The following is a 144179-nucleotide window of genomic DNA, read 5'->3' on the forward strand; positions in this document are numbered from 1 at the left end:
GATGATTTAAAGGAATACATGGGCTACAATTAGCTCTTGTGAGTCATTGTCTTATAATCCTGCATATAATTCTAAATTTCTGCAATGTATTCATAATAACTGGCATTGAGGGAAAACAACAATAAATGTTGTACTGAGAAAACAACAAAGTTAATATGCTGTGCTTTTGTGACATCCTGATTCTTAATGCAACCAGTTCATTTTATGACTAACAGCAAAAAAAGAGAAAACATGAAATTAGCAACTGAACAGAGCCACAGAGCCATCATCCTAATCCCAGTCACTTATGAAGCACCAGGGCCTACGCTAAGGTCATTCTTTCCAGGGTGTGGTAGTGTTCCCAGTCTATCCATTCCTTTCTCCCGCTGATCTTCCTTTTTTCTTACTATCTGCTTGGTCTATAATTCTCCTCTTCTCCCTCCTGCCCAGGTGCCATTGCCTGTTATGAACTTGTCTCTTCTTTATCACACAAGCTTAACCTAGTTGCTTCTCTGCACATACAGGCTTGTCCTTTAAGCTAAGAAAGTGACAAACTGGAACCAGTTACAAAGTATCTGGTAATTTTAAATGACGTATGAAAACAAAATAAGAATGGATTGACTTTCCACTTGCCTCCTCCAGATGGCTTCCTCGTCTCTTTGCTCATTGCTTTTGCTCATTTGTGCTCATTGCCTGACTTTTTTCTTTAGGAGGCATTGGGAATTGAACCCGAGACCTCCCATGGTGGAGGTGGGCACTCAACTGCTTCAGCCACATCTGCTCCCTGCTCATTTGTTTTGTTCATCGTCTGCTCATTTTTCACACATTGTCTGCTCTTTGTTTTGCTAAATGTCTACTCCTTGTCTGCTTGTTGTTTGTCTTCTTTAGGAGGCACTGGGAACCAAACCTGGAACCTCCTAAGTGGGAAGTGGGTATTCAACTGCCTGAACCACATCCACTCTCCTGGATTGAGTTTTATATCCTTTGATTCAACTAGGGTGTAAATTAGATAAAACTTGTTTTTAATAGAAAACTAGAGGAAAGTGTGATAAAAGTCAAGGAAACATGGGCTTGTAACTTGCAGATTGTCAATGTCTCTTTTTAATCGTTTTGCCCACCACCTGTTTCTCAGAGATGCTTTCAAAATCAAATTTTACCTTTTAGAACCTCATATGTTGGAGGTTTATACTTTATAGAATTTTAACTGCCTAGACTTACATATGCAAATATTTACATCAGGATTTTTATAGTTATAATATCATAGAATTTCAAGTCTCAAAACTAGCTTACAATTAATCACATAAATTCCAAGCTCCTTATTTTATGAATAAAAGGAATGAATCTTACAGAAGTTAAGAAGTTAACCCCAAATCAAAAGCCTATTTAAAAATAGAGCAAAAAATTTAATCCAGGTTTCCAGAGTTTCATTTTAATGTTACTCCAGTCGAAATCTGGAACAATCTCTTGCATAATGGAAAATCTCTTGAATAATAATCATGAAAGATGGAAGGAACCAATTTCCTTGAATACAAACAGAAGCCCACTCTTCTAACTCAATGGTTTACATGATTTTCAGACTAAGGGTATTTTCCATTTATGTGACAGGCATAGAAAATGTAGCCCAGAATGAGTGCTGAATGTTTTAAAAATAAAATGTGACTGGAGAAGAAGAAAAATTAGAACAGTAAAAGAGTAAGTCTCATAAACACGGAGTCTGGAAATCTTAAAGAATGTCTCAAATTTGTAGAAAAACTAAGACGAATTCTAAGTTTCTAGGTATTGCCGATCTCTTGGAGTGACTAAGAACTAAGACCTGTGCTGTTGAAACTCATGTTGTTGACATTGCTATGGTGCAGTTGCACTGTATCATTTTACTCGAATCCTGGCCACTAGTGGCGCTGTCTACATTCCTCAGCCCCAGACAGTTCCAGTGCTAAAGAAAGCCACACTGGACTAAACAGGAGACTAGTATCCAAAGCAGGCCAAGGAACAAACAAAAAGAAACTGCCTCACCATCTCATGGGTCATTGCAACCAAACTTTGTGCAAAATGGACGTTCCTAAGTCACTTGTACAGCCCGTGGCACGTGGATGCTCAATAAACAGTTGTTGAGCAGGTGAATAAACAAACAATTTAACAAATTATCTCTTGCCAGAACACTCTTAGTTAAGTTACATCTTCAGATACCAACCAAATTGAACATTTGTGTTAAAAAATCAGACTCCATACCACTTGTAAAGGAAAAAGATCCAGGCCACAACTTCCTTACCCAGTGTAGCAGTTTGATATTCATGAATTCCAAAAAAAAAAAGATATTGATTATGTTTATGAACTGGCCTGTTCCTCTGGGGCTGATACCCTTTGATTGTATTAAATTCAGCTGAGATGTCTTTGATTAAATTGTCTTAAGATTAGGGCTTTGATTCGACTATGTCAGTAGGGTGTAACTCAGGGTTGAGTCCCTGCCCCCTTGGTGGGCTATATAAATGATAAGTCACTCAAGAAGACACACAGAAGAAGATATACAGATGAAGAGAAGGAGAGCTCCATAGACACACCAAAGGAGAGAATTTTGATCCTGATGAGCATTTTGCCTGATAGTTTGCAGCTCTGAGAAATCCCAGACAGAAATAAGCCCTATGCCAACCTGTAGCTGAGTGAGAGAGGAAGGCTGAACCCTCACAGAGTTTGGTAGCCATCTTGCTTCAACATGTGGCAACAGACTTTGGTGATAAAGTCCCTCTTATGGTACCTTGAGCTGGACTCTTTAGGGCCTTGTAACTATAAGCTTTCACCCCAAATACATACCCTTTATAAAAGTCACCAGATTTCTGGTATTTTGCATCAGCACCACTTTGGCTGATTAATATACACACTATATGCCATATAACCTGTGTTGTGGGTTGGAGACACACCATCTCAGGGAATGTTCTGTGGAAGCAGCTCACAGGCTTGGACTGAAGTGTGCACCTGCTTTTCATTTGGTTCTTCAGGGTGCAAGACTGTGTCAGGGTATCAGAGCAGCAGCAATGGGAATGCCACTGTGGCACTTTGGGACTGAATGTAACCACTGCCAGATGCGGTTTTGTCAGCACTGAAGAGAGGGAAGTTTCTGCTTGTTGGAAACTGGAGGTAGGGAGCAGCTCTACCCACATCAGTGGAAGAAGAAATCAAGGGTTGAGAGCTCTAGCAGGTAAAGTTCTTGAGGAAGTCTTCTTTGAACTTATCTGAGACTAAAAATTTTATGGAAAAAGTTCGCTCTGTTGTAGATAAATTCAAAGACTTGCATGAGTATGTTTGCCTGCATACATGTACATGTTTGTTAGCATTATTATTTCAACCCATATTCCTTGTTTATTGCCATCTAGATTAGCAGGGCCTGAAGAAATACCTGTAAAACCCAAATTAATGAAAAACATCTAATAATTCATTTATACTCTATAAAGAATTGAAACTTCAATAATCAGTTTCTAATCTCTTATTTTTTTTAATGTAATGTTCTTTGTGATCTATTAACTTTAATTTTTAAAAAGTGTTAAAAAATAATGTTTCATATATGTAGTGTATATTTTCTATGAGTAAAATTTCTCTGGGTGGGATACAGTGACTTTTATTCTTCCTAATATATTTTGGTCCATTTCCAAGGAATTCCCAAAACTTTTAAGCCCCTGCTACTTTTAACAGAGTCTTAGCACAAATCTCAGATTTTATTTTCAAACCAAAAATTTTAAAAGACATGATTTTTAAAAACTCATCTTGAATGATTTAAAAAAACATGGAAGGAAATTTTCCCCTGCCCTATAAAGGCTTATTAATAGACTATTGTTAAGGAAGGAGATTGCACTATATTCTTCAAACATTTTCAAAATATGATCCCTATTTATATCAAGGACTGAAAAACGTTACTTCTTAGGAATGTAGTCTTTATTCGTTCTCAGTATCCCACTTTTTTTAACAATACAAGAACTCCCCATTACTTTGGCACTAAAGAAAGATTCGAATCTGTGGAGATTCATAGTCAAAGCAATAGTCAAAATATTTTTAACAATAGAAAAGGAAAGCTTAATATTTCATTATGTTGCAAAGCAAAAAATATATAAGAGAACTATAATCAAAGTACTATACAGCTATAAAGAACAGATGGAGGGAAGCAGACTTGGCCCAGTGGATAGGGTGTCCGTCTACCACATGGGAGGTCCGTGGTTCAAACCCTGGGCCTCCTTGACCCGTGTGGAGCTGGCCCACGCGCAGTGCTGATGCGCGCAAGGAGTGCCGGGCCATACAGGGGTGTCCCCCACGTAGGGGAGCCCCACGCGCAAGGAGTGCGCCCCATAAGGAGAGCCACCCAGAGTGAAAGAAAGTGCAGCCTGCCCAAGAATGGTGCAGCACACACAGAGTGCTGACGCAGCAAGATGACGCAACAACAACAACAAAAATGAAACACAGATTCCCGTACCACTGACAACAACAGAACTGGGCAAAAAGAAGAACACACAGCAAATGGGCACAGAGAACAGACAACTGGGGTAGGGGGATGGTGGGGGGAGGGGATGTAGGAGAGAAATAAATTTTAAAAAAAAGAACAGATGGAATACTTTATTTTAACTGGTAGAGTGAAGACAGTTATACAGTGAAGTGGTATTCAAATTTGTTGCATTTAACAAGAAAAAAGAGGTTGCATACTAGGCTGCAGGAGAGTATAGGGAAAGGTCTGTAGGCATCAGCACTTATCCTCTGTTTCAGAATAAATTGAAAACCAGAGTGGTTGGAATGTGAAGTATAAGGAAGAAGAGGGATTATAAATGGTGCCTCCAGCACCATTTCTCAGGTTTTCATCCAGTTCTGGTCAATATCACAGTAAAGTTGGCCCCTGCAGACCACTTTTTCCAGGCTCCAACTCAAATGGTTTATGACCAGGTTTGACCAATGAGCGATACTAGCAAGAGATCGGAAGGCGGGGATAACTGCGATGTTATGTTAGGTCTGCTCCTCTCAGTCTCGTGGGCATGATCTTTGGCAGCAACTGTCTTAGTCTGAACCAAGCTGCTCTGACAAATAGCACACAGTGGGGTGGCTTAAACAACAAGAATATATTATCTAATGTTTTGAAGGCTAGAAGTCCCAAAACAGGGTCTTGACAAGTCATGCTTTCCCCAGAATCTATAGAGTTTTAATACTGTCTTGCTGCAAACCTAGGGTTCCTTGGCTTGCATCTCTGCCTCCTTCATAAAGCAATCTGCCTCATTCTCTGACTTCTGGTGTCTGCCTTCTATATTATACTAACTGTGTCTTTTTCATGCCTCCAGCTTCCATGGGGCAGCCTTTCCCTCTGTGGTCACAGTTCTCACCAGGAAAATCCACTATGGTTCATCAAATGTGTTCAGATTCTCGGTTTTGGTGACACCTGCTCGGTCACACAGTTCTTCCAGTCCTAAAAGTGGTTGCAGGTAACATAATGAATTGCTTCTCAGCTTTCGCATCACTTGTATAGCCACATTTCTACATTAAATTATTTTTGCTTAAAATACCTGGAGTTGCTTCTGTTTCCTGCCTCTGTCTGGTGAATACAGGTGGTCGTTAGGCTGGTTAATAAAAGGGATAATGGCTTCAATTCCACCTCTCTTTGACTTTTCCTACTTTAATCCTTTACATTTAAAACGAGTTGCTTTGGTTGTTTTCAATTGACTTTTAATGAGTCAGGTTCACGTTCTATCAGTTCTTATATGCTTTCTAATCATTTCATTTAATTTCCCAAGACATTAGAAAACCTCTATTATGTGCCAGAAATTGTGCTAACTGAACCCCTGCCCGTGGCCATGTAATTAAATAATTAACACATAATGTGATAATGCTTGAATCAATATCTACAGAGTCAACAGAATGCAATGGCAGAGAACTTGATTCTAATTGGTGGGTGGTGGAGGGGTATAGGGGATGGAAAATCATAGAAGGAAGGTCAGGGAAAGATAAATAATGATAATAAGCATTTATTTAGTGATTACTGATTTTCAGAAACATTTCAAAAAGTGTTTTTTATATATACTAAATCATGTGATCCTTAAATAACTCTCTGAAATGGGTACTTTAATTAGCCCCACTTACCAACAAACAAATTCACAGCCACAAAGCAGAGTCAAATTTAAATCATATTGTATGTACTCTGACCCAAACTCTTAATGACTTCTCTTTAATAACTGTGTCTTCACACACATGGATACACACATACACATGCATTTCACATTTACCGCACAATTATTTTCATCTGGACTTTGAAGGTTTATAAGCTGAGAAGTAGAGGCAAGTTTTTCTGAGTTGAAAGAATTATATGAACAAAGCATAAAAGTAAGAGTGTGCATAAATATGTTCAAGAAGAGGAATTAACTCAGTAGAGCTCTTGTTTTTTGTTTGTGTTCAAATATGTCCAAATTAAGAGATCCTAGTATGGCATCCTAAGTTGTCTTTGGACTTAATACTATGCAGCTGAATCCATTGTAAGCTTTTGTGGACAAAGTGTTAGCAAGAAAATAGTCTTATTTTCATGTTTTATAGCAATATGATATAGTAACCAATTTGCAAATTCTTGATCGTACAAAAAAATCCTAAATAAACTATAAATTAATATTGAGGAAATGTGACATTTGAAGCATAATGTTTCCTCTGTTTCCCAATGCTTGTACAAATTAAGCTGATTTATAAGTGGGTTCAAAACTCCATTCCTCAGAAACAATTACAGGTGGGGATCACATTTACAAAAGACAAAAGCGTGAAATTTAGGTATTAGTTGGCCACCATAAGATTTAAGTACTGTACAAATTTCCACTCTCTGTGTTGATAAATAAGTTAAAATCTGATTCATTAATACTAGTTTAGAAAGCAATTGTGCATGAATCGTAAGTATGATGTAATGCTTGACATAAAATATAACACAGTATTTCCAAATACTATCATATTCAATAAAAGAATCAAATTACCTTCCATTTACATATTGCATTTCTTCTTATAGTAACAGATTTTTTAAAATTTCTGTTGTGATAGTTTCTTTTTTTTTTTTTCTCAGAATAGTTTCTTTTTTTATTCTAGAGGTTGCAGGTTTACAGAACAATCATAGAAAATACAGGGTTCCCAATCCCACCTCCAAGTGATAGTTTCTTATCACAGTCTTATACTTGTTTTTATTTTAGCTTCAATTTTCGATCTTCAGTAATACCTCTAATTTGTAGAGCATTAGCCACTAGGGGGCAGACGTGACTAAGCCATTTAATAAGTTTTTATTGCTACATGAAATATAAATTTATATTAGAGTTATAGTATGTTCTTGAAACGAAAGTTGTATTTCCTTTAACACTACAGGCTTGGACAAGCAAAATCAAATTATAATGCACCTTTCAGTCTTTCTCATTTTCTTATGTAGCCACCAAGTGCAAGTGTTAATCTTTTTCTATCACAATAAAATTAAAATTATGATGGAAAGACAATTTGTTTGACATTTCCCTCAGTACCTGCGTTTGTGTTTCCATTTGTGAATGCTATGATATGCCAGTGTTTTTAATATGTAGTTTAATCCTTATAGCACACCTATGAAGTAAGTACTATTATTTTTATTAGACAAGTTGTGGGTTTACAGAATAATCAGGAATAGGATACAGGATTGCCATATTAGTAATGCATTGCATTAGTTTGGAACATTCTTTAAAATTGATATAGCACATTTTTATAATTCTACTATTAGCTATAGTCTGTGGATTAACTTTGGATTCACTGTGTAGTGTACTTCCATGAATTTTTTTTTAAATGTTTATTGTTACTGTATATTCAATCTAACATTTCCCCCTTTAAATCACATGCAAATATATATTTCAACACTGTTAATTGCATCCACAATACCATCACCACCATCCCTTACCAAAACATTTCCATCATTAAAGAGAAACCCTGTACATTTGAAGCCTTAACTCCCATTCCCTATCCCCACCCAACCTATATGCTGGTAACCTATATTTTAGACTCTGACTCTATGAGTTTGCTTATTCTAATTGTTTCAAATCAGTGGGATCACACAGTATTTTCCTTTTGTGTCTGGCTTATTTATTAAACTTGATGACTTCAAGGTCATCCATGTCATTACATGTATCAGGACTTCATTCCTTTTCATGGCTGCATTTGTGAATAATGCTGCTATGAACATCGGTGTGAAAATTTCTGCTCCAGCCCCTGCTTTCAATATTCTTGGGCATATATCTAGCAGTGAGATTGCCAGGTCATATGGTAGTTCTATACTTAGCTTTCTGAGGAACCACCAAACTGCCTTCCACAGTGGCTATACCATTTTACATTGCCACCAGCAAAGGATGAGTGTTCCTATTTCTTCGCATCCTTTCCAACATTTATTTTCCACTTTTTAAATAGTAGCCATTCTAATGTGTGTGAAATGGTAACTCATTGTAGCTTTAATTTGCATTTCCCTGATAGCTAATAATGTTGAACATCTTTTCATGTGCTTTCTGGCCATTTGTATATCTTCTTTGGAGAGATGTCTGTTCAAGTCATTTTGCCCATTTTTAAAAATTGTGTTGTTTGTCTTTTTGTTGAGTTGAAATATTTCTTTTTATATTCTGGATATTAAACCTTTATTGGATAAGTTCACAGAGATGAAATTAGATCAGCACTCATATAAGACAGGGGTTGAATAGAGGGAATGAAAGAACTCCTAAGGAGTAAGGCCTTTTTGTTTCTGGAGTTATGAAAATGCTCTAATATTGATTACAGTGATAAATACACAACTCTGTGATTATAACAAAAGCCATAGAGAGTACACTTTAGATGGAGTGTATGGTTTGTGAATGTTTCAATAAAATTGCTTTAAAAATAAATTTTAAAAAATAAGTGAAAAATGCAAACAAACAAAAAATACCTCTATTGGATGTGTGGTTTCCAAATATTTTCTCCCATTGTGTAGGTTGTCACTCTGTTTTCAATGTAAAGTTCTTTGAAGCACAAAAGTTTTTAATTATGATGAGGTCTCATTTATGTGTTTTTTCTTTTGCTGCTTATGATTATTATTATGGGGAAATTAAAACAAAGCTGTTAAGATGTCACATATATGTGGCTGACTATACACTCAGGCCTACTTTTGTCTAATTCCAACTTATGTGGATGTTATAGCTTCTCAGTTTTCCTGTTGTAATTATGAAATGTGTAATATATCTCAAAAGGGACATAAATATATATGTGTGTGGTAAATTACTTTCAATATGTGAAATTTATGATACATCAATTATACCTAAATAAATATGTAAAGAAATTTAATTATTTAATTTGGGTTTTGTTGATTACTAACATATATAGAGTATTTTTCATCTGTTAATGGACATTTGAATGTCCTTTTTTCTGGAGTAGCTACTTAAGTTTTCTGTCCATTTTTCTTTTATAATTTATTTTTTTCTAGAATTGTAGGAGTACTTTATACATCCTTTTATTAGTCCTCTGCCAGTTATACATGTTGCCAATATGTCCTCCTACTTTTTGTTTTATCTATTCATTCTCTTAAAGAAATCTTTAATATAAAAATTGCTTATTTCAATGCAGTTGAAATGTTTATCTTTTTCATGATTAGACTTTATGTCTTAGGAAATGTTTTCTTAACTCCCAAGCTCATAAAGATAGCCTTCTATTTTATCTTCTTTTAACCTTTTAGCATTTAGATAAATGCTAAACTGACTTTTGTATAATAGTGTCAGAAAGAGTTCACTTTATTTTTCCCATTTGAATCATCATTGATCCAGCACCATTATGAATAATCTATTGTTTTCCCACTCATCTGTAATACTATCCCCCTCACACTGAAAATGTCCTTATATGTTTGAGTCAGTTTCTGGACTCTGTTCTGTTCCATTGATTTATTGGTATACTCCAAGTTCAAGTTACATTTTCTTAATTACTATGTCTCTTTACAATTGTTTTCATACATTGTTCTTTGAAAATGTCTTGGCTATTTTGGGCCCTGTGTGTAAAGTTTAGAATACCTATGTCAGCTGCTTCAAACTATATTGAAATTATATTTCAAATTTTGAAATTGTCTATTCCTATTATGAAATATTTATTGTTGTACAAATTTGAGCACACCACAAATCATATGATTTATTTCCACACAGCTATAAATCAGAAAAACCTTAATTCAAAAGTTATTTGACCCTGTTTTAGATTCCCAAGCTGCTTAAAGTAGATACCAGGAAATGGATTTGGCTAAAACAAAGGGAATTTATTAGCTTAAAGTCTGAAGGTTGTAAAAATGTTCACATCAAGGCATCATCAAGGCAATGCTTTCTTTTGGAAGACCAGCTGCCAGCAAGTCTGGGTTCCTCTGCCACATACCAAGGCACATGGCAGTATCTGCTGGTTTGTCCCTTCTCTTCTGAGTTTCATTGATTTCAGCTTTGTGTTTCCATGGTGCTCTCTCTCTCTTTCCCTCCCTCCCTCCCTCTTCATTCAATATATAAAGGACTCCAGCAAGAGGAATAAGACCAATTCTGAATGAGGTGCATCACACCTTAACTGAAGTAGCTTTATTAAAATATCCTACTTACAAGGGTCCAAACCCACAACAATGGATTAGCTTTAAGAACATGGTCTTCTGGGGGGTACATACAATTCCAAACCAAAATATTAGGCCTCTCCATTTATGTTAGGATGATTAAAGAATGTCAAACTGTAAAACATAAAGCAGTGCTCCATTTATTCCTGGTGTTTTTTAAGAGTGTTTGCTTAATTGGTCTTATACTTTGATAAGTCCACAACAAGGTTTTGAGTTGCTGCATGTAAGCATGGAACAGGATGGCACTATCGAGCAAAACATAATATCCTGTCTGAGAGAATTTGCTTATTGACTGCTGTTTTTCTAGTCATTCCACACTTGGGACATGAATATTTATTAGAAATGAGGTTGAATCTGTAGATAACCTCTGCTCAAGGAACCATCAGCCCTGGAAGCTCTTTATCTTTTATATATAACCAGTCACACAACTCCTTAGTCTCTGAGGTAGCTGCAGTTCATTCATACTGGTTACTCATTATCCAACCACGTGTGCTTGGGCAATTTCCGAGCCCGTAAACAGTTTGTCACCTATCATGGATCCTGTATTGTGCCCAAAGAAAACTGACCAATGGCCAATTTCTCAGGTAATCCTAAAACTACAGGAAAGGCAACAGTACCAGTTCTTAATTTTTCTCTTCCTGAATTTTGTGAACATATATTCGTTCCATATTCCTAAGCTACTTCATCGTAATTTTTACCAAAGCAACGTCCGTCATGTTTGATACACGAAAGTAGAAATGTTAAAACACTTGAGACCACCAAAGTCTGTAGCGTTAAATATGGAGTCAAAATTCCATCAGCAAAATACATTCACCATGAACATACATCTCACAAGTGTTTTGATATTCTTTAACCAGGTGGGCTATTTTATTTCTTCTTTACCCACTATTACTTGCATATTTTATGGGTATTAAAAGAGACATTTAAGTATACATATAACTTTTCAAAATGAAATTTACCTCTTCCTCTAGCCAATCAGTTTCTGGAGAAAATGCATTCAATGTGGGGAGAGGTCATTTCACCTGAGAGGGTCGTTGTTGATGTAGATTTTGTTTTCATTTAGATCTATAAATGGCCATCATGTCCTTTACTACACTATGTATCTATGGTAGAACGTTTAGCACACCATACATCAATAGTCTTACTATGTCATTTCATTACCATTCCCAGCAAAACATATTTTCCCATGTGCCATATATTTTCCTGTAACCAGGATAGTCTCCAGAGACCACTGTCAGTAAATTTTGGATACCATCTGGTTTGGGTAAAAAACATATGCCAGCAATCAAATAATAAGATTTTACTGATAGAAGTTACTAAGAAGCATCTGCCTTCCATAAGGAGGAAATGGTATTAATCCTTAATCTGTCCAATCTCAGACAAACTTACAGTGGGAAATGTGATCATGTTTTAAAGTTACAGCACTCTGGTTATGAGGAATAGCAGCAAAGACTGCATTCCCAAAGATGGCTTGCCATAAGTAGGTTGGCCATAGTGTTTCCACATATGGACTGTCCAGCCTAAGCATCTGGTGCATCCAATTTCCCTAACCCCCTCCCCTCCTCCCTCCCTATAAATTTCAGATAGCTCATCATCTTTCCAGGTGCCCTACCTAGCACAGACAAGTTTCTTGAGAAAGAACTCTCTGTAGCTTTCCTATCTGGGTTAAAAATCCCTTCTCAAAATGATGGCAAGTATAGAAAACCCATCTATACTTGACTCAATACAGCAAGGCTTCCAAATCCCTCTTGGGGTGTTGGGACCATTTTCAGTTAGGCCACTAAAGTATAGTTGGCATGGAGTACCTGAACTGTGAATGCCATTCAGATATATAAGTGGACACCCAAAATGATGGTGCCCCAGGAGATTGTCAAAGGAACATACATAACTCATAGTTGCAGTTTAATTTAATATGTATAAGGCTTCCAATAATATCCTTTTCAAAGCTTCAGAGGCAAATCCATGAGTGATATTTGGCCACAATATTAGGTAATTGCTCACTCTCTTGGATAGGATTGTGATTTCCTGAATGCTCTGTTTGCCTAATTTTCCATCTATGCTCACATCTGGTTTAGTCAAAAGAGCAAAGGAGACTGACCTACTGGAAATGCAGTAGTGGCACGTTTGCTTTAATAGCAATAGCTGGCTGAGAATCAGAATATATCTAGTCCAGTTCAAAGGTAGAATTTCTTTCAAATCTATAGTAGAACCAATATGATAAAGGTAACCAGTAAAATGTGACTAAAATGAAAATTCCAACCAGCTAATATTGAGGTGACTAACTCTACCGAGCCCATGCTTCGGGAGGGAGGGGACTTGTTTGTCCCTCCATGGATCAGGCAAAGAGATCCCAGCTCTCAAGCCAATCATCTCTCTTTTTTTTTCCCATCATCTTAAATGATGGGGTAAATTCATCACCCTCTTCAAATATTTCTTCTCCAATCCTGTTCACCTTCATTGCATTTAAATTAATCAAAGTGACAGGGATCTGACAGTGTTCTTTAGTAAATTCATCTAATTTGGAGTAGATTTCTATCTTCCAATCCAGTTATAAGGAGCTACCAGGTCTTTGTGGCAACCTGCTAATCTCTTCTTTAATTCTGTTCCTTATCAACTAACTAAACAAATCCCTCTGTTTAGACATTTTATATTCCCATTTAATTTTTTCCATGCTGATTTTATAATATCTGCCATCTCTTTGACACTCCTCTCTTCAAAGAGTGGAGTCCAATTATATTCCCTTTAAATACGAACCAGATTTAGTTACTTGCTTCTAATGATTAGAATGTGGTAGAAATGTCTCTATATTAATTCCACATCTTTACAGTATTGTATTTTCCCATCCACTGATATGAAATGTGCCCATTTATTTGTGCATTTTTAAAATGCCCCTCAGTATATTCAAAATACATCTCAAAAGTTTTCATTTCTCTCCTTTTCCTATTCCATCTCCACTCTTTATCCATCACTTTAATCCAAGCTTGTATCATTACAAAATCTACAAAATCTACGAAATCCCTGCCTCTCCCCTTAAGCTGTAACAAAATGAGAAAATATTTATGAGACTAGAAAAATTCAATTGAGCTCATTTTAAATATCTTTAAATGTTACATAATTTTGAAAATACAGAAATTGTATAAGTTCTTCAAGTTTGGAGGCCTTAAAAATAAATATCAGGGAAGCGGACTTGGCCCAGTGGTTAGGGTGTCCATCTACCACATGGGAGGTCTGTGGTTCAAACCCCGGGCCTCCTTGACCCGTTTGGAGCTGGCCCATGTGCAGAGCTGATGCTCGCGAGGAGTGCCCTGCCACGCAGGGGTGTCCCCCGCAGGGGAGCCCCACGCGCAACGAGTGCGCCCCATAAGGAGAGCCGCCCAGCGCAAAAGAAAGTGCAGCCTGCCCAGGAATGGTGCCACACACAGAGAGCTGACACAAGATGACGCAACAAAAAGAAACACAGACTCCGGTTCCGCTGACAACAACAGACGCGGACAAAGAAGACGACTCAGCAAATAGACACAGAGAACAGACAACTGGGGTGGGGGAGTGGGGGAGGGGAGAGAAATAAATAAATAAATCTTTAAAAATAAATAATAAATAAATAAATATCAAAGGGGAGCAGGTGTAGCTCAGTGGTTGAGAACCTGCTTCCCATGTACAAGGTCCTGAGATCAATCCCCAGTACTTCCTAAAAGAAAAACAAGTGTTTAAATGAATATCAGTGTTTCATCAATTGTTAGTATTAAAATATAACTCACTGATTTTAAACAAATCGAGTAAGCAAATTCATAGAGTCAGAATCTAGAATATAGGGTATCAGGGGACAGGGTGAGGATAGCTAATGGGTAGTTAAGGTTTAAAAAGTACAGGGTTCCTATATGGAATGATGGTAATGTTTTGGTGATGGATGGTGGTGATGGTAGCACAACATTGGAATGTAATTAGCAGTACTGAAATATATATATATATATATCTGAATGTGATTAAAAGGGTAAATGTTACATTGTATATATAGTAACAAAATAAATTTGTAAAAATCCATGTGATTGCACTACACAAGCAGTGAATCCGAAGTTAGACCATGGACTATAGTAGTTAATAGGACAATTATAAAAATGTGCTATCATTGATTGTAACTAATTTTCCCCACCAATGCAAATTGTTAATAACAGGATGGTATATGAGAATCCTGTATTTTGTGCATGATTTTTCTGTAAATCCATAACTTCTCTAATAAAGAAAAAAATACATGTATATACCTGAAGGTCCAAAGAATGAAAAATCCAATTAAGTGATTAACCTGTGGTAAATTGAATGAAGTAATTGGTGGTGATATATATAGCAAGTATGGCCACACATCCTTGTTTGCATGACACAGTCCCGGTTTATACCTCTTTTCCCGGCAATTCATGGTCCCCTTTTTATTCTTAAAAGTCACCCAATATGAACCATAAATGAAATGTTTACTGAATGTATAACTTGAAACTTAGAATCATGGTCTATTTAGCCACTTTTTTTACGTTAGGTGGTAATAAACATAGCAATTATATGTAGGTTAAGTCCATCTTACATTACCAAAAGGAATTCAATAAATGTCCTAGCCAAAAAATACAAAAAAAAATATTTCGTGTAATGCAATTGAAGTAGCCTGAGATGATAATTGTCTTCTTAGTAAAGTAGTTAGTGAGAGTTCATCTACCAATTCTAAGAAAACTTATAACTAAGAATAGAAAGTTTTAAGAGAATAAACTCCATATTCTTAATATTTTTGTATCAAGAAGGAAATTGTGCACGTTATTACTTTATGTATGTGGCAGATATGCATAAGCATACATTTAGGGTCCCAATTCTTGACCACTTTGTACAAATCACACTTATGACATTATTGTAGGGTGGATTGAACTTTTCAGCCCTTTGATTATGATTATGAGTCAGCCATGTGCTTGCTTTGGTCAACGGCAAGTGGACATTGATAATGGGCCAATACTAGGCCTAGGTATTAAAGGACTTTGCACATTTCCCATGACTTCTTGCAATTCTGCCACATAATCAGACCTTCCTGTAGGAGGCTGCTACCTCTTTGTCTGGGGCCTCAACATGCACACATCCGAAATGGAACAACCTTTGCCAAATCACCGCAATAGATGCAACCTGAGGCAGAGCCCCTCAGCAGAGAATCTCAGCCCAGCCCATTCTAGGGCAGCCAAACCGCAGCCAACTCACAGACACAGATAGTAAGGAATGATTATTGTTTTAAGCCACTGAATTCTGGAGTGGTTTCTTAGCAATACGTAGCCAAACATAATGTGCTAATAAGTCAAATTCCTTATATCGCTAATTTAAAGTATTTAATTAATTAATTTGAACTTGTGGATTTAAGTTGAATTCTTGTTAAAATTGCATACATTTGGATATTTAGGATAACTTTAAGTCAAGATATTAGATCTGTAAGAATCAGTTAGTACTCAGGAAGTTGTAGTAAAACAATTGAACTACTAAAATAGGAAATTAAATATATTAAGTTTCAAGATGGAGTTTAAAATATTTAAAGTGGTTTAAATCATTAAATTTATAAATGGAATCAATTGTGTCCAAAGCCCCTCTAAAAAAGATTGGCAATATCTATTACAGTTAATCTGGTGCATACTCTAGAACTCAGAAGGTCTGTTCTTAGGTATATATCCAACAAACATGCTTCCATATGCTCTTCAAAGGTATGTATTAGACTGTTTATAGCAGAGCTATTTGTAATAGCCCCAAACTATTAACTACACAAATGCCTATCAATGGCAGAATATTCCCACAGTAGAATAATATGCACCTATGAGACTAAGTGACCTTTATATTCATGCAATAATATAAATTACATATCACTGGATGAAAGAAGTCAGACCTAAAAGAATAAGCAGTGTATAATAAAACTTACATAAAAGTGATAAAAACAGACAAACGTAATTTATGCAATTAGAAGTCAGGACAATAATTAACCTTGGTAGGGTAGGTAGCAACTAAACCAGGGCATAAGGGAAACTTCTGGGATGCTGAAGATGTTCTTTTTATTATCTGAGTTCTAGTTTTATAGGTGCATTCTGTATGTGAAAATTCATCAAGCTTTATAGTACTTATGAGCTATGCTCTTTTTATATATATATTGTTTTAATATAAAGCTTTCAAAAATGATTAACAATTTTAGACTGATTTTTTTAGAAAACCTTATAATCTAAAAGAAAAAGAAAAATAACTAGTAGATATAGATTATGTTACCTCTACAGTTCACATGGCCAATCTAACACTGGCCATGTCTGTAATTAACTCTTCCTGATAATAAAGAACCTTCCCTCATCAAGTATGACCCAAGACAGGCTGGTCATATTTCCTTTTCCCCTGGACAAAATTATTGTTCCTAGGGGTAGGTACATGACTTAAGCCAGGCCAGTTCATTCCTTTTGCAGGGTATTTCACAAAGAAACTGGTAAAGAAAAGTTCTCTTTCTTCTCTGATCACAAGACTGAATGAAGGTGAGCTTGATTCTTGGCTTCAGATGGCTTGATATTTATTATGAATCCTAGCCTGAGAAAAATGACAGTAATATGCAGAAATAGCAAACCAGGAATGTGTATATTTGTGGTGGTAGGGGGACTACAAAATAGCTTTTGAGTTCCTAGAGTTAATCATCTATAAGGTCAATTGAATCTCACCTCTTTTTGTCTATGGTTTGGTCACTTGGGCCAATACTACAGTCATCTTTTTTTAATCCTGTGGTTTAGGTTGTGTTTTGTCACTTCTAAATGAAATAGTAGTAATTGATTGAGTAATCAAGCTATAGACCCCTTTGGCATTAGCACTGAACTCTTATTAATATTTGTTGTCTCGTTCTGGAAGAAGGATTCAGATATTAAGCAAGAATGGCTTTAAATTAAAGCTTAAAGGATAACATTTTAGATGGGAAGCTAGATAGAATAAAATCAAGAGCTTTAGGAACAAATTATGATGACAACATTAAGATGAAGAGAGTGAAGATCAGAAATTCTGACACAGCATATTAAACTTTTTCTAAAATCACACAAACATACACACTTTGTGAATAAGGTTAAAATGACTGATTTATGATTCAAAAAAATGAAAGTTAGACCTAGGTTTTAAAAGAAGAAACTTTATTTTTTCACAGATACAGAGACTAAATCCAAAAGATATTATGATTATGTAGTACACTTACTGACTTTAAATGTTGCTGTTCCTAGCATTTTATAGGTACTATAATTTTGTATGTGCACATTCATCCTGGACACAAAGCAAAATATGCCTTCAGATATAGCTACTTCTCTTTTTCCTATATTTTCTCATTTCTTAATTTCATTCCTCTATGATGAGATACAAGTTAATAACCTGAAAGTTTCACTCATTTCTTTCCTCCTTTTGAACATTGGGCTCTTCCTTTCCTTTGATATCTGAGAAAAGAAAAATTAAAGATTCTTAATGAATTTCCTGGGGAAAAGCAACCAGAAGGAAAAACAGTGGGCACCAGAAACCTAAGACAACCTTCAGTTCAGGAGCGCATGCACCATGATGATGGGGAGAGAGAGAGAAAGCAAGATGGCAAAACTAGGAGTTCAAGAGTCAGTGAGTACTTTGAGAGTATGAGCGAACTGGAGGGTAAGCTATTCTAATTTGATTCCTCAAGAACTAAGTTATACTTGGATATCCGTGTATGATTTGAGTACAGGCTGAAACATTTGTCAGATCTTTTTATTGGGATAGTGCAACATGCACTGTGTACAGATTGGTAATAGAGGATACACAGGCTGCTTACATTATCAGACCATAAATCTGAAAGGCACATTCCGTCCACATAAGAACTGATGACACTGCATGAAGTGGGTCTAAGATGAGGGAGAGGAGGCAAAAGTCAAGTCAAAAAGTCAGAAGTCCAAGGAAGGAGAAAATAATAATCAAAGATCACATCTGATGAGGAACAATGCTGACCCAATTCAGTTCTAAGTCCCAAGCAGAGAAGAACAATCTGAAAGAAGACAGCAGAGATACAGTTGGGATGGTCAGACAGTAGGAATGACAGAAATAGGTCATTTCAAAAATTCCATCTAAAAACAAGGAGAAGAAAATTAATACAGATCCCTTAGGATGTACTCTTTGGGAAAAATCAGGAAATGTGAGGGGAAAACTTCTACCCACAGAGAAACAGAGAACAGCCAAGTACTCAATAGATCTAGGCAGAAGGAAGCCAAATAGCTGATAGAGTCAAGCTTCTATACCACCAAATGCTTTCACGCCACCTGTTGCAAGAGGCAAATCCTCTAAGAAGTCATCCACAATCCTCAACATCTGTTTCAGTGCAGAGAGGATCAGAACGTCCTTTATTGGGTCCAGCTCCCACTCTGAGGTATAATTGCTAACCACCAAGATGTTAGAGAAAGGAAATCCAAGTTCTGTGTGGACTGCCTCTATCTGCAATAAAGAAATTAAAAACACAGAAATCTCAAAACAGTGAAAATAGTTTCTATTTTATGTCAATGTAAATTAAGAAAGCAATAAAAAAGTCAGAACTTGGAAATAATTTTCCTGTTGGGGAAACAGAGTTTTAAAAATGGCCCCTTAAAGTACTTTCTTGGAAAACCTTGAAAGACAAGCTCTAATAATCACTATTAATTATCATTTAGTGTGTGTGATATATATATATATAATAGATTTGCTATGAATTAGAAACAAAATGTAACAGTTCTATATAAACTCCTATGAAATTGAAGCAGTTTTTTAATACTCTTATACTAAAGCCCATAATTTTCTTGTTTCCTTTTAAAAGTTATTCTCAGGATAAGGTGATTTTGCTAAACTAGTATAATGTGCCATTCTTACTTAGACTAGTTTCTCTCTGGAGCTAGACTGCCTGGGTTCAAATCATGGCTCAGCTCTGTTACTTAGCTCTGTAAAGAAACATTGATGTTTTGCCTTTCATCACAGTAAGATCTATTGTCCTGTACGTACAGTGGCATTTTATTCCATTTATTCCCCCAGTGTCTTACTTTTTTTTCATTTTGTCTTCCAAGTTTTAGGTCACAGTAAAGTGGCCTACAGAATACAGGGGACTCCCATAGACTCAACATCCTCCCCCTTTCCCCCTTCCCATATCAATAACGTTTTTATATGTGGATGGTACATTTGTTACAGCCGATGTACAAATATTGAAGCATAGGCACCAACCATGATCAGTGTTTTACATTATGGTCTACATTCTAGACCACAAATTTGTATAAATTTTTTATGAAATTCAACATGGCCTGTATCCATCATTGCAAGATAAATCAGAACACTTCCATTGTCGCCTAAATACCCCCTCTTCCATCAACTCCATTCCTCCATTGTTCATCAATTCCAATGAATATAACACACGAATGAAAGAAGCTGTTAATGTGGGAAAGGGTGAGAGGTGTGGGAAGTGGGGCATAAGGGAACCTCTTATAATTTTGTGTGTAACATTTTGTGCAATCTAAGTATCTTTTTTAAAAAGTAAAAAATGCATTAAAAAAAAGAAAGAAATTTTGGCAAATACTTAAATTCTGTGCTTTTGCCTCTTCATCTATAAAATGGGGGAATAATAGGATCCTTCTCAAAGGATGGCTATAAGGATTGAATAAAATAGTTTTTCTTACACTTAGTGTTCACTAAATTTTAGCTAGAATTATATTCTCTCAACTGATGTTCCCACCTCCAGCCTTCTTATCATTCCAATCTATTTTGCACAAATGTGGCGAATTAATCTTTGTGAAGCTTACCTTTTATTATATCACTTCTCTTCCAAAATATTACTATGATTCCCTATGATACACCTAAATTAAATTAAATCTGATGCAGACATTTCTTTCTCACCCTATCCCCGCCTACCAGGATCCCATCCTCCACTAAACAGTTCAATTCTCTGCTTCCCAAACACATTGCCTTTTCTTATATTGATGCATTGACTTAAGCTTTCCCCTGGCCTGAATTTGGTTTTCTTTTGTCTCTCTCTACTTCCTGAAATACTCCTCTTTGAAACTCATTCCCAGTGCCACCCTATTAATTAAGTTTCCTTTCCCTTTTTTCTTTAATTTTTAAAGAAGCTTTAGATTGCATGAATGTTACATAAAAAATATAGGGGATTTCCATACTTGACCCACCACTTCCCCTTCCCACGCTTTACCACATTAACAACATCCTTCATTAGTGTGGTACATTTGTTACAGTTGATGGACACATATTGAAGCATTGCCACTAACCATGGTCTATAGTTTACACTATAGTTTACACTCTGTCCCATACAATTTTTAGGTTATGACAAAACATATCCTAGCCTGTATCCATCATTGCAATGTCATTCAGGACAATTCCAATGTCCCCAAAATACCCCATATTACATCTATTCTTCTGTCTCCCTCCCCTCAGAACCCCAGGTGGCTACTCCCTTTATATCAATGATAAAAGTTCTTCCATTGCTAGAATAATAATAAGTCTACAATAGAATAATAGTATCTACTTTAGTCCATTGTTCATTCCCCAATCTTGAGGATTTGGGGATGGTGATGCCCACTCTGTTTCTAATTGAGAGGGGGCTTAGATCCCATGGGGAACATGGATGGAACTATCTTGCTTGCAGTTGCAGACACTCTCCTGTTCCTTGGGATGGTCGTTGTACATCATCATCTCCTTGTTAGTTGTCCCAGATGAGTTCAATGAACTGGAGAGTAGGTGTTGCAACTCTGCTGAGATTCAAGGTTTAACTGGCACGTGAATGGACCAAAGGTTAAGTCTCTGAGACATATATTTAGCAAGTATAGTGCTAAATATAGGTTCAAGTAAAAGGGGAAGAAGAGCCATGTGTAGGGACACTATAAAGGAGTCTAACTCTTTTACACTGGGGAGCATAAATTGTGATGAAAGACACATGTCTAAAAATTTTTTTATTCCAATTTTTTTGTGTACTTTATTTGTTATTTTAACACCATTATTATTACATTTTCTTGTTAATTTTATTTGGTTATTTTTTTGGCTTCATTTCTGGAGAGGTTTTGGACCACAGAAAGCTCACAACTTTGGCAGGAGTAGATCACAGATGTGGGATCTCAGTGATGGGGGAATGTATAGGGAGGGGTGGACCTGGGGCATGCCTCTAATGCATCTAAATATGTTCAGGTGTTCATGGGGCATTGTCTCAGTAGATGAAGACCCACACAATAACTGAAAGAATATTGAATTTCCATCCTGGGGAGTTCTGCTATATTCTCTAATAAGACAGCAAGAATTTCCTGAGTTCAAGGGCAGTGCATAGTGAAGGAAGATAGATTTTTATGCTAGGCCTTGATAGTGATGATTGTACTTATGAACCTTTTCTTGTGAAATTGAAACGTAGCCTAGTATTATATATGCCTAAGTGTTACCTCCTGAAAACCTTATTATTGCTCAAATGTGGCCTTATCTAAGCTAAACTCAGCATATAAATGCACTACCTTTTCCCCAGTGTGGGACATGACTCCTGGAGATTAGCCTCCCTGGCACCAAGGGATTATTGCAAAGCACCAGCTCACAATGTTCTGGGAAAAAACCTTGATCAAAAGAAGGAAATATTAAATACAAATTAATTTTTATGGTTAAGAGATTTCAAAGTGAGTTGGGAGATAATTCCAGAAGTTATACTTATGCATGTCTCCTATCCCTTTTAAAACAGTATTTCCCCCTCTAAACTTTTAAAGCACTTTGCTCTTAGCCTTTCACATTATTTATCATACTTAGTCATATCATATCTATTTGTAAACTTTGCTGATCTTACTCCCCCATATTCTCACTCCCACCTATAAAATTGCAATATTTTTAGTAAAGAGGAATTGTTTTGGTTAGAAAGTACCACATTGACTTAATCATTGAAGGATACTCAGTAAATATTTACTATATTGAACCAAATTGAGCTAAATTACAATGAATAGAACTTTCTGTAAATGCCAATGTAAAAATAAGTATAAATTGAATTTTTAAAATTTGGAAAATTGGTCTTAATTACTTAGGTAATTGTTTTAATTCTTCTTAAATCACATAAGTGACTTTTATTTGTATACATAATAATACCATATTTTTATGGTAGCATATACTAGAAAATATTTTTACAAATAGCATCATTCATTACCTTGGACTTCACAGGCACACATCTGTATATGTCTATAAGATCTCCTTTTGTAATCAGATCTATGTCATCCACATGAGTGAGCAAAGCCACATGTACCATGCCTATGCAAAAGAGACACATATAGTTTTTAGGGCAACATCATTATTCTTATACTTAATAACTACCAATTATGTAATAAGCTATCTATGGAGCAATTTCAGAGATTTAGGAAGCTCCCACCCCCCAAAACAATCTCACTGAAGTTCTCAGTTAGTGCCTAGAATTCCTCACATAAGAAGTCTTTCCATTGTCTTCCATGATAAGAAATAAGGCTTCAGATTAAACATACCCTTGAAAGAGGTAACTAAAATTTATGTTACTCTATTGGAATGAGACTCACCATACTTTATCAACTCCTTTTGAATTCTTTTGATATTTGCTACCATCTCACTGGAGAAGTCTGCAACAGAGTTGGCATCAAACACAAATGCCACACAGTGGATTCTGTCCTTCAGCAATGGGGAGTCAATGTAATCATGATGACTTGGTGTGATTGGTTTTATGGAATTGAACTGTAAGGTAAACATAAAGCAACAGGTTAATTCAACAAATATTTATGAGCACATGCTATGGACCAGTGAACAAAAGAGTGAAGAAAGAAGACAGGTGTCTGATCATTTGGGCTTACAACATAGTAGAGAAAAGAATCATTAAGCAAATAGCTAGCTGTCCTTTCACCTAAAAAGTTAGGTAATGCTTTTGTGCTGAAGGGACATATAACTGAAAGCTAAGGGACAAGGAAGAGTTGGTCTGGTAAAGGGGACAAAGATATGGAGAAAAGTGTTCTAGACAGTAGAATCAATGTAGGCAAAAGTGGAAGTGAGAGCATTCAGAAAGAAATCTGCTATGATCAGGCAGACAGCAAGGGGGAAAAGTTGGTCAAGATAAGAGATCTTTACTCAAATTAGCAACCCCTCTATTGGGAATATGTCCCATAGATATACCAGCCAAAATACAAAATGTTATATGTACAAAGCTATTAATTGCAGGTATATATGTAATAGCAAAAATATGATTTATCAACAAAATATAGTATACTACTATTTATGTAAGAGGAGCCACAAATCTACACATTTGCTTATATATTAAGAATGGGTGTAAAAACCATATATTTTTATATAGTTACTTATAGGAGGAGAGGAGAAATTTATTTGAAATGGCAGAGATAGAAGATAGATTGCTTTTAATATACCTTGTTTTGTAGATTTGATTTTAGAAACATAAATGATAAACAGAAATAAAAAATAACATTGAATTAAAATAAATTTTCAAACACAAATTAAACAAATTAACTTTTAATTAAAGAAGTTGAGTTTACAGAACAATCATGCGTAAAACATACAATTCCCATATGACACCCTATTTTTAGCACCCTGCGTTGGTATGACACATCTGTTACAATTGATGAAAGGACATTCTTATAACTGTATTATTAACTACTGTCCATAGTTTAATTTAGGACTCAACATTTGTGTTATGTAGTTTCATGGATTTTTTAAAATTTATATTCTAGTGCTATACATACAATGTAATATTTCCCTTTTTAACCACATTCAGATATATATTTCAGTGCTATTACTTACTTTAGCAAGTGAACTTCTGCATCCAGTTGGGTTTATAACTACACAGAGAAAAATGATTTCTGATTATACTTGTAAATCCATATAAATTACTGAGTTTTGAAGTCAAGTATAGTATTTAAAATTTTGCTAAAAATTTAATTGTTTTCAAACTTTGATTGTGCCATATTATATTGTCATGATATTAAATATAATTATGATTAGATTGTTCATGTTATTCTGAGACTACTGGGAGTATTTTATGAGGTAAGACAAACTAGTTCTGATATGATATTCTATCATCCTTGGTGTCTTTGAGATAAGGGGGTTCTCAGTTTGGGAGAAAGCAGATAGAGGTGCAAGTGAGAAGAGATTAAGTTAAAACACTCTAGTCCTAAATTTGAATGGGAATCATCTGTATGAGTTTATAAAACACCTTATCACAAAACACATTTCCAAGCTCTGTCCAGTTAAATGTGCTGGAAACAATGACCAACCCTGTAGCAATGAAACCCTGTCCAAAATCAGAGCTTCTTAGAGAAATAGTTAAGAGTCAAAATCTGGGACAGAAAATGTACAAAATGTGGCTAGGAGATCTAGTCATATCATCTAGTCATAAAACAAGAAATTTAGTAAAGACTTTTAGGGTCATGTCAAAAGACTCAGCATCCACGTTGTAGAGGCTCCCACTGGTCAAAGATGGTGATATTTGTCATTAAGATGGAAAAATATATATATAATGGACTGAAGCACATTGAATATATTAAGTCCATAACTTTTCACTATTGGCAAATACCAAGAACCAAGTTGTCATTTCAAAAAACTGGTAATAAAAGAAGAAGAATCAAGCATTTATCCTGCCTTTCTTATATAACTGTACCTCTAGATAATGAGATAGATCAAGGGAGGTTTCTCTTTCATATGTGATATGAAGAAGGAATGATATAAACAGAATATCCCTATTTGCACACCCTAATAAATAAAAGGATTCAGACAGTGACTGCCCATGGAGACCGATATTAGAAAAGTGAGGCAACCTGACATTGTATGTTTCCTGATAGACCACAACACCACCTAGGAAGTAGAATCTGAATCTGAACATGTCTATTGATCTAAATACCAATTTACAAAGGACCATGTAAAACTATACCAAGGGATACAAATGGTAGAATTTTGACCATGGGTAAGTCAATAGAGCAAACAACTTGATTTCTTGGAAAACAAATGACAAAAACAAAATGAAATAGAGGCAGAAATTACAGGTTAAATGAGGCTAAATAGATTTATTTTATTCATTTTTCAAATAAATTATTTAAAAATTTATGATACTAACCTACAAGACATTTGGAAATTTGGGCACTGAGTGGTATTTGATAAATTAAGGAATATAATACTCCTAAAACACTTGTGTTAAAGGTATTACGGCTATGCTTTACAAAAGAATATATGTATATTCATTTATAGATGAAAGGTTATTTCTTAGATTTGAGTATAAGCAACACAAGGCAGGAAAACCTGGATGGATATAGAAACGTGATTGGCTGTGAGTGGAAAATTGTAGAAGCTGGGTACATGGACCTTCATTAAATTATTCTGTCTACTTTCGTATATGTTTAAAATTCACTATTATAAAAAAAGTTATTTTTGAAGAAAAAAGAATATTTAAAAATAAATGTAATACCATCTATGAGATATAACTCTATACTAAAGAATAAAAGAAGCCTTGCATGAATGGAAAAATAAAACATGTTATGTCTCTGGATAGAAGCACTGCACATGTAAAGATGTAAATAAACTTTTCATTGCAATTTCAATCAAAGCAAAAGCAAGTTTTCTTGGAAAAGTATATGTGTGAAAATGGTCAAGGAAAACAAATGAGAAATGAAAAATTAATGACTTGTCATTTTTAATTGATTGTTACAGTAATTGACAATTGATTGTTATAGTAATTAAAATAATATCATACTGATAAAGGAAAAGATAAATACATCAATAGATTAAAATAAAGAATACAGAAACTGACCCCTATATTTGATATGGAAAAGATTCAAAGGCATTCAGTGAAAGATGCTGGTACAAGTGATTATCCATTTGGAAAAAGATAAATTGATGATTAATTCAGGATCTAAATGTTTAATAAAAGGACTAGAAAGTATTAGGTAGTATTTCTATGGCCCTTTAAAACATGACCACAATAAACAGCTTCTGGTCAACAAGGATGATGGCATAAGATACTCCAGGGTGCCATACCCCATAGAATTTTTTAACAACTGACAAAAACTAGCAGAGCCATTGTCCTCAAAACTCCAGAAAACATATAAAGGGCTGCAGTTATTGGATGAGTGCTGAATCAAGAAAACACAGCTTTAAAAACATATTCATATTCCATAAAGGCATGCTCCAGGTGCACCCCACACACACACATTTCCCCTTCACCAACACCCTGCACCAGTGATCTTCCCCTGCAATTCAAAACCTCCCCAAAAACAAAGCAAAAAAAGAATAAAAATGATAAATAATAATTTAAAAAACAAGTAAAATTAAAATATAAAAACTTTTTTTCATTGTGACTTTCATCACCATAAGATATTAATGTTATCTTTTATGTAGTGACATTTCTTCTGTATGTCCCCCCAGTGTCTTTTTTTTTTTCACTATATTTTCAAAGAAGTTTTAAGTTACAGAAAAGTCACAAAGAAAATATAGGGGGATCACAACATCCCTCACCCACCCCTTCTCCCACACTTTCCCACATTAACAACATCCTGCATTAGAGTAATACATTTGTTATAATTGATGTACAAATATTGAAGTATTGCTACTAACCATGGTCAATGGCTTACATTATGGATTACATTTTGCACTGTATACTTTTATAGGTTTTGACAAAATTTATAATGGTCTGTATCTGCCACTGGGAGACCATGCAGAACAATTCCAAAGCCTTAAGAATGTCCTAAGTTCCAGCTCTTCTTTTCTTCCCTCCCCCTCCTATTGTAACCACAAAGTTTCAATTTTTGAAGAATAAGGTTCATAGTTACATGCCTTAATATTGAGGGTTTGACATATTGGTCTGTTTTCTTTTTTTAGGCACTGCCTATGTTCTAGTGAGATTCTTGCTCCTCTAACTGAGAACATAGCAGGACTCCCCAGGATGGAAATTTAATATTTTGTTGTTTATTGTGTGGGTCTCCACCCACTGAGATAACACACACTGACAAAATGAACATTTTCTTATTCCATAGAAGCATGCCTCAGGTGTGGCATATCCCACATATGTCCCCACCCCCAACACCCTGCACCAGTAACCTTCCTCTGCCATATTTGCCAAAAGAACATTTCCACCATGGTAGTTTTAACCACAGACCTGCAAGTCCCCAGATTTCACCTGTCCTCCTTCCGGCCCTCCCCCCAGTTCCATGGATAGTCCAACCCAACCTGCCCACCCTTCTCCCACTCACAGACCAGCACCATCGACCCCCGAACATCCCTACACCAATATCACCCCCCATCCACTTCCCAACGGCCCCCTTCCTCCTTTTCATAGGTTTTGCCCATACTGAGCTTCAGCTCACCATACTCTACTCCCTTTCTGTCTCCTCATAATCTACCTTCCAGATTCTAGATCTGTGAGTCTGCTCAATTTGTTTAAATCATAATTAGTGAGGTCATGTAATATTTGTCTTTCAGTAACTGGCTTACTTCACTCAACATAAGCTCTTCAAGGTTCATCCATGTTACCCCATGTGTTAATACTGCATTCCCTCTTACACCTGAGTAATATTCCACTGTATGTATTCCACCACAATTTGCTTATCCATTCATCTGATGGATTCATGGGTTGCTTCCTTTTGGAAATAAAAATGCCACTATGAACACTGGAGTGCATATATCTGTTGGTGTCCCTACTTTCAATTCTTCTGGGTATATACCCAGCAATGGGATTGCTGGATCATATCACAGTTCTTTAGTTAGCTTCCTGATGAATCGACAAACTGTCCTCCACAGTGGCTGCACCATCCTACATTCCCACCAGCAGTGGATGAGTGTTTCCTTTCCTCCATATCCTCTCCAGCACTTGTAGTTCTGTACTTTTTTAAAAATAGCCGTCAGTCTAATAGGTGTACGATGACATCTCATCGTAATTTTGATTTACATTTCTGTAATAGCTAATGACGTTGTCTCAGTGGGTGGAGAACCACACAATAACTAAAATAATATTGAATTCCCATTTAGCAATGCTAAAAGGAATCCTTCAGACTAAAAGGAAAGAATACTAGACAGTAAATTATAAGTAATTAAATGACAGCATTGTATTTTTGGTATGTAACACAACTTTTTACTTCTTACAGGTTCTCAAATGCAAATGCATAAAAAGTAATGATAAATATGATTTTGGACATGTGATGGATAAAGACACAATTTGTGTAAGAACAATGTATGTGTATGCTATTGAACATAAACTAGTATCAAATCAAATGTGATTGTTATAGATTAAGGATGCCAAATTTAAGTCCCATGATAACCACAAAGAAAATATGTGAAAAATATATTTCAGGTAAGTCCCCTCTTGATATAGAGGTGGAGTAGACATAACCATCCCAGGGTCCACAGGATGGAGGAATAGAGTATGGATTAGAGTGGACTTACTGATATTCTACTATGGAACTACTGTGATTAGTAATGGAAGAAATTGTAGCATTGATGTGGAGAAAGTGGCCATGGTAGCTGCAATGTAAACCATTATCCATGTGGTGCAGCAGTGCTCCAAAATGTATTCACCAAATGCAGTGAATGTCCCATGATGATGAGAGAGGCTGTTTATGTGGGGGGAGTGGGGTAAAGGCGGGGGAGGGGTTGAGGACCTCATATTTTTTTAATGTAGCATTTTAAAAAAATAGAAAAAAGAAATTAACAGGTAATTGTTGAACATGTGAAGAATAAATAGCTGATTCATTAACTGATTCAATAAATAATAAACATTTAAAATTTAAAATGAAGCATGAAATAAGAAGCAGAGAATACATCTTCTCTTTTTTGTCAAACTGGCATGGGTTTATATCATTGTCCATGTCCAAAGAAATTAAAATAATATATGATTATCCAATTTGCAAAAATACAAGTGATTAAGCTAGAAGTTCCCTATTAATTTATTGCTTTGGAGTCTAAACTGGTGATGACCTCTCTCTGCCCTTGGTACAGTACCCAGCACATGTTAGGTACTCAACAAATATTTGTTGAATTAAATTTTTTCTTCTTTATTTTCTTTTAAATGTTACATTAAAAAAATATGAGGTCCCCATATACCCCCACCCCACCCATCTCACCACTTCCACATCAACAACCTCTTCCATCATCGCAGCACATCCACTGCACCTGGCAAATACATTCAGGATCACTGCTGCCCCACATGGACAGTGGTTCACATTGTAGTCCACACTCTCCCCCAGTCCACCCAGTGGGAAAATGAATGAAAAGTACCATTGGGCCATAAGGAATCCCCATTACTGTGACCTTATCATGATCTTACCTATGAAATCCTTCACCAGAGTAAATTACCAAGTCAGATTTAATTGGCCACACCTAAATTATATTTAACATTGATTTGTTACTAAGAATATACAAGGTTTTGAAATTAAAATAGTGTGTGAATCTTTTCATTGTCCAGTGATCTTAAGTCCCTCGGATGCTAACACCCCATTCTTTAAAATCCCATGTATGGGCGGCGGACTTGGCCCAGTGGTTAGGGCGTCCGTCTACCACATGGGAGGTCCGCGGTTTAAACCCTGGGCCTACTTGACCCGTGTGGAGCTGGCCCATGCGCAATGCTAATGCGTGCAAGGAGTGCTCTGCCACGCAGGGGTGTCCCCTGCATAGGGGAGCCCCACGTGCAAGGAATGCACCCCAGAAGGAGAGCCGCCCAGCGTGAAAGAAAGTGCAGCCTGCCCAGGAATGGCGCCACCCACACTGAGTGTGGTGACACAACAAATGACACAAGATGACACAACAAAAAGAAACACAGATTCCCGTGCTGCTGACAACAACAGAAGCAGAAAAGAAAATGCAGCAAATACACACAGAGAACGGACAATCGGGGTGGTAGGGAAGGGGAGAAAAATAAATAAATAAATAAACAAATCTTAAAAAAAAAAAAGTCCATGTATGGAAGGAAAGAGGTCCAAAGCAAACTTATTCTTTGCTATCTAGACATCATGGGACAGTTTCTATAAAGACTTGTGGAATAGAAACAAACTTCTTTTTGTTACTAACTGCTCTTTGCCCCATACATAGCAAATGTGCAATCAATTTATCTTTCATAGGGGATATATTCGAGAATATTTTTAAGCACTTATAAGAAATCTTTCCTAAACCACCTAAGATAGTTAGGTACTTGTTCTATATACACCCACAGCATCCTGTTCTTACCCATACTGTATTCTTATAGAATTATTTCTTCTTTATAGAAGACTGCAAGCTCCTTAAAGGTAAAACTATCTTAAATATCACTGCAACCTCAAAGCCTAAAATAGTAATAAGTGCCAAAAGCATATTTGTTAACTAAATAAATTACTTACAGAGGAGATAGTAATTAACACTTAAAACTACTGATCTGTATCAAACTCAGCACAGTTTGTATCATCTCCTCCAATTCAGATAGAAAACAAAACCCTCCACAGTCCTTCTGAGATACAAAAAGACAGAAGCTCATAATCTAGTCACTAAATTCTGAGAAAGGCATCTCACACTTTTCTATTGTTGGGGTGAATATGTTGTGGTTCATTTGGAACAGAAAAAAAAAATAACACCATTATAGAAAATGGCTTGACAACAATTTGTCTCTTTATGGGAGAGTAAGATAGTAGAGGGAGTCTTAGGGACTATATAAACTAACTGTTTATTACTGCTAGTGCATTCTTCATACTTCGCTTTTTACCATTATTTCATTATCTGAAACAAGAATCACCACAATGTATTGGTTGTTTTCCAGGTGCCAGACACTGTGCTAAGTAATTTACAAACATTATGTATTTAATCTTCATAAAAATCCTAGAGAATGTGACAGACATTGCTTGCTTGCCTACCCATTATCTTACCAATAAAGACTTAATCATGTTTGGAGCCAAAATGTAACCAATATAAAACATTATCTCCCAAGAGTCCATTACAGCTTTGGTGACCATGTGACACAGATTGGGCCATTGAGAAGTAATCGGTGTGACTTCTTAGAAAGCAATTTTTCATCAGATTAAAAAAAAAGACTTACTAAGGTAACTCTTTGATCTCCCCCTTCCTCTTGTCTGAAACATGGACAGTGCTCGGCATGGACATCTCACCAGCAAAAGGAAAGAAGGCCACATGCTGAGTGGTTCAGAACAAGAACTCAGAACTACTGACTTTAAGGCTTTCAAGTGCTGCCACAGTGGCCCTGGGCTGCTTACTTTCAGACCTCCTGTTACCTGAGAAAAACCATCTATTTGATTAAGTTGATATAGTTGGATTTGTTTCATATAGCCAAAAGCAACACATGGGTGTCACATCTCTGACAGAAGAATCCTTCCTATGATTTTATTCTTTATGTCTTTTGTAACAAAGATAGTGAGCAAAAAGAAATTAAAATCAATTATAATATCTCAATGATTAGCCAAATCCTACCTTGTATCTGTCAGGAACGTGACCTTGTAAGATATAGGGTATGTCATCCATGCACAGTCCTTCTTTCACACCTAGTCCCATTGAATCACACAGAATGAAAGGCAAGGAGCCACCATTTTTCCCATCTGTAATGGAGTAAATCCTGTACTGCGGAGAGGAAAAAGGCAATTTAAGAGATTTTTTAAATTGCAAATTGAGATGAAGTCTACATTTAATGAAGGTGATCAACAAAAGGCTTTCAAATCTAATGAACTTGAAAAAAAGAAGCAAAGTTTGAGGGACCTAGGGTATACTCACCTGTTCGGATATTCCAGTTGTATTAAAGCCCACTGGAGCCTGGTTAGTTATGTGGCCTCGGAAAACAGACTTCACTGAGTTAAAAAAGCTAGACTTCCCAGCTCCAAATGGACCCAGAAGCAGAATTCGGGCTTGATGAACTAGGTTTTCATACAGTTTATAAGTTTTTAAGTCAGACAATAAGTTCTCCCGGAGCCTGTTGAGACACAACAATTTTTAAAAGTAGTAATTTTTAAATTACTTGTTTAACTTTTAAAAGTTAGATTGCAAAGACCTGACAATAAATTTTCCTTGAATTCATTTTCTTTTCTTCTTATCATTTATTTTTTATTTGATTAACAACATGCCTTCTTACATAAAAAGACACGAGGGAAGCGGACATGGCTCAGCAGATAGAGCGTCCACCTACCATATGGCAGGGTCCAGGTTTCGATCCCCAGGCCCTCCTGACCCATGTGGTAAGCTGGCCCACGCACAGAGCTGCCGCACTCAAGGAGTGCCGTGCCACGCAGGGGCGCCCCCTGGGGGTGCCCCACACACAAGGAGTGTGCCCTGCAAGGAGAGCTGACCCACGTGAAAAAAGCACAGCCCACCCAGGAGTGGCACCACACACACAGAGAGCTGACGCAGCAAGATGACATAACAAAAAAGATGCAGTTTCCCGGTGCCACCAAGAGTGCAAGCAGGCACAGAAGAACACACAGCAAGTTGACACAGAGCAGACAACGGGTGGTGGGGGTGGGGGGGGGGAAGGGGAGAGAAATTAATCTTTACCAAAAAATTTTAATTTAATTTAATTTAAAAAGACATGAAGTCGTTCTGAGCTTACCCTACCTCAAATCCTACTGTAAAAGAACATAAAGCAAAAATAACACTTAACTAAAGACAATCATTTATAAAAACTCTTATACTTAAGCTACTAGACAATATAAACCTAAGAATAAATATCAGCTCTGTCAAATATGAAAGTGAATTATCAATTACAAACTTCAAAAAGCTCAGTGTGTGATTTTTGCACTTTATGGAAGTAGAAATTTCTAATAAGTTACTGCTCACAATAGATATTTCCTACCTGCCAATAGTATTCGAAACTGTAAGAATTTTTTTGCAAAAAGGTGCACATGCAGCCAGTTATTTTCTAAAGACATTCCTTTAGTAATGTCTTCCTTCTAGAAGTCAGTGTTCCTCTTTTAGCATTATAATTATTAAATAGTTTTATGATTATAGATATATAGTTTGCACAGTCATTCAAAAGTTATCAGTAATAATTTTTGCTATCAATTTTATTGATAGTCCCTATAATAAAATAAGTCTAGACAATGAACAGAATAATAGAACATTATAAACATTGACTCACACATTGATGCCGTCTATGGTCCTTTGGTTCAATAAATCTAGGGAAATAACCAAAGAATTATAAGAATTAGGAATTGTTGAATGATGTGACTGATAGAATGAATATGAAATACATAAATAGCCTTTCCATGAAAACAGTGCAGTATATTGAAAAACAAGTGGAGGGAATTAACATCATTCCATTTGGATAGGCTATAACTGGAAGCAAGGTGGACCACTGCAAGACTGTAGCTTCTCCACATGGAATGCTGCTCCCTCCTGTGGTTCCAGAGAAATCAGAAGCTACAGTGATGAGGCCTGAACACAGATGTGTTGTCACTTGCAACAGAAAAACAAGAAATAACACATCTGTTCTCTGACCTTAGCAATAGTGTGTGTCACCTCAACATAGGAGTTGGGGTGAGGTTGGGAGTAGAGGAGATAAGAATAGGTGAGAAGCAAGGAAAAGCAAAACCTAGAGGCACGGGCAGGTTTCAGAAAGACTGAGAAGGTTCCTGTAAAATATTTTCTCCACTGTACATTTTTCCAATAGTTCTGAGAGGACCGATGGGCATACATACAAAGGAAAATACCACAGGTGTCACAGTTTTGCTAAAACCTGCTATCCACCACTGGGGCTCCAATGGGTCTGAAAAATTCATTTGGAACAATGACACTCAGGCTCAGAATTTGTTTCAGTTTTTTATTAAACTGCCAAAAGTAGAAATAGTGAAGGCTGCAGTGTATGACTATGATATAACAAAACTAGAAAATAGCAAGAATAAACAGACATAAAAGCAACTTCTTTGAATTCTTAAAAGTACTCTCTTAAATAACTCTGATATGAAAAGAAAAAAAAACACAACTGTAAATATATAGAAAATAATAAAATATAAACTATTCATCTCAAATTTGTAATAGGAGTATATTTCACTAATAAAAGAAGGAAAGTGTTAAAAACAGAAAACAGGACCAGAAAAGAATAAAGGAACAAATATTAGGAATATAAGCAGCTGAAGTAATAAAATTATAAAGACAATTTTTTAAAATTGGAAAAAGATAAATTAATATAGTACTTGATTATTTTTCAGTATAAAACATATATGTCACTAACAGTCTAATCAAAGGAAGCCAATTCACAAAATGTCATACCAACACTCATACAACAGAATGGCAACATATTTTTAAAGTGACACTAACCAAGTGTTGGAAAATATTTGGAGTGACAGAAATTCTCATTCACTATTTTGGTACAAATAAGTTGGAATATTTGACAGTGTCTACTGAAGCTGAACATACACATACCCTATGAGCCAGAAATTTCACTATTATATACATTCTTTAAAAAATAAATATATATGTGAACCAAAACATATGTATAAGAATGTTTATAGAAACATTATTAGCAACAGACCCAAACAGGAAAACCTCAATGACCACAATATTGATTGGATTAAAAATGTGTAATATATTCATACAATTGGAATACTATATGAAAATGAAAAGGAACAAATTACTGCTACATTCTGTAATATAGATGACTCACTAGGAAGAGGTCGAAGCAGGTGGATTATGGTCCATTCACTTACATTACTGGGGGACAGGCACACTGAGGGAAGGAAAGAAGACAAATGATCCAGTCTCATTTCCTTATAAACGAGCTAATAACTGTACCTTCTGGGAAATATAGTAATGATATTTGCCATAAGAAAGAGTACTTCTCTCTAGAATGTCCTGGTTAAGAATTCCTTATAGTAAATAAACCCAGATTCGACAGATTAATGAGCCATTGCTTTCCGAAAAACACCATGTAAGCTAGTGGTAAAATGATTATTTTCTATAACCTAACCTCTCTCCAATATGCAAGGTAACCCACAAACTTCACTTGGAAACCCTGTCTTTTGTTCTGGGCCAGGAAACTTATTTCTAATACGAGAAAGAAAGCTCCGGGGCCACGCAGAATATCCTGGTACTCTCTCTGCTTTTTTTGCAATTTTGTATTGCCTTTATTCTTGAAACTATTAGGAAAGCTTGATACTTGGTAAGATCACTGATGAGATTTTATAATCTAATACCTCGTACCATCTGAATATCACAAATATAATATTGAATGAAAGAGACCAGACACAAAACACCACATACTTTGGTATAGCTTCATCTAAAGAAAGTTCAAAAATAGGAAAAATTAATGTTGATAAAAGAGGCAGATTAATGGTTATTTTTGTTTGGTAAAAACTTTTAAGAGTCTTAGAGGAACCTTCTCAAGTGAAAGAAAGAATCCATTTCTTTACCTGCGCAGAGCTGATGTTCAATTTGTAAATGTGAGTCAACTAGCTTACTTATTAACTGTGCACTTCTCTGTTTATGTGTTCTGCTTCTGTTTTAGTTTCTTAGGCTGCTCCAGCAATAACCACGAAATAGTTCAGCTTAAACAATGGGAATTTATTCACTTATGGCTAGAGTCTGGAAAAAAATGTCCACATGAAGGCATCATCAAGTCTATGCTTTCTTACCAAAGACCAGCTACTGGTGATTCATGGCTCCTCTGCTACTTGGCAAGGTACCTGGTGGCATCTGCTGGTCTCTCTCTCTCTCTTCCATGTTTCATTGCTTTCAGCTTCCTGCTTCCACGCTTCCTCTCTCTGTATCTGAATTTCATTCTCTTATAAAGGACTCCAGTAACAGGATTAAGACCCATCCTGAATGAGGTAGGGCACATCATAACTGAAGCAATCCCATGAAAAGGTCCTACTTGCAATGGGTTTATACCCACAGGAATGGATTAGATTTAAGAACATGTTTTTATGGGGTACAAACAGCTGCAATCCATCACATCCCACCCTCTGTACTCCAAAAAGACATGGTCTTTCCATATGCAAATACATTCATTCCATAATATCCCAAAAGCCTTAAGTCACTTCAGAAATAATGCTAATCTCTAAATCTCATGAAAATCAATTATGGGTGTGGTCTGTCCTGGGACATAATTCCTCTCTGTCTGTGTAGCTGTGAAATCTGCAGAATAAGTTATCTGATTACACAAATACACAAAGAAGGGACAGGCATGGTATAAACATTTCCATTCCCATAGGGAGAAATTGGAAGGACAACAAGGGTCATGGGTCCCAAACATTTCCAAAACGCTGCACAGCACACTCCATTAGATTTCAAGTTCTGAGATCATCATGGAATGTTTTGGTTTCCAGGTCCGATGAAGTGTCAACTCCAACCCTTCCTAGTGCTTGTGCTGATGTCACGCTCTCCTCGAACACTGAGGTGAAAGCTCCACCCTCTTCAAACATCAGGATGGCAGCCGGGCGGGCACTCAGCAATCCCTGGGGAATAGGCTCCACTTTCTGAAAACTAGGGTGGCTGCACTCTTCCTGAAAAATGGAGCGGAAGGCCCGCCCTTTCCAAGAATGGAGGCAGACTCGCTCTTTCTACTAACATGGGAGGATCTGCTCTCTTGGCCCAAGAAGCTGTCTCTGGTCCAGACCTCAGCTTCCATGGTTCTGCCCTTGAAGTGATTCTTCCTTCAGTCTGTCCAGTTTCTGTCCCTTTCAGTCCAGGCTGGCCATGGTTCGGTTCATTCAGATCTTGCAAAAATAATAACTAGTTGATTGTTTTAGTTTTGCTAAAAGCTGCCAAAACAATAGACCAGAAGTGGACTGGCTTCTATAATGGGGATTTACTAACGTATAAGCTTACAGTTTTTAGGGTGTGAAAGTGTCCAAATCAGGGTATCATCAGGTGATGCCTTCTCCCTGAGTTGCAGCCGTGGGCAATGAGGCACACAGCGGCATCTGCTGGTTTCTGCTTCTCCTCTGCGCTCCACTCCTTCTGTTGCTTCCTCTTTCCCGAGTTGTTCTTTGAGCTCTGGGGCCTTTACTCTCTGTTTCCACTGATTTCAGCTTCTGGGGCTTTTTTCCCTGTTTATGCAGCGTTTTCTCTGTATTTTCAGTTTATAAAGAATTCCTGCAAGTGGGCCAAGGCCCACACTGGGTGTGCCTCACTGAAATAACCTAATCAAAGGCTCCCAATGAAGTAATTCTACCATAAGTTCCCACCTATAAGAGGTTCTCACACACAGGAATGGACCAACTCAAGAACATAATTTTCTGGGGTCCACGAAAGCATCAAATTACTATATCAGTTTGTACTATTCTCTGGGGACTCACTTTTCTGTAAGTCAGAATTTTCCAAACCCTCAATTTCTGGTCTTTGTGTCCAAGAGTTTAATTCTCAGCTCATCCCTTTCCTCTTGCATTTTACTATAAGCTTCAAAAAGAAACCTCACTGCACTTTGCACACTTAGCTTAGCTACCTCCTCAGCTAGATATCCAGGTTCATTTCTCTTAAATTCTGCCATCCATCTGCCATCAGAACTCAATTTTTCCAGGTTCTCTACTATTTTAAAACAAAGATCACCTTTCCTCAAGTTTCCAATAATGTATTCATCATTTCCATCCAAGGCCTGATTAGAAATACTTTAATGTCCATATCTCTACCAACAGTCTCTTCAAACAATCTAAGCCTTTTTATGAAGCACCTAGTAATTGTTCCAGCCTCTATCCACTGCTCAATGCCAAAGCCATTGCCAAAATTTTAGTATTTGCAATAGCAGCACCCCACTCTTCTGGTACCAAAAATCTGTTTTAGTTTCCTAGGCTGCTCCAGCAAATGCCATGAAATGAATAAGCTTTAAAAATGGGAATTTATTCAGTCATGTCTAGAGTCTGGAAAAAATGTCCAAATCAAGACATCATCAAGGTGACGCTTTCTTACCAATGACCATCCACTGGTGATCCTTAGCTCCTCTGCTACTTGGCAAGGCACATGGTGGCATCTGCTGATCTTTCCCTTCTCTTCCAGGTTTCATTGCTTTCAGCTTCTTGTTTCTGAATTTCTCTTTGTATCTGAATTTCATTCTCTTATAAAGGACTCCAGTAGTATGATTAAGACCCATCTTGATTGAGGTGGGACACACCTTTACTGAAGTAATCTCATAAAAAATTCCTACTTAAAATAGGTTTACAACCACAGGAATGGGTTAGATTTAACATGTTTTTCTTGGGATATACAGTTTCCCACCACCACAGCTTCAATTAACAGTATACTTAAAAGTACTTAGAAAGAAAATAAGGGATATAGAGAATAGTTCATGGAAATTCAGCAAAAACATAAATTGACACCCACAGGAAAATCATGAAATATACAATGAGATGATCAAATATTAAAAGGTGGAAAAAATGTAAATATATCTGAAATAGAAGACCTCTAAAATTTGCATATTAAGGTACACATTATTTCTCAAGGAAAAATTATCCAAGATGATCAACACCAGAAGACATCCTAGTAAATTAACCATACTTCAGTGATTAAATTTAAAAAGAAAAACATATTTTGGGCAGCCAGGTAGAAAGATCAAATCACTCACAAGGGAAGACATACATACATACATACATATATATATACACACACACATACATACATACATATCTACGTACATACGTACATAAGTAACAAGGCCTTTGGTTTTCCACAACCATCCAATGCTGTGGAAACATTACAAAGAAATAAAGTAAGGAATAAGTAATCTGATAATCAAGTACAAAGTCCACAGACAAATAATTTGGAATATGCAAATACACAGGGAATATTGTTTGCAGTAGCCCTTCATTGAAACATTTAAATAGGAAGATGTAAACAAGTATTTCATAGAAGAAATACAAATGAACAATACACATAAACTTTTTAGTGATCGATGATAAGACAACCAGAAAGAGAAACCATCTTTTGACCATCAAATTGACAAATAATCTAAATTTTGACAAAATCAAATATTGACAAGGACTCAGGAAAGTATGCATTTTTATGTTGGGGATTATATAGACAACTGAAGCTTTTGAAAGGTATGTCTCAAAATGCAAATATATATCATCTTTAAACAGCAATTTAATTTACATGAAGAAGTATTTTTGTGCATAAAGTGATATGTATAAAGATATTGAAACATTTATAATAGCAAAAATTGGATATAAATGTCCTCTACTAGAAAAATAAGTAAATTAATTACAGTCTTGATAAAATGGGAAACTGTAGCAGAAGGGACCCACTATAATCAAGAGAAGTTCAAGCTCTGGTTTCCTTCCAAAAGAGTTGGAATCCTCAACTTAGCTTCTCTCTCTCTTTTTCTCTTTCCCCCTCCCTCTTTCTTCCCCATCCCTCACCTTCTTTTCCTTTCTTCTTCCTTCTCTCCATAGAAACAGCACCACAGGATAATAGTATATACGTGTATGTTTATACACACACACACACATACATATATACATGTATATAAACACATCTATGTGAAGAGATTTTTATAAGGAATTGGCTCATGTTACATGGTAGGGAGCGGGGGGCTGGCAAATCCAAATTCCTTAGGGTAGGCTGCAGGCAAAAAACTCTGATAAGGGTGATGCTAAAGTCCTTAGCCCAAATTCTCCAGAGAATGCTGGCTGGCTGGAAGTTGAGGCAGAAATACCTCTTCTGAGCTCTGAAACCCTCAGTTCTGGTTTACAATGCTTCCAACTAATTGGATGAGGAAACCAAGAGATGCAATCATCTGATTTTAGATACAAACCCCATCCATGAAATACCTTCACAGAAACAAGCAGGCCAGTGCTTAGCCAAACAACTAGGCCTAGCCAAGCGGACACATGAACTTTTTCAACAAACTTGCCCACCCCAAACACACTGCAGGAAACTCTATATATGCTACTTTGACAGTGGTTGCATCTTAGCTAACAATTTGTGATCAGGTTTCAGTCTGGGCCACCTGGAGATGGAACAAGTGAAAAGGTCAGGAAGAAGGTAAGCATTTTTACCATTTTTCTTTAAAAAGATGCGTTAGCTCCAACCCACCAAACACATAGGGGAAAACTCTATATAGGGTCATCTGATTAAACCTACCTTCACATCGAAAAACCTCACATTCCTGAATGTTAGTATTATCTCTTTGAGGTAGTCCAAGTTCTTCAATTACAGCAACGTTTACTTCTGCTCGTTTTCTATTTAGATATATCCTGAAGTTACTCCTGCCATAGCACAGGATGTTATACTCTCTGTGGAAGGCATCACGGAATTCAAATAATCTTACGTCAAATTCTGAATTTTCAATGTCTTGAAATGCAAAAAGGATAATGGAACCTTTTTTTTCTTGTGACGTATTGTAACTCTCTCCCATATATGCCCCAATTACATAATCTTCACTATAAGTCACTAGTATAGTAGGTCCTTGATTACTGCATCTCTTAAGCAAATCTTCACAAGAGAATCCATGGACAGTAGCCTTATAGAGAAGGCTGAACTTCTTTTCTCCAAAACAATTTTGCAGTTTCTTTTTTTGCAACCATGTCAAACGAGTTGTCACTGCCATACTTCTCAAACTACTGGAAATCAAACATATTTTCCATTAAATATTGAAAAACATAAGACATGCACTGTCTCAGAACTTGCATTTACTATGTCTCTTATTTATTCTGCATTACACAGGAATTAAGTAAACACAATATTATAAGACAGCAAGAACAAAACATCAGCTAGTTTTTCATTGTAGACAATTTAAACTTAGAAAAAAGGATTCTGTTATTTGCAATTAGCAAGGAAACCGTGAAAAGTAGCAAACCACTGACCTATTTGTAGAATCCGTACAAGGGCAGGAACCCAGGGTAGCTGCTCTTTGGATAGACAAGCAGGCACAAAGTGGGAGCTGAATATTCTTCAGCAAATTTCAGACTTCTGTAACTCACAGAAATGAAACTGAAACTCAGCGTGGGCCAGCCCAATTGGCAGCATGCCAGTATCTCTCCATGCAAGCATAAAACAATCCAACTAATATTAAATAAAGTTGTATAAAATAATACTGGGAGAATCAAGGAATTGAAGTCAGAAGAAAGACTAGTTAACATTTCACTACAGTTTTCAAATGATGTTTTTAAAGACTTTTTAAAAAGAAAAGTCCATCAGTTTCTTTATATGGAAATACAAAAGTGCTCTTATTCTACCTTCAGGCTGTGTCTCAAATCCATAACCATGTTCTCTTTATCTCTGCTATCAATGTATTCCAGACGAACAAATTTTCTTACGTGAATTATTATAATAGTCTTCTAATTGAACCAGTGTTTCTGCTTGCTCCCTCTCCAATTATTCTCCTCACCACAGCCAGAATCAGCTTCATTTCTAAGATGAAAATCAAATCACATGAATTCCCTACCTACCAAAGACCCTTCTCTGACTTCACATTGCTCGGTCACAGACTTGTGGCCTATAGACTAAATGAAACTTGCAAACCTTCAAATGTGTTTTGTCAGGCCAATGTAATTCTTTTTTCTTTTTTTTTAAAATTTGAATGATTTTACATGGAGTATCCATTCTATTATTCCCTATTGTTCTCACAATTCCACTGATGCCTTATACCTGTTTAGTATTCACAGATTTAAATTACCTGCCTGTCCAAAAAGGAATTTAAGTTTTTAACGCTATTATAAAACAATAGCAAATTCAAATAAAAATCTTCTAAGAAGGTTTTGTGTATTAATTAGTTAGCCAAAAGATAACATAAATTATTATATGCTTATTAACTGTTAAGCACTTTGCATTTATATCATTTATTCATTTCATTAAACTTATGAGGAAGATTTCAATATTATCTCCAGTTTTCAGTTAAATAAACTGCTAATTTGGGAGTTAAAGAATTTGCTAGAAGCCACTCTGATACCAAATTGCAGAGCCAAGATTTGAAATATAATCTAAGTGAAAACAGAGGGTGGTGGTTTCACAGGTATATACATTTGTCAAAAATTAATCAAATATATGCAATTTACTGAATATCATTGATATCTTTCCATAGCTGTAAAAAGGAACAGCAACAACAGCAACAAAAAGTCCACAGTCTCCAAACAATGTATTACTCTGTTTTCTTGCATTGTAAGAAATTTTATAATACAATTAAACTGCCTGGCCATGGGTTAAAGACAATGTTCTACATAAAGGGATTTAAATAATGTATTTCATTAATATGAAAATAATGTAATTAAGAAAGTTACAACTAGGAGATCACTAACCAGAAACATAAATAGAAGTCCCTTAGCTGTAGTCATGAATAATCTGTTATCCAGAGTTTCTAGCTATGCAAGATAAGCTTCCTATTTGCAAACTGTAGATCATCCATTCATTCACTCATTCATTCATTCAATAAATACTTGTCGAATGCCTCCTATGGGCCTCCACTGTTCTGGAGGTTTATAGATAGAGGGCTGCAGTAAACAAAGCAGATAAAGTTCCTGATCCAGTGAAGCTATAGCCTTCTCTAAGGAGACAGGAAGAGTGCCATGAAAGCATCTAGGAGAAGTATTCTAGGCAGAGAGAAGGGCCATTACAAAAACCCTCAGATGACAGTTTGTATTAAGGAGATCAGTGAGGCTAGAGGAGAGTCATTTTGAAAGAGAATGATGACAGCGATCTCTTTGGCCACTGTGTGGAGAATAGACTATAAGACAAACATTACAGGACAATAGCTAAAAGGCTATTGTAATATCAGGTGAGATATAATGGTGATTTAGATACTCTTGATAGTTGTAGAGATCATGAAATATAAAGAGATTCAGGATATCTTTTGAATTCAGAATGGCTGCACGGAGACCTCTCCATGGGCTGTGGTGCTGCATTGAGCAGGATCCCAGGAGGTACGTAGGAACCAGGCCACCCACCTCAAAGGAGAAACCACCAGGCACAGAGAAAGAGAATTTCTGGAGGGCCTACCAGTTTGATGCAATCAGAGCCATGGGGTATATGTTTTGGCCAAAGTTGGCACAGATGGCCCTGACCTGGTAACCCTGTTCTCAGGCTTCTACTGGTACTCCCAGGGCTTCATGACACTCAACTCCCTGTGACTGGGATAACTGACTTTGCCCTGGCCATGTTGTGCTGAATGAGCTATTTCTTCCGGAGGCTAGTGAGAATCCTGTATGTCAGTGAGTCTGGCACCATGCTGCCAGGGGCCCACTTGAACTTCTGGGGCTGGCAGCAGGATATATACTCCCCTGTGGCCAATGTGATCCCCTGACAGAAACCAGGGACCAGTCAAAGGAAGAGTTCATGTGAATCCAGCAGTACAGCAGGAAACAGACCATCTTTCTCACCTTTGCTATGGAAGCATCCTGGATAAAAAGTGTTTCATGCAGGTGTTAGAGGTCCTGGACACACTCAAGTAAAAAACTGGGAGCCAGGCTTCTGAATTGCTCTGGGTCTCCTAGGTCTCTGTCTGGAAGCCCACGGGTACAGGGAAGGCTGCACAAAGAGATTAGGGAGCTGGACTCCAACCCCTAGAAACTTGTCTTTTGGGATGAAGAAATTCATGAGGCAAAAGCTTGTGGAAAAAGAGTTTAGATTGTATTTGAACTTTGTATGACCTGTTCCTTAGTAAATATTACACCTGTTCTATTGTAGATGTTAAGTTGCTCCCTATTATTATAGATGATGTTTCAGTTCTGAGAGCAAACAGCTGCTTGGTAGTTTCCAATAAATGCAATGAGGAAACTAGGGTCGAGGCTCTCAGTTCCAGAAGCTGTGAGTCCCCTGGTCTTGTCTTTATTTCCTCTCTTGCGTCTTTCTCTCTGTTCTTTTATTTCTTAAAGTTCTGCATTGCCTTCCCGTCGAGCCAACCTATCGCTGAGCTGATCTCAGCAAAAGCTAGTAACCAGGTATAGGAAAAAGATTCTTAGTGCAAATTCTTAACTGCGCTTGCATATGATGTTAGGCCAAATAATGACCAGCTCATGGAGGAAGCTGCATCAAGTTCATCTACACAGTACACTGCTGGGAAATCAGAAGACAGAGGTGTGGCTGAGGAGCACAAGATTTGGAGTCAGAAGATTTAACTTCTGTCAGTTCACAACTCCCTGTCCAGGTCAAGTTATTGAATCTCTCTGAATATTGGTTTTCAGAGGCATAAAATGGAGAGTCCTGCCTCTCCTGAGTTGGGTGAAAGGAAAAACAGTAAATAGAATGCTTTCAAAACTCAACAGTCCTGAGCAAATACTAAGCATAAGGTCAGAGGTCATGGCACAGTGAAAGGCTACCAGGCAATCAGTAGGGATTTCCACTTGGGTTCCCAGCAGCAGAAGGACTGGCATGAGCTTAGAGTGGGGGTTTTCCATCCTTTGAGCTACATGGTAGCTACACTCCCATTGGACAGGGATGACATCCAAGTGACATCCACAGAGCACCAGCTGGAATTGTGTTCACTCAGAATTCTGGGGGCTTTCACATTCGGAAGGCTCTGCAGCATAATGAAGTCAGAGAGACTACGCTTTTAAGAGCCATGAGAATTTACTATTGGATTGGCTGTGGAGTGAAGGGAGATGTGGGAAAGAGGAGAATTTAACATGACTCCATGTATTTTTTGGCTTGAGCACTGGGTAAAAGATGAGGTTATTTATTGAGATGAGTATACTATAAGAAGATTTGTTGAGGAAAGAATCTTCAGTCTTCTACTGAAATATATCAGTTGATATGTAATGTAGGTTGTTGAATACATGAGTTCAGAGACCAGGGAAGGAGCCAGGCCTGGAAATGAAATCTAAGAGCCATCAACATTTAGATGTATTTAAAGCCAAAGAGCAAGTTTCAGTGAAGAGCATTCCCGTGGACCAAGCCCTACCCTATACCATGTCCCCAACAGTTAGAGGTCATAATTATGAAAAAGGTTTATCTGAGGAGACCAAGAAAGTGTGGCCAGAAAAGTGAAGGAAAAGAAAAAGAGTGAAGCATCCCAGAAGTCAAGTGAAGGAGGCAGTGCTCAACTACATCAAATGATGGGATTCTTTCCTTCAAAGCTTCCACCAATGTACATCCAGAAAGACTCACTCCTTTTCTGGGGAGGTAGGAATTTGAGGGATGGTCTTGTCTAACTCTGAAGAGAGGACATTTCAGGAGTGGACCTCTCTCACTGCAATGGAAATGCTGGGAAGTGCGAGAAGTGGAAAATGAAGCACTGCTGCAACAAAGAATAACGCTGTCTCCAGCAAGCTCAGTTAGACACCTGCTACATGTTTCTGACAAGCCTGTGAAGGTGAATCTTCAAAGGTGAGCAGTTACATTTCCCTATTTTCATGCTCAGTGGAAAAGGCCCCTTGCCAAAATGTCCAATCCTCTGGGGTCCTTGGTGTTTTTGTTTCCCTCACCCAGACCCACTGCTTTACAGACTGCTGTAGTAAGGAAGACTATGAAGCTGATCCCAGTGGAGAAACATGGGAAGATTTTGGAAAAGCTGTGGCAGAGGGAGACCAGTCTCAATGAGAGACCATTGGGTCATATATAAGGCTTTTAGGGATCAGCAAGTGTTAAGCACAGGATCACCACCATCAGACAACTTCTTGTGGTCAGGAGATCTTGTTTTCCATTTGGAAGACTCTCAAGAGCTCAGACTTAAGCAGGAACAAATATCTAGCATATACCTGTCAGTTAAATAAGAGGACTGCGAATCTTAGGGTCATACTTAACAAATCCCCTGTCACATTCATTGAAGTGAAATAAAGGAAGCTTAGCTCTATTAAATAATGGAATTAGATATGGGGATAAGAGGAGAGATCATTTGGTATGCTGTACATACCTCATATTCTTTCATGATGTGCTGTAGAATTGGCATTTTTAAGACACCATTCCAAAACTGCTTCCCAATAAAAGATCCGATAATATAGGTAGGCCCTGCTCATTATGGTGCAGAGTATTCACAAATAAAATTATGCCATTGAAATGAACCAGCACATTTAACAAAATGATGGTCCTAACTCTCCTTTCCTTGAGCTGCTGGAAGCCATAAATGCTTGGTTCTGAGATGTGATAGGTTCCACCAAAAGACGAGTGCTGTGACTTCCCCTTCCATACATCCCCTGGCCTTTTCAGGGTCAAGAATCCCACCCTATATGTAGGGCAGTTTCCAAGTATACTAAGCCAGAGTAAAGGGAGTATGGCTCTAACATTCAGATGGGGTTCAGCTAAGTGTCAGGACAGTGGAGGGTCTTTCTAATGAATAATCTGTAGATGACAGGTATAACGCTCTTAATGGAAGACATACAGGCTACACTGACAGGACTGATAGCTACCATTTCTTTACCAGTTAAAGTGTAGGGCTTCCTCACATGGGATGAAGACTGGGCATGCAGCTTGACTTCCATGCAGTGTGGGATCCCTGACTCCTAGATAAGGTGCTCAGAAGTCCCCCTTGTGACCACTCTTCTTTTCTTGCTTTCCCCAGTTCTGTTCTCACTCCTGCCCCTACCAGAGTTATGTACAATTTCTCTTCCCTCCCCATTCCCAGGAAAGGTGACCATCTTCGGGGGCTGTTCATAAATGTGAAACACATATAGCTCTCCCTCTATTATCTTTTTGAAAAGGATTACTCATGTTTCTCTACAGAGAATTGCTAAGGGAGGGAAAGGGTAAGTAAAACGATCATTCATAGAAAACCCGTGCAGTTGCCCATGAGATTTAGCTGATTTGGATGCTGATGATCTTAAATGGCTGATTTTTTCCCTAAATCACATTGATTCTCCTCATTTATAGTATTAATATAAAGTTTCTCTGATAAAGTTTTGTTAAAATCATCTGGTCTTACCACACATAAAAAAGTATTTAAACTGAAAACACAATTACTGCATTTCCAAGAGAGAGATGGGTCATAATTTTAATGTCAACACGTTTCTCAGGTTCTAGAACAACTTCCATTTAGTATTTCTGTACTGCTCAAGAACAGTTTTTATCATGGCAAATGTGATCTACTTATTTCTTTCTTGGAATCCATCTAGTATTGCTCATTTGGCAGTCAAAACCAGGGATGTCTTCCCTCAACTGGAAGATGGTTTTATTTTGAAGCAACTCTGACCACATTTTGCAATTTAGTTTGAAGACCATCCACAGGAAGCAATCGCAATTGTATTGTGTGATTTGAAAACTACATCTAAAAAAATCTGCTGGAGGTGCAGTTAACGTTGGGGTTTAAGATATAGTTAGGGGATTTGAATCTCTGGACTGATAATGTGATAGCCAGGTCCTGAGCCTCAACAGACTCCAGCACCTACAATCTGATTTATTGGACTTACCACACTCAGCTAAGATGGAGTTGAAGAAGGACAATCACCACACCATGGAGCCTAGAGTGATTACAACTGAAAATGGGAGGATGGCAGCCAGCATCCATGTGGAATCTGAGCCTCCTCTTGACATAGAGGTGCAATGGACACAACCAATCCAATGTCCACATAGAAGAGGTGGCATTGGATTGGGAAAAGTGGACATGGTGGACGATGGGTATGGGGAAGGGCAGGAAGAGATGAGAGGTGGGGGAGTATTTGGGACGTGGAGCTGCCCTGGATGGTGCCTCGGGGGTGATCACCAGACATCGTGGATCCTCACAGGGCCCACTGGATGGAATGGAGGAGAGTATGGGCCATGATGTGGACCATTGTCTATGAGGTGCAGAGGTGCCCAAAGATGTACTTACCAAATCCAATGGATGTGTCATGATGATGGGAACGAGTGTTGTTGGGGGGGGAGAGGGGGGGGTGGGGGGGTGGGGTTGAATGGGACCTCACATATATATTTTTAATGTAATATTATTACAAAGTCAATAAAAAAAAAATTAAAAAAATAAAAAAATAAAATAAAAAGAATTATAACCATAAGTAAATCCCATACAAATCATGTGAATTAAAAATCATACAAAAAGGAAAAAAAAATAAAATAAAAAATAAAAAACACTCCTAGGATTAAACCTAATCTCACCTACCTTCTGGGTCCCCACGTCTAATTGCAGGATATACAGGAGGCAGAGTGTGTAGTCAGTAAAACCCAGCCTGTCGGGAAATCTCCCAGGTTCTTCAAGAGATAAACCAAAAGTAAAGAAAAAGATGAAGGGGAAACTTACAGATTAAGAGATACATAAAGGACCTAATAAGGTTTTTGTAATGGGTGAGAACTGAGGATAAACTACACTATTAATGTTAGGAATGTATGCTGGGGAAGTAACCAGAAAGAAAGGCAAAGAAACGAATGCTATTAATATAAAATTCACTTCCCATAGGAGCAGGAAAAGCATTGGGACTGGGAGGGAGCACAAGGAGGGGCCTCTGGAGTGTTGTATTAGTCAACCAAAGGGGTGCTGATGCAAAATATCAGAAATCTATTGGCCTTTATAAAGGATATTTATTTGGGGTAGGAGTTTACAAATACCAGGCCATAAGGTATAAGTTACTTCCCTCAACAAAGTCTATTTCTACATGTTGGTTCAAGATGGCTGCCGATATCTGCCAGGGTTCAGGCTTCCTGGGTTCCTCTCCTCCTGGGTCTTGCTCCTTTCCAGGCTCAGGGTTCCCCTCTTCCCAGGGCTTGCTTCTGTTTCCTCTGTGTGCTTACTTCCCAGGTTCCAGCTCAAGACTCCAGCATCAAACTCCAACCTCAAAATCTCCAACTCAGTCCTTTGCCATGTCTTTTATCTGTGAGTCCCCACCCCTGTGAGTCCACACTCTACTGATGTAGCCTAAGCAAAGCCCTAATCATGACTTATCATGCCCAGGTACAGACCAGTTTACGAACATAATCCAATATCTCTTTTTGGAATTCATAACTCTATCAAACTGCTACAAGTGTCCATCAAAATTCTAACTCTTGAACCAGGTGTATATTAGAAGGCTGTTTCCTTAACCCATTAAGGGACACCTTTATTTTGTGTCATGTTCTTCCCATCTCTGCCTTCACTCCTGTGATTGTAGCTTGAGCTTTACTTATACTGCCTTTTCTGTGCTAGAGCCTGGGATGCCTGAATTTCGGGGGGTAGACTATGTTGGACAGGGAAGGGGCAGCTTGTTATAGGCTTTAAGCTTAACTGAATTTCTGGCTGGTCCTGAAGGCTTGCATTTTCTGCAAAAACAGAGAACGATTTTCCAAGGGTTTGCAACTGGTGTGCAAGTTTCCACCCTACTTAGGTTGATGGCAAAAAATCAGATCTACTCAATCTACTCTTTCACAAATTGGCCTAGAGCATCTTCACAATAGAGGTGGGGCTCAGGGATTTAAAATTCCCTTGGTTTTTAGTACCATTCTGAGAATTATAATCACCCTTGCCTCCATGTAGTTACTTTAGCATCAGATTGAGTTTTATTACTAAAAGACGATTACTCATCAGTCTGCTGACCTCTGACTCACCTGGGGCTTATGTGGGTTCCCCAATCAATGTGTCACATATTAGTTATGAACTTACCTTCTTTCTGAAGAAGGAACATGATAATCTTTAAAATTATGTTTCTAAAGAAGATACATGCTGACACATCACCCACTGCAACCACCATCTCTTTGTATTTTTTTAAAGAGGATTCTGAGTGACTTTGTAGACTACTACATATTTCTATCAGAAACAGTCACTTTCGCAATCCATCTTCCACTCCCTAAAAGCTCTAGTAGTGTTCTTAAGCTGTCTCTACAACATCCCTCTCACTTTAGGATAAAATTCTGTCTCCTCTTATACTCATGCTTTAACCTTTATTTTGCTAAGAATTTAGTGACTTTGGCTGAGCTACATACTTAGCTCAATTATAAATTATGAAAAGTTTCAAAGATCCTGGATGGCCTCCAAGAAAAAATAATTCCTGCCCCTACTTCAGCCAGCCAGCTTCTCCGAGGAATTCAACCTCACCTATTTGACCCTATGGTTAGTACTAGACTTGATAGCTGTTATGTCCAAGAGACTTAAGTCTTTGGTCTGTCCATGTACCAGTTAGGCCCTAAATCTCAGCAGAGTTGTAACACCTACTCTCCAGCTCATTGGACTCATCCAAGACAACTAACGAAGAGATGATGATGGATGACCATCCCAATGAACAGAGATTCTGCAACTGCAAGCAAGATAGTACCATCTATCTGCCCCCATGGGATCTAAGCCCCCTCTTGGTTAGTGGCAGAGTGTGCTTCACCGTCCCAGAATTCTCAGGATTGGGGAATGAACAATGGATTATAGTAGACTTACTGGTATTCTACTACAGACTTATTGTTATACTAGCAACGGAAGGACTGTTATCATTGATTTGGAGGGAGGGGTCACCAGAGATTCTGAGGGATGGGAGAGGGAAAAGCAACTATAATATGGGGTTGTTTGGGGGACATTGGAATTGTCGTAAATGATGCTGCAATGATAGATACAGGCCATTATATATTTTGTCTTAACTTACATAATTGTGTGGGACAGAATGTAAACTATAATGTAAACTGTAATTTGTGCTTAGTGGCAATATTCCAATATGTATTCATTAATTGTAAAAAATGTACCACACTACATGGTGGACGATGGGTGTGGGGAAAGGCAGGAAGAGATGAGAGGTGGAGGCGTCTTTGGGTCATGGAGCTGCCCTGGATGGTGCCTCAGAGGTAATCACCGGACATTGTAAATCCTCACAGGGCCCACTGGATGGAATGGAGGCGAGTATGGACCATGATGTGGACCATTGTCTATGAGGTGCAGAGGTGCCCAAAGATGTACTTACCAAATCCGATGGATGTGTCATGACGATGGGAACGAGTGTTGTTGGGGGGGGAGAGGGGGGTGGGGGGGGGTGGGGTTGAATGGGACCTCACATATATATTTTTAATGTAATATTATTACAAAGTCAATAAAAAAATATAAAAAATAAAAAAAATTTAAAAAAAAAAAATGTACCACACTAATGAAGGATGTTGTTAATGTAGGAAATTGTGGGACGGGTAGGGAGTGGGGAATATGGGAATCCCCTACATTTCTGATGTAACATTTATGTAATTTAAAGGGTTTTTTTTTTCATTTTTAAGTATTTTTTAAAAGTAGAGTGCTAGAATATAGACAATTTGAAATCAAAAATATTCTTTTGAAAAAGACTTAAGAAATTTGAAGGGAAACGGACTCTGGCCCAGTGGTTAGGGCGTCCGTCTACCATATGGGAGGTCCGCGGTTCAAACCCCGGGCCTCCTTGACCCGTGTGGAGCTGGCCCATGTGCAGTGCTGATGCGCGCAAGGAGTGCCCTGCCACACAGGGGTGTCTCCCACGAAGGGGAGCCCCACGCGCAAGGAGTGCACCCCGGAAGGAGAGCCGCCCAGCGCGAAAGAGAGTGCAGCCTGCCGAGGAAAGGCGCCGCCCACACTTCCCGTGCCACTGAGGACAACAGAAGCGGACAAAGAAACAAGACGCAGCAGAAAGACACAGAGAACAGACAACCGGGGGAGGGGAGGGGAATTAAATAAACAAAAATAAATCTTTAAAAAAAAAAAAAAAGAAATTTGAAGACAGTTAAAAAGGCTTTAGGGAAAACCTCCTATCTTCTTGGATTTATTTTCTTTACTAAGAGTTCCAACTTTGACAGCTACCCAGAGGACTTCAGAAACTTTGGGAGGCACTTGCATCAATCTCTTTATTGACTTGAACTTTGAACTAGTATGCACACAAACACACATACACAAACCTCTTTATTTGGTCACTCAGACTTTGGAGACATGCCTAGGATGGTTTGGAATATAATGAATGAAACCAGGTTCATTAGAGGAAGAAACTTAATTTTGTCACAGAAATAAAATGTAAGTTCCTAAGAAATATTTGCTCTTTTAGCTTAAATTCAATTATTTAATCATTCATTTTTTGGCCCCGAGATAAGTGAAACAATGTCCCTCCATTAGTTCCATTTCTCCTCTCCTACACTTTATTCCTTTTCTCCTACATTTTATTCCGATGTCCTTATTTTATAATTATTAGCCAATGTGATCAATATACTCATAGAATTTATATATAAAGTGCTATAGAAGAATAATGAAGGGAACAATTTATTTTGCCTTTGTAGGTTTAGAAAGGTGTGCCAGAAACCAAACTGTAAATGACACAGAAATGCAGAGCGTTGTTGGCATATTTTGGTCCAATATTGATAGGAGCTTGCCTTTAAACTTAAGATATTACTGATTGTAGAAGAAACTGTCAATCAGATACTGTCAGGGGCAGAAAACAAAACATGAACAAATGCAAAAGCAAAGAATGAAGGAGGCTTTCAGCAAGATTGATTCTAGTCAGAGATGCCAATCCAGGTTTGGGCCAAGTGTCAGGGTTGAAGTGGTTGATATCACATGCAGAGCTGCAATGTTCTTGTAATTTCATCTGAAAACAAAACAAATGAAAGGAGAAACAGAGCATATATCCTCACATGGTTGATCAGAAACAGGGTAGGCAAATGGGCCTCAAGCCTCCAAAGAAGGTATAGCTTAGGTACTAGTGTTTTACGAGAGCATCAGAGAGGGGTCAAGTTACCTGTTTTCTCAAGAGGCAAATCTTCCAAGGAGTCATCTGTAGCCCGCAACATCTGCCTCAGTGTAGAGAGAATCAGAACATCCTTTAAAGGGTCCAGCTCCCACTCTGAGGCATAATTTCCAACCACCAAGATGTTAGGAAGAGGAATGCCTAGCATTTTGTTAACATTCACTATCTGTGGAAAAAGACATCTAATAAGCATAAATATATTTTGAAATTTGATTGATTTTAAATACAATTCATGAGGGAAACAAAAGCTTAGTGGCTTGATTAAAAATTCCCTTCAGAATATAGTAATGATTCAGATAATTACAATTTTTGTTTCTTTGTTTATTTGTTGCATCATCTTGCTGCATTAGGTCTCCGTGTGTGCGGTGCCACTCCTGGGTGGGCTGCACTTTTTTCACACAGGACAGCTCTCCTTGCAGGGTGCACTCCTTGCACTTGGGCTCCCTATGCAGGGATACCCCTACATGGCATGGCACTCCTTCTGCGCAGCAGCGCTGAACATGGGCTAGCTCACCATGTGGGTCAGGAGGCCTTGGGTATTGAACCCTGGACCCTCCATAAGGTAGGTGGACATTCTATCAGTTGAGTCACAACCACTTCCCAGATAATTATAATTTAAAAGTAAAATATAAAGAAGAATTAATCAAGCAATTGATACAACTCTTCATTCACCTGTGAATATGTTGCGCATACTCACACACACATAGTATGATTGTGATATTATTGCAATAATACCTGGTTACAAACAGTATTCTTTACCTGGCTTTGATAAGTCGTAGATCTATTCATGTTTAGAAGGTTCTCTTGAAGAACTTCACTGCAATTATTCACTTTAGTAAGTAAGGCGACATGTGCTATACCTATATCAAATAGATAAATGTTATTTTATGTTATAAACAGCAATGTGTCAGCAAAGTTAGTTTCAGCAAAGATGCTCTGTAGGATGATTTTAAGAATTGGGAAATGAAGTATCCCCAATAAATCTCAATATGGAGACTGAAATTCTTCTAATAGGGGAAATTATCTTTTCGTCCAACATAAGAGGTGACTTCAAAATGTAACTAAATTCACACTAAATTGCAATCATCTGTTATCCCATTCAAATGGTATGTTTTAAAGTGGTCAGGGGGACAAAGTGAATTCTGGGCCTTGGGTATTATAAAGAACCCCCAGAAAGAAAGGAAAGAAGCAGGCTGTGTGGGAGCACTTGAAAAGCAAACTGCACTGATTTCACAGTTTTACTAATGAGATCCTGTCTTCTCCCTCAACCTGCAGAGATCAGATGAGCAATTCACACTCTGCTTCAAACGGAATGAATGTTCTGCTTTAGCAACTGCTTCCCTAGAAAAATGAAAGTAAAAATAGGCTTGCAATTTCCAGTCAACAGTCCCACATCCTTTACTAAAGCTTTTTAGTATTTATTCTTTCCATGGTGATTCTCATTCTTAAATGACTGTCCCTACATCTTCTCTTCATTCAAGCCTCAGAAGAACAAGCAGCAAAGCTGGTCAATTGAGACATGGATTCTGGTAGAGGGCAGTTCCCAATTGTCATAAATATTTCTTTTTTCAGCCTCTCTAACAATTTAATTCTCCTCTTTCAAAGTTAATGCAATGTCTTCTTGGGAGTCCTAAATAAGCACAGTTAGATGGATTAGTCACTAAGTCAGCATAGTTAGGCACTGCCACCCAGCCTGACATGTCACTGTATGTCCCTAAAAAATGCACTTCAAATACTAGCACTTTTTCTCAAACTCAGACAAATCCCATACCACCATAATATTAGAGCTGATAATGATAATATCTGCTTTTATATTTGCATTGAACTTATCTAATATTTATTAAAATCTTGAGATGCACAGCTTATTGGCCCCATTTTACAGATTAGGAAGCTAAAGTTCAATGCACATGAATAAACTTTCTCAAGATAAAAATTATAACTATTGAAAAATCTAGGTTTACTTAGCTATTAAATTCATGTGTTGTATGTTAAACTGTGCTGCTTTTTCCAAAGGCATTTGAGATTGTTTTATGAATCCCAAAAAGAGAAAGATTTTATTTTTAAACCAGTCTATACCTGTAGGTATAATACCATTTGACTGTATTAAATTCGGTTGAGGATCTTTCGATTAGATTACTTTAAAAGAACCTTTAGGGTTTTTGATTGGATTATGTCAGGCAAAGTCCCCACCCTCTTACTGGGTCTGACATAAACAGAAACTGACAGACAGACACACTGACAAACAGACACAGGAAAAGCCACCATGTTTGATCCTGCCATGTGAGAGAGAGGACTTACTTAAGCATAAAGCCCCAAGAGGCTGGACCCATGGAGCAGTTCAAGATAAGATGAGCCCAGCTATATACCAGATAGCTTACAGTTGAAATCAGGAAGAAAGCAGAACAGCTGAGACTAATATAGGAGGCCCAGAAAGAGACAAGCCCTCTGCATGGTTGCCTACAGCAGAGCTCAAACCTCAGCAGAGATGGGAGCCATCTTGCTTCAACACATGGCAGCTGACTTTGGTGAGAAAGCATCTCTGATGGTGCCTTGGTTTGGACTTTTCATGGCCTTACAACAGTAAGCTTTTACCCCAAACAAATCTGCTTATAAAGCATCTCTGGTATTTTGCATCAGCATCACTTTGGCAAACTAAAACACATAAATATGAGTGGTTTTTCTACTTAAATATTAAGCAATAAGGCTCTAGAGTATATTTACAAACAATTCTTTATACTACACCTCTTTGAAAGTTCAATGAGAAGATATCCAGTTTCAGCTTAAATGGAATAGATATACTTCTCCCTATTCTTCCTGCTAAGTACAGTTTAAAAAACCCTGGGCCTTATATATAAGTATAAGAATAAACATAAGAAAATTGAAAAGTAAATAAAAGAAGGCAGACTGTCTAGGAAACTTGGAACTTACGGTAGTAAGTTTCATAAATTATCTTTTCAATCATATTACCAGACTGGCTGCTGGAGAGGCCTACAACTTGAGCATGCCAATGAGAGCTAACACACATGCAAAAAAAAAAAAAATCCAAGAAATCCTGTTCTTTCTAAACAAAGCATAAGGAAAGGGGCAACCTAACAAGGCAGAAAACTTTTACAGTAGCCACATTATCCCAGCTAAACCCCAAAGTAAGAAACAGGTCCCTACTCATGAAAGCACTTCTCACCACCAACCTCCATGCTTCACCAGGATAGCATCAGAGAAGAATGAACATATAGGGATCCAGGACTTTGTTGCCTGCAATTTGCTAACAAAACCCCCCTTGATGGTGTCAGTAGAGGTTACATGGAGACTCTGGACTTGCACCCAACCAACAGCAATTATGTTCCCCTCTCCCTCCTGGCCAGTGTCAGAGAAGGGAAAGTGGGGGCCGTCCTACCCAGGACACATTGAAACCAGTCTACACTCCCTTCATGGGTCCCTGACCCTGTTCCACCTGGGAAAATCTGACTAAGTATAGCCCTTTCTTGGCGGGGTGGGGGGGGAAAGATCCTCTTCCCAGAATTAGCCCTCCAGGTAAAAGCACCTACCGATAATGAAGAAGTGTTAAAAATCTATAAAAGCCAAAACCAAACAGAACAGATCAGTATTCCCAGGTAGGAACAGAGGAAAAGAAGTTTCTATCCTGAGGGTGAAACAATTACACAAATACTGCAATCTCAAAAATTGTACCAAATATTCAGGACAAGATTCAGAAGAATAAAAGCTGAAAAAATCAGAGTAAACACAAACTATTCAAAAGGTCTAGAATAAGTTGAACCAAGTGTCAAAGAAGAGCTTTAACACAAAGCCAGTCAACAAGAAAATCCTAGGCAAGTGTAGCAATTTGATATTGTTTATGAATTTCAAAAACAGATATTGCATTATGTTTGTGAACTGACCTGTTCCTCTGGGGATATTAGACTGTATTGGATTGAGAGGTTTCACTTTTACATGATTAAATTATGATTAGTGCTTTGATTAGGCCATGCCAGTAGGACATTGAGTCCCACCCCCTTGGTGGGTAGGGACTCACAGAGAAAACTACATGCAGAAGAGTTAGTTGGCATTTTGATGCAGAGCCTGGGGAAGTAAAGACATGGAGGAAGAGAACACAAGGGAATTTTCAGCTGGAGCCCTGGGAATAAAACACACACACGGGAAGAACACAGAATAGAGATGGCTCCATAGACACAGCAGAGGCCCCAGGAAAAGAGAGAGCCTGACAGTCCACAGCTGATCTTGTGGAGAGAACAGAGCAGCTGAGCCCAAAGAAGAATGAGCCCCAGGAGACAGATGAGACTTATCCCAGCCTACAGCTGATACTGGAAAAAGCTAGGAACAGAGCATTAAGAGGAGGAAGACTGGACCCTTGCAGACATTAGAAGCCATCTTGCTCCAACACATGGCAAGAGACTTTGGTGAGGGAAGTAACTTACACTTTATGGCCTGGCAACTCTAAGCTTCTACCCCAAATACTCTTTTGTAAAACCCAACAGATTTCTGGTACTTTGCATCAGCACCCCTTTGGCTGACTAATATTGCAAGAGAGAGAAAATGACCTCCACGGTAAACTCATAAAGAAAACTGTATGCCTAGACACCAGCAAAAAATTACAAGCCATACTAAGAAACAGGACTATATGACCCAGTCAAAGGAACAAATTAAAACTACAGACAAGACACAGGATATGAAACAAATAATGAGTGATCTTCAAACACATCTCCTAAATCAATTCAAGGAGATAAAGTAATATATGGTGTACCAGTTTGATATGGTTATGAATTCCAAAAATAGATATTGGATTATGTTTGCAATCTGGTCTGTACCTGGGCATGACTGAGTTATGATTGAGGCTTTGATTGAGTCATGTCATTAGGGTGTTGAGTCCCCACCTACCACGGGTGGCAGAGAACAGATAAAAGCATGGCAGACAACAAAGTTGAGGGTTTTTGATGTTGGAGTTTTGATATTGGAGTTTGATGCTAAAGCCTTAAGCTGGAGCCCCAGGAACAAAGAAACCCTAAGCCCAGGAAAAAGAAGCCTGACAAAGGGAGGAACCCAGGAAGCCTGAACCCTCGCAGACATTGGCAGCCATCTTGCTCCAACACATGGAAATAGACTTTGGTAAGGGTAGTAACATGCTTTATGGCTTGGTATCTGTAAGCTCCTACTCCAAATAAATACCCTTTATAAAAACCAACCAATATCTGGTATTTTGCATCAATTTGGCTGACTAAAACAGAATTTGGTACCAAGGAGTGGGGAAGTGCTTTTGCAATTACTGAAATGCTAGAAAAGTTTTACGAATTGGTAAGGGCTATTTTTGGGGGGAATTGTGAAATTGATGGAAAAGGTCTACATTGCTTTGAAGAGACTGTTGATAACAATATGGATGCTAATGAGACTTTGTATGATGCCTTAGAAGTGAATGATGAAACTATTATTGGAAACTGGAGGAAAGGCAATCCGTGTTTTAAAGTTACAGAGAACTTAGCAAGATTAACTCCTGGTATTTTATGGAAGGCAGAATTTGAAAATGGTAAGCCTGGGCATTTAGCTGAAGAAATTTATGAAGTAAACCTGGAGAATGCAGCTTGACTTCTGCTTGCAGCTTATAGTAAAATGCTAGATGAGAGAGATGAGGACTGAACTGTCAGGCACAAAGAAAATGGAAACTAATTCTGGAAATATCAAGCCTGTGGAAATCAAGCTCCCAGAAGAAAGTGACCCATTGGAGGACTTAAGTAAACTTGGAACTTGTCTATCAGGATTGAAGATGCAGTTATCTAGGAAAGACTTGTGGAAAGTCTTACTGTCTAATGGCTTGGACCCCTGCTTCCTGCATGCTAAACCCACAAAGTTTATGAGAGAACTGTATGAACAAAACCACTGTCAGCCTGGACTAAAAGGGGCATAGAAAGGAGTGACTGAAGGAACAACAGCTTTAAAAGGAAAACCATGGAAGCTGAGATCTTGAATTAAGACATCACCTTGGGCCAAGAGAGGTCTCCCAACCATGTGTACAGAGAGGGTCAGTTTGCACTAGCAGTTGAAGAGGGTGGATGTTCCCACCCAACATTCTGGGTGAGTTTTGCCACTCAGGGTTACAGAGAGGGTGGGTCACATTCCCCAAGGATTAGGGTGGTTAAGATCAGCACCCCACAAGTCTGAGAAGGGTGGACCTGTCTCCCATAGATTAGGGAAGGTCAGGTGGTCAACTCATTGCTCTGAGTGGGTTGAGCCTGTTTGCCAAAGGTTAGGGGTAATGTTGACTTCATGGCACTGTACAAGGGGGGTTAAGACTCTAACCCAAAGATTGGGTAAGGTGTTGCAATCATCCAACACTCTTGGAGGGGGAGGTCTGGAGCTTGGTCAATACCTATATGCTTGATGAGGATGGAACCAAGAAAATGGCCATTGGGCAAGCCAGTGGAAAGGGTGAGTCCCCATATGGTCCCAAGGAAAAGAAACCATCATTTTAAGAATGACTCTCAGACTGAAATCGAATGGAGGGTACCCTGTAGGTATACTGAACTGTAGAGAAACTGTGACTCCATGTTTACATTTATTGTAATGAAAATGTTTATCCTTTGTCCATTTGTGTAATGGAAAAAGATTAATTGTTTTGTAAGTTTCAGAAGTCTATGGCAGACAGGACTTTGCCCCAAGACAAACTATTTCTTTAAATTGATTGTGATATGATTTAGTACTTGCATTGTTACTGATTTAAGGTCTTTTCAAATATTATAGTCTTTTTGGAATTCAGAAGGTGGAGTGTAGCAGTTTGATATGGTTATGAAATCCAAAAATAGATATTGGATTATGTTTGTAATCAGGTCTGTACCTGGGCATGATCGAGTTATGATTGGGGCTTTGATTGGGCCATGTCATTAGACCACATCATTAGGGCACCTACCAAGGGGTGGGGACTCACAGATAAAAGGCATGGCAAAGGACAGAGTTGAGGGCATTTGATGTTGGAGTTTTGATGTCGGAGTTTGATGTTGAAGCCTCAAGCTGGAGCCCCAGGAAGTAAGCACACAGAGGAAACAGAAGCAAGCCATGGGAAGAGAGGAACCCTGAGCCCAGAGAGAAGCAAGACCCAAGAGGAGAGGAACCCAGGAAGCCTGAACCCTGGCAGATATTGGCAGCCATCTTGTGCCAACACATGGAAATAGACTTTGGTGAGGGAAATAACTTATGCTTTATGGCCTGGTATCTGTAAGCTCCTACTCCAAATAAATATCCTTTATAAAAACCAACCAATTTCTGGTATTTTGAATCAGCATCCCTTTGGCCTACTAATACATATGGCTTAAGAGATAAAGGATATTAAGAAGACATTGGGTGAGAATAAAGAAGAATATAAAGCATGCAAAAATAACAGTTCTTAAGAGAATGAAAGACAAAGTAGAAGAGATTAAAAATAAAAAATACACTAGAGGCATACAACAGCAGCTTTGAACACACAGAAGAAAGGATTAGCAAACTAGAGGATAGGGCATCTGAAATCGTAGAACAGAGAGAGAAAAGGAGGCAAAAATTGAGCAAGGTCATGGGGAATTGAATGACAGCAGGAAGCACATAAATATACATGTCATGAGTTTCCCAGAAGGATAAGAGAGGGGGAAAAGGGCAGAGAATATTTGAGGAAACAATGGCTTAAAATTTCTCAACTCTCATCAAAGACATAAATGTGCATGTCCAACAAGAGCAACATACTACAAACAGAATAAATCCTAACAGACCTACTCTGAGACACATATTAATCAGGATGTGAAATCCCAAAGACAAAGAGAGAATTCTGAAAGAAACAAGAGAAAAACTATTCAACACATACAGGGGACACTCAGTAAGAATAAATATAGATTATACATCAAAAACCATGGAGGTGAGAAGGCAGAGGTATAATATATTTAAGACACAGAAAGAGAAAAACTGCCAGCCAAGAATTCTTTATCCATCAAAACTGTCCTTCAAAAAGGAGGGTGTATTAGTCAGCCAAAGGAGTGATGATGCTAAGTACCAGAAATGTGTTGGGTTTTATAAAGGGTATTTATTTGGGGTAGAAGCTTACATCAAAGACCATAAAGCATAAATTACTTCCCTCACCAAAGTCTGTTGCCACATGTTGGAGCAAGATGGCTCCTAGTCTCTGTGAGGGTCCAGCCTTCCTCTTTCTCCTAAAGATCCATCATCCCACTTCCTTCCTTTCTCAGCTGTAGGTTAGCATAAGTCTTGCTCTTTTCCCAGCGCTTGTTTCTTTCCAGGTTCAGCTGCTCTGCTCTCTTCACAAGGTCAGATGTAGACTATCAAGCTCATTCTCTTCGCAGGGCCTCTACTGTGTCTAATGGAACCTTCTCTCTTTACTCACAGATCTGCTTCTCTGTGTATTTATTTCCTAGGGCTCCAGCACCAAAACTCCAACTCTCTCCTCTGCCCTTTCATCCTACTGACATGGCCAAATCAAAACCCTAATTTTAATTTAATTAAGTAAAAGTGAAACCTCTGAATCTAATACAATCTAATATGCCCAGAGGAATAGAACAGTTTACAAACATAATACAATATCTATTTTTGGAATATCAATCTGCTACAGAGGGAGAGTTTAAAATATTCACAGATAAACAGAAATGGAGAGAGTTCATCAATGAGAGACCAGCCCTATGAGAAATAACACAGAGCATTCAGTAGACTGAAAGGAAAAGACAGGAAAGAAAGGATTGGAGGAGAGTATAGAGATGAAGATTATCAGTAAGCATAAGTAAAAGGGTTAAAAAATAAGACATCTGAAAGCCAAAGGATAAAATGGATGAAGTTCATACTGCCTTTACAGTAATAACATTGAATGTTAATGGATTAAACTCCCCAATCAAAAGACAAAGACTGGCAGAATGGATTTAAAAAATATGATCCATCTATATGATGTTTACAAGGGCCCCACCCTAGACCCAAAGACACAAATAGGTTGAAAGTAAAAGATTGAGAAAAAGATAGTCCAAGCAAGCAGTAACCAGAGAAGAGCCAGGGTGGCTATACTAATATCAGACAAAACATACTTAAAATGCAAAACTGTTAAAAGAGACAAAGAAAGATATTATATATACTAATAGAAAAGAATCCACCAAGAAGAAATTACAATCATAAATATGTATGCACCTAACCAGTATGCCCCAAAATAAATGAGGAAAACACTAGCAAAAACGAAAGAAGAAATAGAAGTCTATACAATAATAGTTGGAGACTTCAATACATCACTCTAATCCATAGATAGAACATCTAAACAGAGGATAAATAAGGAAGCAGAGAGCTTAAACAATATGATAAATGAACTAGACCTAACAGACATAGACAGGACATTACACCCCAAAACAGCAGGATATACATTCTTCTCAAGGGGTCATGGATCATTTTCCAGGATAGACCACATGTTGGGTCACAAAACAGGTCTCAGTAAATTTAAAAAGATTAAAATTTTATAAAGCACTTTCTCTGATTATAAGGGAATGAAGCTGGAAATCAATAACAAGAGGAGAACTAGAAAACTAACAAATATATGAAGATTAAACAGCCCATCATTAAACAATAAGTGGGTCAAAGAAGAAATTACAGGATAAATCAGTAAATATATTGGGATGAATGAAAATGAGAACACAACGTAACAAAACCAATGGGATGCAATAAAGGGAGCTTTGAAATGGAAGTTTATAGCCTTAAACACCTACATTTTAAAAAGAATAAAGAACTAAAAATTGAAGCCCTAACTGTACACCTGGAGAAGCTAGAAAAAAATAGCAAAATAATCTTAAAGCAAGAAGGAAGGAAATAACAAAAATAAAAGTGAAAATAAATGAAATGGAGAGTAAAAAAATAGAGTGAATCAACAAAGTCAAAATTGATTCTTTGAGACAATCAATACAATTGAAAAAAACTTATCTAGATTGACAAAGAGAAAAAGAAAGAAGACGCAAATACATAAAATGAGAAATGAGAGGGGGAACATTACTATTAACCCCCCAGCATAAATAAGTTTATAAGTAACTATTACGAACAACCGTATGCCAACAAATTAGACAACCTAGATGAAATGGACAATTTCCTAGACATGAATAACCTACAATGATGCTAGAAGAAACAGAAGACCTCACCTAACCAAGCACAGGTAAAGAGATCGAATCAGTCATCAAAAACCTCCCAAAAAAGAAAAGCCCAGTACCAGCTAGCTTCAAAGGTGAATTTTGCCAATCATGCTAAGATCTAATGCCATTCTTGCTCATACTCTTTCAAAAAATTGAAGAGGAAGGAATGCTAACTCATTCTATGATGCCAACATAACCCTAATACCAAAGCCAGATAAAGATACTACAAGAAAGAAAACTACAAACCAATTTATCTAATGAATATAGATGCAAAATCCCTCAACAAAATAATTACAAATAGAATCAAACAGCACATTAAAAGAATATTACATGATCTAGTGGATATTATCCCAGGTATGCAAGAAAACCAACTCTTCTAATACACCACATTAACTAATCAAAGGGGAAGAACCACGATTGACATAGAAAAAACATTTGACAAAATCCAGCATCCTTTCTTGACAAATAATTTCAAAAGAAAGAAAGTTCCTCAACATGATAAATGGAATATGTGAAAAACTCACAACTAATATCACATGTACTGGTGAAAGACTGAAAGTCTTCCTACTAAGATCTGGAACAAGACAATTGGTGACATGGACATTGTCACTACTATTATTCAACATTGTGCTAGAAGTTCTAACTAGAGCAATTAGGCAAGGAAAAAAAAAAAAAAAGACAGCCAAATCAGAAAGAAAGAAGTAAAAATTCACTCTTTGCAGATGACATGATCCTATATTTAGAAAGTCCCAAAAAATCTGCAATAAAGCTACAATAGCTAATAAATGAATTCATCATAGTGACAGGATTCAACAAACAAAATCAGTAGTGTGCCTTTGCAATAGCAATGAGTAATCTGAGGAGGAAATCAAGAAAAAAATTTCAATTTTCAAAAACAACTGAAAGAATCATATATCTAGAAATAAATTTATCCAAGGATGTAAAGGACTTACACACTTAAAACTACAAAACATTGCTTAAAGAAATTAAAGGAGACCAAAGAAATGGAAAGACATCCCTTGTCCATGAATTGGAAGACTAAATATCATTAAGATATCAATTCTACTAAAATTGATTTACAGATTCAATGCAATCCCAATCAAAATCCTAACAATCTACTTTGGAGAAGTCGAAAAGCCAGTTATCAAATTTATTTGGAAGGGAAAGGGCTCTGGAATATAGCCACAAATATCTTGATAAAGACTGAGATTAGAGAACTCACATTTCCTGATGTTAAAGTACATTACAAAGCTACAGTGATAAAACAGCATAGTACTGGCATAAAAATAGATATATTGATCAATTAATTCATACTGAAGTTCAGAAATAGACGCTCACATCTACAGTCAATTGACTTTTGACAGGGCAACCAAATCTATTCAACTGGGACAGCAGAGTCTCTTCATGAAATGGTACTGGCTAAACTGGATGTCCATATCCAAAAGAATGAAAGAGGACTTCCATCTCACACTTTATACAACAATTCACTCAAAATGAATCAAAGATCTAAATATAAGAGCCAGGACTATAAAACTCCTGGAGGAAAATATGGGAAGCATCTTCAAGATCTCGTGCTGGGCAGTGGTTTCTTAGACCTTATACCCAAAACATGAGCAGCAAAAGAAAAAATAAATGCAACCACCTCACAATTAAATAATTTTGTGCTTCATTCAAAGGACTTTGCCAAGAAAGTGAAAAGGCAGCCTACTCAATGGGAGAAAATATTTTTGAAAGCCACATATCTGATAAGGATTTAATATCTAGAATATATAAAGAAATCCTACAATTCAACAATAAAAAGACAAACAACCCAATTTTCAAAATGGGCAAAAGATTTGAATAGACATTTTTCCAAAGAGGAAATACAAATGGCTAAACAGCACATGAAAAGAGCTCAACATCACTAGCTATTAGGGTAATGCAAACAAAACCACAATGAGGTATTATTTCACACCTACTAGAATGACTAGTATAAAAAAAAAAAAAAAACAGAAAACAAGTGTTTCAGAGGATGTGAAAAATAGAAACACTTATTCACTGCTGGTGGGAAGGTAGAATGGTGAAACGATTATAGAAGAGAATTTGGTGGTTACTCAGGACACTATGTACAGAATTTGCCAAATGATCCAGCAATCCTACCACTAGGTATGTACTCAGAAAACTGAGAGCAGGGACATGAACAGACATTTGGACACTGATGTTCACAGTGCATTATTCACAATTGCCAAAAGATGGAAATAACCCAAGTGTCCATCAACCAATGAATGGATAAAAAAAATGGTGTGTATATATATGATGGAAAATTATTCAACTTTAAGAAGGAATGAAGTCCTAAGGCATGCAACAACATAGATGAACCTTGAGGACATCATGTTGAATCAACAAGCCAGACACAAAGGACAAATATTGTGTGATCTCACTGGTATGAAATAATTATAATGAGTAAACTCATGGAGTTAAAACCTAGATATAGCTTACCAGGAGGTAAAATAAGGGTAGAGAATGGAGAACTTATTGTTCATGTGTGCAAAATCTTTTATAAGGTTTATTATAAATGTTTGGAAATAGAGGTGATGGCAGCACATTATTGTGAACCCAACTAACAGTGCTGAATTATGGGTATGATTTTAGTTGAACAGGAAAGTTTAAGGTTGTGTATGTCAGTAGAATGAAAGTTAGAGAATAAAACTTGGGACTGTATGATGTAATTAACCCTGTCGTGGATAATGACTGTGGTTAATAGCACAAATATAAAAATGTTCTTCCATGAACTGAAACAAATGTATGTCACTATCACAAGGTATCAATAATTGGGTGATATATGTGAAAAAATAAAATTAATGCAAACTATGGACTATCGTTAACAGTAATATTATACTACTACTTCCTCATTTGTAACATATGTACTATGCCAATGCTAAGTGTCAATAATAGGGGGACAAATGGGGTCGATTTTTCTCCTTGGTGATATGGGAATGTTCTAAAATTGATTGTGGTGAAGAATGCACAAATGTGATTATACTGAGAGCCATTAATTATACATTTGGGTGGATGGTGAGGTGTGTGAATAAAACTGTTGTTTTTCTTAAAATAGACTCACTTATATAAAAAACCAGGAAAAATGGGACCTCACATATATATTTTTAATGTAATATTATTACAAAGTCAATAAAAAATTAAAAAATTTAAAAAAAAAAATAAATAAATAAATAAAAAAATAAAAAACCAGGAAAATCTCAACATGAACAGGAAAGGACAATCAACAGATGCTGACACCAGATTGCAAAGATGTTGCAACAAGTGACAAGAATTTTATAACAACCACCCTAAAATTGTTCGAAAAAATAGAAAGTCTCAGCCAAGAAATAGAAGATTTTAAAAAGAACCAAACGGAAAATTTTGATCTGAAAAATACAATGACCAAAATAAGAAACTTAAAGGGTGGGTTCAATAGCAGAATGGGAGAGGACAGAGCACTTCAAATTAGTAAATTTGAAGCCATAACAATAGAAATTACACACTCTAAACAACAGAGAACACAAAAAATAAAAGTGAACAGAACCTCAGGAACCCGTGGGACTATAACAAAAGATTTGGAATTCATGTTTTTAGAGACCCAGAGGAGAGAAGAAAGAGCATGGGGCTGAAAAAAATATTTGAAAAAATCATGGTTAAATATTCCCCAAGTTTAGTAAAAGACGTAAACCTAGAGATTAAAGAAGCTGAGCAAATCCCAAAATGGATTAACCCGAAGAAACTTCTTTAAACTAAAGACAAATAAAGAGCAGCAGCAGAAAAAGAATTTCACCTTATCCATAGATGAAAACAATTTGAATGACAAAGGATCTCTCATCAAAACCAAGGAGACCTGAAGAAAGTGGCAAAGCATTTTTCAAGTGCTGAAAGAAAAGAACTGCCAACCCCTAACTCTATATCTGGCAAAACTGTCTTTCAGGAAAGAAAAGGAAATAAAGACATTCGTAGATGAAGGAAAACTAAGAAAATTTCTCACCAGCAGGCCTATCCTAAAAGAATGGCTAGAGTATGTTCTTGAAACAGTAAGAAAAATATGAATGAGATCATCTTAGAATATCAGGAAGGAAGGAAGAATAGAAAGAGCAAAACTATAATTAAATAGTTTTATAAATTGCGTTTGACAGTTGAAGCAAAAAGAATAGCATTGTCTGATGTGGTTCTTAATGTATGCAGAGGAAATATTTAAAGCAATTATATTATTAAGGGAGAGGAGAATCAAGGGAAGTAAGGTTTCTGTGCTTCCTTCAAATTGGTAAAAAGTCAACATCAGTAGACTGTGATAAGTTATATATGCATAATATAATACCAAGAGCAAGAATAATAAAATCTGTAAAAGAAGACACATTCAAATCCATTATAGATAGATCAAGTTGGAATTTAAAATCCACAGGAAGACAGGAAAAAGGAAACAGAAATGAAAAACAGGGAACAAACAGAAAACAAAATGACAGACTTAAGCCCTAGCACAGCAATAATTACAATAAATATAAAAGACATTGATTGGCATTGTGGATTTAAAAAAAAAAAACATGACCCAACTTTATGCTGTCTATAAAAAATTAACTTCAAAGTAATGATATAGGAAGGCTGATAAAGATGAAATAAGGTACACCATGCAAAAGTTAATGAAAAAGCAGGAAAGGATCTATTAATACTGATTAAATAGACTTCAGAGCAACAAAAATCACAAGGAATAAAGAGGTACATTATGCAATGATAAGAAATCAATGCAACAAGAAAACATAGCTATTTTAAGTGTGTATAAACCAAAAAAATACATAACCAAACAGAGGTGTGAAATACATGAAACATACATGATGGAATTGAAAGGAAAAATAGGCAAATCTTAAATTACAGTTGGAGAATTCAACACCCCTCTTTAGCAAACCATGGAACTACTAGAAAGAAAATTAGCAAGTATATAGAAGAATTCATCCAGCAGGATCTAATTGACATTTGTAGCATGGTCCACCCAACAACAGCCAAATACACATTATTTCGTGCCCATGAAACATTTATCAAGATAGAAGAAAAACCTCAAGATATTTAAAAGAAATTAGTCACAGTGTGTTCTCTGGGTACAATGAAATCAAACTAAAAGTCAAGAACAGAAAGGTAACAGAAAAATCTCCAAGCACTTGGAGATGAAACAATAAACTGTTAATAATAATTGGTCAAGAAGTATTAAGAAAATTACAAAAAAAGTTACATTGAACTGGATAAGAAAAATACAATATATCAAATTTATGGCATACAGCTAAAGCAGTACCAACAGAGAAATGTACAGCACTAAATTTTTATAATAGAAAATAGACATCTAATATCAGTCATCTATGCTTCCACCTCAAGCACTAGAAAAAGAGCAAAATATACCCAAATCAAGCACATGAAGAAAATCATAAAGAAAAGAACATAAATCCATGAAATTAAAAGCAACAGAACAATATTTAAAAATCAATAAACTAAAAAGGTGGATGCTCGAAAAGATCAATAAAATCAACAAACCTCTAGTAAGACTGACAAAGAAAAGCAAAAAGGAAAGACATAAATCACCAACCTTTAGAAATAAACAGGGAATATACCTACAGATCTCCAGACATTGAAAAGATAAAAAGGAAATACTATGGAGAACTCTACATACTTAAATTTGACAACTTGGATGAAATGGACTAAAGCTAAAGACTACAAATAACCACACCTCACTTAATATGACGTTGATAATATAAATAACTCTATAACTATTAAAGAAATTGAATGTGTAAGTTAAAAATTTCTGAAAAAGAAATCCCCAGGCCTAGATGGTTTCACTGGAGACTTTTAAAAAATTAAAACCAATTCTACACAATCTCTTCCAGAAATTAGAAGAGGAGAGAAACACTCCTCATCTCATTCACAAGGCCAATATTACCCTGATACCAAAACCTGACAAAGACTTTAGAAAGATAGAAAATTACAACCCAGTATCTCTCATGAATAGTAATGCAGCAATTCTTAATAAAATAAAAGGGAATAAGATCCAGGAATATATTAAAAGAATTATATACCATGAATAAGTGAATTTTAGTCCAAGAAGTCAAAGCTAGGTTCAAGATTTGAGAATCTGTCAATACAATCCACCATATGAATGGACTAGAGAAGAAAAAGGACATATCATATCGATTTATGCAGAAAAAGCACTAAAAAAATTCAATGCCTATCCATGATAAAAAAAACTCTCAGAAAACTAGGACTAAACAGGGAACTTACCTAACTTGAAAAAGAACATTCATTAAAAACATACAGCCAGTGTCTTAATGGTGACACACTGAATGCTTTCTTCCTAAGATCAGGAACCATACAAGGATATTCAGCATAGCACTGGAAGTCCTACCCAGAACAGTAAGACAAGGAAAGGAAATAAAAAGATATAGATATTGGAAAGGAAGAAATAAAACTGTTCCAATTTGCAGATGACAGGGTACTCTAAATGGAAAATCCCAAGGAATTTAACAAATATTCTCCAATAACTAATAACTGAGTTCAAGTAAGTCACAGAAAACAAGATCAATACACAAAACTCAATTATAGACCTATATACTAGCAATAAACATGGCAACCAAAATTATAAAATGATACCACTTATAAGCACTAAAAGAAATTAAATACTTAGGTATAAATCTAACATAACATGAACAGAGCTTGTATGTGCAAAACTCCAGAATACTGATAAATCAATGAAGACCTAAATAAATGGAGAGAAATGTTATGGTCATGGATTAGAAGACTATAATATAGTAAAGATGTCAATTCCCCCAAAACTGCCATGCAGGTTTAAAGTAATTTCTATCAATATTACAGCAAGATATTTTTTATAGAAATAGACAAAATAATTCTAAAACCCCCATGAAATAGTGAAGAAACTAGAATAGTTTTAAAAATTTTTGACAAGAATAAAGTGGGAGGAATCACTCCACCCAATTTTAAAGGCTAATTGTACTATAATAGAGCTATGGTAGTCAAGTCTGTGTGGTATTGGTGGAGAGACATATATTTTAACAACAGCAAATAAAGAACCCAGAAATAGTCCTAAACAAGCAAGGACAAGTAATTTTTGACAAAGGTACAAAGTAATTCAACAGGGGAATGAGTCTTTTCATATCCATCAGGAAAAAAATGAGCCTTGACCTAAACCTTACACATTATGCAAAATTTACTCAAAATGCATTATATATTGAAATGCAAATTTATAAAACTTCTAGAAGAAAATTTGCAGGATCTAGGACTTGGTGAAGCACTTTTAGACATGACACGAAAAACACCATCCTTAAAAAAAATCAATAAACTGAATGTCATCAAAATCTTAAACTTTTCTTTTTTTTTTAAAGGTTTGTTTATTTATTTATTTCTCTCCCCTTCCCCCCTCCCCCACCATTGTCTGTTCTCTGTGTCTATTCGCTGCATGTTCTTCTTTGTCTGCTTCTGTTGTTGTCAGCTGCACGGGAATCTGTGTTTCTTTTTGTTGCATCATCTTGTGTCAGCTCTCTGTGTGTGCGCCACCATTTCTGGGCAGGCTGAACTTTCTTTCACGCTGGGCGGCTCTCCTTACAGGGAGCACTCCTTGCGCGTGGGGCTCCCCTACGTGGGGACACCCCTACATGGCACGGCACTCCTTGCATGCATCAGCACTGCGCATGGGCCAGCTGCACATGGGTCAAGGAGGCCCGGTGTTTGAACGGTGGACCTCCCATGTGGTAGATAGACACCCTAACCACTGGGCCAAGTCCACTTCCCTTAAACTTTTCTTTTGTGAAAGACCCTGTTAAAATGCTGAAAAGACTACAGACTAGGAGAATATTTGCAAACCACATATATGGCAATTGATTTGTATCTAGAATTTATAAATACCTCTTAAAACTCAAAAATAAAAAGCACAAGCTATCTAATTAGAAAATGGCCAAAGACATAAAAAACATTTCACGAGAGGATATTTGGAGGGCAAAATATCACATGAAAAGATGTTCAATATGCTTAGTCATAAGGGCAATGCAAATTAAAACCATAATGAGATATCACTACATACTATTAGAACAGCTAGAAAAAAAAAGAAAAAACAAACAAGACCAAATAAAATGGGACTGCAGGGAAATTAGGTCTCTCAAATATTGTTATTGGGAAAGTAAAATGTTCAGTTATTCTGGAAAGCAGTTTGGCAATTTCTTAAAAAGCTAAATACAAAATTACAATATGACCAGCAATAGTCATACTCCTGGTCCCTTATCCCAAAGGAATGAAAACTTATTTTATATATTTTTTTAAAATAACCCTTACATTAATGTCCATACAACTGTGTTTGTAACAGCCAAAAACTGGAAACAACTAAAAATGTTCTTCAAAAGAGAGTAATTAAACAAATTGTGGTATATCTAAGCCATGGAATACTACTAAACAATAAAAAGGAAGGAACATTCAATATACACAACTTGGATGGAACTCAAAAGACATTAGTAAGAGTGGCAGAAGCCAATCTCAAAAGATGACATACCATATGATTCCATATTTAAAACATTCTCAAAATTACAAAAGTATGGAGATGGAGAAAAGAGTAATGGTTTCCAATGTTTCAGGATGGTGGAGGGGTAGGGGCTATGAAGACTTAGTATGACAGAGATCTGTACTCTCTTTGCAACTTCCTATGACTCAATTATTATTTCAAAATAAAAATGTTTTTAAAAGTATAATGAGACTCACCATAGTTTAATACTTCTTTTTGAATTCTTTTGAACTTTGACACCATTTTAGAGGAGATTTCATTGATAGAGTTGATATCGAAGACATACACCACACAGTGAATCCTTTCCTTTGGTGATGGAGAGGTGATGAAGTCAGGATGATTGGGCGTAATTGGTTTATGGGGATTAAACTGTTATAGAAACATTCAGAGAGTCTCTGCTCAGTTCTTTAAGACTCAATTCATGCTTCAAATATCATCACCACTATCCTCGAACTTGAAACTTCCTTTCCACCACAAGCATATCATTATATCTTTCTTAAAGAAAGTCATGTCATTTCTTTGGTAAAAATGATAACAATTCACTATTTAAAACATGAAGGAAAGTACAAAAAAATATTTTTAAAAATCCCACTCTGAATTCCAATCTCCAGAAATAACTAACATTTGTTATACACCATTTAAGACTCCTCTGTAAGGATCAGGCATACTTAAATGGACAAAAGGATAGAGAGAAAGGGAGAGAGGAAAATATATTGAAAATGCCATTCAAAAGAAAATACAATATATTTCTTTTAATCTTACATAAGAAAAATAAATCAAACAGATGAAGTACCAAATTTCAAATTAATGTCTCCTTACCACAAGACAATAATCTTTCTAGGGTTAAGTAAATAGATTATGGGGAGGGCGGGGGAAGGGGAGAGAAATAAATAAAAAATAAATCTTTAAAACCAATAGATTACAAAACACTGTAAAAGGTTGGTTTTTTTTTTAACTATATGTTTCAATGTTGGAGTGAATAGATTACTCTTTGCTATAAAAAGTGTTAGTAAAGTCACGGTTTCTCCCATCTCTTGCTCTGTTCCTCTTCCCTGTATCTTTATGTCTCCTTTTCCTTTACTAGAGTGTGAAATCCTTCAGGATAAGTATTATATTCTCATTTGACTATGTGTTTCCGGTAACTACGTTGGTGTCTGGCGCATGTTCGGTTTTACTACATTCTTTTTAAAATGAATATATAGTTAAGGTTTCTAATTATACACAATTGGGAAGCAAAGGAGGTCACTATTTAGAACTTGAGGCTGATTTTATTATACTGAATACCTAAAAGATGACATTAATAGTTCATTCTTTTGAGCAGAGCGCATCACCTAATTTAATCTTCTCAGTCACCCTATGAGAGGGATATGATTATTACCCATATTTACACATGAAAAAACTAAAACCTAAGGGGACAAGTATGTGACTTGTTTAAGGGTATATAGTTCATAAGGGGCAGAGTCATTCTTTGGATCAGTAGTGAAGCCTAAGCTCTTAGAATGTAATATCACTCTTCAATATAAAGTGATTAATTATTCCAATATTTTGTCTGCGTGATTATAAAATACAAGAGATTAAAGTACTACTTCCCTATTACTTTACATTGCTTTAAAGAGTCATGTCAATACAATCTTCCCCTGAACTTTCCTGGAACCTGAATGAGTAGAATTCTGCCCAATGGCTTTATTTCTCAATGCTATTAAAACAAAGAACATTTACTCTACTTCAATTACATGAATGTTTATTCATTTAAAGTAGAGCAGTATCCATAGATATTGGAACCACATATGGAAGATTTTGCCTTCTGGGGCATGCGATAGCTAATTTCATATGTCAACTTAGCTAGGGTATGGCATCCAGTTGTTTTGTAAAGGATTGTTACTGTTTTGTAGACAAATTTAAATTAGTTAATTGTATCCATGACTGATTACATCTATAATCAATAAAGGTGACTGCCTTCAGCCCGTGAAAGGAATCTCCACATCCAATCAGTTGAAGGCCTATGGGAGAACTAAGGATTTTAGCAGTCAGAAAGAATTTCTATCTCTACTTCAGAGTCAGCTTCTCCTGGAATTCACCATCACCTTCTTTACATTTCCAACTTGCAGCCTGCCCTATGGAATTTGGACTTCCCAATTCCCACAATCACATGAGCCAAATCCTATTTAAAAATCTCTTATATATATATAAAGTAAATATATGTATAATATAATAAATATTTTATTTATATATATATATATCCCTGCTGGTTCTGTTTCTCTGGAGAACCCTAACACAAGGCAAAAATCCAGTGAAAAACATTGATGAAAATGATTTTAAATGTTTTGGAGAATGGAAGATATCCTACCTGATATCTGTCGGGCACACAGCCTTTTAAAATGTGAGGTATGTCATCCACACACAATCCTACTCCCTCTTTCTCAGCCAGTCCCATTGAGTCACAAAATGTAAAAGGCAGAGATGTGCCATATTCTCTATCTTTAATGGAATATATCCTAAACTGCAAGAAAAAAAAAGGAAACGAGACCTTTTCAAGTGGAAAATTTCATTCTTCAACAAGTATTTAAGACACAATGGCAAGCACAGAGACTGGTCAATTTTTTAAACACAGGTGATCACAAATGTTTTCTCAAGACTCTTTTAGACTCAAAAATTATTGAAGAGCCCAAGGATATTTTATTTATAAGGTTTATATTTATTGAGATTTACCTTATTAGAAATTTTAACTGAAAAAATGTCTTTTGTATTTATTTATTTATTTATTATAAGGGAAGTTGGTTTACAGAAGAATCATATATATAATACAGGATTTGCATGTATTATTCTATCATTAATGCCTTGCACAGTTGCTACAATTTTAAAAAGTTTATTTTTATAATTATACTATTAACTATACTTCATGGTTTAAGATTGATTATGCTGTGTGGTTCTATGGACCTTCTTTTATAATTTTTATTCTAATAACATATATATAACCTAAAATTTCCCCTTTTATCCACATCCAAATACATAATTCAGTGCTGTTAAATTTACAATGTTGTGTTAATATCACCACCATCCTTTACCAAAATTTTCCATTGCCCCAAATAGAAAGTCTGTCCATTTTAATCCTTCACTCCCTATTCCCTACTCATACCATGTCCCATTGTAAACTATATTCTATATTCTGACTCTATGAGTTTGGTTTTTCTAATTATTTCATATCAACGAGATCATATAATATTTGTCCTTTTCCATCTGGCTTATTTCATTCAACATGCTATCTTTAAGATCTATCCATGTTGTTATATGTATCAGAACTTCCTAACTTTTTATACTGAATAATATTCCATATTGTGTATAAATCACAAATTGTTTATCCATTCATCAGTTGATATATACATGAATTGCTTTCACCTTTTGACAACTGTAGACAATGCTTCTATAAACATCAGTGTGCAAATATATTCTCAGTTCCATGCTTCCAATTCTTTTGGGTATATACCCCGTGGTGGGATGGCCAGATCATATGGTAATTCTAAACTTATCTTTCTGAGGAACTGCCAAACTGTCTTCCACAGAGGCTGCATCATTTTACATTTCCACCAGCAATGAAAGAGCATGCTTCTTCCTTCACACCCTCTCCATCACTTGTAATATTCATTTTTTATTTTAAATAGTGGCCATTCTAGTGCATGTGAGAAGGTATCTCATTGTGGTTCTGACTTCTATTTCCCCAGTGGCTAATTATTTTGAGTATCTTTTCATGTGCTTTATGGCCATTTGTATATCTTCTTTGATGAAATGTTCATTCAAGTCTTTTGCCCATTTTTTAATTACTTGTCTTTTTGTTGTTCAGTTTAAGAATTTATTTATTTATTCTATATGTTTAACCCTTTTAGGCCATGGGGTTTTCAAATATATTCTCCCAGTGTGTAGGATGTTGTTTTACTTTCATGATAAAACTTTTTGAAATACAAATGTTTTCAATTTTGATGAGATCCCATTTATCTATTTTTTCTTTTGTTTCTTGTGCTTTGTCTAAGAAACCAATGCCTAATACAAGGGCCTAAAGATGCTTCCCTATGTTTTTTTGTAGCGATTTGATAGTTCTGACTCTTATATTTAAGTCTTTGTTCCATTTTGATTTGATTTTTGTATATGGTATGAAGTAGGGGTCCTCCTTCATTCTTTTGCAAGTAGAGATAGTTTTCCCAGCACCATTTGTTGAAGAGACTATTTTTTCCCAGTTGAGAGGTGTGATGGCTATATTTATGTGTCAACTTGGTCAAGTAATTATGTCACTTTTTGGTTAAGTACTGGCTTGATTGTTCCTATGAAGATATTTCATGGACCTAAATCTTCAGTTAGTTGATTTTACTATGGCTGATTATATCTACACTCAACTAAGGAGATGGCTTTAACGATGAGAGACATCTCATCCAATCAGTAGAAGGCTTTAATAGGAGAAGTCCAGCTTCTCCTGGACAATTCATTGAGGACCTTCATTGGAATTCCTGGCTAGCAACCTGCCCTATGGAATTTGGGCTTGTGCATGCCCACAATCATGTGAGGCAATTTTTATAAAGATAGCATAAGATTTATAGATACCGCCTGTCATTTCTGTTTCTGTAAAGAAGCTTCACTAAAACAGATATGGTACCAGGAGTGGTTCTTGAGAAACAGAATCTTAAGGAAGAGATTTCTACGTTGGTTCTGGGGTTTTCAGAATTGGTTCTCTAATCCGGTTAGATACAAAGGCACTGGTGACTCTATTTTCAATAATCATGAGTTGGCAATAGAGATATGCAAAATATCACCACTGGATATGGTTACTCAAAATCTATAAGAGGCAAAGCTATGGGTAAGAATGTGTTTGATACCTCATCAGATTTTCCTGGATATAAAAGTTATAATAATTGCTTGTTGTTACTAAATATATTGGATAAAGTTATAAAAGAAAGAGATGAGTTGAAGACTTCAAATTTGGAACTTAAAGTTTGCATGATGTACATGAAAATTTCTACATGTACTCTAAAAGAAAATCTTATTTCATGTAGTCACAGACTTGAGATTTCTGAAATCCAGACCTAGAGTCTCATTGCACAAGTGGCTGAATTACAATGTCAACTAAACTCACAATTTGCAGGGTATCTGCTGTTAAAGTGAGGGCATTGATAGGAAAGGAACAGGATTCTTCAAAGTGGAATGGGAACATATGGGTTAATAATAATGGCAGTGAAGAAAGTGAACCCTAAATACTGCTAAGTTTTTGTCAGATAAACTCGTAATAGACTGTTCTGAGGAACGAGCCTCCAAACATTCAGTCTGCCCTGAGAAATCTGCCATCCCACCTCACCTGAAGTGATTCACCTTGCTATGCCTGTAAAACCGGTAACATCTTCCCTGAGGAAACTGTCCTCACTATTCTGTCTGAAGAGATTAACACATTTTCAACAAATGGAACTGCAATGAAATGCCCTGAGGTAATTGGCATTTAAGATACTTCTAATTCTTCTTGGGACCCACTCCTAGCACTTTCGTTTCTTCCAAATATATAACTAGACTGTGTGGGAAAATAGCTTGAAGTTGAACATGCGTTTCCATAACGCAGATAAAAAGTGGACTTAGGAACACCAGCCTTGACTAGAGGGAAAGCTGTCTGGTCAGCATGAAAATTGCTTGCATGAGGAAGTATTTGTACTTTGTATGGTCTGTTCCCTAATATTGTAGGTGGTGCAGCTTTAATAACAAGCAGCCTTGAAAGTAAACATAGATAGCTATTGCTTTGTAATCTCTAATAAGTACGATGTGGAAACTAGGATCGTGACTCTCAGTTTCAGAAGCTGTTGAGTCCCCTGGTCCCATCTTTAATTTCTCTCTCATGTCTTTCTTTCTGTCCTTTTATTTCTTCAGTTCTGCATCACCTTCCCTTTGTGCAAACCTACTGCTAAGCTGGTCTCAGCAAGATTGAAATTGAAGCAGGTGCAAAAGTGAGGGACAAAGTGTAACCCATGAGGAGGTGTAATATACTACAAAAGAAGTACATGAATTTTCCAATTTATATACATGGAAATCAGAGGAATATGTGTAAGAATGGATATTAAGGGTATGGGATAATAGTGGAAGGAATATAAAGTTGGATCAGGCTGGATTTATTGATATGGGCCCATTAAGCAGAGATTCTGGATTCAATGTTGTAGCTCAAGGGGTTAGAAAAGATACAGTTTGTTGAGGTGGACATTTGAAATGTGGACCAAAAGATGGCTTACATTATCTGAGGCTGAAATTCCAGAACTGCCCTGGTATACTGTAGATGAGGGAATCCAAAGGCTTAAAACAGGTGACAAGAATTGACCCCTTTGCCAGTCAGGTGAAAACCACAGACCCCTTACTAAGCCCACACTATATTGTGTATTATTTGATAAATATATTACACCTGCACCAGCAAGTCCCACAAAAATAATGTTTTTTTGAATTTCAATTCAAGCTCACAGACCCCTTTTTAAGAACCTCTGGCTTAGAAAGACTGGAATATTAGAATGAATTTACTATATAAGACCAGCTCACCAATCCAAAGAATGTCCATAGGACATGCTTTTCAGCAGGACTGTGAGAAATAAATTTGTGAGACTAACTCCATCTTCCCTATAGAGCTCTGTGGTTGCTCTTTTCTTTAGGTCAGATATTACTGTGGAAACTGCTGTCACCAAACGTGAATAATTAAAACAATGGTTATGATTGGATTCTGGGTTGGTAGAAGCCAAGTGGCAGCACTTAATAGCCAATGATGAGCTGGGTATAACTACCATAATGGATAGCAGACAAAAAGCAACTAAAATAGTCTGATTTGCAGAGACCTATGTCACTGGCTAGTAGACAATTGAGTACCAAGAAATAAAATATATGGGCAGTCTACTAAATTCATACTTGATATGTATAAGTACAAGTGTTCTAGGTCAAGCGAAGAAAAGTCTAACTTGAATTACAAAAACAGAGTCACCACCCCTTAGTCAATTGCCAGACGTAAGAATTTACAAACCCAGATCCCTTTGAATGAAGAGAAGGCCAGGTCCCCTTAGGGAAGGACCCCGTTAAAATGCCCAAAATTTTTACCTTAATCTTCCTCCAAGCCTTCATCCAAAGAGACCTAGGGCCTTTCACCAGGGTAACTTTGCACCAGGAAAAAGGAACTGACCAGAGATTTTAGGGATTATCTGACACTGGCTCAGAAATGACATTAATTCCAGGAAACCCAAGACATCACTATGGTCAACCAGAGTAGGGGCTTATGGAGGTCAGGTGACTGATGGAGTTTAACTCAGGTCTGTCTCATAGTAGGTCCAATGGATCCTGGACCCATTCTGTGGTTATTTCCTAGTCCCATTGGAGTAGACATACTCAGCAACTGGCAGAATCCTTCATTGGTTCCCCAATTTATGGAATGGGGGCTACTAAAGTAGGAAAGGCCAAGTGGAAGCCACTAGAATTATACCTACCTAGCACAATAGTTAATCAAAAGTAATATCAGATTCCTGGAAGAATTGTAGACATCAGTACCATCATCACGGACTTAAAGGATGCAGAGGTAGTGGTTCCCGCCACATCCCCATTCAGTTATCCTATTTGGCCCATGAAGAAAGAAGATAGATCTTAGAGGATGAGAGTGGATAATTGAAATATTTAATCAGGTGGTAACTCCAATTACAGCTGCTTTTCCAGATGTGGTATAATTGCTTGAGCAAATCAACACATCTCATGGTACCTAGTATGCAGCAATTGATCTGGCAAATGCTTTGTCTCCATTGCTGATAGTAAAGACTATCAGAAACAACTTGCTTTCAGTTGGCAAGGCCAGTAATATATCTTCACTGTCCTACCTCAGGGTTATATCAACTCTCCATGCCCTATGTCATAATCTAGTCTGCAGTGAACTTGATATTCTCTCCCTCCCACAAGACATCAAACTGGCCCATTATATTGATGATATAATATTGATTGGAACTAGTGAGGAAGATGTAGCAACTTTTTTAGACTTATTGGTACTTGTGTGTCAGAGGATGGGAGAGAAATCCAACAAAATACAGGGGCATTCCATCTCGGTAAAATTTATAGGTGTCTGGCGAAATGGGGTATGTCAAGATATCCCTTCTATAGGGGATAAGAATAAGCTGTTGCATCGGCTCTCCACTGCCCCCCACACCCCCCCACCCCCACCGCCATGACCAAAAGAGGTATAATACCTCATCAACCTCATTGGATTTTAGAGAAAACTTATTCCTTATTTGGGTGTGCTACTCTGGCCCATTTACTGAGTGACCAGAAAAACTGCTAGTTTTGAGTGGGGCCAGAGCAAGCAGAGGCTCTGCAAGAGGTCCAAGCTTCTTTGCAAGATGCTCTGCCAGTTGGACCATATGATCCAGCAGATCCAATGGCGCTGGAAGTGTTAGTGGCAAATAGAGATGCAGTTTGGAACCACTGGCAGGACCCTATAGGAAAATCACAACCCAGATTTTGGAGGAAATTCTTGCCATCCTCTGTAGATAACTACTCTCAAGAAACAGCTTTTGACCTGCTACTGCAAGGCCTGAGTAGAGACCAAACACTTAACCATGGGCCACCAAGTTTCCATGAGACCTGAATTGCCTATCATGAGCTGGATGTTGTCTAATCCACCAAGCATAGCAGCACTCCATCATAAAATAGAAGTGGTATATATGAGATGGTGGTATATATGAGTAGATCCTGAAGACACAAGTAAATTATAAGAGGAAGTGACCCTCCTCCTCCTGCCACATTCTCATCTCTTTCCCAGCCCACAGCTACGGCCTCTTCAGGAGTTACTTACAATCAGTTACTTAGGAACAGAAAACTCAGGCCTGGTTTACCAATGGTTCTGCCCAATATTCAGGTACCAACCAAAAGTGGAGAGCTGCAGCACTAAAGCCCCTTTCTGTGATGTCCCTGAAGGACAATGGTAATGGGAAATCCTCCCACTAGGCTGAACGTTGAGCATTAATTTAACTTTACTGGGAAGGAGAAATGGCTTCAGGTGCATTTGTATACTGAATCATGGGCCATTGCCAAGGGTTTGGCTGTATGGTTAGGAATTTGTAAGGAACATGTTTGGAAAACGGGTGACAAAGAGATCTGGGGAAGAAGTATGTGGGTAGACCTCTCTGAGTAAGCAAAAAACAAAGATATTTCCATCCCAAGTGAATGCTCACCAGAGGGTGATTTCAGCAGAGAAAAATTTTAATAAACTTGGATGAGATGTCTCATTCTATGGAAATCAGTCAGCATCTTTCCCCAGCCACTCATATCATTACCCAATAGGTTCATGAACAAAGTGGTCATGGTGACAGGGATGGAGATTATGCATGGGGTCAACAACACGAACTTCCACTTATCAAGGCTAAACTGCCTACAACCAGTGCCGAGAGGCCAATCTGCCCGTAGCAGGAACCAACACTCATTCCCCAACATGGCACAGTTCTCCAAGGTTATCAGCCTGCTATTTGGTGGCAGTTTGATTAAATTGGACTACTTCCGTCATGGAATAGGCAGCAAATTGTTCTAACTGGAATAAATATATACTCCGGAAATGGATTTGCCTTCCCCGCATGCAATGCTTCTGCCAAAACTACCCTCCATGAACCTAAAGAATGCCTAATTCACCATCATGTTATTCAACACAGCATCACTTCTGATCAAGAAACCAACTTCATAGCAAAGGAAGTGCAGAAAACGCATGTGTTCATTGAATTCTCCAGTCTTACCAGGTTCCCCGCCTCCTGAAGCAACTGGATTGATAGAACAGTGAAATGGGCGTTGTAAGACTCAATTACAGGAGAAGCACTACAAGGAGGGTGGGGCGGAGAGCTGAAGAGTGGCGAGGCAGCGGGAAAGGGCGGCTAGAGCGCCCCAAACGCTCTTGCTCTTTCACTCTTGCTCTCCCTCTCCCCTTCCCCGGCAGCACCCTCCTCCCTTAGCCCACCAGTAACTCCCACCCCTTCCTTAACCCTTAACGTTCCTGCAGGAAGCTTTTCATAGTTCCCAGATCCGGAAGCCCCCAGGTCAGCAGGACTTGAAGGGGGCGGGGTAAGGAGAAAAAGAGGGGCGAGAAATGGAAAGGGAGAAGGAGGGTGGGCCTTCGAGACAGCTTGTGCTCTCTTGATTGGAGTTTTCTGAACGTGACACGGGGCGGGGAGGGGGGGGAGGTGGCAGGCTAAGGAGCAGGAAGGAACCTGCAGGGGAGGGAAGGTGGTGACAGGGAGGGGCGGGGTGAGCTAGCAGGGAAAAAACAGGAGGGAGGGAGTAAAAAGTAAGAGAACGGGAGAATGGAAACTTTGAAAGAGAGAAAAGAATAAGACGGGGTTGCAAGGAAAAGGGAGTACCCGGAAATGAAGGAAAACATAATAATGCCATTATGCGTGCTGCTACAGAGTAATGTCACGATGTTAAGATAGAAAAGGAGCTTAGATAAGAAAAAAAGAGTTTTTGATTTGGTAGACCTAAAAAAATAATAATAAAAGACTCAATTACAGTGGCACCTAGGTGACAATACCCTGCAGGGCTGGGGCAATTTTCTCCAGGAGTCTGTATATGCTCTCAATCAGTGTCCACTCCATGGTGCTGATTTTCCACAGCCAGGATGCATGGGTCCAGGAATCAAGGAGTGGAAATGGGAGTGGCACCAATCACTAGTAACCCTAGTGATCCACTAGGAAATTTTTTTTTCTCTCCATACAGCTTTAGGCTCTGCTGGTCTACAGGTCTTAGTTCCAAAAGGAGGAGTGCTTTCACCAGGAGACACATCAATTCCATTGAAATGGAAGTTCAGACTATCATTTGGCTACTTTGGGCTCCTCATCTTTCCAAATCATCAGGCAAAGAAGGGAATTATTGTACCGGCTTGGGTGATTTGTCCTATCATGGGGAAACAGGACTGCAACTACACAATGCAGGTAAAAAAGAGATTGCCTGGAATATAAGCGATCCCTCAGGGCATCTCTTAATAATACCACACTCTGTGATTAAAGTTGATGTAAAACTGCAACAACCCAATCCAGGCACGACTACCAATGACCCAAAAACTTCAGGAATGAGGGCTGGGTCACCCCACCAGGCAAAGACCCATAGCCAGCTATGGTGATTGCTAAGGGTAAAGGGAACATGGATTGGGTAGTGGAAGAAGGTAATGATAAACATGAACTACAACTATGCAACCTGTTACAGAAATGAGAAATGTAATGGTTTTGAATATTTCTTCCTTGTCTTGTAATGCATATTTTTATATGATCATAAGAAATTATCTTTGTTTTCTTCCCTATCCTATTCCCTTTTCCTATCACATAAGTTGTATTAATTTTATGTTGCAGCATTTAAGTTATAGGACATCAAGTTTAAGACTAACTCATACCCAAGGACTTGCACCCCATTCTGTAGAGATTTAGTATGTTTCTGGTTGTACATAGGACAGTTGAGTATTATTAGGTGAAAATTTTGACTGTTATTGTTTTTTATTTAGAGATTAAGTAGGTATAAGGTGATATATATGGCTGTCAAGTTGACAAGGGGAGGCTTATGATAGTTAGGTTCATGTGTCAATTTGGCCAGGTGATCATGTCCAGTTGTTTAGTTAAGCTAGAGATGGTCAGATTGTTACTGTGACAACATTTTGTGTTCTTAAATAATAAGCAAATTGATTGCAACTATGGATGATTACAACTGCAATCAATGGAGGAGATTGACTTCAACAAGGAGAGACATCTCATCCAATCAGGTTGTATTAGTCAGGGTTCTCTAGGGAAACAGAGTCAACAAGAGACATCTGTCTTTAAAATTGTGCAATTTTATAAGAGTATCTCATGCAGCCATGGGGATGCACAAGTCCAGGTTATGCAGGCAGGCTGCAACCAGGGGTTCGAATGAAAGTCTTGTGAAGGTCTTGATGAGTTCTGGGAGACACTGGCTGTCCAAAGATGAGCTGGGAAATTCTCACTCAATGCTGGAATCACTTCCCCTTTTAAGGCATTCAACTGATTGGGTTAAGCTCACTCATTGCTGATGGCAATCTCCCTGATTGATGTAATTGTAATCAGCTATCTATGATTTACCACTGCAGTAAAGTCAAGGGTGACTAAAGTCCATAAATGCCCTTGTATTACAGTTAGCCCAGTGCTTATTTGACCAAACAACAGGGCACAATTACCTGACCGAGTTGACACAATAGTCTAATCATCACAGTCCACCACTTGTCAACCCGGCAACCCTACACATTACCTGAAACCACACTTAGTCTCTAAGTAAAAACAATGACAGACATATATATATATATATATATTTCTGCCTAACAATGTTCAACTCTCCTGTGTACAACCGGAAATGCATTAATTCCGTACAGAATAGGGTGCAAGTTCTTGGGTAATATTCACTCTCAAACTTGACATCCTCAAATATTATGAAACTGATACAACTTGCTATATGATAAGGGAAAAGTTTGGGGAAGACAAAAAAATTAGTTTTGTGTACATATACAATCATCATCATCATGAAACAAGGAAGAAAGATTCATGACCATTATAGTCCTCATTTCTGTAACTGATCACGTGGTCGAAATTCATATTTATCACTACCTTCTTCCACTATGCATTTCATGTTCCCATTACCTTCAGCAAGCACTTCAGCTGGCTGTGGTTCTTTGCCTGGTACGGTGACCCAAACTTTCATTCCTAATGATTCTGGGCAATTGTTAGTCCTGCTTGGATTGGGTTGTTGCAATTTTCTGTTGACTTTAATCATACGACACAGCAGTACTAGGAGATGCCCCAGAGGATCTCTTGTATTCCAGGCAAACTCATCTTTACCCCCATTATGTAGATGCAGTCCTATTTCCCCTGGATAGTCAGGATCAATCATCCCAGCCAGTATAGTAATTCCCTTCACTGACTGTTGATTCAGAGGTAAGAGGAACCCAAAGTGGCCAGGTGGCAGTTTTAACTCCCAGTTCAATGGAATCATTGTTATGTTCCCTGGTGACAGCACCCCTCCTTTTGGGACTAAAACCTGTAGACCAGCAGAGTTTGAGGTTGTAGGGACAGGAAACAAAAATTTTCAATCCAGCTGCTTCAGGGTGATGGGAAACATGGTAAGGCCAGTGAATTCTATGGGCATGTGCCCATTCCTGCACATCATTTGCTGTGAAATGGGTTCCTTGATTGGAAGCAATGCTGTGTGGAATGCCATGGTGGTAGATAAGATATTCATAAGTCCATGGATGGTAGTTTTGGAAGAAGCATTGCATGCAGGAAATGCAAACCCATACCCAGACTATGTGTCTATTCCAGTTAAAAAAAATCACTGCCCCTTCCATGGTGGAAGTGGTCCAATGTAGTCAACCTGCCGCCAGGTAGCAGGCTGGTCACCTCAAGGAATGGTGCCGTATCAGGGGCTGAGTGTGGATCTCTGCTGCTGGCAGATTGGGCACTCAGCAGTGGCTGTAGCCAAGACAGCCTTGATAAGGGGAAGTCTATGTTGCTGAGCCCATGCACAACCTCCATCCTACCTCCATAGCCACTTTGTTCATGAGCCCATTATGCAATGACAGGAGTGGCTGGGGAAAGAGGCTTAGCAGTAGCCACAGAGCGGGTCATCTTATCCACTTGATTATTAAAATATTCTTCTGATGAACTCACCCTCTGGTGAGCATTCACATGGGACACAAGTATTTTCATGTTTTTGCCCACTCAAAAGATCTATCCACATACCTCTTCCCCAGACCTCTTTGTCACCAACTTTCCAGTCATGTTCCTTCCAATTCCCTGACCATGCAGCCAAACCATTGGCAACAGCCCATGAATCAGTGTACAAATGGACCTCTGGCCATTTCTTCTTCCAAGCAGAATGAACAACCAGCTGCACTGCTCAAAGTTCTGCCCACTGGGAGGATTTGCCCTCACCACTGTCCTTCAGGGATGTCCCAGAAAGGGGGCTGCAGTGCTGCAGCTGTCCACTTTCAGGTGGTTTCAGGTGGTACCTGCATATCATGCAGAACCATCTGTAAACTAGGCTCAAGTCTTCTCTTCCTCACTCAATTGATTGTAAGGGACTCCCCAAGAGACCAAAGCTGTGGGCTGGGAAAGAGAAGGTAACATGGCAGGTGTGGTGACCATGGGCATTTAGGCTACTTCCTCATGTAACTTACTTGTGCCTTCAGGACTCACTCGAGCCCTATCTCATATATACCACTTCCAATATCATGCAGTCCTGCTGTGCATGCCCAACTTTATGGTTTGGTAGGTCAGACAATACCCAGCTCATGATAGGCAACTCAGGCTTCATGGTAACTTGATGGCCCATGGTTAAGTATTCAGTCTCTACTAAGGCACAGTAGCAGGCCAAAAGCTGTTTCTCAAAAGGGGAGTAGTTATCTGCAGAGGATAGCAGGACTTTGCTCCAAAATCCTAAGGGTCTGCATTGTGATTCTCCTATAGGGGCCTGCCAAAGGCTCCAGACAGCATCTCTAATTCCCACTGAAACTTCTAGCACCATTGGATCATATGGCCCAAGTGGTAATGCAGCTTGCACAGCAGCCTGGGCCTGACACAGAGCCTCTTCTTATTCTGGTCCCCAGTCAAAACTAGCAGCTTTTCTGGTCACCCCATAAATGGGCCGGAGTAGCACACCCAAATGAGGAATGTGTTGTCTTCAAATTCCAAAGAGAACAACTAAGTGTTGTGCCTTTTTTTTGGTTGTAGGAGGGGCCAGATACAACAGCTTATCCTTCATTTTAGAAGGGGTAGTTCGACATGTCCTACACCACTGGACACCTAGAAATTTCACTGAGGTAGAAGGACCTGGTATTTTAGTTGGATTTATCTCCCATCCTCTCTCACACAAATGTCTTACTAATAAGTCTAGAGTCTTTGCTACTTCTTCCTCACTAGGTCCTATCAACATGATGTCATCTATATAATGGACCAGAGTTATGTCTTGTGGGAGGGACAAATGATCAAGATCCCTGAGGACAATATTATGACTTAGGGCAGGAGAGTTGATATACCCCTGAGGCAGGACAGTGAAGGTATACTGCTGGCCTTGCCAGCTGAAAGCAAACTGTTTCTAGTGGTCCTTACTAATAGCAATTGAGAAAAAAGCATTCACCAAATCAACAGCTGCATACCAGGTACCAGGGGATGTGTTGATTTGCTCAAGCAATGATACCACATCTGGGACAGCAGCTGCAATTGGAGTCACCACTTGGTTAAGTTTGCAATAATCTACTGTCATGCTCCAAGATCCATCTGTTTTCTGTACAGGCCAAATAGGAGAGTTGAATAGGGATGTGGTAGGAATCACCACCCTACATCCTTCAAATCCTTGGTGGTGGCACTAATCTCAACAATCCCTCCAGGAATCTGGTATTGCTTTTGGTTTACTATTTTGCTAGGTAGGGGCAGTTCTAGTGGCTTCTACTTGGCCCTTCCAACCATAATAGCCCTCACTCCACAGTGTGGGGATTCTGCCAGTTACTGAAAATGTCTATTCCAATTATGCATTCTGGAACTGGGGAAATAACCACAGAATGTGTCCGGGGACCCACTGCACCAACTGTGAGATGGACCTAAGCTAAAACTCCATTAATCACCTGACCTCCATAAGTCCCTACTCTGACTAGTGGACCACAGTGACGTTTTGAGTCTCCTGGAATTAATGTCACTTCTGAGCCAGTGTCTAATAATCCCCAAAATGTCTGATCATTTCCTTTTCCCCAAAGCACAATTACTCTGGTAAAAGGTTGTAGATCTCATTGGGGCAAGGTGGGAGGAAGATTAAGAGTATAAATTTTGGGGAGTTTAACAAGATTCTTCCCCAAGGAGACCTGGCCTCCTTCCAGGCACTCTGGGTCTGTAAACTGTCTCAAGTCTGGAATTGATTAAGTGGCCATGATTCTCTGCATCTGTAATTTGAGTTAGGGTTTTGATCACTCGACCTAGAACTCTTCTGTTTATACAGATCCAGAAGAAATTTAGTAGATTGCCTATCTATTTCACTGCTAGGTACCCCATTATATATTAGCCAATGCCATAACTCTATGCAACTCAGACTATTTTGAGTGCTGTTTTGAATCTGCCTTTCATTGCAGTAGCAATGCCCACCTCAACTTTGGCGATTAACTGCCAATACTTGACTTTTACCAGACCAACACCCAATCATCCCCATAAAGTTTAAGGATTCTAATTCCATCACAGCCCTCCCTACAATAATATCTGGACTACAGAGAAGAGCAACCATGGAGATCTTCAGGGAAGATGGAGTTCATCTTACAAATTTATTTCTCACAGTCCTGGTTAAAGCTATGTCCTCTGGACATTCCTAGGGTGGGCAGGCAGCTCTCAGATGGTAAGTCCATTCTAGCATTCCAATCTCCCTAAGCCTTTGAATTCCCTCTTCTACTGTATATCAGGGCAAATTAGGCATCTCAACCCCAGACATGCTTGGCCATCTTTTGGTTCATGTTTCAGTCAGCCACCCAAACAAACAGTTAAGAGCCCTTTCTAACCCCTTGAGCTACAGCACTGAATACAGAATTTCTGCTTAGTGAGACCATATCAATAAATCCAGCCTGATCCAACTTTATATTCCTTTCACCACTATCCCATACCCTTAGTATTCATTCCCCCACATATTCCCCTGATTTCTGTCTACATAAATTGGAAAACGCATGCAGTTCTTTCTGAGTATACCTTACTTCCTCATGGGTCACACTTTGTATTTCACCTTTGGGGGCTTGTTGTGATTTTAGTCTAGTAATAGGTCTGGAAGACAGGAGAGGTGGTGGGGGTGGATAAAGAGAAGGATTAGATATGCCTTGCAAGCTACTGACCTCAGGGCATTTCCTTGCATTTTCTTCTGGTGAGAAATGATTAATCTCTTCAGGCAGGTGTTGGAAGACAGTTTCCTCAGGGCAGACTGGAGGCTTGGCAGTGCATGCTGGTGTTTGACTGGAGTGTTCCTCAGGGCTGGGAGGAGGTTCAGACTCCAAGGCAGGCCAGAGGCTGGGCAGGGCAGGCTTCAGTTTGGCTGGTACTCACCTCAGACCTGGAAGTTGTTTCAGACTCCCTGGGACAGGGGGCAGGCTGGATGATACAGGGTTGACAAGGTGTGGTCTCCATAGGGCAGGCCACAGTAGGCTTATCTGGTAAAGGCTCAGCAGAATTCAGGGTTTCAATGCCTCCATCAATATGATCATCACCCATATGTCTCCATCCCAATTCTCTGGATTCCACTCTCTTCCAATGAATGCCTTCATTTTAACTGCAGAAACCCTGCAGGGCTGAGATTTTAGTTTCCTTTGTAACTCCACTACTTGTACAATGAGAGTCTGAGTTTGTTTCTCAGATATTTCGAGCCTGTAGCTACAGGAGACAAGATTTTCTTTCAGAGCACACACAGAAACTTTCCCATTATTCATGTGGTGTTTAAGTTTCAAATTTGAAGCCTTTAACTCATCTCTTTCTTTTGTAACTATATGCAGAGTATCTAGGAGGAGCCAGCAAACATCTTTTTTAAAAAGATTTTTATTTATTTATTTATTTATTTATTTCCCCATTTCCCCTCCCCACCCCGGATGTCTGTTCTCTGTGTCTATTTGCTGCGTCGTCTTCTTTGTCCGCTTCTGTTGTTGTCAGCGGCATGGGAATCTGTGTTTCTTTTTGTTGCGTCATCTTGTGTCAGCTCTCCGTGTGGGCAGTGCCATTCTTAGGCAGGCTGCACTTTCTTTCACGCTGGGCGGCTCTCCTTACAGGGTGCACTCCTTGCACGTGGGGCTTCCCTATGTGGGGGATACCCCTGCATGGCAGGGCACTCCTTGCACGCATCAGCACTGCGCGTGGGCTAGCTCCACACAGGTCAAGGAGGCCCGGGGTTTGAACCGCAGACCTCCCATGTGGTAGACGGATGTGGATGCCCTAACCACTGGGCCAATTCTGCTTCCCAGCCAACATCTTTATATCATTTGACTCCACAAAACTCTGTTAAGGTGTTGAAAACACTCTCACCCAGATCCTTGCTTCTTATAAGCATGAAAGTAGGGGAATCCAGTGATGATATTTTGCATATCTCGATTACCAACTCATGCCATGGACTGTTAGCAGCCTCTTCATTATTGGAAAGGGAGTCATCAGTACCTTTGAGTCCAATTAGAATAGAGAGCCAATTGCATAAATCCCAGAAGCACCTCAGACACTCCATGTTTAAGACTCTGTTCCTCAAGAACCACTCCCAGTAGCAAGCTGTATTAGTCAGGGATTCTCTAGGGACACAGAATCAACAAGAGATATCTGTCAATAGTATGTGATTTTATGAGTCTCTCACACAGCCATGGGGATGCACAAGTCCAGGTTCCACAGGCAGGCTGTAACCAGCGGCTCCAATGAAAGTCCAATGAAGGTTCTTGACAAGTTCTGGGAGACACTGGCTGTCCAAGGATGAGCTGGAAAATTTTCTCTCACTGCTAGAATCACTTCCTTTTTTAAGGTATTCAACTGATTGGGTTAAGCTCACTCATTGCTGATGGCAATCTCCCTGATTGATGTAATTGTAATCAGCTATCTATGATTTACCACTGCAGTAAAGTCGAGGGTGACTAAAGTTCATAAATGCCTTTGTATTATACTTAGCCCAGTGCTTGCCTGACCAAACAACAGGGCACAATTACCTGGCTGAGTTGACACAATAGTCTAACCATCACACAGGTGAAGGATTTAAAAGGAGAGGTGATGATTTCAGCAGTCAGAGTAGAGTATTTCCAACTCTCGTTCAGCCAACCAGTATCTTCTAGAAAATTAATTGAAGGCCTTCATTGGAGTTCCCAGCTTACAGTCTGCCCTGTGGAATTTGGACTTCTATATCCTCACATTTATGAGACAATGCTATAATAAATCTCTTTATATTTACAGATACTTCATGTTGTTCTGTTTCCATAGGGAACTCTGATTTATACAATTAGTCTTTGCCCCCTCGTCAAAAATCAGTTGGCCATAAATGTGAGGATTGATTTATGAGTCCTCAAGTATAATCCTTGTGCCAATACCATGCTGTTTTGGTTACTGTGACCTTGTAATAGGCTTTAAGATTGGGAAATTTGCATCCTCCAATTTCATTCTTCTTTTTCAAGATGTCTTTAACTATCTGGGCCATTTAACTTCCATATAAATTTGATCACAGGACATTGCATTGAATCTGTAAATCACTTTGTGTAAAATTGACAGCCTAACAATATTTAGTTTCTAATCTATGAACATAGATTCTTCTTCCATTTATGTTTTCTTTAATTCTATTAGCAATGTTTTGTAGTTTTTTATGTACAAGACCTTTACAACCTTGGTTAAAGTTATTCATCGATAATTGATTCTTTCAGTTTCTAATGTAAATAGAATTACTGTCCTTATTTTTTCTTCTGATTGTTCATTACCAGTGAATAGAAACACTACTGATTTTTGCATGTTGATCCTGTACCTAACCACTTTGTTGAATTCATTCAAGAGCATTTAAAACTTATGTTTACTCTATACTATAGTTTATTAAGTATGCAATAGTATTATGTATTATGTATTATGTAAAATACTGTACACACCTTAATTAAAAATACTTTAGGGAAGCAGATTTGGCCCAATGGATAGGGCATCCATCTACCACATGGGAGCTCCAAGGTTCAAACCAGTGTGGAGCTGGCCCACACGCAGTGCTGATGTGCACAAGGGGTGCTGTGCCACACAGGGGTGTCCCCTGCATAGAGGAGCCCCACACGCAAGGAGTGCACCCCGTAAGGAGAACTGCCCAGCGGGAAAAAAGTACAGCCTGCCCGGGAATGGCACCGCACACATGGAGAGCTGATGCAGCAAGATGATGCAACAAAACACGACACAGATTCCTGGTGTCACTGACAAGAATACAAGTAGACACAGAAGAACATATAGTGAATGGATACAGAGAGCAGACTACTTGGGGGCGGAGCACAAGGGGAGAGAAATAAATAAAAAATGAATCTTTAAAAAAAATACCTTATTGTTAAAAATGCTAACAATTATCTGAGCCTTCAGCAAATTATAATCATTTTCCTTTGGAGGGTCTTGCTTCAATATTGATAGCTGCTGACTGATAAGGGTGGTAGCTGCTGAAGGTGGGGTCTCTGTGTAAATTTCTTAAAATAAGACAACAATGAAGTTTGTCACATCAATTGACTCGTCCTTTCACAAAATATTCCTCTATAGCATGCAATGCTGTCTTACAGCATTTTACCCACAGTAGAACTTTTTTCAAAATTGGAGTCAGGCCTCTTCAACCCTGCTGCAGCATTATCAACTAAGTTTGTGTCATATTTTAATCCTTTGTTGTCATTTGAACAATGTTCAAAGAATCTTCAACAGGACTAGATTCCATCTGAAGAAGCCACTTTCTCTGCTCATCCATAAAAATACATTAAAGTTTAATCATGAGATTGTAACAATTTAATCATATCTTCAAACTTTTTCTTTGTTTTTTTTCTCAAACTCCACTTTTAATTCTATTCCTCTTGTTATTTTCACACATCTGTAATTACTTCCTCCACTGAAATCCTGAACTCCTCAAAATCATCCATGAAGGCTAGAATCAACTTCTTTGAAACTCCAGTTGATGTTGATATTTTGACCTCCTCCCATGAATCATGAATATTCTTAATGGCACCTAGAATGGTGAATCCTTTCGAGGTTTTTAATTGACTTTATCCAGATCCATGGGAAGAATCACTAACTACAGCAACTATAACCTTACAAAATGTATTTCTTAAATATTAAGACTTGAATGTCGAAACTACTCCTTGATCCATGCTACAGAATGGATATTGTGTTAGCAGGCATGAAAACACCATTAATCTTTCCGTACAGCTCCATCAGAGCTCTTGGGTGACCAGGTACATTGTCAATGAGCAATTATATTTGAAAAGAATCTTTGTTCTGAGCAGTAGGTTTCAACAGTATACTTAAAGTATTTAGTAAACTATGTCGTAAACAGATGTGTTTGTCATACAGGCTTTGTTTTTCCATTTGTGGAGCCAGGCAGAATAGATTCAATAGAATTCTCAAGGGTCCTAGGATTTTGGAATGGTAAGTGGGCACTGGCTTCAACTTAAGGTCACAGCTGCATTAGCCCCTAACAATGGAGTCAGCTTGTCCTTTAAAGCTTTGAAGCCAGGCATTGACTTCTCCTATATAGCTAGGAATGTCCCAGATGACATCTTCTTCCAATAAAAGGGTTTCATCTACAATGATAATCTGTTGTTTGGTGTAGCCACCTTCATCAATGATCTTAGCTAGATCTTCTGGATAACTTGCTGCAGTTTCTACTCAGCATTTGCTGTTTATTTTGCACTTTTATGTTATGCAGATGACTTCCTTCCTTAAATTTCATGGATCCACCCTTGCTGGCTTCAAACGTTTCTTCTACAGCTTTCTCACCTCTCTTGGCCTTCATAGTATTGAAGAGAGTTAGGGCCTTGCTCTGGATTAAGTTTTGACTTGAGAGAATGTTGCAGCTGATTTTACTCTTCTATTCAGACAACTAAAACTTTCTCCATGTCAACAATGAGGCTATGTTGCTTTCTTATCATTCATGTGTTCAATGGAGTAGCACCTTTAGTTTCCTTCAAGAACTTTTCATTTGCACTCACAACTTGGCTAACTTTTTGGTGCAAGAGGCCTAACTCTAGTCCCAGCTCAGGTTTTAGCTTGTCTTCCTTAACAAACTTAATCATTTCTACCTTTTGATTTAAAATGAGACCCTTGCCACTCTTCCTTTCAATGAACACTGAGAGTCCATTGTAGGGTTATTAATTGGCCTAATTTCAAGTCTCAGGGAATAGGGAGGCCTGAGGGAAGGGAGAGAGAGAAGGGGAATGGCCTGTCGGTAGAGCAGTCAGAAGACACTGTCGGTGAAGCAGTCAGAAGACACACAACATTTATTGACTAAGTTAGCTGTCTTGCGTGGGCGTGGTTCATGGCACCCCAAAACAATTGTAATAGTAACATCAAAGATCACAGATTACCAAAACAGACACAATAATAATGGATTCAAATATTGCGAGAATTACCAAAGTGTGATGACAGAGACACGAAGTGAACACATGCTACTGGGAAAAAATGGTGCCAATGGACTTGCACAACACAAGGTTGCCACAAATCTTGAATTTGTAAGAAATGTGTTATCTGCAAAGTGCAGTAAAGAACAAGGAATGCCTGTATTGCTTTTTTACAACAAATACCAAAGCATTCTTCATACAACTGCTTCTTGAATCCATAAAAATGGTTTATCTGTACAATATAACTCAACAGGGCAGTTCTATCTCAATTTTTACTCCTATTTTACATTTTATTTAGCATTTAATTTTTGTAGATTAGAGGAGGCTTATGTCGTGAAAGAAAATGGCAAATAAATGAATAACACTAGTATTTATAATCCATTAAAGAAAATTCTCAGAAAATCCTGAAATAACTTACCTGTTCAGTAATGCCAGTGATATCGGACCCTGTTATAGCTTGGTGAGTCACATGGCCTTGGAAAACTGACTTCACGGAATTGAGAAAACTGGACTTTCCAGACCCAATTGGACCCAGCAAGAGAATACGAATTTCTGGGACCAAGTCTGCAATGGGTTTGTAGGTTCTGAGATCTGTCAGGAGGTTCTTTCTGTGCCTATTAAAACACAATAGTTAAAATTTTCCCTTTCAACCACATTCAAATATACTATTTAAAGGAGAAATTTTAGATACTATATATGTTACTGGAATAAAATAAAAATAAAAATAAACATAGAACTGCACAACATACAGTACGGTAGTTAAATACTATTGTAGCCAAACAACAGCCAAACTTCCATAAAAAGCAGCACAATTCTTCTGGAGTTTCTTTCTTTTACCTTTTGAGGATATATTTTAATTACTTAATAATTATTATTTTCACCTTAACTTCTTCTATAAAGTTATTTCAAATGGTTCTATGGTTATGCATTTTTGTGTTTTAAGAAAAATACTTTTATCTATATCTGATTCAAGTTAAATATTAAACAGCAACCAAACCATTGTTAAATAATCATGCTTAGACCTCATAAGCCTAAAAAGAAATAACAGCAACACTAAAGACAGATGATTATTTTCACTAAGAATACTAGGTTAAGGGGAAATCAAAGTAAAATATATACTGCAGGTATCAATCTATAAATTGGAGAAAGGAGGCTGTTTTTTTAACACTTACTGAAGTTCCCCAAAGACTTTATTCTTAAGGAAAAATTCAGAGAAATTATCTAAAATGGTCATCCAGACTCTAGTTGGAAAACCTAGGAACTAACAGGTCCACCGTGAAATATGAAGTCAAACTGATTAATTATCATCAGCTGAATATTGTTTCAAAGTTGTTAGTGATTTCATTATTGCTATTGTTCTAAACTGCTTTGAATCTTTTATATCAATAAAATTAGACTCATTTTTTATCATTCCAAGTGATAAGATTTACATCATCCTTATCATTTTATTTTATTTTTTTTAAAGATTTATTTATTTATTTATTTCTCTCCCCTTTCCCCCCACCCCCTCCCCGGTTGTCTGTTCTCTGTGTCTATTTGCTGTGTCTTCTTTTGTCCGCTTCTGTTGTCAGCAACACGGGAATCTGTGTTTCTTTTTTGTTGTGTCATCTTGCTGTGTCAGCTCTCCATGTGTGTGGCGCCATTCCCGGGCATGCTTCACTTTCTTTCACGCTAGGCGGCTCTCCTTACGAGGCGCACTCCTTGCACGTGGGCCTCCCCTACGCGGGAGACACCCCTGCGTGGCAGGGCACTCCTTGCGCGCATCAGCACTGTGCATGGGCCAGCTGCACTCGGGTCAAGGAGGCCCGGGGTTTGAACCACAGACCTCCCATGTGGTAGATGGACGCCCTAACCACTGGGTCAAGTCCGCCGCCCCTTATCATTTTATTGTCAGCACCTTTTATATAATTGGTCTAAATGCAATGAATAATAAATATTCTAAGAAACTAACTTACTGTGTAACTTCCTTTATCCTCTGTATGTTTCCTGGATTATTAATTCCTGTGGAAAGTAAGCATAGCATAAGAAGTTTTTAAACTTGCCTTTAGTTACACCTGGCCAAGCCTGCTTCCTAAATAGGGCTTCCAGTCTGCCTGCATAACTCAGGGCTAAGCACTTCAGTTAGTACAGGACTGATTAGTGAGAGGAAGAGGAGAGAAGATGATCCTGTTTGCACATTAACTCTCTCTGGACATTTTCATATCACCCTGGCTTGAGGTCTTAGGTCTGACCCAGAAGATTCATATGTCAAAACAGCCGTGCCCTAAGAAGAAGGCCTCTCTCACTCTCTTCCTGCCTCCCTCCCTTCGGTTTTTTGCTCTCTCGCTCTCTCTCCCTCTCCCTTCCACTCTCCCTCCTTCTCCTTCTCTCCACTCAGACATCTCAATTTAATTTGTTCAAAGCAGGCTGTAACTTCCAGGTAATAACCTCATAAGCTCTGTGCTCAGCTGTTACTTTAGTTTTAGGAAAGAATATCAACTGGCATGAAATATTTCCTTACCCTTACAAATCAAGCATGGCCTACCAAACACAAAAACTAGTACTAGAATGTAAAATTCTCTCATTTAATCTACCTTCAACTCGAAAAACTTCACACTCAGAATATTTATGCCGAGAGTTTACTTGAAATTTTTCATGTATGGAAGAATTTATATAAAGTTGCTTTGACCTTGTACTTAAATTGAAACTCTCAGAAGCACAGAAATAAAAACTTAATTCTTCATCAGTAATTATAGGTGGTCTATTAAAAAAAAAAGTTGGTATTTCCGTTGTGTTGTTCCCCTTTGGAAATAAAAAACAGAAAGAAAGCTTTGGTTCTTCAGAATCTTCACAGGATTTAGGATAGTGCTCAAGCATAAAGACTCCAAAAATATTTGATTGTGAATGAATGATTGTTACAGTGGGTCCCTGGTGACTGCATCTTTGAAGCAAATCTCCAATGCTAAACCCATGAACAGAAGATTTATAAAGAAGACTCAAGGAAACGTTTCCAAGTAGCTTTTGCAGACTCTTTTCCTCGTTCCATGTCAATCTGGTTGTCACTTCCATTTTCCAGTATCTAAAGGAAAAAGAATTACAGGATGAGAGACTAATATAGCATAGTGCTTTAAAGCACAGACTTCTGCTTCGATATCTGGTGAGTTTTTCCCTCCCCTCCCCCCTCCCCCAGCACAATTAAAACATATAGAAATTTCTATTCAGGAACTACTGTGATTAGTAATAGAAGAAAATGTAGCATTGATGTGGAGAAAGTGGCCATGGTAGTTGCTGAGGGTAGGGAGTGGGAAGAAGAGATGTGATGTGGGGGCATTTCCAGGACTTGGAGTTGTCCTGGGTGGTACTGCAGGGACAGTTACTGGACATTGTATGTCCTCCCATGGCCCACTGGGTGGGCTGGGGGAGAGTGTAAACTATAATGTAGACCATTGACCATGTAGTGCAGCAGTGCTCAGAGATGTATTCACCAAGTGCAATGAATGTCCCATGATGATGAAGGAGGTTGTTGTTATTGGAAGAGTGGGGTGAGGGGGATGGGGGAGATATGGGGACCTCATATTTTTTTAATGTAACATTTAAAAAAATAAAGACAAAAAAATATATAGAAATTGAAAATAATAGTTGGTTAAAAATAAATTTTTGGAAATGAAAAATAAATCAGATTTTCTTAAAGTGAGAAAATAAAATAAACTATAAACTTAATAAAGAATAAAGAGAAATGAATAAACGAGACCCAGGGTCAGCAAACATTTTCTTAAGAGGCCAGACAGTAAATACTTCAGGCCTTGTGGGTCATATGGTCTCTGTTGCAACTACTAAACTTTTCCCTTGTGATGCAAAACCTGCCAGAGACAAAATGTAAACAAATGGGTGTGGTATCCAAATAAACCTTTTTTTAAGAATACAGGTGCCTGGCCCATTGGCCAGAGTTTGCCAACCAGTGAATTAATAGATAGAACTAAGACATTTATACCAAAAGAACAGCCTGCAAAGAAAGAAATATAAAATATGAAAGGAGTTAACAGATACAGGTCCTACTGTGTCAGACTAGACCATTAGCCGTAAAACTAATTCTTTCAATGTGACAAATTTGAAAAACAGGATAAACTGTAAAAAGGTATATGTTTAAGAGCACTGGAGAGCTAACAGGGCTGTGAAGAATTATGTTACCAGCTAAGATTGGAGCAGTAAATCCAAGAAGGTGAGCTTGGCATTTGAGTACACTTTTCCCCAAGGGGCATCTTTCAATTTCAGTAGAGGCAACTGAGATGCTGGGAAACCTGGTAAAGTTTTAGCTAGACCCCTACAGCTAGGGGGATAATATTTATACTTTGGGTGCCACAAAGAGGATGCGCTGGTGACTTTCCCCCCGAGGCTTTGGGTTGGGTGTCTGAAGGGACACAGGGAAGAAGTAAGAATGAAAAAGAAATAGGCAGCCTTAATCCCCATCCATGATTGGATTAAGGTAGGCCGAGTTGTTAGTGCCCCTAGCTCCCTGACAGAAGCAAAATAAATGTTGGCTAGATTAAGAGAACATCCTCCTAGCCTCAAATTATCTTTTTCTATTTTTTATATTGTGTCTGACACCCAAACATAAACAACCACATACTGAAAGAAGCAAAACATGATAGAAAACGAGGAGAAAAAAAGAGACGGTAGAAACAAACTCATTCTCATAATAGAGTTCACACATAGAGAAATAATACAAAAGACGAAAACAAACTCTGGACTTAATACGTACAGATCTGAAATTAAGAATTTAAAGAATACATTTAAGAGCAGGTTAGACATACCTGAACAAAGTATTAGTTCGAAAAATATAAATTAGTTGAAACACTGAGACACAAAGAAGACTTTTTTTCAATAGGAAAGAAAAGAAAAGAGAGATAAAAAGGGCTGACATGCAAAATGGAGTTCAAGAAGGAAAGAGGAAATAGAGCAGATATTCAAGTAATCCCTCAATCCCTAGCAAGCAAGTATCAAAAACATTTCAAAGTACTATAATTTTTAGTGAGTATGTTCTTTGATCAGAACATTAATAAGCCAGAAACCAGAAATAAGAGGGTAAGAGATCCTCATACTTTAGAAAAAAACATATGCTTCCAAACAATCCATTAGTCAAAGAAGAAATCTTAATGAAAATAAGGAAATTTAATTAAGTGATAATAAACTACCCATTTCATTTCAATTTTGTGGAATGGAGCTAAAATGTGCCTTAAAAATTGTATAGCCTCAAACACATATATTAGAAAAGAAGAAAGGCTGAAAATGGACAATACTAACTTCCATTTTAAAAAGTCAAGGAACAAGGTATTCAGCAACTTCAGATGGTGGGCATTGAGTTCAAACAGGTAAGGTAAAAATGAAAATGGAATCATAAAATAGGAAATATGCTACATATGCCCAAAGGAAAGGGGTGGGCAGGGGGCCCAGGGATGGGATTGGAACTCCAAAGTAACTGGTGTGTTTGGTTGACGAGAAAAAAATCACAAGCCAACCAAAAAAGGAAAATGTATCAGACATTTTCAAATGGCAGTATTTCAAAAGGAAGAGGTTATTTTTTTTGTAAGGTTGTTTTAAATTCCAAGAAGGGTAGATTTGTTCCCTCTCTAGTAAAATCTTAGTTACTCTAAGTTTTTTGGTGCATGTGGGAAGCTGGTGCTCCACCATTGAGTCACATCAGCTCCTCACCCTAAGCTTTAAACATCTTGGTGCATTTAAAAAGTTTTCATTATTGGTTAGAAACTTTTGACACGAGGACTCCATTTTGGATTCTGTACTTAAAAGGTAACATTAGCCTCTAACTTTGCGAGATCGTAGCACTAAATATACTATTTTTTTTTTAAGATTTATTTATTTATTTCTCTCCCCTCACGCCCCCGCCCCCATTGTCTATTCTCTGTGTCTGTTTGCTGCATCTTCTTTGTCCGCTTCTGTTGTTGTCAGTGGCACTGGGAATCTGTGTTTCTTTTTGTTGCGTCATCTTGTTGTGTCAGCTCTCTGTGTGGGAGGTACCATTCCTGGGCAGGCTGCACTTTCTTTTGCGCTGGGCGGCTCTCTTTACGGGGCACACTCCTTGCGCATGGGGCTCCCCTACGCGGGGGACACCCCTGCATGGCGCATCAGCACTGCGCATGGGCCAGCTCCCCACCGGTCAAGGAGGCCCGGGGTTTGAACTGGGGACCCTCCATGTGGTAGACGGATGCCCTAACCACTGGACCAAGTCCGCTGCCTAAATATACTATGACAAGCATGTTGTATATATTTATCTGAGGAGGAAGCTGATGTTTTGCAAAACAAACCCTCTGTTTTTTATTTTTAATTCCACCTGTGTGGAATGTGGCTCCTGAAAAATAATAGCTGTAGTTAGAGGTGCATACATCAAGAATGGTTAAATCCTACAAGAAGGTTTACAAACAGGGAAAAGCTGTAATTCTTAGGAAAAGAATTCAGGGAAAAATCCTCACATATGTTACTTACATCCTGTTCTTCCCTTTGGGACTATTTTGGCCATATTCTATAATATAGTAAGTTTTAAATTGGCCATGATTTTGTTTCAGCAACTTTTTAGGTAAAATGCTATAAATTATGTATATGTTAAGAGTACTCTGAGGAGAGGTGTCTACTCAAAGTTGCTTTTGTGTATCTAAATACTTAGCCTTATTTTTGTAAAGTGCTGCATACTTCTATATTTGTGTATAATCTTAATCAGATGTTTAAAATTATTTCAAATACTTCATTAAAATAATTATTTTATTATAAGAATAAAAAACATCAGGGAAAAAAGCCAATTAAACCCTAAGAGAATAACAGAAACTAAATAATATAAATAAAAACAGAAAATAATGGAGCAAGCACACAATAGAGAAGATCAACAAAACCAAAAGTTAGTTTTTAAAAAGACTAAAAAGATTAAGAATACATTGCTGACACTGATTTTGGAAAAAAAAGAGGATGGGGAAATAGTGTACCAAAACCAAGAATTTAAAGAAGCACATCAGCATAGATCCTACAAACAATAAAAGTGTTCCTTAAATGAACAACTTTATAGCAATTCATTTGAAACTGAGTAAAGTAGACAAATTCCTGAAAAAAAAACACAACCTACCAAAACTGATGTGAAAATAAGTAGAAAGTTGAATTGTCCTGTAGCTACATTATTTTTTTTTAATGAATTAATAATTTAAAACTTCCCACAAAAAAGTTCCAAGGATCTTTGGGTGTAACAGATGAATTCTACCAAACATATTAGAAATAAATAATACAGTCTTACACATACTCTTCCAGAGAAAACTTGGATACCAGCACCTTATAATGGTATCCCAAGCAAGGAAAATGATAGGCCAGTTTCACTACAAGCATTGACACAAAATTCCTCATCAAAATATTATCATAGCAAACCAATAAAAGAAATATATAAGAAGGATGGTAGTTCATGTGACAGTCTGAATTTTGTGAATCCCAGAAAAATATTATGTTCTTGAACTAATCCATTCCTGTGGGGGTGGGATTCTTTGCTTAGGTTACTTAATAAGATCACCTTAAGATTTTCGATTGGACAGGGTCAGTGAGTCATTAGCCAGCTTGGGTCTCTGCTCTCTTACTAGGTCTGATATAAATGGAGATACACAGAGAGAGAGACATAAACAGAGAAATGAAGCTGCCATATTATACTGATCCTGCCACGTGAGAGAGAAGACTGCAGAAAAACAGAGAAGCCTGGAGAGGCTGAGAGAGGTCTGGGCATCTGGAACCAGCAGAGCACAGAGGCATGAAAAGAGGCCCTGAAAGAGCTGGGCACACAGAGCAGCCCAAGGCGACTAGCCCTGCCATATACCTATCACCACAGGGCAGGAAGCCAGGATCATCAGTAGCTGACTTTGATGAGAAAGCATCTCTGAAGGTGCCTTGATTGGACATTTCACAGCCTCAGAACTGGAAGTGTATAAGCTAAATAAAATTCTCATTATAAAAGCAAACCCTTTTCTGGTACTTTGCATCGGCAGCCTTAAGGTATACTAGGACAATTCACAAGTATGCTTTAGTCTAGGTGTGCAAGGATGTTTCAATATCTAAAAATCTACTCATACTATATAATCAGTAGAGGCCAAAAAAAATAAAGAAAAAATTCAACATACATTCATGGCTTGAAAATAAAAATCTTAGCAAACAAGTAACAGAAGAAAACTTCCTTACTTTGATAAGGGGTATTTTTTAAAAAGATGTATAGCAAACATATTCTTAATGGTGATGTGTTTGTTCCCTTGGAGATCAGGAATGACTCTATGATGCCCTGCTATTACCACTTGCATTTAACACTGTAACAGAAGTCCTTGTCAGTGCAATAAAGCAAACAAAGGAAATAAAAATATGTACATTATCAAGAAAGAAACAGAATTAACTTACTCAAATATAATTTGATTTTATACATAGAGAATCTCAAATGTCTACAGATAATTACTAAAATTGGTGAATTGAGCATGCTATTTATCTATTGCTGCGTAACAATTTACTACTAACTCCATGACTTAAAATAATACACGCCCATAATCTCAGTTTTTGTGGGTCTGAAGTCAAGGCACAGCCTAGATGGGTCCTCTGTCTCAGGAGCTCTTATGAGGCTGCAATAAAAGGGTCACCCTTACTTACTAGACACATGGGTGTCCCAAACAAGATCAGCAAGTGAGAGAGTCTCCTAATAAAGTACACATTATAATCTTGTGTAATATAATCACAAAGGTGACATCCTATCACCTTTGCCATAGTCTATTGGCTAAAAGCAAGTATGTGTCCCACCTACAAGAGGAAAGGATCACCCAAGGACATGGTGCAAGAAGGCAGAGACAATTGGAGCTATCTTAGAGCCTGTCAGCCACATCTAGCAAGGTTGCTAAATATAAGTTCAATATGTAAAACTTACCAATACTTCTATATACCAACCACACTACAGTTTCACAGCATAATTTTAAAAGTACAATTTACAATAGCAAAAATAAATATCTAGTATTAAGTCTAATACACACATGTATTAAATATAAGACTTCTATACAAAAAAACTATAAAGCATTATTGAATTAAATTATGTAAAACATAAATTAATGGAAGGCTATGACATACAACTTAAAGGATTCAAAAATACAATCTTAACAGGATTTTGAAGGCATTTATAAGGTAGTGTATTAGTCAGCCAAAGGGGTACTGATGCAGAATACCAGGAATTGGTTGGTTTTTATAAAGGGTTTTTATTTGGGGTAGGAGCTTACAGATACCAGGCTGTAAAGCATAAGTTACTTTCCTCACCAAAGTCTATTTTCATGTGTTGGAGCAAGATGGCTGTTGACGTCTGCAAGGGTTCAGGCTTCCTGGGTTCTTCTGGGACCAGCTCCTCTGCTTTCTCCACAAGGTCAGTTATAGACTATGAGGCTCTCTAGGCTTTGCCTCTCTCAACAAGTCAGCTGTAGACTATCAGGTAATCAGCCATGTCTCTCTCTCCCTGGAGCTCCAGCTTCAGCATCAAACTCCACCAACAAAACTCCAACATTAAAAGCCCCTAACTCTGTCCTTTGTCACGCCTTTTATCTGTGAGTCCCCATGCCCTACTGGCACTGAATCCAATATAATCTAATATGCCCAGAGGAAAAGATCAGTTTACAAACATAACCCAATATTTCTTTTTGGAATTCATCAATAATATCAAACTGCTACAAGTCATTCTAAAATTTATATGATTGTAGCCTTGCAAGGATCCAACTAAGCTGCTTTGAATCCCGACCCATAGAAACTGTGAGATAATAAATGCGTGGTGTTTTAAGTTGTGCTAATTTGTTGCACAATACAGAAAACTAATGCAAGAAGATAGTATAAGAAAATTAATTAATGACCTTGGATTAAGAAAAAGGTTCTCAAATTTTCTCTGTTCATGACACCTTTAGTATCTTAGTAATTTTTGATAATACCACTAAGTAAAAAAATAAAAAACACATGATCATTCCATTTATTAAATAGTTATATCCAAACTACTTAATATGTATTTATGTCTTAACAACTAAGTAGCTGTTAATAAAATCATACACATAATAACTATAAGATGTGTGTCTTTGTTGGGCAATGGACAACTCCTGAAACCTTGGAATCAGACTGGACACCACTACCCTTATTTTCTCTCCAACATTGCTTTTTGCTTTGTATCATAGTAATCTTGAAAACCCAACTTTGGACAAATATAACACCATTGAGGGAAGTGGACTTGGCCCAGTGGTTAGGGGGTCTGTCTACCACATGGGAGGCCCACGGTTCAAACCCCGGGCCTCCTTTACCCGTTTGCAGCTGGCCCATGCACAGTGCTGATGTGCGCAAGGAGTGCCATGCCACTCAGGGGTGTCCCCGCGTAGGGGAGTCCCACGCACAGGGAGTGCGCCCTGTAAGGAGAGCCGCCCAGCGCCAAAGAAAGTGCAGCCTGCCCAGGAATGGTGCCTCCCACATGGAGAAATGAGACAACAAGATGACGCAGCAAAAAAAACACAGATTCCCATGCCGCTGACAACAACAGAAGTGGACAAAGAAGACGCAGCAAACAGACACAGAGAACAGAAAACCAGGGTGGGGGGGAAGGGGAGAGAAATAAATAAATAACTAAATCTTTAAAAAAAAGAACACCATTGAAAAAATGTAGTTGCTATAATGTGAAAACAGTGAGGTCCCTCAAGATAAGCTCAAGAAGTTTTTGAGACTGCTGTGAGTGTGATGTGGCACATAGTTTGGATATCATAAGGAAAGATTCTTAAGAATACAAAAATCACTAGACAGAATAAAGTTTTGATAAATCACATTACATAAAATCTAAGAACTTCTGTTCAGCAAATGCTTCAGAAAGTGAAAAGGCAATTCATGATGTGAGAGAAAATATATTTGCAACCCATATAACTAACCATCAAAGTTTTGGAATTCTGCACATGTGCATGATTGTTTTATAAGTTTCCAACTTCTGTCATAAAAAACTATACTTAAAAAATAATAATAGGGTGGGTTGGGGGAAAAATACACCAAATGTAAGATAAGGACTATAATTAGTAGTAAGATTTTGACAATATTCTTTCATAATCTTTAATAAATGTCTCATGACAATACAAGGTGTTGGTGGAGAGTTGATGTAGGGGACCCCTGTATAATGTTATGCATGTCTGCTTTGTAAGTCCACAACTTTTACTATACACTTATTGTGTATGTATGTTCGTGTATAAATGATATAGAGATAATAATAGGGTGGGTTGGGGGAAAATACGTTGGTTAGTAGTAATATTTTGACAATGCTCTTAAATCATTAGTTAAAAATGTTTAACAACAATGCAAGGTATTGGTGGTAGGGTAAGTTACGAGAGTCCTGTATGATCCTATATATGTTTGTTTTGTATGTTCACAACTATTACTATACACTTATTGTTTATGTATGTTTATGTATGAGTGATATACCTCAATAAATTTTTTTAGAAATGAAAAAAAAAGACTCATATTCAGAAAATGTCTTGTGTATGTGTGTGCATGTATAATATATTTGGAAATCAATACAAAAAAGACAGACAACTTAATTTAAAAAATGGGTAATTTGATTTTTTTCCCCACAAATGGTCAATAAATATGAGAAGATGCTTAGCCTCAGCAGTGATCAGGGGACTGAGAATTAAAACAATAAGAAATTCCACTCCTAAAAATTCCATTCCAACCACAATGTGGGTATATGTACACCAAAAGGCACATGCAAGAATTTTCATAGCAGCACTATTATGTCCTAACACTGGAAACAACCCAAGTATCCTTTACTGTAATAAAATATTTTATGGTTTAGTCATATAGCAGAATACTATATAACAGAGATAAAACTCTCAATGATATCATTACAGAAAGAAGCCAGAACACTAATTAATATAACATGCAATGCTATTTCTATAAAGTTAAAAATAGATGAAGTCAGAAGAGATGGTACCTTTGGAGATGAAGAAAGAGCAGTGATTGAAAGTGGGGAAAATGGGGTGCTTCCGGGGATGGCTGATAACAATACATTCATCTGGTTGGTGACTTATGATTGGGCTTACTTTATGGTAGTTCATTGAGCTGTGCACAGAGAATTTGTGTGCTTTTCCATATATGTGTTATATTACAATCAGTGTTTTGTCTTTTTTAGAGAAGCATGGAGGAAAGAAGTTAGCACTTCACATGCATCTATTAGAAGTTTCAGAAGAAGAAAATAGAGAGGATAGCATAGTAGCTATGTTTGAAAAAAGAGTAGCTGAGTTTTTTTCCAAAATTGAACATCCAGCAAAAAGGCACTATGGGTACTCAGCAAGATTATTAAAAAAAAGCCCATACATTGATACACCGTTGTCCAAATCATCTGGATAATAACATCTAGGATCAAAGAAAAAAATCTTAAAAATAACCTTTAAAGAAATCAGAATGTCAATAGAATTATTGTTGGCAACAACAGTTTATATAGCACAATGGAACTATACATTTAAATTACTGATCAAAATATAACTTCAACCTAGAATTTATAACAGAAATAATGTTATTTAAGAAGAACAAAATTATATAATGATATTCTCAGGCATATGAAAACTAAGATTGTTTACCCATAGATAAACCTCGCAAAAATTTCCTTTAACAGGAAAACAGTAACCCCAAGCTTCTCATACACAGTTAATTATCTAGTAGAAAATGTACTAGAATTTTTTTAAACGCAATCTCAAAAGCAGCAAATAAAATAATATACCTAGATTACATTGTTTAAAAATTGGGAATAACTTCTTAAGAAAAAATTAAATGAAGAATTTTATGAGGAACGTGAATGATGGCCCTAATAAAGGGAGAAACATACAATTTCTTGGATGGGAAGAGTCTTCATAAAAATGATATCAGTTCTTCCAAAGTCTATCTTTAAATTCAATGTAGCTCAATCAAACCCTTAACAAGATTCTTATCAATGAGGGTAAAAAGATGATCCAAAAAAAAGATGATCCAAATGTTCATATGATACTACTAGGAACAAAGAACAGCCAAAAGAGTTTTGAAGAATAACAATCTGAGACAAATGAACCTGTAGCAATTAGGAAAATGTAATAGTAGCACCAAAATATATAAACAGCTCTGAGACTGACCAAATTCCATAGCCTGGGTCCCCTAGGAAACAGATCTAAGGCAAAGTTAACACGCAAAAGCTTTATAGTGGGGTACTGTTTCAGAGAAACAAGTACAGGTAAAAATGGGAGTGAAATGGAGGAGGATTTAAACCAAACACAAAGTTGGCACAGTTGTTTCTCAGCCATTATTATGCAGGACATTTCCAAACAAGCCACAAGAATCGCCCTAAGAGCAGTCAGGAGTGCTATGGGAGGAAATGTTCAACTCCTCCCGCCCTCACGATTAGCCAATGGAGTGCTACCAGTCCAACCCCACCCCCACCCCACCCCCACCCCACCCCATACTTCTGAGATGTGTTACTGCACTTATTAGAGCAGCGCCGGAGAATCCCAAGTTTTGGACCTGAGTTTGAGAGCCGCAGCACACTCTAGAGCTCCTGCCCCAGAAGGTGCAATGCAGAGTGAGCCTTGCTCCCTCCTCAGAGGAGGCTGAAGTGATGGGGAAGGTATTTTACATTTGCTGGGGCTGGAGATTTACAGCTACTGAAGGACGCAAGCCATCACAGGGGCCATTTAGGTTAAGAAGCAGGTCTGGAGGCCCAGCCAGGGAGAGGCAGAGCGAAATGGACCTGAAGACCTGAGGGGACAGACACTGGGTCCAGTATACCCACTCTTGTAAGGAAACTTGATATGTGACAGATTAGCTCGCCCAACCAAAGGAGCTGGGGCAAGTGGCTAACCACAGACAAAATTAAAAACATTAAGTCATGATATTCATAACCTCATTTCATCCTTGAAAATAAGTTCAAGTTTGTGTAAACCATTAAATGTGAAAAGTTTTAGAGGGAATATTAGAGAATATCCTTATAATCTTCACATTGGGAAGGATTTCTAATATAAGACACTAAAAATATAAGCTACAAAGGATAGAAAGATAACTCTGATTACATTAAATCTTTAAAATTTTCTCAAAATAAACTAAAAGACAAATCACAGACTGGGAGAAATTATTTACTGTGCATACCCTATAAATATAATTAATATATGTTAAGAATTTCTATAAAGAAGGAAAATATGAACAACTTAATAAAAAACAGTCAAAATATATGAAAAGGCAATTAACAGGTGAAGGAAACCAAATCAGTTATAAACACGAAAAAATATTCAATGGCTGTAGTGACAGGAAACTATAAATTATACAATAATTGGATATCATTTCCCATCTGGGCAAAAGTTCAGTCACACCAACTGTTGATCAGGATATGAAGATTCAAGAATGATCACATTGCTTGATGGCCAAGTGTCATTTTGGAGTGCAAGTATATTTACAACAGCATTGTTTATGACAGCATCAGAAAAATAGATGGAGAAAGTTTGGCATATGGGTTCCGTGAAATATTAGACAGGAGTTGAAGTGATTGAGCTAGAACTATTTGCATCAGCTTGGATAAAGTTGAAAAAAATTTTCTCTTGAGTGAAAAAAAACAAATTGAGAATGAGTCATTTAGCATGATACCATTTATATAAAAGTTAACACAAAAAACAATCCTAGAGCTTGTATTTAGATATATACTTATTTTAGTAAAAACATAAAAATAAACATGCAAAAATTTAGACCAAATTCTGTATAGTCATTCCCTCTGGGGAAGAATGGAAGAAAAGAGAATTAAGGAGAGATTCACAGGCGACTTCAGTTTTTAAGGCTTTTGCTTTTAAGTCGAAAAACAAAACATTCTAGTTAAATTTAGCAAACTTTTAAAAATCTGCTAAAACTATCTGGAGATATCACTATAGTTCATTTAGCTGTGCTTGAAATTTTCACCAATGTAAAAAACAAATGAAGAAACAGTATGATCATTAGCCATTAGCAGCAATTTTCTCTGAAATTCGCTTTCACAGAAAGGAAAGCAGGCTATTTTCTTCACCCACAGCTAGGTCAGCTAGGTAATACTGGATGGTGGTAAGTTACTTACCTGTTTATGAGAGTTAGAACAGAGGATTAGTTGTTCTGTCAGATGTGAGGAGCAGCCACGGAATGGCGACTGAAGGCTTAGCTGAGACTCTAAGTTTCAGATTCACTGAAAGGAAGGAAATGAAACTGAAAGCAGCAACCATTTAGATAGCAGCACACCAACTTCCGTTAAGTTTCTTTTTCCTCACTAGAAAGAGTGAGAAGATAAAATAAAATTCCTGATGAGCAAATGAAAAAGTTCATTAGTTTCCTGTGTAGTCAACATGTAGATATGCATGAAATGGCAGTTATCATTTTTTTAAGTATTATAAAACTTATAGCTAACTTATGTATATAACTATGTAGCTGACACTGCGCAACTATTTTCTAAATTTTTCCTCAAAACAACCTCAGAAGGTACATGCTGCTAGTTTCCCTATTTTTCAAAGTAGAAAAATGAAACTTAAAGAAGTTATATGAATTTGCCCACGGTGATTCAGCTGGTAGAGTGGAAGACCTGACGATACTCAAAACCATCAGCTTTTCCTGAATTTATAGGATTAAAGAGGCTCTGTATAGTTCTTTTTCCCATTTATACATATATAGGTGAGATAAAACTATTGCCCTAAAGAGGATGCTGAGTACTCAGGGAGGGGCTGGGACATGAACAATTACATTAGCCTTCCAAGTAATGTAAGAGGAGTGAAAACAAGAATCCCTGGGAGAAGCTTTGTCTTACCCAATCTTGGGGCGCCAGTAAAGAATTGTGTGATGGTTTGGAACTCTGTGTACCCCAGAGAAACTTGTTATTAGTCTTAATCCCTTCTGTGGATCTGACTTTTGATGAGGTTATTTCAGATAAGGTGTGTCCCAGAATGGTTCTAAATCCTATTACTGGAAGTCTCATAGGGAAGGTCATGAGAAGGAAAAAAAAGCCACAGAGGGAATAGCCAGAAGCTGAAAGCCGGTGGAACCGGAAGAGATGGGAGCAGTCCCCATGTGATCCCCATGTAACAGGAGCCAGGACCAAGGACCACCAGCAGCCAGCCCCAGAATGCCAGTCTTCAGGAAGAAAGCACCACCTTGATGGCACCTTGATTTGGACTTCCCCTTGGACTCAAAACCATGAGCCAACATTTCCCATTGTTTAAGCCAACCCATTGCACAAAATTTGCTTTAGCAGTGTGGAAACTAAAAGAGCTTGCTAGCATATCAAATTTTAAACTAAACCATGAAGGAGGAAGTGAAGTAAGAGAGCATGATGTCATCAGTGACTTCTGCCTGTGCCAGGGGAGTAGAACAGAATGAGAGCATAGGGTTTGGTGAGGCTGGTGAGGTGTTCAGGGCGGCAGGGCCCAGAAGGGCTTTAGAAGTCTTTAAGTAATTTGGATTTTATTACAAAAACAAAGCTTCAGAGCTCAAAAAATCAGATGAATGGCAGGATCAAAATTGAGTATCTTGGAAAGGTGTACTGGTTTTCACTTGCTTTATAACAAATTACTAGAGGCTTAACACAACTCAAATTTATTATCTCACAGTTTCCATGGATCAGAGGTCTAGTGTGGCTCAACTGAGTTCCCAGCTCTGGGCCTCTCACTCAAGGTGTTGTATGGCTGTGTTCTCAGCTGAGGCTCTAGGAAAAAAAAATCTGCCTACAAACTCATTCAGGCTGTTTGCAGAATTCAGTCCCTTGCAGCTATGAAACTGAGGTCCCCATTTTTTCCTTGTTAACTGTTAGCCAGAGGCTGCTATCAGCTCTCAAAGGCTCCCTGCAGTTCCTTGCCATGGGTCTTCTCACTCAACCAAGGCACATACAACCAGTAGCAACAGAAACCTTCAAGGCCCACAGCAGATTCTCTCTTTAAATCCCACACATGTTGGCTTTAGGAAGAGCCCCATCCTTTTAAGCATTCACCTGATCAGACCAGGCCCACCAATCCTAGTCTCTCTTTCTTAAAGACCACTGTGGTATATGAATAAGCTAATCACAGGAGCGATATCCCATTATATTTAGGCCCCTCCTACACTCAAGGGGAGGGAATAAACACCAGTTTGGGTCATTGGTAGTCATTATAGAATTCTGACTTACACAAAGGGCAAGACTGGGACCAAGAGACCCAGTTTTTAGCCTTTTGAACTTATTCATTCATTCATTCATTCATTCATTTTTATAAAAATTTATTAAGCATTCATATGCCAGGCCCTGAGATAGACTCTGAGAACATGAATAGACATAAACTCTACCCTCATGAAATTAACCTGGAGAGAGATTAGGGAGGCTTGAATCTAAAATAGTGGGAAGGAGTGGATGCATTCCAGACTTATTTGGGAAACAAAATTGAATTTTATGACTAAGTACATATTAGAGTGAGGAGGGAGATAGCAAGAATTACCCTCAAAGTTTTGGTTCTCTTAACTGGCAAACCATGTGTCATTTGGAGTTTCTAAAGAAAATATGGAAGTCTAAAGCCAAGTGCTGAAGAAAGATGAATTGAAAATAACAAAGTTTGCTGAAAAAGAAAGACCATACAGAAAGTCAAGAATCCTAGCTCAGATTGTAACAAACTACTTTATACTTTTTTTTTGCTGCTGCAAATAGCAAAATACATAGTAACTCATTAAAGCAAAACTCATTAAAGTAACTCATTAATAGTAAGACAGCACCTGTACTTAAGAATAAGATCAGATGCAATGAAGAATTTAATGCAAAAACAATAATGTTTTGGATCTTTTAAAAATATTTTCAGTTATTGGACTGAAGTCAATAAGAAGACAAAAAAGCAGCTTTCATTGAAAGAACCACAGGATCAGTTGATGCCATCTCAGCTGGATTTGGCATTAACTGTCTATTTTGAGCTCCTGGAATACTTATAAGATCTGCTGTGCATGCCTTTCACCATTTAAAATGCAAAAAAAAATACACATGTGCATATGTAAAAGTGTGTTGATATTTTTGTAAATAAATCTTTGAGGAGTGGAGGTCCTGGGCTTGATCCCTGGTACCTCCTAAAGACAAACAAACAAACAAAAGCACCAACTTTCATAGGGAAGCAGATGTAGCTCAATGGTTGAGCACCTGCTTCTCATGTACAAGAATCCCAGTAACTCATAAAAAAATAAAAAAACTTTGGGAATAATATTTATTTGTAAAGAAATAAAACTTCATAAAACATTGCCTGAAGGGTGTTAAGTAGAGAGAAAATGGAATATGGGAGCTATGAAAACAGAATGTTCCCATCTCCTGAGTCCTGTGTTGGTAGCAATAGTCTCTAGGCTTTAAAGATTGGAATAGCCAAAGTTTTTTGCATTGTGAGATATTCCTGTGGCTAGACGAGGGGCCACCTGTAAAAGCTGTGAGCATGCTCTGTGGATGGTAAGAAGATCACAGACCCATGGTTTGACTCCAGCTTCCTACTGCTTTTCCTTGTACAGGTTCAGAGTCATTTGTGCTTCCAGTAACCCTAACCTCCAAGATTTCATTTTCCTTCCACTGTGCTTCCTCATCTCATGCTTCCTTCCTTTTCTATTTTCTACCTCTTCGTCGTCACCCATGACTTCTTCCTTCTGCTCTGTAGTTTGCCTCCACTTCTGCTTGTCATAACTTAGCTGCTTAATAAATATCTGAAGAATGAATTAAATGAAACAAATGAATGGCAACTTAGAGACCTCCAGGATTACACGCGAGCCATGGCATGAACATTCTGACACACATTTTTCTGAAGGAAATGTGGAGCACATTAAAAGAAAAATATCCTTCTGAGAAAATAGGGCACACCATTTCTCACTGTACTATGAAGTAATTTTTCCAAAGAGTAAATGTGCGTCTTTAAAACTCTTGAACTAAGATGTGATACATGCAAAATGTCACGGTCATGGAATTTTTTTAACACTGGAAATAGGGAAACAACTTTTAAGAAATGGCGTCCACGTAGGGAAGCCAGGGATATTTATAGTATGCAGTAGTATCGTGGTCACGAACTAGATAGGACATGAGCATATAGATTGTTCTTGCTGAGCTACGGTCTGAGGATCATTGTTACATTAATTCACAGTCCATCCATAATACCGAATAACATAAAATGAGTAAAAATAAGTTAAAGATGTAATTATAAGGAAAATATTCATTTTTATTATCAAATGAAAAAGCAGATTTCATAATAACAAGCTCTCAGCACTGTCCTGCAGATGGAGCAGATAAAAGGTATTTGAAAGGATATAAATTTCACTCTTCCAATTCTAGTGCATAAGTCATTATTTCCATCAACTTAAATTCATTTCTGAACTCTCTCTGAAAAAACATTGGGATTTATTCTCCATCGTTTTGGGGGGCTCTCTGCTCCCAGAATTGTGCCGAGGACGACAGAGTGCAGCAGCAGGGCGGCGCGTGCCTGAGCAGCCAGGCTGAGCGTCCTGCGTGAGCGCGCCCAGCCGCAGCATCTTGGCTGTGCTCGCTCTCCCTCAGTTCCTCACAACGCCTAGTTCTATAGCTTTTCTCTTGATGTCAAAGCAATATAGTCTTGTTCTTTAAGTCGGTGAGAGCTGACTACAGTTGCTTGAGACAATAAAACCCTAACTAATATCACTTGCCTCCACCTCTTTTTCAGTACTCGCACACCTGTGATTTGATTACTTTAAATACCACCGATATGCCAATTACTCCCAAATTTACATCTTTGGTCCTCACCTCTCCCCAGAGCATCAGGTTGTCCACTTGGTATCCGTACAGATATGTAAAAGGCATTTCAATTTTTAATAAGTCCAGAAGAGAGCCTGTCCCCAAACACGTACTCACTTCTCCCACAGTACTCCCCATCTTAGTAAAGGATACCAATATGCACCCAATTTCTTAAGTCAAAGATTAGGAATACTCCTTAATTACTCTATTCACCTCCATATCCAAACTAGGAACAAAATTGTCAGTAAATGTGTTTTCCTAACACCTTTAGTCTAGACTATTACTTTCCTTGGCCTGGATTAGTGATACAAACTGTCCTTCAGTTATCTGTTGTTGCATAACAAAACACTCTCAAAATGCAATGACTTAAAACATTAACAATTTATTTCTCAGGCTTTTATGAGTTGATCAGGAGGTTCTTCTGCTTCACAACATGCAGGCTGGAGTGCTAAGACAGCTGGGAGGTCCAAAATGATTTCAACATAAGGCTGGAAGTTATTTCCAGTGACTGGCTAGGAGCTTTCCTGGTTCTGCTGGCCTGGAAGTTGGATTTTCTTCGACATGGCTGCTTGGCTTTCTCATAGCCTGATAAGCCAAAAGTTGATCCTTTGCATAGACAAATATATTGCTCAACCCTAGGAAGACTGACCAGCAGAAAAAAAAAGCAAGAGAATGAGAAGGGGGATATGGAGTAGATATGACTAAAGATTCTAAAAACATTAAGAAAACAGTGAGAAAATATGAACAGCCAACAAATTTGAAAATATGTATAAAATGGAAAATATCCTAGAAAAGTACAACTTAATGATACAAACAGAAGAAAAACCAAAAAAAAATCTGAATTTCCCACTAATAAATCAAATCCATTATTGAAGATCCTCCAACAAAAATACATGGACAATCCACAGAAAAGTTGTAAAAATGGTCCTGAACACATGAAAAAAAATGTTCAAATTCATTCATAATTAAAGAAATGAAAATTTATATATAAACTGATATACCAATCTGATATGTCAGATTTATAAAAATTTTAAAGTGTGGTATAGGCTGTTGATGAGATTATGGAGAAATACTCTTTGTTTCTGGTGAGAATGCACACTGGTCCAGCCTTTCAGGAGGGGAATAGACCAAAATGGAAGAAAATTAGACATGTACTTACTTTTTGGTAATAATTCCACTTCTAGGAATCTACCTTGAAAATATATCCCCAACATGAAAAAAAATATATATGCCCAAGGTTATTCATTGCAGCATTGTTGTGATTGCAAAGCATTGGAAACAACCCAATTGACCATACAGAGGAGATAAGTTGAAAAAAACTGTGGTACACCCACACAATGGAGAACATTACAGCTATGGAAGAAGGAGGAGGAGGAGGAGGACGTCTCTATTAACAGACTTGAAATAATTTCCAGGATAAATCATTAAGTGAAAAAATAAAATCACACCAAAAAAAAAAAAAGTATCTATAATGAACTACTTTTCATATAAGAAAGAAAAAGATAAAAGAAAATATACAGGTATTCACTCATTTGTGCAAAAGAGTTATAGGAACAATAAACCAGAAACTAAAGAGATTGGTCAACAAAGGGGTATATATAGGAATAGGTAGAATAAAAGGGAGAATGGCAAAACAGTATTAGATATAAGCAATAAGCATCATTTCTCTGAGCATAACCTATTGTATAACTCTGATTCTTAAAATAGTATTGCTTCACAAACCAGAATAAATAAATGTATAAATAAATAAACAATATCAACCAGGCTGAGGGAGGGACCCAAAGAGTGATAAATAAACCTAACTGTATTGCCAATAAATAACATAACCACACAGAAGGGAATAAGGAAGAAAGAAATAACCCTAAGTAGCTATGGAAAACAGTTTTTTTCTTAGTTTCCCAGCTGCTATAACAAATACCATGCAATGGATTGGCTTAATCACGCCTCACAGTTTCAGAGGCTAGAAAGCTTGCTTCCTCCTCCTGTCAGTAGCTTTCTAGTAGCATGGAAATTCTTGTATTCCTTGACTTTCCCATCACATGGCAATGTCCTCTCCTTTCTTTTCCAGGTTTTGTTCACTTTCAGCTTCCACTCCTCCATGTGGCTTTCTCTTCATAAAGTCTCTAGTAAAAGGATTAAGACCCAACCTCAATCAGTGAGGCCACCCTGTAACTAAAAGTATTATCTCAAAAGGTCCTATTTACAATGGGTTCTTGCTCACAAGAATGGATTAATATTAAGAACATGATTCTTTCTCTGGCGTATGTAATTCAACCTACCACATATTATAAGTCTAAAGGGAAAAAACAATGCACACAAACACTGTACTCTCATTAATAAATTTTTGGCCACAAGGATCTAGAGTAGGATTTACACAACTACTGAATGGGTATACTAGAATTGAAAAAACAAGTAAAGTATATTGTAGATAATGAGAGCTAGGCATTTCTCTGTCAGAAAAAGAAGTTACAAACAAGGAAAGGGAGGAGGCTAGCATGAATCCTGTGGTGTTGTATTGAAATTACAGAAATCAGTTTAAATGCATGGTGTAATATACACCACTAGTGAATTCTTTTAAATAAACTTACACAAAATCTTCATGAACAATTCCCAATTTTTGAGATCAGGATAAATTATACACAAAATTTGACAAAGACATTACAAGAAAAGAAATGAAAACTACAAAATCAACATAGATGCCAAAATCTAAAGTACAGTATTAGCAAACTGAAATTTAGCAGTAAATAAAATGCCAACCACTTAGGTTTATTGCAGTAATACAAGGATGCTTTTACATCTAAAAAATCAATGTGACTTGACTCATAAACAAAAGGGTCAAAAATCATGGGATAATATCAATGTGAAGTAAAAATATTTGATAAAATTTTATATCTAATCATGATTTAAAAAATAAAACTTCTAACAAACTAGGAATAGGAGGAGCTTTTCTTAGGCTGCTAAAGAGTATCTAAAAACAACACACACAAAAACAAAGCAAATAAAAACAGTATGCATTAAATATGTATCATATTTAATGGTGTAATATTGAAAGCTTCTTCCAAAAGCTTTCTCTAAAAGCAAGAGTGTTTGCTATTATCAGATCTAGTCAACACTGTACTGGCAGTTCTTGATCCAGACATCTAATAATCAAGAAATAGAAATGAACATCTCAAGAACTAAAATGAAAAAAATCATTTGCATAAAACATTTGTATATGTAGAAAATGCAGAAGAATTTATAGGCCACTTATTAGAATTAATGTACAAATTTAGCAACTTCCAGTGGACAAAAGTTCAATAGTAAAAATGATATTCTTATAAAAGAACAACAAAGAAATAAAATATAAGGTATAAAATAAACTATTTACAATTGCATCATATACATCGAAAACTTAGGAATAAATCTATCAAATGATGTACAAGAGCAGAAAAACAAATTAAATGGAAAAATATATCATGTTCACAGATGGGGGACTTTATTATAAAAGAATCCATGCAATAATTTGAATGGGGGAAGTTTAATATAAAGAAATAGTAACTATAAACAGGGATTTGGAGTAATAAGAGATTGGCTAGCAAGAAGGAAAAACTCTAAAAAGCAAATAGCCGATCAGAGCAATCCTACGCTTTGGATGAGACAGATTCCACAGGAAGAGGATCCCAGTGGTCTGAGATCTCTTGGATACAGCTGTGGCTTACTAAATGCCAGAAAAGTGCCTATGATGCCAACCCAGTGAAAACTACTAAAAATTCTCCCCAAAGGGGAAAGGGAAAGCTCCTCATTGGGGGTTGTCTCACTGGAGCCAGGCTGCTACAAAACCACCTGAGGGTTTGGAAGGGTGTTGAAGAAAGCTGCAATCGGCTGTGTGCTGCTGGCCACCGTGCACTGCGGGCTGGACCCTGTGGAAGCCGAGCGTGCGTCAGAATCTGCAGAGGGAGCACTCTGGAGCTAAGCCGACCTTCCTCTTGTAATGTCTCACCACTGCCCTCTATTGGTATTCACATGCAAGCTGACACCGGAAGTACATTTAAGGGACTCTATTCAGACGGGGTAATAAAGGGTGAATTTGGAGCTAGAGAGGCAATAAATTGAAAATTAGCACAAAAAAAGAACAAAACTAGTGGATTTATATTGTAAAATTATTGTAAAATAGTCTTATAAATAAAACAGTTTAGTATTTGTACAGATAAACAAACTGACCAATTGAACGGAGTAGAGTCCAGAGACAGACTCACACATACACAGTCAATTGAATAATGACAAACACAACACTGAAGTACAGTGAAAATGATTTTTTTTTCAATAAATAGTTTGGTCAGTTGGACAGCTGTTACAGAAATAAAGTTTGATCCCTACGTCATACCATATTCCCAAATCGATTCCAAATGGTTTACAAATCAAAATGTGAGAGGTAAAGCAATCATACGTTTAGAAGAAAAATATATGATAGCATTTCCAGGATATTGGTGTAGGCAAAGGTTTCTCACATGAAATTTAAAGACTTAACCAAAGACATACTACTGAGAATGAAAATGTATTCCACAAAGTTGGAGAAGTTATTTCCAAATATTCAACTGAGAACTCACATCTAGAATATTTAAACACCTGCAAATCAATGGGAAAAATATAAACAAACAAATAGAAAAATGAGCACTTCACAAATGGGCAAAAGGCATTTACAAGTGTGCTCAGTTTCATCAGTTATCAAGAAAATGAAAATTAAAACCACAATGAGATACCACTATTCACCCACCAGAAAGACTCAAATGAGACAGGCCAACCAAATGTTGGCGAGAAAGTGGCACGAGGGAAATTCTGGTTGTGAAAGTATAAATCGGTACAACTCTTTTTAAATCAGGTAAGCAAGATCAATGAAAGCTGAACATATGTGACCCAACAATTCTACTCCTAGCTACATAGTGTATTCACCATGGGACAAGAATGTTCATTGTGTCATCATTGGTAATAGTTCCAAAGTGAAAACAACCAAAATGTCCATTAACAATAGAGCAGATAAATATATTATGGCATATCCACAAAATGGAATGCTGTAGAGCAGAGAGGATAAACTATATCTACACCCACTATTCACAGGTGGATTCCACAAACATAATGGGAAGTGAGAGGAGCCAGGTCGAAAAATATAGATTCTGTGATCCCATTTGAATAAAGATCAAACCCAGTTAAAACCTATATATGATGTCAAAATTAGAATAGTGGCTAGTTTTGTAGGATAATACTAGAAGGGTGGGACAAGGGGAATGTTCTTATTCTTTATCCGGGTGCTGGTTACAAGGGAGAATTTGTGATAATTCATTGAGCTGTACACTTAAAACTTGTATAATTTTCTGTATGTTTTTAAAAAGAGAGAAAAGAAAACAAAAGAACAAAACACGATGTCATCAAATTAGTGAATATGGTATAATTTACTCACAATTCAAGTGCACTCGGTGTATGATAAGAAAGAATTTAACTGGTTCTTGGTACAGTTATTGTTTGTAATAAATGTTTTACCACAAGAGGGTTCTCTTGCTACACTCTCTTACTAACAATGACACTGTATTTTCTAGATTCTCTTGTTGGTGTTCTAATGCATTTTATCTGTTAACCTTTAAAACCTCCGAAAGGCACACGCTTTACTGAAAACCATAATCTGTAAATCTATAGAATACACTATGAAGCGTGAAGCTTCTCTACAACACCCTAAAAACATCCAATGAAGAATGAAACATCTCTCCAAAAACTGTTTTCTAATTGCTAGAAAGTGCGTCTTAATTTCATATTTAAGTCAATCCCTTATAATTCTAGCCTTTGGTCTTCCTCTGCCTATCAAAGCCAAATTTCTCTGTTTTGGGCAGAGTTTAAACTTCTATTAAGGCAACTTAATAGATATTCAAAATTTTGATTTTATTCAAACTGTATTCCACAAGTCTTGTAACATCCCATACTGAACTGAACACTCAGACCTCATTAAGTGACTAGCACATAGTAGAAACTCAGTAATATTAATTTAATTTAATTTGGTGAAATAATCAATGCAAGAATAGAGTAATGTGAATCCAAGTAACTGTAAAGTTAATTTACATTTCTCTTATCCACAAATATTTTATCTTTTTTTTTATGAAATCTGTATACACTATGTCTAAAGCATTGCCTAAATCCTTAGGTCTAGCAAACCTATTTCATGAAGAAAATTAGGTCATTATGGCAGAACCTAGCTTTAATTAATTTATGATGATATCTAAAGATCATTACTTCCTTTTTTAGTTTGTTCATTCTTTCATTCACTCAATCAATCATTCACTCCTTCACCAAACATGTATATAGTGCCTGCAAGGTGTTAGGCACTTTCCACGAGCTGGGAATGGGGATTTTGGATACGACAGACAAAATTCCTGCCTTTGTGGAACTAATTTTTGGTGAGATAAAATGGAGACTAAAAACATGAATAAATTAATTAGCAAGATAATTTCACATAACAATAAATGCTATAAAGGTAATAAATCACTTTATGTGGTAGACAATGACAGGGAGAAAAGATACTCTAAATAGGGTTTTCAGGGGGTGCTTCTTTAAGGATCATTTGCGCTGAGGCCTGAATAATGAGGAACTATGCATGAAAATGACCAGAAAAAGAGTTTGAAGAAGAGAAAGAATAAGCATAAAATGCTCTGAGTCAAGAGTAAGCATGATGAAGAAAATGAAGAACATAGTAACGAGTAGGAGATAATAGGGGGTGAAGTGTAAAATGAGGTAGGTAAGATTGGGAAGGATCAGAACCCACGAGGTCCTACCTACCAGCCTTGTTGGGAGTTTGTGCGTTATTCCAAGTGAAATGGGAAGCCACTGAAGGTTTTCGATGGGAGAACAAAATGATCTGGTGGATTAAAAACATCACTGTAGATGCTTGGCAGAAGTGGATTTTAGAGGGGTTGACAAAAATGGATTATTTTTTAAAAAGTGGTTATTCAAGTGAGTTATGATGGTACATCAGCCTAGGGTGATGGTGGTCAGGATAAAAAGAAATAAACAGCTGTAAAAAATATTTGGGGAGGTGAGAAAGCTGAAAGAACTTGCTGGTGGATTGTATATGGGGCTGGCGGAAAGAGAAAAATAAAAGCAATTCCTAAGTTTTGGGTATAAGCAATCGGGAGTATGGAGGTGTCATTTTCTGAACCAAACAGACACTGAGGAACAGTAAGATTGGGCACGGAGATTCAAAACTTCCAGACTGGACATACAAAGTTAGATATGAATTAAACAACCTTGTGGCATTTTAAAGTCGGTTGATAGAGGTAGGATAGCCAAGGAACTCTCCCTAAGAGTTCCCATCACTTCATGATTTGTTTTTCCCTCTCCTCTCTTTCTATTGCTGAGCTGATTTTTGGAAATTCCAGAAGATTGCATTATTCCAGGTTGTATGTAAATAATGTTCTGTGACATTCCCACTCCCTCACAGCCTACCATGTTCCAGAACAGCCATTTTTTAAAAAGAACTTGCAGTTTAACTTCAATTCCTCTCCCCAGAGAGTAATTACTTGCAGGAGATCAGGCAGTTTCTTGACCATTTTTTTATTACCTGAGCCAGTGCTAATATTTACATAAAACAGAGAGTACGTTAGGGAAATGCTGTATTTTAAAACACTTATCAAGCAAGCTTAAAGAACAACACTTCTGGACATTTTTTTAGAAGATACCCATTGTTTGCCTAACTTACAGTTATTTTCTCCAAGAACCTGATAGGCCAACTCAATCAAAGCAGCCAGACCAGTTTGGCAAGTAGACAGGCAGAGTTTAAGTAAACTGCAATTAGATACCACTTAATGTCATTCTCACTGATGACTGTTTTAAAGGGAAATATTCTAAAATCCACAATTTAATTTTAATCAGAATGAAGGACAGAGAAAGGGAGAGAGAAGGGCAAAGAGATTAAGAGTTTGTTTATTGCCCTGTTTACAAACATTCTGTCTACAGGGAATTAAAGTTTCTTTATCTTACATGTACTATAAATGAAATCTTCAGTTTTAAAGTCTATTCAACAAAATATCAAAACATTATTCAGTCAAAAATAATCAGAGTATATATTAATAATAATGTCACAGCCCACAAATATATGTTCCTTTAGTATAGAACACAAATACTAAATAAATGTTGGAAGAATTATAAAGTTCTCTTTTATTTTTATAAAATAGTCATGAAGCCATGTAGTTCTTGAAATAAATGAAAAGCATTCTAGATTCCACCAGAACAGCAAATATCCCTCCCTATCAATAGTCAGAACTTGAAAGTAAGGGAGAATAGACAGTATATGCATATAAGTGAAAAAATCTGTTATTTTTTGAAGTGTGATTTTCAATTTGGCAATAAATAGCATATTGTAAGAAGCAACATATAGTATATTTAAAATAATTCTCTGAAGCTAACAGAACTTAATTTTGGAATCTTCAGTTGGTTTCAAGGCAGGTGACTTTGTTCAAGTTGCTTAACAACTCTGAGTGGCAGTTTATCGTCTTTAAAACGTGACTATAATTACCACTCAGATTATTTAAAAGTGTACATGACAATGTTTACAACTAGTCCTGCACAGAAAAAATAATCAACTATTACTTCTATCTCCTATGTCCACTGCCCCTAAGCATCAATCTCCTGAAAAACTTCCAAGAAACTTGAGTGAAGTCTTGAGAACATTATTAACCAAGCTTTGCTTTTTACTGTTTCTAAAAGATCTGACTTCAGACCATCTCTTCAAAAATTTTATTATTCATACAGACCGTACTACCTTGCATCAGATTCCAATAAATATAAACTAAATCATTAGGGTTCAATATGTAAAGACATAACTGTGTACTGATGAAGAATGACAGGTTTGGAGGGTTGGACAGAGGAAATATTAAAAATTATTTTCCATTATTATTATGTGCCCTGTTATGTGCCCTGTTAATGAGCTTAGAACTGAGGAGAGAGTGGTCAACTGAGAGAGTGGTCAACAAAATAAAAATGACCCTTGTCATCAAGAAACTTCCAATGGGACCAGAGGGGGGTGGGGTGGCATTGTCTTAATTATTGGACTGAGGTGATGTAAGATCACCCGCTAGCCAGTAGATTTGGGATATCAATCACAAATCAAGTTCCTGGTGTCCTTTCCAATCTTTGGTACTTGAAAGATTTGTGCAGTGAGAATATTACTTCTAAGTGACTTTTGTTCGACAAACTCTTTAAATCTCTCCAATACAAGGCACTCAGATCATTTCTGATTCACTGCACAATCCTATATCTAGGATTGATAAAGTATAGTCTGAGGTAGAATTTATTCAGGAAAAGTCAGATATACAAAATGCCCATATTTTCAACACTTTGTAAATATTGTTTCTTTTACAAGCACAATCGAACAATTTATCAAGACTTAAAATCCTTTGTAAGTCTATTTTTTAGGCATTTATACTCTCCAGTTTAATACCTTTGCTAATACAATATTAAATTTATTTTACTATATATGACACAACTTCAAGTATCTTGAAATTAATTTTGCATATTCCACAGTTCCTAGTACTGCTTTTCAAAATGTAAACATTACCTATTTTTTCTCCTATATAATGTAATTACCCTTAGAGGGAATCATTCAGTTCCGTGGCTTTCAAAATGATTTTCATTTCATTTCTTGTCTCAAATTTAGGGACATTACTCACATGATTTCATAAATGCTTGATTTCACTGTATCGGATATTTCCTTAAAACTATTGGTTAGAATCTAGGGAGGATGCTCAAGGAATAGTGAATAAATTGTGAGTGATGTTAGTCTCTTTTTGCAAAATACAAAGTCTTACACAAGTTATTTCAATTAATGAGGGTCTTTTTGGTGGGATGCACAAGGAAATTCTAGGAACATCGCTAGGTATCAAAGAAATTGAAGAAAAGTCAAGCACCCAGAGCCACAGGAATGAGAGATACCATGGCGCTGCTGGCCCTCACGCCCTCGGAAGCCAGTCATCTTTTTGCCTTTCTCACTGCAGGAGCTTCTGCATCCCTCTCTAGTTTTCTGGCACAAACTTGGCTCCATTACTATCTGTGTCCATTTTCTTTCTCTTTTTTTTTTAAGATTTATTTATTTATTTCTCCCCTCCACCCCCCCCACCCCCCACCCCGGTTGTCTGTTCTCTCTATTTGCTGCGTTGTCTATGTCTGCTTCTGTTGTTGTCAGCAGCACGGGAATCTGTGTTTCTTTTTGTTGTGTCATCTTGTTGTGTCAGCTCTCCGTGTATGCATCACTGTTCCTGGGCAGGCTGCACTTTCTTTCGTGCTGGGTGGCTCTCTTTACAGGGCGCACTCCTTGCGAGTGGGGCTCCTCTATGCGGGGACACCCCTGGGTGGCACAGCACTCCTTGTGTGCATCAGCACTGCGCATGGGCCAGCTCCACACGGGTCAAGGAGGCCCGGGGTTTGAACCGCGGACCTCCCATGTGGTAGACAGACGCCCTAACCACTAACCACTGGGCCAAGTCCACCGCCTGTGTCCATTTTCTTTAAGTTAGTAATGGACTAATTCCTGAGAAAGAAGGAATCTAGCTGGACCTGCTAATTACCATCATCCTTTTCCAGGTCATGTTAAAGGTGCTCATGCCAGGTACAATCTTTCATGGCTGATAAGGTTACATTGTCACGGAACCTGGGCACCCCTGTTTTTCTCAGCCAAGCCTTGAGGGAGAGCAATTTCTCTTAGACCACAGGCAAATGGCCAGTGGTATAACAACCATCTTGCACTCATGAAGCAAAAACATTAAGAAAAAGCCATATACTAATAATGATAGGACAGAAAGCTAGAATCTTATTGGCTTCAAGGAGCTGCTCAATGAACCTTAACGATTTTTCTCCCGTCTTCTCAGGCCTTTTTTAGTCAGTCATTGTTAATTCTGAAGAATGCAATTTCTAAATATAGTGTCAAAATGAAACATTCTCTTGAATCAATAATGATCCAACATTCATCTGACCTCTAAGTCTATGTATTACCGTTGACAAATTATGTTCCTCTATTACTTCATTTAAAATGAATCATTTTATTAGCATTTTATCTTCTATATAACCATTCCTTTTACTCTTTTACTATACATTGTCACCCTAAGAAATCTCATCCGTTTCCATGATGTTGAAGGCTGTTACATTATACTATTATAGACCCAGACTTCCCAACTAAATCCCAAACTCCTATGTTTAGCTGACACCTAGATATCTGAACTTAACCTTTTTATCCATAGATGACACTACATATGCTCTCCATATAAGACATACCACATACTATATACTTCATCCATATACTATCACCATGTAAGACACTTAAAACTCATAATCTTCCTCCCTAACCATGATCTATCTCCCTCTATTCTCTAATTTGAAGATTAGCATGGGCTTCCACCTGGCTCACCCAAATCAGTATGATTCAACTCAACCTTTAATTCCTTCCCTCTGGGAAGCAGACTTGGCCCAGTAGTTAGAGTATCCATCTACCACACCGGAGGTCCGCGGTTCAAACCCCGGGCCTCCTTGACCCGTGTGCAGCTAGCACATGCGCAGTGCTGATGCGCGCAAGAAGTGCCCTGCCACGTAGGGGTGTCCCCCGCGTAGAGGAGCCCCACGTGCAAGGAGTGTGCCCCATAAGGAGAGCCGCCCACTGCGAAAAGAAAAGTGCAGCCTGCCCAGGAATGGTGCCGCACACACGGAACACAGATTCCCATGCCTCCCGTGCCTCCCGTGTCGCTGACAACAACAGAGGCAGATAAAGAGTGAACACACAGCAAATAGACACAGAGAACCTAGACAACTGGGTTGCGGGGGGGGGGGGGGGGGGAAGGGGAGAGAAATAAAATAAATAAATAAATCTTTAAAAAATAATAATAATAATTCCTTCCCTCCTTTACCCTCTGAATACCACTGTCACCAAGTCCTATTAATCTGCCTCTAAAATGTTAGTTGTTTTATCTTTCCCTTTCTGCCTCTGACTTTGATTAGGTTCATCATATCTTGACTACACAAGGGCAACAGTCCTGCCAATGCATTCTGCTCATTGCCTTGAGTGGTATCTTCCTAAAACACAAATTTTATTTACATGTTTTTTTTCCTTTGTAATATAGATTGGTAAATTAATTTGGTGACTTTCTACAGCTTTCAAGATGATACAAAATCCAGTAGGGCTTAACCTATTCCAGACTCATCTTTAACTACATCCCACCCTGAGTTCCAATTACATGATATTCTTAATACATCATGCTTTTACATCTTTGTACCTTTGAATAATCTTTTTCCTAATGCCCAGGGTCAAGTTTTCCCTGTCCTTTCCATTCTGCTCTTTACCTCAACTAACTGCCAGACAACTATAAGAATCAGTTCAGATGTCACCAATGGAAATGGTAATATTATTAATGTGTTAATATATTAATACCAGTATTATTTACTAAAATATAAAGCAGCTCTAGGAGATAAGTAATATTATTCCCACTTTGTTGAGGAGGAAAATTGGTTCCAGAAGGTTTAAATGACATAATGAACCTGAATAAATCAAATAAGATGTATTCATGTTTTATTAATGAGTTTTATGTTTTAAGAAACTAAAAATTAATTCACCTTAAGACTGTCAGATGTTATTAGGTTAATAATACCCAGTATAGGTTTCAAATTCCCATTTTGTTTTCTATTCTTATGAAAGTAATATCAAACACTCAATTAAGACAAGTTTAATGATTGATACATTAAATATAGCTTTTAAAATTAGGAGATGCTAAAAGGAGTTCAGCAAATATTTGTTAAGAGGGAAGGAGGGATCAGTATTTTGCACAAAGGTGGTATTATGTTACAATTTACACAGGGTGATTAGTGCAGGAAAATTAAGCACCTGTTTTGAAGAACACTGAGTACAGAGATCAGGGGCCAACAGATGTTTCTGTCAGTGTAAAAAGAGCCTGCTCATTTCCTAATACTCTATTCCACTGTCACAGCTTTATGCCTGGTGGCTTCATTGGACATATTAAGAAGTTGTGATTTGCCTTTATTTATGGCTATAGCAAGCTGATCTCAAATGAAGCATGGGCTTCTCACTGAGGTCCTTTATTTTAACCCAGCTATCCAGCTGAGATCACTGAGGCATAATGCATTTTGGAGAAGGTGTAAGCCCAAATTATGTTCATGCTTTGATAACTTATAGAAAAATGTAGGGTTTTTTGATGCTTACGATGAGACTTCAAATTATCTTTGGAGTTAGTAAACTATTTCCAAGAACCTGGAAAAAGCTTTGAAAATATTGACAGGCTGGTATGTTTAAGAGTCTATGAAAGAAGCAGTTAGAGACTAGATAGACAGATAAATACGTTGATATAGTATAGTATATAAACTTACTATTATTAGAGAAAGAGAATGGAGAAAAACACCTAGGTGTTAGATCAAACAATGTTGAAACAAACATAGAACAGCAGAGAGTATAGGTTCTGAAATCTAATTCAGACCATACCATTTTTGAAGATGAGTTAACTATTATTCCATTTTTTATAAAGCATATTGAGATAGGAGAAACTGGGATGAATAGAAATCATAAATTTTCTTCAATTTTTTAAAATCATTAGCATGTAGTTGTGTATAGCATCTCCTTAGTTTTAAAAAATAATTTAGACATGTTACCAAGATCTATTTTCTCATTATTGATTTTATTGATTTCCTCTTTTGTGTCAATTATGTTTGCTAGGCCTCTCAAGAACCCTGGGTTGTTGGATTTCCCTTGGACAAATAGCCAAGTTTCAGATTTATTTATGAATTTTCTTGTTTTGTCTATTTTTGAGACATTAATTTGTTCTTTGCTCTATAATCTTTTGTCATGTAAGCCAGTCTTCTTGTGGGCTAGAAAGCCAAGTGGTTTTTAAAATTGGTTTTCTGGCTCTTGAGTGTATCATTTTCTGAGTTATGTTTTCTTCTGAGCTTTCATGATAAAATTACTTTTATCTTTCCTTCAGAATTTTCACATTAACACATTGCACTTTCAGTAAGTTTCTTTGTGATTCATTTTCAAATTTCATTGGTTAAATGCTTAGTTCAATTTTTTATTTCATTTTTTAACAATTTAAATATTTTAAGATCTTGAATTTGCTCCTTAGTAACTATTTAGATACATTTCATGTTTTGACATGAAATGGTCTCACTTTTATTTTCTCCGAAGAGTGTGAAATTGAGTTTGGATTTTCTTATAGCCCATAGTGATTTAGGTAGGTGTAATTAATAATTTCCAACAGATTAAAGGGATGTGTGTGTATGTGTGTGTGAGTGGGTGTGCATGCACACACAGGTGTGCTTAATTTTGTTGCTAATTTCTAGATTTGTTGTATTTTGGTCAGAGAATCTGATCTACAATAGTTCTGCTTCTGGAATTTACTGAAGTTTTCTTTTTCACCTAGCACATCATCAAGTTTTGTTTTGTTTCCATAAATATATACAAATTCAAAAATTATTAACTTTGTTACTGAAATATCTGGCCCTTAAGGAATAGTTTGTTTCATTAATTGAGAATTTTTTCATATTGCACAAAAATTGTTTGTATCAAGTTAAATGTATACTTTTAACACCTTTTTATGTTAAATATTTCAAGGTTATATATTCTGCTAAAAAGATTCATGAATAGTATACTGTCAATATGAGTCATAATTTTTAATATGAAATAATCCTGCTCACTTGTCTGAAATTGCCCTTTTATGAGGTTAATATTGTTTCCCTTGCTTTTTATTTGTATTTGCCTTACAATCATTCGTTATCATTTTACATTTTTTTAATGCATTGAATATATTTATTTGCATTCTTTAGCCTAAATAATTACTATATGACTGGGCCATGAGTTCTTCACTGACTGAATACCAGTCAGCCAAGTAGTCCCATCTCTACTGTTATCCATGCATTTTACTTCCTTTTTCTGATAGATCAGAAATTAGGATTGATTAAAAGATCTAAAAGACCTACATATTTCATCTTTTGGTTGTAGTAGCAACAACTAAACCACTGCATCCATTTTTTTCTGAACAAGAAAACCATTTCCGTAAACATAATGTATATAGAATTTAATATATATATAGTCAATTTCTGGTACACTAGAAGGGTAGGAATTTTCCTGGTGAATTTAATTGCTGGCATAATTAGAGGTCAAGTAGAAAATCCCAGTATATCAGCATATTATTTCCCTGTAAGTAAACTCTGTTGGGCATCAGTATCTATTTTTCTCCACCAATGGGGATACTTCAGGGACTGGAAGTGAATATTTTACATTTTTAATCACTTTTATACTACTTTAGATTTGTCTTTTACAAGCAACATCTTGTTGAAATAGCCTTTTAAAGTCAATGAGAATTTTGTCATGCAATCAGGGAGATTGATCTATTTGCATCCATTTTCATCAGAATATAACTGTTCTCTTATTTTGTACTTCCTCCTTTTAAAAAAATACACTCATCGTTTTTTGTATTATATTATATAGACTATATAGTCTTAGGTTTTATATACTCCAGTGATTTAGAAGAGATCTATCCTGCTTTAAAATATACTACTGATTATATTACAATTTTAAAATTATAATACGGCAATTTATCTGATTATCAAAAGAAGGAATGGATTTGCCTTATGTCTTAGCTTGACACAGGGCAGCCAAGGCAAAGTGCCAGAGAAATGGATTGGCTTTTATAAAGGGGATTTCTTCGAGGTAAAAGCTTACAGTTCTGAAGCTATGAAGTGTCCAAATCAAGGCACCATCAGAGATGCTTTCTCACCACAGTCAGCTACTCTTGATTCTGGGGTCCTGTCATGTGGTCAGGATGGCTGCCAATCTCTGCTGAGGTCTCTACCTTCCCCTCCAGACATGGCTATGGCCAACCCGGCATAGGGCTTGTCTCTTACCTGTCCTGCTCTCTCAGTCTCCCCTGCTCCACTTTCTTCCTGAGTTCACCTGTGAGCTATTAGGCATCTGGCTCTTCTCTTCAGCCTTGAGCTTCTCCATTGGTCCAGCTTCTCAGGGGCTTTTTCTGTTCCTCTGTGCTGAACTGGTTCCACCTCAGGAAACTCTCTCACCCTCGAGGAGTCTATGCTTTCCTCATCCATTCTCTCACATGGCAGGATCAATATGGAAGCTTGCTTTTCTTCTGTGTGTCTGTGTATCTCCATTTATATCAACCCAGGCAAGAGGGTAGAGACCCAAGCTGGCTCACACTTCACTGATGTAGCCCAATCAAAAGCCCTAAAGTCATCTGATCAAATAATCTAATCAAAGGACCTTCAACTGAATATAATGCAATCAAAGGATACTGCACCCACAAGAATAGTTTAAGAACAGAATCTTATGGGGGTTCAAAATGCCACACCCTTCCTGACCCAAATATAATAAGAATTTACTTAGTTTTTCTTCTCCCCCCTGCACCGTGTTTGTAATCTAGAGAGTTCAATTTATATTATTCAAATCAAATTATTATTTTCAATGCTACTATGTTTTCATTCAAGAATTTCTTTTGATATTTGTATTTTCTTAGAACAATATTTAAAATAATTGCTTAATAGTCATTAAATGATCTAGGGCATGTTGCCATTTTCATCATAACCTTTACCATTTTTCATCAAATGTTAATTTGCCATTAAAAACTTGATATCTAAAAATAAAAAATAAATAATTGCTTAAAATCAACAGTATTGAAATATTTTCTATGTTCATTGCCATTCCTTTAATTCTGCAAATTACTTGTTCTTAAATTTTAAACATTTATTTGTTTCTCTCCTGACTGGTATATGTCTTGAATTATTTCTTTCTAAAGAAGCATACTTTTGGGATATATTCTCTGAATTATTGTGTATTTGAGAATATTTTTTCATTAACATCACATATGAACAATTTAGCTAAATACAATCCTCTTTGATCAAAACTTTTCCCTCCAAAATTCTGTAAGTATTCACCCAATACCATCTATCTCTTCTGTTTCAGAAGGGCAAAGAAAAAAAAGGTTAATTTAACCTTGCCTGATTTTGTCTTCCTTGTACATGAGTTAACGTCTTTCTTTCTTTTTATTCTTTCTGTTTGGATGCTTAAAAGGTGTTTGTTTAGTCATTTCAAGCTTACTTCTTTTACCTTTATAATTCAAAATTTAGCTACTGTTTTACCATGGATTTTTTAGAGAAGTTGTAAGTTTACAGAAAAATAATGCAGAAAATACAGAACTCCCATAATATCTCCCCTGTTATTAAAACTTTGCATTAGTGGACAAATTTATTACAATTGATGCAAGAATATTATTGTAATTGTACTATTAACTATAGTCCATAGTTTACATTAGGGTTTGCTGTTTGTGTTGAACAGTCCTATGGTTTTGTTTTTTGTTTTTTTAAGTTTTATTCTAGTAACATATACAACCTAAAACTTCCCTTTAGCCACATTCAAATATGTAATTAGGTGCTGTGAATTACATTCACAATGTTGTGCTTTTTACTTAGGAAATAATGAGACATTTTAATAAAGTTTTTCTCTTTAGTATTTAGGGACTTTTTCCTGTTATTTTGTAAAGTATTTTCTATGGAATGTATTTCATTCTTCATTTGGACACCTAGTGTCTTTTCTCTATTTCTTTCATCATTTATTTCATCATTTTAATCCCTTATTTCATTTTTCTCTTCACTCTGGGAGAGTTTTTCAAGTCTGTCTTCTATTATTAGTGACAAAAATTTCTGCAGTGATGTTATACTCTTTATTGTACTAGATATGGATTTTAATGCTTCCAGTCTACACTACTCAGTTACTGTTTATTTTGTTCTACTCTCTTCATCTCAGCCTATCCTCTCACCTTACCTTGAATTACTTCATTATTTTCAGAAAGCTACAATTTTCTACAGTTTTGGTTGTTTCTTTAATATATTATTTCCCAAAGTAGATGCCACCTCTGAAATTTCAAAATGACATTCCCTTTTCTTTGAAGAATTTTTAAATAATTCTATATATTTTTTCTTTTATGGCTTTTAATCCTCAAACCTCTGTAGATTGACATTAGCCAAATCACATTGGCTTGGATTGTCTCAGCTTTCCTCACTGTGCTGTTACATTCCAGTCAAATCTCCTCCTACAGCTGTTGAAGAGCTGATTTTTATGCAAAATAAAAATTAATTCATATCCCAGGTAATAGTATTTATATTTATTAATAAAGCTTTTCATATTTAGAAGGTTAGTCTGAAATAAGATCTTATTCTACATCCCAATGCTCTAATTTCTTGTAACCTGAATTCATCAAAAATGCAAGGAATTTCTATTATGTATCATTCACTTATATATTAATTTGCTTAAAATTCTTAATTTGTTTGTTTTAGTCATTGTATTTCCCCGTTTTTATCACTGAGATTCTAGATTCATAATGAAAAAAATCCTGTACTATGATCATTCTTTAGTGCCCCAAGGAAGACAAATGAGTCAGGAGATCCATGCCCTCCAGAAATGTGAATAGATGTGAAAGTTGCTTTCATTCTCCAGTTCTCTCTCTAATGCACTCCTCCAAAACTCCCTAGCATACTCTCATAATTATCATAACTAGTTCAAGATTAACATTTTCCTGTAAGAGTAACTACAAAAATTTTTCTTTATTCTTTGTGAAATTAATTTTAAGAATTATTTAATATGTGTGCAGACAAAGTGAATGTGCTGTAGGGCTTAATTCTATCAGGCTTGGAATTAACCTAAGCTGTTTTTCTTAAGGAAGACATGTACATGCATAGTACCAATCCCTGCCTAAGCGATTAAATAAACTGATTAATAATGTTGTTTTGTAATCATGGGTCAGAGGTTAGTTTCAAGGTAGTTTATGTCAGCTGGTCATCATTGTTTATTAGTATGTGTAATATTGATGATTTACACTTGATCATAGCAAGAACCCTAGAGGGCTCTTCCACTGGGGCTGATTATATAGCAAGAATACACCTGCATGACCAGCTGAGTATAAGAAGCCCCAGCCAAAACTCCATGTTTGGCTCCCTGGTTCCAAAATGTCCCTGAACACATGTGTCAGTGGTTCTTGATCTGAAAGAGATAGTGTATCCAGTATAACTCCCCTGAAGGAGAGCGATGAAATCTCTTGTCTGGGCTCTCTAGATCTCTTGCTGTGAGGTAACCTTTAGCTGTGACGCATATTCTTACTTCATTGCAGCTGCTATATTGTATCTCCTTCATGCAATAAACTACAGATACACAATCATAATCATTGTCACTTGGGATCCTGTGCCTGCGTCCTCTTTACCATTCAAACCCTGTCTACCTTCTATCATAAGTAAGTGTTGGGTGGCTGACAAATTTCTGTGAATGTAGCTAAACTGTTAAAATAAATTCTTAAAGAAAAAAGAATTGCTTGGTAAGTTTCATCTTTAAGTTGCATTTGTCACCTAGAGCTATACAATGGATCCCCATAGTGAACATGAGCAGAAAGGAAAGTGGGACAAAAAGGTCTGAGGTAAGGGGAGGTCTTATCATAAAATTATTTTTTATCATTCTAAGGAATCTGGAATTCTTCCAGTAGGCAATATAGAAACAATGGTGTGTTTTGAAATAAAGGAGAGACATGATACAAGGCATGATGAGAGAAAAGAGGTGCTGAACTCTAAGATGAAAAAAAAAGTTGAATGAAATATACAAAAAAAATTGCTTGGGAACTGCAAAAAATTATTTTTATGGCATCAAACCTATCAATCTTATCTTTTATTAATTTTGCTCTTATATGTCTAAGTAAACACAGTAAGTTTTCAATTATATTTTTAATTATCTTTTCTTCTAGTTCTGATTCAGTTTTCATATTTATATATAATGTCCACATAAAATTCTTCTTGGTAAGCAGGTAACAAGCTAATTTTTATTTTCCATATGGTCACCCAACTTTTCCAAAATTATTTTTTGAAATATCTATCAACACCCCCCTCCCAATTCAATACATTAATTCTAACAAATACTTAATATTTACATACATATGTAGACTTGTTTCTGGAAATTCTATTTATATTCCATTCTTCTGCTTGGTTATTCCTGCATCAAACCACAGAATTTTAGTTACTGTCATATTGTAATAAATTTAAAATCAATTGTGGCAAGTGTACTTTCCTACTTCTCTTTGGAAAAAAATCAAACTTTTTTTTTTACTTATTTTTCCAGATGAACTTAATAATTGTTTTCAGTGTTAAAAAAATACTACTGTAATTTTCATTGGTATTGAGCTAATTTTAATAACTATCATAGGGATAATTTATGTCATTGCAATGTGCAAATATTCCTTCATGTCTCTCAATAATATTTTATGATTTTCTTCATTTCAATTCTGTACATTTTTGCTAAATGTATCTCTAGATATTTGATACTAACCCATTTTAGTCATCATACAGAAAAGCTAGCTACTGATATAATTTTATTTTGTAACTGATAGTTCAAAATTTGAATCTAGCCTAAGAGCAAAGTAATTTATTCTGAAGTGCTTTTTTATTTCAAAAATCTTAATTAGCAATATTTCAAGTTTCTTTTGAAAACTTGGAAATCTGAAGTGTTTCCACAAATTAACAATTGCCTCGAGTTAAGTTGCACAATCTCCTTTGGCAAGGAAATACCCTCTCCAATTTACTTTTACACTCTGCTAGTCCTTGTTATTACAAACTAAAGCTGACTGAGAAAGCACTTCCGTCATTGTTCTTGTGGTGTGGTTTATATAATTTTTCAGTAATAGAGTTAGAAAATAGACATTTCTTGTAAACATTTATATTGGTTTGGGTTTCCCTGAGAGCAGAGTCTGAGACAAAGACTTGAAGACAAGTAGTTTATTTGGGTGGAGATCTCAGAAGCCAGAGTGAGAGAGTAGTAAGATTTAAAAAGGGACGTAGTGCACAAGCTTCTGCTTTGTCAACCTGACTATTGCTGTGAGCAGTGGAGGCTCAGGCCCCCTACAACACTCAGGACTGTGTAGACTCCACCTCAGAACCGTCCCTCCAGAGGATGGAGACTGGAATATTTATCCACTGTCTTCTTACCCCCCATTAGTAGATGGTTGCACCTAGCAGTATCAATTTCTGTCACACCCTCTAATTTCTGGGCAGAGTCAGCTCCCATGGCTTTGGGAAAAGAGTATAGACAGAAAAACTGAGAGACACTGCGGATCCACCACTGTCACAGCCAAAGTCCAAGTTGGGCAGGGAGAAAGTGGTTTGGGCACCAACAGCATCTAGAAAACCAATTCTAGGTCAAAAGTGGGAAAATAAAATAAAAACAAGTGATTTGAATGACTGAATCAATAGACAAAATCTCTGAGTCAAAAAAGATACAACTTAAGACTCTAATATGAAACAAATCTTAAAACTACAACTGTGCACAAAAATATGCATGTCATAAAAATGTGGGGAGCAAATGTGGCTCAAGTGGTCAAGCACCTGCTTCCCACATGGGAATCCTGAGTTCAGTCCCTGGTGCCTCCTAAAAATAAGGAAACAAAACAAACAAACGAAAAACCAACTCAGGGGTGCCTATGTGGCTCAGTGGTTGAGCACCAGCTTCCCACATGTGAGATCCAGGGCTCATTCCCCAGCTCCAGTACCATAATAAAAAATAGAATTTTAAAAAGCCTTAATGTACCAAAGAAAGGACTGAAATTTCCAGTGGGTTTTTAAATGCAAATAAAATATACAATATTACTATAAAATGGATGTATGGATTAAGTGAAGAGTCGCCTGAGCATCAGAATCCTTTTACAGATAGTAAATATATAAAAGAATTGTCATGGAATGCAGCAGAAATTGTGTGACACAACTAAAGACATGTATTTGCAAATGCAAGTCCAACTGGAAACACTATAGATGAGATTATTGAAGATAAGGAGGATAAATCACAAACATTTTTCATTTAATGAAAAAAAAAGGTAAGTCATTTGTATCTCTAATAAGCCAGTGAGTGTTTTAAGTGAAAACATCTAATGATCTAATGGTATCTGTGGGTCCATTTGTATTTTTAGATGACTGAAGTCTTTTAAATACAATAAACAAAATAGACTTGTATTTGTGTGTTAAGAAAATTCTTGAAAACTTCAATATAGTCTGCTCAAAATTAGCACACAGGATTATGAATTACATTCTTAAAATGGTTGGCGTTAACACTGGGCTAACACTTACCCGGATGGTAAGACATAAGAAAACAATGATATATTTGCTCTATCCTTGGCACTGTGCTAATCAAAATGACTGTATGTGTATGTATATACATGTATTCATTTATATGTATTCAGTTAATCCTCACAAAAACCCCATGAAGTAGTTACCACTATTACTACAATTTTACAGTAGAGAAAATGAGGAATAGAGAAATGAAGTAACTTGCCAGGTTTACACAGCTGGTAAATAGAAAGACTGAGATTTAAACCCAGGTTGCTGGCTCCAGTATACTATACCACTTCCATTAAGAAATGAATCCAAGATGGCAATGTTCTGTAACAATACCAAACTTTTATAAAATTTATTGAGTCATTCATTATAAAGCTAAAATTGGAAATCACCATGGACAAGGTCACTAAAACTATAAAAATGTAGCACCAAGAGCTCAGTGTTTTTGGAGTTGTGTCTCATAGTATATGGAAGTTAGAACTGGTGAAGGAATAGTCCTACTGTGGGGTTAAAGAGAAATTTGATGGTTTGTTTATAATATTAAAGTAAACCAGTAGATCAAATACTTAGCTTCTTTGATTAATTAAAAGGCTCATCTAAACATTCCCATTATTTCTCTGCAATGACTTAGTGTTTACACAAATATATGATTAGAGATGTATAATATATTCCTAGAAAACTTGCGTCTTTGGAAACCTCACTCAGCATAGATTAATCCAGTCTACTTTCCTACTCTGAAAGTTTCTAGAAATAAAAGTGATGGCCTGATGACAGTATCAAATGTTAGATATAAAATTTCCCCCCAAAATTCTTGTTTAAAATATAAGAAATTAACATAATTCATTTATCCTTTATCAATAAACAATAAGGAGTGTTTGACCTGTAAAGGGTTTGTCTTTTTTTCTGATACATGATTTTCCCTGTTGATCAGTTCTTTAGATAACTGCCAGAGGAGAGATGTTACTGAAATTTTACCCAAGTGCCATCTTTACTAAGGAGGTGGGCTAGGTGAGCTCCAGCTTCATTTGCAACTTTGCATTCCAAGTCTGAGGTTGAAAAAAATACAATCTTTATGCAGTCCTGGAATGAAGCACTCTCTTAGTGCTAAGACACTCTTACCATCAGAGATGGCCAACAACTGACTTTGAGAAGAAAGGGAAAGAAGATTGTCTTTGTTTTTCACATCCATGCAATACTTACTCAATCTATTGGTAATTCTCTTTAAAACTCAGGGAAGCATTTTGAATAGTAAAGGGATCAGAATGGACAGTGTCTAAAGGAAGACTCTTATCATAGTATCTATCCCACTCAGTATGGCATAGTGAGATGCATGCCAGCACTTGAGAACTTTAAGACTGTGCACCAACAAATGTTAGACACTGTTTTAAGTATCATTATATTGGAATGTTTAAAATAGTCCTCTTTATTCTTTATTGATCTTCTTTCAAGGTGCTGAACTGAATTTAAAACTTGCTGTTAGTTGTATTCTAGAAGATCCAAATACAATTGTGTAATAAGAGATCAGATTCATTAAAAAAGAAGACAATAATTTCAAATTCAATGGAATAGTACTTACTAAAATTAGTTTATTATAGTTATTTTAGCATCAAATTTTATTGTTACATAATTGGCATACAATAAGCTTTTTGGTTTGTTACTCTGAGTACTGTTCTTAGAAGAAGGTTACTTTCTCAGTACTTGGAGGGTCCTTTTGCATACAGCACTCCTGGCCACATGAAAGGAGTGAGAGTATGTGTATATTTGAACACAGCTTTATACCACGAAAAGTCTTGAAATTTTAGTGGCGTTGTCAATCATGTTAGGAATATGTACTATGGTCCTTACTGAATTTTCACACCTAAGGAGTGTGCAATGCCTTATCACTCAATTTCTTCCACACCTTCCAACATTGCTCAGCCAGTACTATTTTTTGCAAAAATTGGTAAATCCTTATCCTAACCTTATTTCCCTTCCTCCTTATTAACAGAGCCCTGATTTTCAGCTGAGCGTGTTATTACTTGAAATATGACACATTGCCCAGCATTCCTTGCAGCTAGTGGGGGCCCCATGACTAAATTCTGGCCAATGGATATTACCAGAAGTGTTTGTGAAACTTGAGGAAACTATGCCGTAGTAAGTTGGAGTCCATTGTTTTCCCTAGTCTGCAGCTCAGACATGATGACTCAAGCTCCAGCAGCCATTTGGACCATGTAATAACCCTGAAGAAGGAAACCACACTCCTGGATGGTAAGGCATAAAGAAGAGAATGAACCTGTGGAGTGGTCATTCTAACCCTGGATTACCCGAATTTCTATTGCATGAGAGTAAAATAACTTTTTACAAAGCCCACTGTTATTTGGTTTTTTAAATTGTAATATTTTCAAACCTAATCCAAATTAATGTATCAGTTTTGCAAACACTCGGTAAATAGTTTTGAAAACTAAATTTAGTCTCAGTGAGCAGTGGTAGTACTAGTTACTAAATTAAAGATTTTCAACCAAGAAATGTTAAAAAATTAAGGAAAGGAAGAATTGGTGCCAATACCTGAAAACCTCCAAGCAACCAATCCTAAATCCTACTTAATTGGGAACATACTCTTCCCTTGTGATCAAGTTATCATGGAGTAGGCCCTTCCCCTTAGTGGTAAGAGCAGTGTTGGTACCGATTCAGAACCTCAGATGGCACAGCCAGTTCTGGTGGGGAAGTCACAGATACATTCTCAGTGGCCAGCACTCTCCTAGCTCCAAGTCCTCCCTTCCCTGCCCCCTTTTCTATTGTTTCCATTTGTTTCTATTCTGCAGCCTAGGGAAGATGTTAGGTCTAATCAAAGGGCCTGGGTGGCCTGGCCTTGAACTAGGAAGCTGGGAAGCAGACCCAGCTGGTTCTGAGGGCAGGAACTCATATTGGCAGGAACCCCTTCCCCTGGGTTGTATAAACACCCCACTCTTGGCAGCACAGATTTGTCTCTCCCTCTCTGAAGCTAAGTGGGGTGTGCAGAGCTGCCCTCCACTGATCCTGGCCTGAGAAGTTTGGCCTCCCTGGGGAGACCAGCCACAATAGGATCTCTTCCTTTGCTCTTTGTGTTGTGTAAGTAATAGAGCAGTCATTTGCTGAAAACTTCTGATGTGCCTAATCATACAATACAGCAATTCCCTGCAACTCACTCCACAAGTTGCAAGGACAGAGAAGCTGCAGGTATAAAGCCAAGCTTTCTAACTGCTCTTTCACCTTCCATCTCCTCCCCTCACCCCTCCTAGGGCCTTAGCCTGCATAGCCAGCAAGAGCTTTGGCACAGCAAAGAGTCCAAGGTCAAAGTTTGAGCTGGCTTAGCTGGGAGTGTAGTTACATGCAGCAGGATTGAGTAAAGAATTGAATATATTATTAGTAGTGAGAACCAAATTTCTCAGTGTCAGAGAAGGAATTTATAAATATGGAAAAAGAGAAGGCTAGAATAAACCCTGTGGTGATAGATTGGAATTAGAGGTATCCATGTGAACTAATAGCTTTAAATAGAGAGATAATACAAATGGGTTTAGCTGTATGTGAGAGTGTGTGTGTGTGTATTTCCTAGCACTGTCTTCTAAGAAGGCCTAAAGCAGTGACAGTTGTGTCAGTTTTCTAGGCTTCTCAAACAAATACCATGAAATAGGTCAGCTTAAACAATGGTAATTTATTTGCTCACAATTTTGAGGCCAGGAAAATATTCAAACCAAGGCATCTTTAAGGCAATGCTTTCTGCCTGAAGACTGTGGGGTTCTGGGGCTGGCTGCTGACAATCTTCTGTTCCTCTGTCACATGACAAGGCACAAAGCAGTGTCTCCTGGCCTCTCCCTTCTCTTCTGGGTTCCAGTGATGTTCAGCTTCTGGATGCCCCATCTGTGGCTTTTCCTCATGTCTTAATTCGTTCTGCTTATAAAGCAGGATTAAGACCCATCCTGACTGAGGTGAGACACACCTCCTTAACCGAAGTAGCCTCACCAAAGGGTTCTACTTACAATGGGTTCACACCTGCACGAATGGATTAACTTTAAGAACCTATTTTTCTGGGGTACTTAGAGCTTGAAACCACCACAACATTTCATTAACAATGAGCCCATCAGATCCTGGTCCCTAAAATTCCATTCTCTGCTAAAAACAAAAAAAAAAGTTTGGAGAAATGGCTGAATCCAGGGCTGCCGAAGGGAAAATGCAAAGTGATCCTGGAACATCTTGTTGTATCAGAAAGAAAGGAATTGTTCCAGTAGTGTAAAAAATATGTCAAACATACACAGGAGTGAGTTTGTAGATGATCCCATGGCCACAATGTGAGCAATTTGAACATTAAAATAAATAATGATATTAATGAATTTTATCACTTTGAGCAAAATAGGAATTCACAAGTCCATGCTGATTTAAATATGTGAATAAACAAACAAACAAATAGGGGAGAAAGAAAAAATGCTATCTTATGGGAGAATATCAACTAAGAAATACAGAAGGAATGATAGAATTAGAAACTCACCATTTGGCAACCACCATAGTGATAATTGATTCAGGTAAAAATCACAAATGGATGACTAAAATGGTGGGCAGAAATTTGATGAGGAACAGAATATTCACGTGGTCCTAAAGTATATCGTCACAAGATACTTACTAAATATTTGTTAATTATCAAGTAAGATATACTTATTAATTAACTTCACAGTGAAAAAACTTGGCACATATCATCTTAACCAAGAGAGAAAAATTAAAAACACTAGTAACGGGATAAATTGACATCACATACCTTTTGGGTATGATGCACAAAAAAGCACATCACTCGTAGTTTTCTTGAATGAATGCATAAATCATGAGGAAATATCAGTTAAATAAAAAAACAAAGATCATTCTACAAAGTAACTGGCCCATACACTTCAAAAGTGTCAGATTAAATCAAGGAAGTACTGAAGATTCCAGATTGAAGGAAGCTAAGGAGACATGCATCTAAATGCAACGTATAATCCATTATTGGCTCCTGGACATTATTGAGGCAATTCGTGACATTTGAATGGAGTCTGTGAATTAGTTGGTAAAATTAAATCAATATTAATTTCCTGATTTTGATAGTTTTATTGTGATTATGTAGGAGAGTGTCCTTCTATGTAGGTAATGGAGCATCATTCCTCAATTTATCCTCAAATGGTTTAGAAATGTTAGAATTCGGGTAAAAAGTATATGGTATTGCTATATACTATTTGTGTAACTTTTATGTAAATTTGAAGTTACTTCAAAATAAAAAGTTAAAGGAAAGAAATAGGAAGTGTTTCTTTTCTTAGTTATTGTGGCTTAAGAAAATTTAATCCAACAGTGTGGTTCTGGTATAAAGATAGAAAAATAGACCAATAGAACAGAATTGAAAGTCCATAAACATATCCACATATCTGTGGCAAATGGATTTTTGAAAAGGATACTAGGTACATGAAATGGAGAAAGAATAGTCTCTTAACAAATAGTGCAGGGATAACTGGCTTTCCATACACATAAGAATCAAGTTAGAATCCTACTTCACACTATATACAAAAATCAACTCAAAGTGGATCAAGGACCTAAATATAAGAGTTCAAGCTACAAAACACTTAGAAGATAACATAAGCAAAATCTTCATGACCTGGGATCTAGCAACAGACTCTAAAATGTGATGCCAAAACCACAAACAACATAAGGCATTGTAGATAAATGTGATTTCAACAAAATTAAAAATTTTTGTGTGTAAGAGGAAATTATCAAGAAAGTGAAAAGACAACATACAGAATGGGAGAAAGTAGCTTCAATGTAATTATCAGATAAAGGCTTACTATCCAGAATATTTAAAGATTTTTTATAATGCAGCAACAAAAACACATACAAAATCATATCAATCAGCCATACGGGATCTAAGCGCCCTCTCAATTTAGAGGTGGAGTTCGGATAGCCCCATCCTAGGGTCTGCAGGATGGAGGAATAAAACATGGATTAGAGTGGACTTACTGGTATTCTACTATAGAACTGTTGTGACTCTAGCAATGGAAGAAATTGTGTCATGGATGTGGAGACAGTGGCCACAGGAGTTGCTAAGGACAGGGAGAAGAAAGAAGAGGTGTGATATGGGGGCATTTTCGGGACTTGGAGTTGTCCTGAATGATGTTGCAGGGACAGATGCAGGACATTATATATCCTGCCATGACCCACTGAATGGACTGGGGGAGAGTGTAAACTACAGTGTAACTATAACCCATGTGGTGTAGCAGTGCTCCAAAATGTATTTACCAAATGCAATGTACGTGCCACACTGATGAAAGAAGTTGTTGATGTGGAAGGAGTGGGGTTCGGGGGTGGGAGTGTGGTATAAGGGAACCTCTTATATTTTTTAATGTAACATTTTGTGTGATCTATGTATCTCTTTTTTTAAAAAGACAATTTTAAAAATCTAATTTTAAAAATTACCTATAAAAAAGCAGAAATATCATAAGCTAAACATCTTGAGACATAAAAAAAAATACAAACAACCCAATTAAAATATAGGCAAAGAACTAAATACATATTTCTCCAAAGAAGATATACAAATTGTCAACAAACATATGAAAATATGCTCAACATTATTATCTGTTAGGGAAATGCAAAACAAAACCACAATGAGATACCACTTCACACTCACAAGGATGGCTATTATTTTTAAAAAATAAAATTAAAAATAACAAGTGTTAGAGTATGTAGAGAAAGTGGAACTCTAGCACATTGTTGGAATTGAAATGTAAAATGATATAGCCACTGAGAAAAACAATATTGCAGTTCTGCAAAAGGGTAATGTGGAATTACCATATGACCCTGCAATTCCACTTCTAGAGATATACCAAAGAAAATATAAACAACTTCTCAAACAGATACTTATACACCCATGTTATAACAATGTTAGTCACATAGCTAACAGGTGGAAACAGCCCAAGTGCCCATCAACAAATGAATGGATAAACAAAATGTGGTAGATACATATACAATGGAATATTATTATGTCATAACAAAAAAAATGAAGTTATAACACATGCCGCAACATGGAAGAATGTGGAAAACATTTTACTCATTGAAATAAGTGAAGCACATATGGGCAAATATTTTATGATAGCACTTATAAGAGATGACTAGAAAGAGCAAATTCACAGAGACAGAAAATAGATTAGAGGTCATGGGAAGGGCAGGGGGAGGAAGAAAAGATGAGTGAGTGTAAAAATATATATTTTCAATCAAATAAGTGATTTCTGGAACTTATCATTCAAAAAAAGGGGGGGATAGAAAGAAATGTGAGTAACTTTTAAGTCTAAATAAATGTATTATGGCATATACAGTTCAGATTATTTATTATCCAAATTCTGTAGGAATGCAATTAAATGCTAAAAACTGAAATCACCTCACAGTTTTATAAGACTGAGGTGTTTTCACTGTCATAATAACTGAAGCATGTGCTTAACAACTTATGAAATACATTTACTTCCCTTCAACATCTGCAATGTCAAAACCAGATAGAAGACACAACTTGAAGTGCTGCTAATTCCTTTGAAAAACTGTTGAACAGATTGTTTTAAGAAGCAGGAGGCTGGATCCCACTGATGCTTCTAAAGTGTTTCAGGCTCTCTGGGAAAGGCATTTGTACTTTTAGAAACATGTATTAAAGATAATATTACTCAATGTCTCAAATACATAGCTTGGCACACAGTCTTTCCTTATACGAGGTTTCCATATGCAATGGTCTACATTTCCATTGTTTTGTCCTATGCCCATAACTATGATTTAGTGATTATGGCCATTCTACTTATATTTTTTAAAATGCTATTACATGTAACAATGGTAATTGCTCCTAGTAACCTGAAAACTGGATAGCATTGAGTCAACACTGGCACTGTAGCATTTGGAGTAAAAGGTCTAGATCAAGTCTCAGAACACAGGGAGGCACTTTCTATGCCTTTGCTTTCTGTCATTGCTTTCTTCTCCGTCCCATTGCCTGCCAGGGATTTCAAATCATTTGGGGACTTTTTAGCTGTCTCATTGTTTATATATTTACCAAACCTATAACTATATTATGTTTATAGAATTTCTGATCATTTGAAAGCTATTTTACAAATAATAAAATAGGTTGATATCAGTCTTATTGCCCTGCTGCTATGACAAATAACACACCATTGGTTGCTTAAACAATAGGCATTTATTGGCTCACAGTTTCAGAGGCTAAAAGGCTTGCTTCCTCTTGAGTTCAGTCATGTTCTGCCAGGCCAGCTATCCTTGGAAGGCTTGGCTTTCCTGTCCTCTCCTTTCTCTTCTGGATCCTACTGCCTTCCACTTCTGGTCCTCCCTGGGCGTTTTCCTTTTGGCTTTCTCTCTAGGCCGTCCTCTAACAGGATTAAGGCCCATCCTAATTCAGTTGGCCACAGTTTAACTAAGTCCTAATTACAATGCATTGATACCCATAGGATTAAGAGCATGTGCCCTCCTTCATCC

At 37.2% G+C, this 144179-nt stretch overlaps 2 protein-coding genes and 1 pseudogene across 4 annotated transcripts; 1 reads left to right on the forward strand and 2 right to left on the reverse strand.

The window, feature by feature from the left end:
* Positions 1 to 17707: 17707 nt before the first annotated feature.
* IFI44 (interferon induced protein 44) lies at positions 17708 to 41406 on the reverse strand. 2 transcript variants are annotated; one of them, XM_058303304.2, is made up of 9 exons: positions 41296 to 41405; positions 40574 to 41052; positions 33642 to 33678; positions 32285 to 32480; positions 31988 to 32134; positions 23116 to 23287; positions 22737 to 22837; positions 18862 to 19033; positions 17708 to 18018 (listed from the first exon to the last, which is right to left on the reverse strand). In XM_058303304.2, the coding sequence occupies exons 2-9, from the start codon at positions 41037 to 41039 to the stop codon at positions 17966 to 17968; spliced, it is 1344 nt and encodes a 447-aa protein (XP_058159287.1). In that variant the 5' UTR covers positions 41040 to 41052; positions 41296 to 41405; the 3' UTR covers positions 17708 to 17965. The 2 variants fall into 2 exon arrangements, with proteins under 2 accessions (XP_058159287.1, XP_023438667.2); XM_023582899.3 differs by having other exon boundaries at positions 17820 to 18018; positions 40574 to 41049; positions 41296 to 41406.
* A 1882-nt stretch (positions 41407 to 43288) lies between these two features.
* On the forward strand, positions 43289 to 43875 carry LOC101438975 (transmembrane protein 186-like; annotated as a pseudogene).
* An 8199-nt stretch (positions 43876 to 52074) lies between these two features.
* IFI44L (interferon induced protein 44 like) lies at positions 52075 to 108993 on the reverse strand. 2 transcript variants are annotated; one of them, XM_004472847.4, is made up of 9 exons: positions 108888 to 108993; positions 96358 to 96842; positions 95740 to 95785; positions 94203 to 94398; positions 74033 to 74185; positions 71883 to 72054; positions 53743 to 53843; positions 52975 to 53149; positions 52075 to 52824 (listed from the first exon to the last, which is right to left on the reverse strand). In XM_004472847.4, the coding sequence occupies exons 2-9, from the start codon at positions 96830 to 96832 to the stop codon at positions 52790 to 52792; spliced, it is 1353 nt and encodes a 450-aa protein (XP_004472904.2). In that variant the 5' UTR covers positions 96833 to 96842; positions 108888 to 108993; the 3' UTR covers positions 52075 to 52789. The 2 variants fall into 2 exon arrangements, with proteins under 2 accessions (XP_004472904.2, XP_058159288.1); XM_058303305.2 differs by having other exon boundaries at positions 52651 to 52824; positions 71883 to 71991.
* Between the last annotated feature and the right edge of the window lie 35186 nt (positions 108994 to 144179).

The sequence above is a fragment of the Dasypus novemcinctus genome, chromosome 9, assembly GCF_030445035.2.
Source record: "Dasypus novemcinctus isolate mDasNov1 chromosome 9, mDasNov1.1.hap2, whole genome shotgun sequence".
In the NCBI taxonomy this organism is placed as follows: Eukaryota; Metazoa; Chordata; class Mammalia; order Cingulata; family Dasypodidae; genus Dasypus; species Dasypus novemcinctus.

Bases quoted from the DNA above. Each gene is read 5' to 3' on its own strand.
- IFI44 (XM_058303304.2), bottom strand. From the start codon at position 41,039: ATGGCAGTGACAACTCGTTTGACATGGTTGCAAAAAAAGAAACTGCAA. The intron at 32,135-32,284 runs GTGAGTATACCC...TCCTCTCCGCAG, and splicing joins CAACTGGAATATCCGAACAG to TACAGGATTTACTCCATTAC. The intron at 19,034-22,736 runs GTAATGAATGAT...TCTTTATTGCAG, and splicing joins GTGTGCCTGTGAAGTCCAAG to ATAGAGGCAGTCCACACAGA.
- IFI44L (XM_004472847.4), bottom strand. From the start codon at position 96,832: ATGGAAGTGACAACCAGATTGACATGGAACGAGGAAAAGAGTCTGCAA. The intron at 94,399-95,739 runs GTAAGTTAGTTT...GTGTTTTAATAG, and splicing joins AGGATAAAGGAAGTTACACA to GCACAGAAAGAACCTCCTGA. The intron at 74,186-94,202 runs GTAAGTTATTTC...TTTTTCTTGCAG, and splicing joins TCACTGGCATTACTGAACAG to TTTAGGATATATTCCATTAA.